We start from the raw sequence: 144,179 nt of genomic DNA, 5'->3' as shown, positions 1-144,179 counted from the left end.
TTACTTTTTAAATGATGTTAGCACTTACCTCTTAGGGTTGTTGTGAGGTTTAAAGATAAAAATACTTCTAGAGAGGACTTCCCTGGGAGTCTAGTGGCTAAGACTCCACACTTCCAATCCTGGAGAGTGAGTTCAATCCCTGGTGGGGGCACTGAGATCTCATATGCCATGGGGTGCAGGCAAAAAGTAAATAAATAAAATAAAATCTTAAAAAAAAAAGCTTGTAGAACCATCCAAACTCATGTCTAGCATGTGGCAGGTATTTAATACATGTTACTTTTCTTTCCCTGAATCTTCTCAGTCATTTGATAATAATCTATCTATAGCTGTTGCTGCTATTCACTTCAGTTGTGTCCAACTTCGTGCAACCCTATAGACGGCAGCCCACCAGGCTCCCCTGTCCCTGGGATTCTCCAGGCAAGAACACTGAGAAGAGAACAAAAATCCTTTCTTATTTAACAAGTCTTGAGATTAACTCTCACCACTTCAATACCAATAGTCCAAGTCAAACTTGGCTTCAGCATCTATATAATACATGTAATAGCTTTGTATTTGCCTTTCCCTCCTCCTCTCCCATTACTCTGTCTTTCCATGCATGAAGGCAGTAAGCACAGTCTGCTTGCATAATTAAAGGCTCTGTGAAGTGTAAGATTATTTGGGGCAGGTATTGCTCTGGAGTGTATAGGATGATAATCATCTAGAGATGCATTAGTAGGACCAGAGCTGTCATAAAAGGAAAATAGAAGCTTAGTATCTGATCATATCTGTTATATCCTATGCAATCCTGGAGTGAGAATCTTCCCACCATACTTTAGAAGTAAGTGTAGTGTTTAAGATAGAATGGCCATCTCAGGAACAGATGAGGCATCCATGAAAATATGCTGCCCATGTCATTTGCTTTAGGGGAGAAATAGTTGATTGGCAGCTCCAGCATGTGCCTCTCTGATCCACCCCCAGGAACATGCTGAGGCTGTGCTTCCCCAGGATGGCTCACAGCCAATGACTGGACACTGGGGACATGAAAACTGCCTGGGTGAAGCTTTCATAGATTGATGCTGCACTGAAATTGCTCCTATACCATCTCCTCCCATATCCCTTTCTCTTTGTGGATGTCAGGTCTGAAAGCTCTCCCTGCCCACTTCTGCTTTCTCAACTTTACTCTTCGCAGGTCTTTCTACCAACGACTCCCCTGGAGCTGTCTTGATGCTTGCTTCATAGAGGACCAGAACCAGGACAAGTAGACCAGGAATTGTCTGAGAAAACAGGTGCTGAACCTCTATGGAGTAGTGGATCTGTGTGGCACAGGGATGTACTTTGGTGGCCATGGAACTCTTCTGCTCAGATCTTTGTCCAGGAGCATCATCTGCAGGGAGTGGTCTTGAGTGATGGGCCACCTGCTGCAGCCACCATGAATGCTGAGACCACCCTGCCTCAGGCTGATCCCACCCAATGCCTGAATCTGGTAGTGACAATGGTCCTGGCCCTTTTTTCCTGATGTGGGACATTCTCATGGGTACCATCAGCTCAGGAACACCCATCAATCTAGACTTTCTCAGACCACTGTCTTGGGTCTGGAGGTTCTTCCTACCCAATCTTTCCCCCCTTTCCTTTCACAGGTATATGAGCATCACTGTGGTCTGATGCTCTTCCCATCTACTCTGATGTCTCACCTTTATCATTCACAGTTTCCCCAAGAAATCCCTTGCATATGTAATTTTGTCTTGGCATCTGCATGTCCACAGACTCAACTGACCATAGGAATAATCAGGAAAATGGAGCTAGCAATCATGTATTCAGTCACTAATTCATTCAACAAATATTCATCAATCTTCTTTGTGTGCTGGATATTGTCCTAATAATATTAAGTTAAATAAACTAGTGTCTGTGCCTTCAGTGAAGACAGTTCAGTAACCATTCTCTGACCTATTCTGAGTGACGAGCACACATAGTCTAAGTAGCAGGAGTTTAGTGGAGAAATAGGTCCACACTACCAGAAGTGGTGGCAAAACCCAAGGAGATACAGAAAGAAGAGTTGACCTGTTCTCTATGGAGCAAGTTAGAAGGCAGGGCACAAACTTCAGAGTTTGGTGAAATTCTAAATGTGAAGGCTCAAGTTTAATACAATCACACTAGGAAAGGTATTAGTATTTGGGGGAGTTTGATTGGGTGTTGCCTCAGATCTCCTTGTGATGAGCAAAGATTTTAGTTCTGGAAAAAACTTTTTACCAAGCCTTTTGAAAGTTAGCATCCATCACCTGAATAAACAAAAATAAATGTGAAGATATCAAGCCAAGGTGTAAAGAGAGGAGGGGACCTGGGGTGAATTTGCCAAGTGATAAAATGTTGAAAATTCTGAGAATGCATAAAAATTCTACAGGAATAACAAAATGAACTTATGGATGTGTTGAATCCATTGTGCACAGTAAAGAAATAAGCCCATTTCATGATGTTAGTGTGATCACTTGTAATGCTAAAGACCATAATATAAATTTCATGGGTTGGGATGTCAAACAGTTGGGAAGCAGGTCCTCTGCTTCCTCTTTGGTTTCAAATGTAAGTATTAAGCATCAAGCAAGTTGCTGTCCAGGATAATCATAGAAAATGGCGCATTTAAGAGGCTAATATATTTTTAATATCATAAAGAAGGCTGAGTGCCAAAGAATCAATGCTTTCGAATGGTGGTGCTGGAGAAGACTTTTGAGAGTCCTTTGGACTACAGGGTAAATTGGAAGTGTTCAATGAGAAGGTGGCAAGAGTGAACATTGACATTTTAGGAATCAGTGAACTAAAATGGACCAGAATGGGTGAATTTAATTCAGATAAGCATTATATCTACTAATGAGGGCAAGAATCCCTTAGAAGAAATGGATTATCCCTCATAGTCAACAAAAGAGTCCGAAATGAAGTACTTGGGTGCAATCTCAAAAATGACAGAATGATCTCTGTTCACGTCAAGGCAAACCATTCAATACCATAGTAATCCAAACCTATGCCCAACCATTAATGTCAAAGAAGCTTAAGTTGAACAGTTCTATGATGACCTACAAGACCTAGAAGTAAAAAAAAAAAAAAAAATTGTCCTTTTCATCATAGGGAACTGGAATGCAAAAGTAGGAAGTCAAGAGATACCCAGAGTAACAGGCAAGTTTGACCTTGAAGTACAAAATGAAGCAGGGCAAAGGCTAACAGAGTTTTCCCAACAGAACTCACTAGTCATAGCAAACACCCTCTTCCAACAAAATAGGAGACAAGTCTACATACAGACATCACCAGATGGTCAATACTGAAATCAGATTGATTATATTCTTTGTAGCTAAAGATGGAGAAGCCCTATACGGTCAGCAAAAACAAGAGCAGGAGCTGATGTTGGCTTAGATCGTGAACTCTTTATTGCAAAATTCAGACTTAAATTTAAGAAAGTAGGGAAAACCACTAAACCATTCAGGTATGACATAAATCAAATCCCTTACGACTGTACAGTGGAAGTGAGAAATAGATTCAAGTGATTAGATCTGATAGAGTGCCTGAATAACTATGGACAGAGGTTCTTGACATTGTACAGGAGGCAGTAATTAAGACCATCCCCAAGAAAAAGAAATGCAAAAAAGCAAAATGGTTGTCTGGGGAGACCTTAGAAATAGCTATGAAAAGAAGAGAAGTGAAAGGCAAAGGGGAAAAGAAAAGACATATCCATTTGAATGCAGAGTTCCAAAGAATAGCAAGGAGAGATAAGAAAGCCTTCCTCAGTGATCAGTGTAAAGAAATAGAGGAAAACAATACAATGGGGAAAAAGGCAATGGCACCCCATTCTAGTACTCTTGCCTGGAGAACCCCATGGATGGAGGAGTCTGGTGAGCTGCAGTCCATGGGGTGTCTAAGAGTCAGACATGACTGAGTGACTTCACTTTCACTTTTCACTTTCATGCATTGGAGAAGGAAATGGCAACCCACTCCAGTGTTCTTGCCTGGAGAATCCCAGGGACGAGGGAGCCTGGTGGGCTGCCGTCTCTGGGGTCGCACAGAGTCGGACACGACTGAAGTCTTAGCAGTAGCAGCAGCAGAGATCTCTTCAAGAAAATTAGAGATGCCAAGGAACATTGCATGCAAAGATGGGCTCAATAAAGGAAAGAAATGATATGGACCTAACAGAAGCAGAAGATATTTAAAAGATGTGGCAAAAACACACAGAAGAACTATATAAAAAAAAAGATCTTAATGACAAAGATAACCATGATAGTGTGATCACTCATCCAGACGCAGACATCTTGAAATGTGAAGTCAAGAGTTCATTAGGAAACATCACTATGAACAGAGCTAGTGGAGCCGACAGAATTCCAGTTGAGCTACTTCAAATCCTAAAAGATGATGCTGTGAGATGATTGCTGCACTCAATATGCCAGCAAATTTGGAAAACTCAGCAGTGGCCACAGGAATGGAGAAGGTCAGCTTGTATTCCAATCCCAAAGAAAGGTAATGTCAAAGAATGCTCAAACTACTGCACAATTGTACTCATTTCACACACTAGCAAAATAATGCTCAGAATTCTCCAAACCAGGCTTCAGTGGTGCATGAACTGAGGACTTCCAGATGTTCAAACTGAATTTAGAAAAGTCAGAGGAACCAGAGATCAAATTGCCAACATTCTTTGCATTATAGAAAAAGCAACAGAATTCCAGAAAAACATCTACTTCTGCTTTATTGACTACGCCAAAGCCTTTGACTGTGTGGATCACAACAAACTGTGGAAAATTCATAAGGGGTTGGGAATACCAGACCACCTTACATGCCTCCTGATAAATCTTTATGCAGGTCAAAAAGCAACAGTTAAAATGGGACATGGAACAACGGACTGATTCAAAGTTGAGACAGAGTGCAACAAGGCTGTATATTGTCACCCTGCTTATTTAACTTCCATTCAGAGTACATCATGTGAAATACTAGGCTGATGAAGAACAGACTGGAATCAAGATTGCTGGGAGAAATATCAATAACCTCAGATATGCAGGTGACACCATTTTTATGGCAGAGAGCTAAGAGGAACTGAAGACACTCTTGATGTAAGTGAAAGAAGAGGGTGAAAAGGATGGTTTAAAGCTCCACACTCAAAAAACAAAGATCATGGCATCAGGTTCCATCACTTCATGGCAAATAGGTGGGAAACAATAGAAGCAGTGACAAACTTTATTTTCTTGGGCTTCAAAATCACTACAGATAGTGACTGCAGCCATGAAATTAAGACACTTGCTCCTTGGAAGGAAAACTGTGACCAACCTAGACAGCATATTAAAAAGCACAGACACTACCTTGCCAACAAGGTCTGTCTAGTCAAAGCTATGGTTTTTCCAGTAGTCATTTATGGACGTGAGAGTTGAACTATAAAGAAAGCTGAGTGCGAAAGAATGGATGTTTTTGAACTGTGGTGTTGGAGAAGACTCCCAAGAATCCCTTGGACTGCAAGGAGATGAACCCAGTCAGTCCTAGAGGAAATCCTAATTTATATCCTCTTCTGGAGGTGAAGGGGATGACAGAGGATGAGATGGTTGGATAGCACCACCGACTCGATGGACATGTGTTTGGTAATCTCCAGGAGTTGGTGATGGACACAGAAGCCTGGCTTGCTGCAGTCCACGGGGTCACAAAGAGTCAGACATGATTGAGTAACTGAACTGAATGGAAAGGAAAGAAGTCCTGAATATTCACTGGAAGAACTGATGCTGAAGCTGAAGCTCCAATACTTTGGCCAGTTGATGTGAATAACTGACTCATTAGAAAAGACCCTGATGCTGGGAAAGACTGAAAGCAGAAGGAGAAGGGGTTGACAGAGGATGAGCTGGTTGGATGACATCACCGACTAGATGGATAGGAGTTTGAATAAGCTCCAGGAGCTGGTGATAGACAGAGAAGTCTGGCGTGCTGCAGTCCACGTGGTTACAAAGAGTCAGACATGGCTAAGCAACTGAACTGACTGCACTACAAGGAGATCAAGGTGGTCAATCCCAAAGAAAATCAACCCTGAATTTTCATTGGAAGGGTTAATGCTGAAACTGAAGCTTCAATACTTAAGCCACATGATATAAAGCATCAACTCACTTGAAAAGACCCTGTTTCTGGGAAAGATTGAAAGCAAACAGAGAGGAGGGTGGCAGAAGATGAGACGGTTAAATAGTATCACTGATTCAGTGGACATGAATTTGAGCAAACTCTGGGAAATAGAAGAGAAGAGATGAGCTTGGCAGGCTGCAGTCCATGGTGTCGCAAAAAGTCAGACATGACTTAGCGACTTGATAACAACAAGTATTTTTAAGTATCTCAGATCCATTCCTTTGTTTGGGTCTCAAGAGACCTTATAGGGACATGTTCTCTGATTCACACAGTGAGGGATACCAGAGTAAGAAAAAACTTAGTGGTAGAAAACAGGAGGCACCACTATTTTGATTGACACCCTGATGTTTTGTCCTGGACTGTTACTGCCACCAAATATTTTCACCGCTGTTTTATCACACACACACACACACACACACACACACACACATTGTTTCCCTGCATGTGTGCTCAGTCAGTTGTGTTCAACTCTTTGCAACCTCATGGGCTGTAGCCCACCAGGCTCCTCTGTTCATGGAATTCTCCAGGCAAGAGTGCTGGAGTGGGTTGCCATTTGACACCCCAGATAATCTTCCTGAGCCAGGGATCAAACCCACACTTCCTGTGTGATTCTTTACCACTGTGCCATCCAGGAAGTATCTAAATAATTTGCATTTAATGATTACTATTGTGATAAACTTAGTCATCATTCTCGTTGACGGTAAGGAGGGAAAAAAAGACTTTTTGTTTCCTTGTTATGTGCATACAAAGCCATTTTCACTTCATTATGACTTTTACTTAGAAATGTCCACTGTGTAAATCGATGCTTCCTACTTATGTAGCATCCGCCACCTCAGCAAGCTAAGAATGTAATTCTTGCTAGGCGATTACCCTAAAGAGACCTATGGAAATCTGACAAAGTCTTTGACATTCCAGCAAGTTCTATTTAGGATGATGCTGTATACTTGGAGCTGTGTGCTCTGCAGCCCCCAGCATCATAGGCAGGAGGATGAAGCCGCCTTTTTCATGGACTCCCAGTGGGGCTTAGCTGGTGCTGGCTCTCCCTCTGCTTAGCTGAGGCTTCCTGTCTGAATTCCTCCTGGGGGGCTATAGATCTCTGGTTTTCATATTAACTGCTCTCTAAGGTTCCTCCTGAGTGATATTCAGACTGGCATTGTTTTTAACCCCTGGAAGCTGGCAGGGGCTACCTAGCCCATCTGGGAGGGAGACAGCCTGAGCTCTGGGACCCTAAATAGAAACTCATCAATCTTCCAGGGAGCTAGCCTGTACAGCTCCATTGGCTCCCGGCTCCTGCAGTTTTCCCAGCTCCTGGTGGGGAAGATTACAGAGGACAGAATGGGAGCTGCCTAGCCATTCCTGTCTCACCCATGGAGTTTTATGGAAATGAGACCCTAAAGTCCTTTTCTGCTTTCCTGGATCTCTGAGGCTTGCAATGTCAGCTAGTTTTTTTGTTTTTGTTTTGTCTTTTTTTTCCCCAAAATGATGCTATACAATGGCCATTGTCCCCTGGGAAAGAAATTTGCTCCAATTTGAAACCAGAATAAGTGTCCTTAGTGTGTGGAATGCTTTCAAAGAGCATAAGCAATTTGTAATTGTTAGGAATTCATGTCCTTCTCCACTTGCAAGACTGTGGAGGTGGAAGCAGAAAGGACTCATGGTTGATCACAGTAATAAGAGCAATAATAACTAATATGATAGAAGATAATTTATTGAGCATTGAGGGTTTTTAGACAGTGTTCTAAGGACTCCTGTAACTGATCCAGTGTAGCTATTGGGTCTTCACAGAGCACTGAAAGAGAGTAACTAAGAGGGACTCCATTGGACAGACTGGAAGTGAACACACAGAGAGGTTAAGGTGACCAAATCACACAGCCAAGATGCAGCAAAACAGATGACATTCATGATATTCAGGCCATTCATCTTCAAAACCTCTTAGTCATCACCTGATGATGTGAAAGACACTAGCTCTAGGAAGCACTCTCCCAGTTATCTTATTCCACCTCTTGGGTCAACAGATCCTTACCCTTTTCCTTTATCCTCTAAGGCAGAGTTTTCAAAAGTAAAAATAGAAAATAGAACCTTCCTCAGAGTTCCAGGGTAGTGTCAGAGCAGTAAATTGAAAAACCACCTTGCTTCTCCTCTATTATGTGTCCACTCAAGAACAGTAACTTTTCAGTCCAGGAAGTCCTGGCCATGGCACGGTTTTTCGAAGCTCACCTCATGTTGGAAAGAGGCTGTTTTTCATGGAGATCTATGAAAGTCAAAAATTCATCACAATGAGAAAATGGGCAAAGATGCAATTGGCATTACCTTAGCAGCCAAGGATTTAAATGTGACATTTAATTTTAGCCTTTGTCCTTCCGAGAAAATGGGGCATGCTCTATGGATCACACAGCACAGTTTAAACTTGTAAAAAGTCAGCTTTCATGATAAGCATCTCTCTTTGGAAGAATCCCTTCCAGGGTCAATTGACTATACTCTGCATGGCTTCCCAGGTGATACTAGTGGTAAAGAACCTGCCTACCAGGGCAGATGTTAAGAGACATGGGTTTGATCCCTGGGTTAGGAAGATCCCCTGGAGAAGGGCATGGCAACCCATTCTAGTATTTTTGCCCGAGGAATCCCATGAAAAGAGGAGGAGCTTTGTGGGCTACAGTCCATGGGGTCACAAAGAGTCAGGCAAGACTGAAGGGACTTAGCATGCACATGTATGCTACATGGTTACAGCCTTGATCATTTTGAATTGAGAACTTTATATATTCCATACATACAAATATAAAGAAAGACTGATAAAACACAAACTGAGTTCTAATTTTATCATCTGCCAGACAAAAAATGTTAATAATTTTTCCATGAAGTCACTTCCTAGTGGGAGGTGGGGGAGCACACACAAACATTCTTCTCATCTGGAAAGACAAGGCTTGATGACTTAATTTTAGAAAATGAATAGGAAGAACCAACATTTATCAACAGTTTTCTCTTAACCAGAACAATAATCTGAGCAATTAGCATTCTTTGAATTTTCACATTAGCACTGTCAGAAAAGTGTTATAACTACATTGGTCATACCCATGGTCTTTAATCAGGGTCAATTCCCACCCACCCCACCCACCGGAAGACTTTTCAATGTTTGGAGACATTTTTGGTTGTCATAACTGGGGCTAGGGATAGGGTGGTGCTGGTGTCATCCAGTGGGTAGAGCCCCAAGGATGCCGCTAAACATCCTGAAAGCACAGGACAGCCTTCAATGACAAAGAATTATCCAGCTCAAAATGTCAATAGCGCCAAGACTGAGACACCCTGCAAGAGACTAAAGAAGTAAAACTCTGAGTAATACATTCAATATTTTATACATTTAATCTACAGTCAAAATTATCCCCTCCCTATTTTCCTCATCAAATAAAAAGATAGCAAGGTGTTAGAGACAAGCCTTAAAAGAAATTTCTGACTCACTCCATGAGACTGCGACAATCTTGATTCCTGAATCACGCAAGGGCATTTTCAAAAGGAAAATTATCAGCTCGTTTACCCAATGAATTACGATGTGAAAATCTTGAAAAATTGTGGCACATTAAATCCAGAAAATACAAATAAATATAATCTGACTAAGTAGAGTTTGTCTCAGAAATTCAAAGATGGTTCAGCATCATAAAATCAGTTTATGCAATATATCACATCAATAGATGACGAAATAAACCATAAATAGACACAGAGAAATATCTGAAAAACTTCAATTTTCATTTATGAAAATGAAAATTTTTAAATCTTAAGAATATAAGGAAATTATTTAAATTGACATCTGCTAAAAACATGTAGCAAAGGCCACGATGGTGTGGTTCACTCACCTAGAGCCAGACATCCTGGAGTATGGGGTCAAGTGAGGCTTAGGAAGCATTACTGTGAAGAAAGCTAGCGATTGTTGTTGCTCAGTTGCTAAGTAGTGTCTGACTCTTTGCGACCCCATGGATTGAGCACACTAGGCTTTCCTGTCCCTCACCATCTCCTGGAGCTTGCTCAAACTCATGTCCATTGAGTCGGTGACAACATCCAACCATCTCATCCTCTGTCATCCCCTTCTCCTCCTGCCTTCAATCTTTCCCAACATCAGTGTCTTTTCCAATGAGTTGACTATTCACATCAGGTGGCCAGCATACTGGAGCTTCAGCTTCAGCATCAGTCCTTCCAATGAATATTCAGGACTGATTTCCTTTAGGATTGACTGGTTTGATATCCTTTAGTCCAAGGGACTCTCAAGAGTCTTCTCAAGCACCACACTTCAAAACTATCAATTTTTTGGTGCTCAGGCTACTTTATGGATCAACTCTTACATACATATATGACTACTGGAAAGGCTAGTGGAGGTGGTGGAATTCCAGCTAAGCTATTTCAAATTCTGAAAGATGATGATGTTAAAAAGCTGCACTCAATATGTCAACAAATTTGGAAAACTCAGCAGTGGCCAAAGGACAGGAACAGGTCAGTTTTCATTCTAATCCAAAAGAAGGGTAATACCAAAGATTATTCAAACTACCATACAATCGTGCTCATTTCACATCCTAGCAAGGCCATGTTCATAATCTTTCAAGCTAGTCTTCAGCAGTATGTGAACTGAGAGCTTCCAGATGTACAAGCTGGGTTTAGAAAAGGCAGAGGAACTAGAGAGCAAATTGCCAACATTCGCTGGATCATAGAGAAACCAAGAGAATTCCAGAAAAGCATCTCTTTCTGACTCATTGACTATGCAGAAGCTTTTGACTGTGTGGATCACAGTAAACTATGGAAAATTCTTAAATGGATGGGAATACCAGACCACCTCACCTGTCTCCTTAGAAACCTGCATGCAGGTCAAGAAGCAACGGACCTAGTCATGGAATATCTCATTGGTTCAAAATTGGGAGAGGTGTACATCAAAGCTATATATTGTCACCCTGCTTATTTAAGTTATATGCAGACTACATTATGTGAAATGCCAGCCTGGAAGACTCACAAATTAGAAGCAAGATTGCTAGGAGAATTATCAGCAACCTCAGATATGCAGAGGATACCACTCTAGTGGAAGAAAATGAAGAGGAACTAAAAAGCCTCTTGAGGAAGGTAAAAGGAGAGTGAAAAAGCTGGCTTAAAATTCAACATTAAAAAAAATAAGATCATGGCATCTGGTCCCATCATTTTATGACAAATAAATGGGGAAGAAATCGAAAGAGTGACAGATTTTATTTTCTTGGGCTCCAAAATCACTGCAGATGGTGACTGCAGCCATGAAATTAAAATATGCTTGCTCCTTGGAAGGATAACTATGAAAAACCTAGACAGCATATTAAAAAGCAGAGACGTCATTTTGCTAACAAAGGCTATGCTTTTTCCAGTGATCACGTATGGATGTAAGAGTTGGACCATAAAGAAGGCTGAGCACCAAAGAATTGATGGTTTCAAATTGTGGTGCTAGATTCTTGTGAGTCCCTTGGATGGAAGGGAAATCAAACCAGTCAGGTTTTTTTTTTTTTAATTTTTCTTTTTTTTATTAATTTATTTTATTTTTTTAACTTTACAAATTAAAATTTAACAATTAAAATTTAACAATACAAATATTGTATTGGTTTTGCCATATATCAACATGAATCCGCCACAGGTATACACGTGTTCCCCATCCTGAACCCTCCTCCCTCAAACCTGGACTGGCGACTCGTTTCATATATGATATTATACATAGAGGGAGAGGGTAGGATGATTTGAGAGAATGGCATTGAAACCAGTCAGGTTTAAAAGAAATCGATCCTGAATATTCACTGGAAGGACTGGTGCTGAAGCTTAAACTCCAATACTTTGGCCACCTGCTGTGAAGAGCTGGCTCATTGGAAAAGACCTTGATGCTGGGAAAGATTGAAGGTGGGAGGAGAAGAGGGAGGCAGAGGATGAGATGATTAGATAGCCTCACCAACACAATGGCCATGAATTTGAGCAAACTCCAGGAGATCGTGAAGCACAGGAAAGCCTGGCATGCTGCTGTCCGTGGTGTCACAAAGAGTTGGACAGGACTTCGCGACTGAAAAACAACAAATCAGCAAAAACACACAGTGATGACCTTTGTGTGCTCAGCTGCACCTGACTCTAGGCAACCGCAAGGACTGCAGCCCTCCAGCCTCCACTGGATTTTCAAGGCAAGGAAACTGGAGGGGATTGCTGTTTTCTTCCCTGGGGGATCTCTCTGACTCAGGGTGTGAACCCTTGTCTGCTGTGTCTCCTACTTTGGCAGGCAGTTTCTTTACCACTGAGTCACCTGCAAAGCCCAAATAAAATGCGTGGGCTCTGAAAATAAACTGTTTCTAAAAAAAAAAATGCCTGGGCTCTGGAGCAGGATCCTTGCTATGAGGCACTGGGGTCTTATTTCCCCTTCCAGGGACTGAACACGAGACCCCTGCACTGCAAGGCAATTAACCACTGCACCGCCAAGGAAACCCTGACCTTTAGAAGTATTGACATTAATGAAACAAAAATGCTTGAAGTCATCACTTATGTTTAGCACGGGAACTCTAAAAAGAAAAGAAAATGTATAAACAATTAAAAGTGGAAATGACAGGATTACATACAAAGAAATGTAAGCAAAGCTACAGACTATTTAAACTATTTGAATGTAAGTTGCTGTAAACAATATTAGCATATGAAAATCAATGGCATTTATGTACTTCATAATAATTAATTACAGACTGTAATGAAAAGAATCCATTCACTATAAAAACAAATTAAAAGACCCTTAGCAATAAATGTAACAAAAAATGTACAGCACTTTTGGAGAAAGAATTGCAAAACAGTTTTGAGGAATTATTAAAGAATACATCGCTAAGTGGAAAGATACAAAATACTCATCAGTGTAAGATTTAATACTGCAAACATGTTAAGTTCTCTCAAGTTAATTGTTAAATATTAATTCAACGCAATCTCAACTGTTTTTGATGGACATTATCAAACCATTACTATTATTTATATGTGAGAACACTGGACCAAAACATCCAAATTTTTTGTTGTTGTTATTGGTTTCTGTGTGTGTGTTGTTTGTATGTGTGTGTGTCTGCTTCTTTGCTCTTTGTGTCATTGGTCTTTTTATCTGTTCATGTGCCTCAAACTTTAATATCTAAATTATTTTGCTTTTTAGTATGTCTTAGTATCTAGTAGAACAAGTCACTATTTTTGCTCAGCTATTTCAAAATTAACCGTACCACTCATGTATTTTTATTCTTCCATATAAATTTTAGAATAAATTAATCAGTTAAAATAAGTTTGAAGCAAAAAAAAAAAAGAAGAAGAAATGACCTATAAGATATGACTTTCAAAATTATAATATTTACATCAAAGTGGTAATTGACACAGATGAATAGAAAGAAATAGAGAATCTTAACAGTCCTATACTCCAATGATAACGTGATATGCAATGTAGATGGCATAGTCAATAGATTGTGCTGGCCGGTCGAGGGAAGTTCATTAAATCCTCATCTCACACCATAAATAAAAATCAAAACCAGACATATTTTTAAAGGTTCAGCTCCTTTACTTCAGTTCGATTCAGTTGCTCAGTCATGTCTGACTCTTTGCGATTCCATGAACCGCAGCATCCCAGGCTTCCCTATCCATCACCAAGACCTGGAGCTTACTCAAACTCATGTCTGTTGAGTCGGTGATGCCATCCAACCATCTCATACTCTGTCATCCCCTTCTCCTCTTGCCTTCAATCTTTCCCAGCACGAGAGTCTTTTCCAATGAGTCAGTTCTTTGCATCAGGTGGCCAAATTACTGGAGCTTCAGCTTCAGCCTCAGTCCTTCCAGTGAATATTCAGAGTTGATTTCCTTTAGGATGAACTGGTTAGATCTCCTTGCAATCCAAGGGACTTGTTAATATTTTTAAAAGAAAATACAGGAGAAAGCCTTTAAGGCTTTGGGACAGGAAAATATTTATTAAAAAATGAAAAAAAATGTGAACAATAAAATAATTTGCCTACTTCAAAGTCAAAAATTTCAGTTTAATTAAAAGACTAGGAGAAGAAATGGACCATATACATAACTCTCAAATGGTTAGTTTCCTACATTTAAGAAACACTCTTACAAATCCATAAAAAGTGATTTAAAAAAACTAATGGAAAGTGTATACTGGATATAAATAGATGACATACAGAAAATACATATGAATGATCATCAAGTAAAATGACAACAATGTTTAGCCTTTCTGCTAATGGGGAAAATGAACCTCAAAACCGCATCAAGAGGGAATTCCGTGGTGGTCCAGTGTTTAGGACTCAGTACTCTAACTGCTGGGGCCCCAGGCTGGATCCTTGTTCAGGGAACTAAGGTCCACCAACCGTACAGTGTGGCCTAAAATAAAATAAAATATTAATAGTATTCATGACACAAATTGGCAGAAATTTACAAAATTCTGAGTTTCCCCTTCTGTCAAGTATGTTGGGAGTTGGGAAGAACATACTCCTTGAAGGAGGGCGGATTTCTGTATGTCTCTGAGTGCATTGTGGTAATATCCAATAAAGTTGAAGATGTGGATGTGACTGACCCAACAAATGCCTACCTAGATACAAATCTTAAATTTTGAACCTGTGCACAAGTGACATACACAAGAAATTCATGTAGAGGGCTGGAGGCAGAAAGAGTTGATTCACAGGTTGGGAAGATTTACAAGCCAGGAACTGAACATAATGTTATGGTCCCATGAGGGGCAGGTTCTTGGGAGGAAATGGGGACTTCAGAGGACACTGGGGACCTTTCTCATAAAGGAGACTGGACCCTGAGCAATGTCCTTGGCTTGACAAGGAAGCAGCAAGACATAACTTTGAAAATAAGTTTATTTTGTGTGTGTATCTATTGTAGGTTTTTGCCTTGCCCTTCCCATGAGGTTTTGATATAGCAGTCTACATGTGTACAAGGTTGTTTTAACCTGGTCTTTTTTCTGCCTAGAGAAGTTCCTTTAGCATTTGTAGTCAAGCTGGTTTGGTGGTGCTGAATTCTCTGAGCTTTTGCTTGTCTGTAAAGCTTTTGATTCTTCCAGTGAATTTGAATGACAGGCTTAAACAGAAATAGAGTCACAGATGTAGAACACAGTCTTATGGTTACCAGAGGGGAAAGCGAGGGAGGGATAAATTAAGAAATTGGACTTGACATATACACACTGCTATATATAAAATAGGGCTTCCCTGTTGGCTCAGTGGTAAAGATTCTGCCTGCCAATGCAGGAGCTGCAGGAGATATGAGATTTGATCCTTGGGTCAGGAAAGATCCCCTGGAGAAGGAAAGGACAACTCAGTCCAGTATTTTGCCTGGGAAATCCCATTGACAGAGAAGCCTGGTAGATGAAAGTCCACGGGGTCACAAAAGAATCAGACATGACTTAGTGACTAAACAACAATATATAAAACAGATGACAAATAAGGACCCACTATACAGCACAGGGAGTTGTCCTCAATACTCTGTAACAACCTATAAGGGAAAACAATCTAAAAAAGAGTAGATATATGTGTATGCATAAACGATTCATTTGTTGTACAGAAGAAACTGAAACAATATTCTAAATTAATATATTCAAATAAAAATTAAGACCAAATAAAGTGTTTAACCAATGCCAAAAAGAGAAGTTCAGGCTTTGGACAATGAGCACATCTATAGTGACCCAAAGCCCCAGAGCAGAGAGATACCCAGGATTTAGTTAGCTGGGCATTTCATGCTGCCCCACGAGGAACAGACCAGAGTGATTTCCATCAAATTTTCCACCAGCCTGACAGGGTAGTGCTTAGCATCAGATTTCATTTGATTTTAGGATAAAAAATAATGGACTAATTTTTGCAAACCTGAGTTTGTAGAGTACTATTCATACCAGCTGCTTAGACATGTCCACCATCTGAAGCTCATGCATGGAGCTCCTGATGAATTTTCAGCTTGAAACCTTGGACTAAAAATTCATGCCTTAGACATCCTTCCCTCGTTAGAGCAATTATCACATTATGCATAATTATAGAGATTATTTTTACCTCCTCAGTCTCAGGGTCTCCCATGCCGTCATGTAATAGCCTCCTTGGAAACGTTCATGCCTTCCTTCTGGTAGGTCTGTGGCCACACCCTTCCTTTGCCTCCAACAGACAAGCCTGACTTTCATATGGAATGATATATTTAGGAATATGTTCTTGACTTTTTATTTTTATCAAATCCTGCGGCATACTGGAGTCGGTTGTTCCTCTCTCATATTTGTTCATGGCTTAAGGCTAAATAGTGTACCAATCAAAACAGAATAGAATCCCCCTCCCACCTTCAATGACTTAATTATGAAATAAAAATCCCAGGAATTCCGTCAGAGCATTTAACATCAGACCTTTTTCTCCTGCGGGCTCCTCACAGGCTGTTAGGCTAATAAGCATTACTATCTGTTCTATAACCTCTGGTTGTTCTTCAGCTGAGTGACCATTAAGAAGGGAAACATAATGAGGGGAGAGCAAGGTAAACTTAATAAAACATTCTTGTTCTCCTCAGATAGGTGGAATAATGGGCCATTTCTTCTTGTTTATTGTCCACATAAAGGATTTGATGGGATCTGCACCCTCCCTGAGACTGGGAGCTTTGTCCTGGAAAACTTGCTCTCAGCCGAGAGTAGGTTCAGAAGCAGCTGCTGGGAGGCAGAGCCGGGACACACCAGGCGTTCTCACACACGCTGCCTTCTTTGAAGGATCCCTGGTACTTCTCACACAACCTTCTAAGGCTGTTCTGTTGTTCACTGAATTATAATATGTAGATTTGACCTTTTCCTCTTTTAAAAAATTTATTTATTTTTTAATTGAAGGATAATTGCTTTACAGAATTTTGTTGTTTTCTGTCAAACATCAGCATGAATCAGCCATAGGTGTACATATGTCCCCTCCCTCTTGACCTTTTTCTTACTGGAAAACCAGGTGTGCCACATTCAATTAGAACACAGATTCTGTGTGGATTTTTAAGCCACCTTATAGTTTAGTGGGACAAAAGACTTGAAGGGTCACCCATTTAGTGGGTTCTTAGTTGCAGAAGGGAAAAGAGTTAGTGTCACATTTGGTTGGGAGGTGGAAGGGGGCAGTTAGGTAGATGTCTGTTTTGTCCATGAGAAAGGGATGCTTCTTATTTAAATCACAAAGCATATTTATTGAACAGATACTTAGATGAAGCTTACTCTTTACAAGTCTCTACTCGAAGAACTTTACAAATATTAAAGCATTTAATCCTCCTAATATTCCCATGAGGTAACAACTCATTATGCTCATTCTATAGTTGAGGAAATGGAGGCATGGAGAGGTTACTACGTAAGGTCACACAGCATAATTTGCCGAAGTGTTGGAATTTAGCTCCAAGTCCAGGCCATTTGACTTTTAACCAAAGCAGTGCAAGGATGAGTCACAGATACTGTTGATAAAAATGTGCATCCCTATAGATTTAATCAAATAATGAACGGTAAACCCATATTGTGGAGAAGGTAATGGCACCCCACTCCAGTACTTTTGCCTGGAAAATCCCATGGATGGAGGAGCCTGGTAGGCTGCATTCCATGGGGTTGCGAAGAGTCGGACACGACTAAGCAACTTCACTTTCACTTTTCACTTTCATGCATTGGAGAAGGAAATGGCAACCCACCCCAGTGTTCTTGCCTGGAGAATCCCAGGGACGGGGAAGCCTGGTGGGCTGCCATCTATGAGGTTGCACAGAGTCGGGCACAACTGAAGCGACTTAGCAGCAGCAGCAGCAGCAAACCCACATTGATAGTTATGATGCTAAACACAGAATTTCTAATAAAAAAGAAAGGAAGGAGTAGTTACTGAACATCTACTTTATATCTAGAAGCTAAAACATGTTATCTCATGCACTGACATAAAAGAGAAATTATTTCCCTCATATTACAGATGAGGGAAGAAGGGTCATAGAGATTAAAAGATGTGTCAGTGGCCCCACAGTTAGTTGGCAACAGAACTTCAGCTTGAATGCACGTCTAAATTCGTGTTTTTGTGTCTAGCATCTTCGTGAAAAATACACTCTATCCCAGACCGTGGAATTGATGTCAGAGTTTTCATCGTTCTTCTACAGACAGTCAGTGCAGTAACTGGCTGCTGCTATGTGCTATCATTACAGAAGTCACTAAATCTAAAAGCGTATTTTTGGCACAGAATCCTTTTCCACTTTTATCACAATTCACCAATTTTCTATGGTTCATGTTACTGTTGCAGTGCTTTGCAATGCTCTGAATACAATTTTTGACTCCCTGTTAATGTTCTTGGTCTTCTTTCCTAGTTTTCATTTTTACTGAGAGACAACCCGGTTTTTCAACAAAGGCACAGTGTAATTTTTTCCCTTCCTAAGTGGCTGAAAAGCTCATATTCATGACATTCTTTGCCCTTTCCTTTGTGATCAGTCCTTCTGCCCTGTTCTGTTAATAATTAGAAAGATAGCACCTCTCTCTTTCCTTTGCCTAGAATAATCAGAGACGCATCTCTTCATCTTTTTCCTATTTTCCTTTTTTGCCAGCCATGTATTCTGAGCTGATCAAAAGTAGTTTATTCAAGTGTCAAACGTGTTTCCAGGAGTGCTAAACTGCAGAAAATTCAATGTCACACAGGTACAATGTATGTATAATTTATAGATAAGCAGAATGAGGTTGGCAGGTGCTTCTGATGAGCATCATGCCAGATGTAAATATTCCCAGTTCAAGTATTCATGAGTTTATTCAAAGTCCAGTTTCTAGTGACCAGGTGCCTGAAAAGAGTGGCATAAACTCCTTCTAATCGTGGCATAAATTCACATCAATAGCAACATGATTACATGAAAAGCAACATGAAAAATCAAAGTAGATATATTCTCATGAGAGATACTCTTATTGATTTGGAAGTTCATTTTTTTTTCTCTTTTTCAAAAGTAACTTGTTTATGCCTATCAACTCTCAGCTCTTTATATAAAAATGTTCTGTAGTAGAAATCTTCAGAGGGATTGTCCTATGCCATGAAAAAGTCTTAAAAATGTATTTCAACCCACTGCTTCCTTTAGTTCAAATAAACTCATTTAAAAGCTTTATGACCATCGTATGCCACATTGCGATCATCAGCTTGAACAGGGCTTCCCGGGTCGCGCTAGTGGTAGAGAACCTGCCTACCAGTGCAGGTAGACATAAGAGACCTGGGTTTGAACCCTGGGTTGGGAAGATCCCCTGGAAAAGGTAATGGCAACCCACTCCAGAATTCTTGCCTGGAGAATCCAATGGACAGAGGAGCCTTGCAGGCTGCAGTCCATGGGCTCACACGGATTCGGACACAACTGAAGTGACTTAGCAGCAGTAGTAGCAGCAGCAAACTTGAACAACCTCTTACCCCTTTACATACACAGTTGCATCGAGACACTGCTGAAGAGTGAGCAGAAGTCTGAGCTATCTGCAGCAGAACACTGTCATGCTCTAACATCTGGGCATCAAATACATTACTTTTAAGCTTTCTCGCTGAAGGTCTGATACTGATAGATGAAGATGGTATATCTTATGAGATTAGTGCAATTCTCTTTCAGGAATACATAACTAGTTCTTAGAAACTTCCAACGACCTAATCCTCTAGCCAACTATGAAGAATTCGTTACAATAGATACGTTGCTAAATTTCTATCAGATGTTTGAATCATTTCTATGATTAATCCATGTAAATGAAGCTCATTACATGCTCATTCACAGGGGAAATGCCTATATATCTCATATATGTGTGTGTGCACAGTTCAGTTATGTCCAGCTCTTTACAAGCCCATGGACTGTAGCCTGTCAGGCTCCTCTGTCCATGGAATTTTCCAGGCAAGAATACTGGAGGGGGTTGCCATTTCCTTCTCCAGGAAATCTTCCCCACTCAGGGACTGAAACTGTGTCTCTTCGTATTTCCTGTGTTGGCAGGCAGATTCTTTACCACTGTGCCACCTGGGAAGATGCCTGGAAAGACGCTATGTATACAGGTTATTTTTTCCGGATCTCATCCTATTGTTGGCTTTGCTTGAACAATTTTATTTCATCAGTTTCACCGACCTTCACTGCATCTCCAAGGAGGAATGACATGTCCCTATCTTCATTGAAGTCATATTCAGGAAGGTGAATGAAGAAAGAAATCGAAGGTCCAGTCTGTCTGAATTTCCTAGGGTTATCCTAACAAAGAACCACAAACTGGATGGCTTAAAATAACAGAAATGTATTCTTTTGCAGTTTTGGAGGCCGGAAGTCTGAGATCAAGGTTTGGGCAGGGTTGACAACTCTGAGTCTATGACAGAATCTGTTCCTTGTCTCTTTTCCACTTTCTTGGGCTTTTCTAGATATATATGGTGTTCCTTGGTCCATAAAAGCATAACTTTGATCTCTCCTTTCATCTTCACACGGCTTTCTCCTTGTATGTGTGTTGGTCTCCAAGTCCCTTTTTAATAAAGAGATCAGTCATATATATTTGGGCTCACCCTAATGACTTAATTTTAACTTGATTGCCTTTTTAAAGACTCCATCTACAACCAAGTTCCCATTCTGAGGTACTGGGGGTTAGGTCTTCAACATCTGAATTTGGATGGGGACACATCTCAACCTATAGCACCTTCCTTGATATAATATGGTCTATTAAACAGGACATATGGGAGGTTATTTGGGAGACAGTAGTTCCAGTGGGGAGCTGCACAGGCCTTAGAGTTGAGTGGCCTGGGTTCAAATACTGCCCATGGCCCTTATCAATAGCTTGTTATGGGCAAGTGACTAACTCACTAAATGCCTCCACTTTACCTAATGAAAAATGGGATCATACCTGTACCTACCTTTTTGTTTAAAAATGTACTATATAAAACTTTCCAAATACTTTGTTGAATTCAAACATACTTTCCCTTTAGGTACATTTCTAATCTATCTCACCAATAGTTCTTCTAAAAATAGGAAAGATTTTTATTAGAAATAATCGTTTCTCCAAGAAACCGTGTGGAGTGATCACCTCTCTATGTTCACAAACCATTTTTATATGTATTTTGCTTATTTTTTTTCTATTTTTGCTTATCCCTCATTTATTTAATCTGCAATCCTCATTACATTAACCTATATTTTTAGAAATTCATTTATTTTATCTCCCTCTCATTCTGGTCCTTGATATACACATTTGTGCATACGTGTGCGCACACACACACACACACATATTTTATTAGTAGGGCCTTTATATGCTGTTTTCAGTCTCTTAAGAAATTCATTTTCCATTTTGCATTCTCATGTAATACTTCATAGACTCAACAGTCTCATGTTCAAGGTTAATTCTGTTCACAAAACAAAAAAAGAAAACCAATGATTATTGGGAACATACTAGACATTGGGTGTTTTATAGGAAACATTTATCTAATAGTATCTCTTTCCTAAGGTGATACAGCTAGTAAGTACCAGAAATAGAATTTGACCCACAAGCAGATTTTAAAACATGTATAGTATTTTCCCACAATTGTGCAGATTCTGAATAAAATAAATATGGTTCATATGTACTGTATCAGATTATTTTATTATGGTCCTGGATCACTTTCCTCATGTTTCACAAAGTTCCCAGGGTGAGATGCAGTTAGAGATTCTGATGATAACTTAGGCCTCAGAATAAAAGCGAAGTCGCTCAGTCGTGTCCGACTCTTTGTGACCCCGTGGACTATAGCCTGCCAGGCTCCTCTGTCCATGGGGTTCTCCAGGCAAGAATACTGGAGTGGGCTGCCATTTCCTTCTCCAGGGGACTTTCCCAACCCAGGGATCGAACCCAGGTCTCCTGCATTGCAGGCAGATGCTTTATCCTCTGAGCCACCAAGGAAGCCTCTACCCAGGCCTCAGAATAAGACCTGTTCAATAAGACAGAATTCAACCTGTGAGAGGCAAGACCTTTTGAATGTATTTACAAATAATGTATTTGTATGATTCAAGAATGTGATCTGTCCTGGGTTAATCTTAATCTGACTTTAATGCAGGTTGACAAAGGGACAAAAAAAGAAATCATCTGTAAGTTCCAGATTTACAGCAACATCAAGTCACAGCTGACTGCCCTTCCCACACATTGTAGGGATTGCAGGGTGCGATGCTGAAGTAGTTTTTTGAGAAATGAGATGCTGCATATTTCATTTTTTTTCAATATTACCATCCTGCCAGGAACTGCTATAAAAGTATCCTAAGTCCTGAAATGGGAGGGATGGATTTTCCAAATATATGCCAAGCACTAGGGAAGCCTCCAAGCTTGTACGCTGTCCATTTGGGTTGTTGGCACAGACACTGCAGCATCAACCAAAGTATTTATTAAGGGCCCAGCTGCCCTGGATGCCACACAAGATGCTGCACAAACAGCCATAAACAGGAGCAGCCCTGCTCTCCAGGCTCAGACTGATAGGAGCTGACAGTTTTAGGTCAAGAGTCCAGGTTATTTCTGTAGGTGTGTGCAACACAGCCTGGCTTACCCAGTAAGCCCTCCTCCTTTTAACCCCAAGTACATCCCCTGTGACAGGCAGGACTAGAAATATTATCTGTCTTTTACATGAAAGTTCATGTGCCCTCCTCTGGGTTCTATAACTTGAGGTTAACAGAGCATGATTCAAACTCAGATCCCTGAGGCATTGGATCTCCTGTTTTCTTGCATCCACCCAGTTGCCTTTGTCACGAACTGTGTGAACATTTTATATAATCACACACCCAAGATGTACATCTTAAAATTTTTTTGTTGGAGTATAGTTGATTTACAATGTTGTGTTAGTGTGGTACAGCGAAGTGAATCAGTTATACATATTCCTATATCCACTCTTTTTTTTTTTTTTTGGAGAGGGGTCTTTCTGATAGCTCAGTTGGTAAATAATCTACCTGCAATGCAGGAGATCCCGGTTTGATTCCTGGGTCAGGAAGATCCCCTGGAGAAGGGATAGGCTACCTACTTCAGTATTCTGGGGCTTCCCTTGTAGCTCAGCTGATAAAGAACCTGCCTGCAATGCGGAAGACCTGGGTTCAGTCCCTGGGTTGGGAAGATCCCCTGAAGAAGGGAAAGACTTAGTACTCCAGTATTCTGGCCTGGAGAATTCTATGGACTGTATAGTTACTAGCATTTCTGGATAAGCTATATAATTGCTAATATCACAAATGTAGACACATTTTTTTGTGCTTCCCCCGTAACTCAGTTGGTAAAGAATCCACCTTCAATGCAGGAGACGTCTGTTCGATTCCCGGGTTAGGAAGATCCCCTGGAGAAGGGAAATGCTATCTATTCCAGTATTTTGGCCTGGAGAATTCCATGGACTGTATAGTCCCTGGAGTCACAAAGAGTTGGATACGACTGAATGACTTTCCCTTCAATCTTTTTTAGATTCTTTTCCCACATAGGTCATTACACAGTACTGAGTAGTAGTACTGTGCTCTACAGTAGGTCTTTATTAATTGTTTCACATATGCACACATGTATTCTTAGTCACTCAGTTGTGTCCGACTCTGCAACCCATTGGACTGTAACTCAGCAGGCTCCTCTGTCCATGGGATTCTCCAGGTAAGAATACTGGAGTGGGTGCCTTGCCCTATTCCAGGGGATCTTCCTGACCCAGGGATCGAACTCACATCTCTTATGTCTCCTGCATTGGCAGGTCTCCTGCTGAGCCATCAGCAAGCCCTATTTTATATATAGTAGTGTGTGTATACTAATCCTAATTAAGGTGCTAATCTTAAAGTAGGAGAATTTCAGAACTGAAAGGCTCCTAGGAGCCTGAATTCAGCACCCTTCTTTTATTTATGGGGGACTTGAGCATTTCTGAAATGTACAATAAACCCTCAGTACAGTGCATTCTTGTCAGAGCTCTGCCTAGAACCCAAGAGGGGCTGATGGTTCCAAGCACATTAATTGCATTTGAATTGAGAATTCCGTGGGGTTAGATGTCTCATGTAGTTTTCTTTTCTCCTGGTCAAAATTCTTCTCCTTATCCCATGTTGCTTCTCTTGAGGCAGTCTGAAACATTGTCCACCCCCAGAAAAATGCCCTGGATAAGATAGACTGAGGTTGTTGAGATGCTGGAAACAGAATAAACAGTGAGGTCAGGCTGAGGTTTCCATGTAAGGAATCAGCTTCACTCTTTCGAATCGTGGACAATCAGTCCAAGATAAAAAGAGTGGTCTGAACACACTGAGCACCTCACGCAGCAGATTCATGAATGAACCTGAAGCAACAATTTTGAAAGTTCTGATGGAGGCAGGGGAGAATAAACTAAGGGAACAGCGTGTCAGGAAACTAGAATTCATAATTTGTGTGCAAGGTGTAAAACTCTGGACTAAAATTGGATCCACAGAGCGTTGACATATGCTGATTGAAATTGACTTTTTGTCATCCTCCATGAAAATGAACTGAACTGAAATAACTTGTCCTAGAAACTTCTCTTTTCAGCTCCTTTTCTTATACAATGTGAAAACAAAGGTCACACAAAGACACACACACAGGCACTTACGTTCATTCTTTTAAAGTGGATCAGCAAGGTGAATGAAATGATGCTATTTATTCGTAATCAATAAATTAATATGTGCTTATTGTGAGTCACAAAGATAACATCACAAGATTAATAAAACACGGTTTCCTGCCTTCAAGGAACTCTGAGTCTAGTTAGCAAAATACACAGGGACAGAGTAGTCAAAACACAATATAGAAAGGGCTATGAAAAAGGTATTTAGAAAGTATCATGGTGGCTGAAGAGTGAATGCTGCAAGTGCTGGTTAGAAGATGCTGGTCTGGGAAGACTTGAGATAGGAGGAGGCCTTTCAAAAGTAGCAAGATAGGAAATGACATTTCAGAAAAAGAAATTGTGTAATAAAAGCACAGTCAGGTGGAAGCATGACATAGCATGCTTTGTTCTGTGAATGATTAGTATCATGCAGCATATGGGGCAAGATGCAGGAAAAAAAATAGAAGATGAGCTGGAAGGGAAGCGATTGGTTAGATCACATGTTGAAAAGCCTTGGACACCTGGAGAAGGAACTCAAACTTTATCCAAGACGCTGCTCAATTGGGGAGTGACTTGTTGAACTGTTTATTTTTCAGAAAATAAATTCCTAGAGAAAGACAGATCTGAAATGATGATGACACTGTTCATTGAGCAATATCGGTCCATTTTCTGGATGAAAATAGCATATTATTTATTGTCTAATTTCTAAATTTAGCACAAAGTTAAAGTGTTGATGACAGCCAATGCTATCAAAGCTGTACTGAAATCAATATAGTCAGATACTGCCGATGATGCAAATTGTCAAAGCTGTTTTGAAAAGAAATATGAAATTACATTATTAAGGAAAATATATGCAGTCATGTGCCTTGAAGTAGCAGTCTCAGTTTTGAGAATTTAAATGAAGAAAATTATCCAAAGCCAAAAGAACCATAAAATTTAGAGATGTTTATTTTAGCATTATTTATAATACCCAGATAAAAAATAAGCACCAACAATAAGACTGTTGAGATCTTTATTTTATGTTAGAGATATTTATGAAATGTTTGTGTTTATGTTAGATATGTTTATTTTAGCATTATTTATAATAACTAGATATAATATCCAGATAAAAAATAAGCACCAACAATAAGACAGTTATAAGTACATTGTATCAAACTGGCCAAATGAGGTATAAAGCACTGATTAAAATATCTATTGAAACACAAAAAGTTTAGTTAATATAATGTTTAAAAATACAAGCATATGTGTTCATTATTATTCCTGCTATGCAAAACTAAATGTGTGTAGCAACAAAAATTGAAGAGAGCAAAGACAAATGAACACTATGTAATGTATTTGGAAAGTAAAATTTTTCTCGTTTTATTTAGAGTTGCATTAATGTTTTTATAATGATGTCTGCAGAAAAAAAATCACATTTAAAATAGCTGTCATTTATTAAATGTCTATATTATGCTAAGCACTGTACATGTTTTATCTTATTTAATTCTCACAGCATTCCATAAGGATAGTACTGTTATGATCTATCCTTAATTGAATTTTAATTTTTTTGAATTGATATATGTATATACTTTATAAATATAAAGCAACATAAATGATTTTATTAAGAATAAGAGCAATATCTTTGCCTTTCAACTCCAGTTCATATAAACTATTTTAGAAGTCTCTCAAGCTCCTCTGTATCTTCAAATCATGTGATACTGTATGCATGCATGCATGCTCAGTTGCTTCAGTTGCGTCCGACTCTGTGCGAACCTATGGACTGTAGCCTGTGAGGCTCCTTTATCCATGGGATTCTCCAGGCAAGGATACTGGAATGGGTTGCCATTTCCTTCTTCAGGAAATCTTCCCGATCCAGGGATCGAACCCGCATCTTTTATGTCTCCTGCTTTGGCAAGTGTGTTCTTTACCACTAGTGCCACCTGGGAAGCCCATGTGATCCTCTAACCATTTATCAGTTCAAGCCTAAAATATTATTTACTTAATAAAATCAAGCCATTCTTTAAAAATTTGCCTTTGAAAAGGAATAAATAATTGTTAAATCCTGAGTAAAATGTGTCAACAAAAAAAAAAAGAAAATAGAAACTACTAATATCAAGAATAAAAAAGAGACATCAAACATAATTCATGGATATTAAAATTAAAATAAGACAATATAAACAGTTATATGGCAGTGTACTTGAATGTTTAAAGAAATGGGACAAATTCAATGGAAAGCAATTCATTAAAAACGTGGAGAAAGAAATAGAAAATATTAATTGCATTATATATTAAAGAATTGCATTCTTATTTAAAATCTTCTCACTAAAAAAAAAAAAAGCCAAACATGGATGCCTTTGTTGGTGAGTTCTACCAGATATTTTTGGAAGATATCATAGCAAGATGTTGTGGATGTAAGAAACATGGGGTCATACCCATATTTCCAAGCTAGACAGATTTTTCTGGCATAAGCAGAGTGAAAAATGTGGGAAGGGAACAATGGAGGCAGAACAACTCATTAGGAAATGATAAGAAATGCCCAGGTAGAATAGGGTGTGTCCTGAACCTGATGAGAGGCTACAGAGATGGAAGAGAATATAACACAGAGAGATGCCCATGCTGAACTTTCACACCATTACCCCTTGTCAAAGAACATCACGCTCAGAAGTGGGGCGGGAGGACACTGCTCTCATCAAATCAATGGACAACCATTTTTGAGGGGTGTGTTCACCTTTCAGGACAAGCTAATAAGTCAGTCTGCCTTACCTGTCCATCCTGTAGCAATGGGCTAGAGATGAGAACAGGAACCAACACCCTCAGTGATAACAATGAAAAATGCTTGAAATTAGAGTGTAAATCTCATCAAAGAGCTGGGAAGTCAATGAGAAATACATGATTAAGTCAAGGTTAAGCAAAGATCTGGAACCCAGACAGGTGAGCTTCCTTTGTCCTGGACCATGTTGCTACCTTGGGAAAGGCAACCAGAATCCCATTGGCAATTTTGGTGACCTTGAGAGGCTACAAGCAGGTGATGTCTGATAGACCAGCACCTACCCTGTGCTGGACCCAGATCAACATAACCTGGACATACAGCGATGTAGAAAACAGGCAGCTACAAAATTCAGTGCCTTAGAACATTAATGTTTTTCTTGCTTTCAATTCTGCAGGCTGGTAGGGTCTACTCTGCTTCCATCTGAGGTCACTGGGCTTGTTCCTAGGATGCAGATGAGCTTCAGGTGTGCTCTCTAAGTCTGGTATTCTCCTTCGATCAGCTGCTGTCCTGGGCATGCTCTTCTTAGAAAGTTGAGATTGAGCAGCACAATGTAACCACCCCTAAAGCTCTTTTGCATTCTATTGGTCACAGTAAGTTGGTACCAGGGGTACACACCCAAGGGGCTGAGTGGCAGGGCAATGAAGCTTTTCTGAACAATATTCCAGTTCATCCTAACACCTAAATATGAAAGATGGTTAACAGACACTTGGTCCTGTCCAAAATGTGTTTGCTATTTGGTTCTGTTCAAAACATCCATAAGACATTTGGCCTATGCCAAAAGGCCCTTGATATTTGCAGAGCTATTTAAATTTTCCAGAGCATCCATAAGGCGTTTGGTTCATGCCAAAAGCTTCATGGTATTTGGTCATACGTGGACCTGTACGGATTGTCAGTGGAGACATTTTGTCCATATCAAACGTTCCTTGATATCTGATCCTGTCCAAAACCATTTGGTGGCTCAATGGTAAAGAGTCTGCCTGCAATGCAGGAGACCCAGGTTTAATCCCTGGGTTGGGAAGATCCCCTGGAAAAGGGAATGACCATCCACTCCAGTATTCTTGCCTGGAGAATTCCATGGAGGGAGGAGCCTGGCAGGCTACAGTCCGTAGGGTAGCAAACAGTCAGACACTATTACTATAGCCATGAAGCCTGAGGTCTCAGTAGGCAAAGAATCTGCCTGTAATGCAGAAGACACAGGAGACATGGGTTTGATTCCTGGGTCAGGAGGAACCCCTGGAGGAGGAAATGGCATCCCACTACAGTATTTATGCCTGAAAAATCCCATGGACAAGAGGGTTACCATCCAAAGGGTCACAAAAAGTCAGACACAACTGAGCAATTAAGCACACAAATATGATTATGGACATTTTGGATAGAACCAAATTTCAACAACTTTTTTGGTGTAGGTCATATGTCTTACAGATGTTTTTGACAGTACCAAATGTCCTGCAAGGCTGAAAGACATTCATTTTTTTTCTAATATGCTTTTAGAAGATAATACTGGAGGATATATTCAGGACAGAGAATAATTTATTTAAAATGACATAAAATAAAAAACAGTTGGAATAAAACTAACTACATTAAAAGAATTTATATTATTAAGTGATATCACTAACGAGTTAAAAAAAATAAGTAAGCCACAAAAAGGGAGAAAATTATTGCAACATACACAACCGCTGAAGACCTTGATTCCAGAAGCCATAATAAAGATTTCTGACAAGTCAATGAGAGAGAGGGATTTCCCTGGTGGTCCAGTGGTTAAGACTTTGTCTTCCAATGCAGGGGATGTGGGGTCAATCCCTGGTCAAGGAGTTAAGATCCTATAGACCTTGAATCCAAAAACAGAAAAAATAAAATGAAAACATAAGAAAGAAATAATATTGTAACAAATTCAATAAAGATTTAAAGAAAAATAAATAAAAGAAAACATAATAGAAATATTGATTAAAAATGTGAATGGACATTTAATGTAAGAAGAAATTTAGATGCCCAAAAAATATAAAACAGTTTTCAATCTCATTATTACTGAAGAAAATGCAAACTGAAACCAGAAAGAAATATCTTTATATGCCTGTTAAAATGACTAAAAAAAGTTACCATGAAGAAAGTTTCATTCACTGAAAGAAGTGTATATATTGGGATAAACTCTTCAGAAAACACTTGGCCTTCCTTTCTAGTGGAGTTGAAGCTATGCCCACTTTCTGACCTTGCAACTGCACATCTAATTACACACCACAGAGAATCAAGGATACTTGTGCCCCAGAGCACACATATGAGAACTTCAGAGCGACTTTATTATCTGTAGCACAAGCCAGAAACAACTCAACTGTCCCCTGACAGTTGAATGAATAAATAAACACACTATATTCATGAGGTAGAATTCTGCACAGTGATAAACCAAATACAGCACAGACCTACTCAACAGTGTCCACGAAACCTGAAATGTAATAAAATAAGTCATAAAACAATGAATTTTCATCAGTTCTTAGAAAATTTGATAAAAAAGAAAAGGAAACAGTAAATGGCATTGTTTATTTAAACGGGCATGAAGGAAAGAGGACTTGAAAGGTGGTCATATGTGCATTTGCTTTATCATATTCTATGTTGATTGCAGGAATGAAATTAAAAGATGCTTGTTCCTTGGAAGGAAAATTATGACCAACCTAGACAGCATATTAAAAAGCAGAGACGTTACTTTGCCTACAAAGTTGTGTCTAGTCAAGGCTATGGTTTTTCCAGTGGTCACATATGGATGTGAGAGTTGGACCATAAAAAAAGCTGAGCACCAAAGAATTGATGCTTTTGAACTGTGGTGTTGGAGAAGACTCTTGAGAGTCCTTGGACTGCAAGGAGATCCAGACAGTCCATCCTAAAGGAGATCAATCCTGGGAGTTCATTGGAATGACTGAAGTTGAAGCTGAAACTCCAATACTTTGGCCACCTCATGCAAAGAGTTGACTCATTTGAAAAGACCCTGATGCTGGGGAAGATTGAGGGCAGGAGAAGGGGATGACAGAGGATGCGATGGTTAGATGGCATCACTGACTCAATGGACATGAGTTTGTGTAGGCTCTGGGATTTCGTGTTGGACAGGGAGGCCTGGCGTGCTGAAGTTCATGGAGTCGCAAAGAGTCGGACATGACTGAGCGACTGAACTGAACTGAACTGAAGGTTGATCATAGCTTTTCTTCCAAGGAGCAAGTGTCTTTTAATTTCATGGTTGCATGTGACTGTATAGTTCATGCAATTCTGTAGGCCAGGATACTGGAGTGGGTAGCCTTTCCCTTCTCCAGGGGATCTTCCCAACCCAGGGATCAAACCCAGGTCTCCTGCATTGCAGGTGGATTCTTTACCAGCTGAGCCACAAGAGAAGCCCAAGAATACTGGAGTGCATAGCCTATCCCTTCTCCAGCAGATCTTCCCAACTGAGGAATTGAACCATGGTGTCCTGCATTGCAGGCGCTTCCTTTACCAACTGAGCCATCAGGGGAATGTGATTAGTTATCTTAAACATGATGATTCCAGAGAAAACTTCATCTATTTATTTATTCTAGATTCAAAAATCCTGAGGGAATTGATAGATAAAGGACTTGAAAAATTTCATAACAGACGGGACACAGGGATATGTAGAAAGTAAAAGCACTACAATCGTACTTTTGTTTTGAAAAACAAAAAACAAAAAACTTTACCTTCCACTTGAATCAAGGGCAAAATGAATACTCAGCAGCCTGACTTAGACTCCATTTGCTCATGGCAATTTCTGGCACAAAGTGCACTCTGATCAAACTGAGTGCCATATAGATATTTGAAATTAGGTGAATGGTGCACAGTTTTTTCACAAGGTTTCAGATGAAGCTTCCTAGAAAAATGGTGGTAATAATACTACCTACGACAGGTTAGCTGGCTGGCCAGAGGCAAGGAGCTTCTCTTGAGAGTTTCTTTTCTTATGCAGCAAATTACTTGCCATCCAGAAATGTGATAAGCACTGGGGTCACCAGTGCTTATCTGGGTCACCAGAAAAGACAAAACAGATTTTTTTTTCTTCAAAAACCTCATAAATCATCAAGAGATCATTACCACCAGATGTGCTAAGTGCAGTAACAGACATATTTTCAAGACTAGAGGCAACCAACCCAGTCTGAGGGTCCTAGGAAATCTTTGAGCAAGTCAATTTAGAGATGGACCTGAAAGGCTGCCAGAAGGAAGGAAAGGGGTGGAGGAAGGAGGTAGAAAAGAGCAGCAGAGAAAAGGAAAAGCACAGATGAAGTGCAGAAAAGAGAAGTAGCATGCAGCTGGAAAACTCAAACTACTCGGGTTCCCAGAGTCTATGTAAAATGAGCTTACAAAGGCAGCTGTTGGGGCAGATTGATGCCTGATCTTAATGAATCTTCAAGGGTCTCTTCAGACACATAGATCTTACCCAGAGTGCAATGGAAAGGCCTTAAACAATTTTAAGACCCAATCATAATATTGATCACTGTTGGCTGATGAACTTATTATTTTTCAGATTTCTTATTTTGTATAATTCCCTCTAATTTCTAGTGTTTTCAAATGGTTGTATATTTTTAATTAAAAAAAAAAAGAAAACATTTACCCAAAGAAATGTGGTTGATTCCCTACTTGCAAAATGAGGCAATTTCGTTTTCCTACCATTCTTCCTTCTTTCTGTTGTATTTGTGAGTGAAATCTTGTCTTGGAGTTTAGACTGTGTGTGTGTGCTCTCAGTGGGTCAGTCATGTCCAACTCTTTGTGACCCCATGGACTGTAGCCCACCAGGCTTCTCTGTCCATGGGATTTCCCAAGCAAGAATACTAGAGTGGGTTGCCATTTCTTTCTCCAAGGCATCTTGCCAACCAGAGATTGAAACCACATCACTTGTGTCTCTGGCACTGGCAGGCGGATTCTTTACTGCTGTGCCACCATGTCCTTTCACTGATCATTATCACATTACTGTGCATGTTTCATCTTTGTGGAAGCAATGGTGCTCGTACTTGTTCTATAACTGTCTCTATATGATGGGTAAAAGCACAACATTGCTTTACTTCTTGGGGTACCATTTGGCTACACACTGTAAGTTTGGTGACTGGTCCCCCTGGGGGCAGTGAATGCAGCAGCTGCAGCAGTTCTAATTAAGTGATTATGATATTTATTCTTCACCCTAGTATGTATTTTTGTTTGCATTCTTAAGGTCTTTATTCTTCTCTAACATAATTAGGTATTACTGCAACCATGAAATTAAAAGATGCTTGCTCCTTGGAAGAAAAGCTATGGCCAACCTAGATAGGGTATTAAAAAGCAGAGACATTACTTTGCTGACAAAGGTCCATCTAGTCAAAGCTATGGTTTTTCTAGTAGTCATGTATTGATGTGAGAGTTGGACTATAAAGAAAGCTGAGCACCAAAGAATTGATGCTTTTGAACTGTGGTGTTGGAGAAGACTCTTGAGAGTCCCTTGGACTGCAAGGAGACCCAACCAGTCAATCCTAAAGGAAATCAGTCCTGAATATTAATTGGAAGGACTGATGCTGAAGATGAAACTCCAATTTTTTGGCCACCTGATGCAAAACACTGACTCATTGGAAAAGATCCTGATTCTGGGAAAGACTGAAGGCAGGAGGAAAAGGGGATGACAGAGGATGAGATGGTTGGATGGCATCACTGACTCAATGGACATGAACTTGAGAAAAAGTCTGTGAGTTGGTAATGGACAGGGAGGCCTAGCATGCTGCAGTCCATGGGGTGGCATAGAGTCAGACAAGACTGAGTGACTGAACTAAACTGAACTGAAGACTGAATGAGAATGTGCCATTGGATGAATAGCAGTAGATAAATGGATGAATTGGTGTTAGGTGAAATGTAAATCTTGCAGGCAGCCTAGCTCTCATGTCATTAATAGATAAAAGCAGCTTACATTCTAGTGAAATAGGAGAAAAAGGAATCTTGGCCCTCATCATTGGTACCTATAGCTTGTACCATATGACCTTGGCAAGTCTTTAACTGGAAGCCTGGTCTGCTTTCACCAGCTACCCCTTGAGGATAGATTCTAAACTGTCAGAGGCCAAACTGCAATCGTTTCCCTATGACATTCCCAGGAGTTTCTTAGCATGGCGCTTGAAAATAGTTTTTGCATACTCCTGGTGTCAGCCTGACTGGGAATGGTATGGAGTTTGCAAAGTGAATTTAATCCTAAAATCAGGGTGAACCACCATGTTTCACTCCAAATTGAAGGGATTCCCAGATGCAGAAATTTCAGTGTTAAAACTCTGAATGTTGCTCAAAACAAATAGGTTGCTCTACTGAAATAGAATCTACATTTGCTTAAAGAATTTTCTTTCCTCCCTCCTTCATTCCCTCCACGTTCCCTTCCTTCTTTCTTTCCTTTTCTCCATTCTTTCTTTTTTCCTTCTTTCGTCCTTTTTAAACGATTGTTCAGATTGTCCAAGTCAATTCAAAGAAAACCAGACTTCATGTAGTAACTCCATGCCTTAATTAGCTTTTATTTTTCCAGCACTTAAAATTCACTCAGATGTTAATACTGTAGTGAGTGATAAGAAAGATTTTTAAACCCTGGGTGATTATGAGCATGAACCATCCAGTTCCCCCAGAGACTAATGATTAGTAAACCAGAAGTGAGTGTCATGGATCCCAGCTCCTCAAAAGAATTCTTTTCCATAATAACTTTGGTTATTCAATTAAAAAAATATCTCTCTGAAATATTTAGTGGTGGGGAAGACTAAACTATCATATTTTAGAATTGATGGGACATTTTGAGATCAACTAAGAGACAATGTTTCCAACTCTTTCCTGGAGAACAAAGACTTCCTTGGAAGGTCCGGCGTTAAGGGTAAGAATTTGACAGAGCAGTTTGGACTCCTAGCTCCCATTTTCATTTTTACTTAGAATAGCCTTGATCTCATCTGGTAAAAATGTTGTAAAGTATTGTGTGGGATGATATCTCATTGTAGTTTTTATCTCTAGTCTTTGATGACCAGTGATGGTGAGCACCTTTCCATATACTGGTTAGCTATTTGTATGTATTCTTTAAAGAAATGTCTATTCAGATTCTTTGTAGATTTAAAATCAAGCTATTTGAGTTTGGGGTGGGGGCTATTGTGTTGTTTAAGTTCCTTTTATACTAGTGAAATAAGCCAGACTCAGAAAAACAAATACTGCATGATCTCACTTATATGTAGAATGTAGAGGGTCAATAGAGAAGGCAATGGCACCCCACTCCAGTACTCTTGCCTGGAAAATCCCATGGACGGAGGAGCCTGGTAGGCTGCAGTCCGTGGGGTCGCGAAGAGTCAGGCACGACTGAACGACTTCACTTTCACTTTTCACTTTCATGCGTTGGAGAAGGAAATGGCAACCCACTCCAGTGCTCTTGCCTGGAGAATCCCAGGGACGGGGGAGCCTGGTGGGATGCCGTTTATGGGGTTGCACAGAGTCGGACACGACTAAAGCGACTTAGCAGCAGCAGCAGCAGAGAGTCAAACCCATAAAAGCAGAGAATAGAACAGTGATTACAAGGGACTTGGTAATGGAGGATTCAGAAGATACTGGCCAAAGGGTTCCAAGTTTCAGTTATACAAGATGAATACAGGGTCAAATGACGTACAACAGAATGAATATAGTTAATAATATTGTATTGAGCACTTAACATTCACTGAGAGGGTAGGCGTTAAGTGTGCTCTCCAAAAAGTTGATGGGGAGTGCTATGTGAGGTGATAGATATGCTAATAGCCTTAATTGTGGTAATTATTTTGCAGTATATTCATATATCAAAGCATCAAGCTGTAGACCTTAAATGTATACAATTTTTATTTGCCATGGAGCTCTCAGTAAGCCTGGGGGAAAAAGTTCTGTGCAGTGCTTTATTACTTTTGATAATGTGTTTCACATCTCAATAAAGGGCAGGGGGCGGGTAACAAACTGCCCCAACTCTCTCACTTTATGAAGACAAGAAGTAGAGCCTAGAAGACAGTAGAGCTTAGGAAAAGCTGGAGAGGGAGCTTGTACTATGTGGTATGGTTTGGGGCACATTTATGAATTATGGGTCTCTCTCTCCTGTCTCCTGTGTCTTTCTCTATCCTTTCTCTACCTGGGTTGACAAAAGCGAGAGAGGGTGAAGTTCTGATATTGCCATTCTTTCAAGGATGCCCATGATCTATGTGAAAGTTCCATGAAAAATATACGAAATTGCTTCCCATGCATTGAATGTGCTCTGTCTGCACTCACTTTCTTCCTAGGATCTTTGCCCTCTGCTAGCTCTCACAGTCCCTTTGAGTCTGAGGAGTGGGGACTTTTCCCTGCATTGGGCTGCTGGATCCCCAGTCTCCTGGAAGGAAGGGTCTTTCTCTTCCACCCTCGCTGATCAAATGGCACCACAATTATCTGACTGCTGGAAATAGCTCTGGCATATTTTGACACTGTGCGGCTCTGGATTTCCTGTCTGATGAACTTCTGCTTCACTCTTTCAGCCTCTTCTTCTCTGGGCGCTGTACTTCATTTGCTCTAGAGCTGAAATAACAGTTGTATGTTAGCTCCTTGTCCTGGCCAAACTCACCTTTCAAACAAAACCAAACCTCTTTTTTCTGTTGTTGAGCCTTTAGTGAGTTCAAACAGGGCTGTTTCTCTGGTTTTTCTCTACCCACGAAGTTGTCCACACAGGCTGGTATCTCAGTCCTAACAAATTTCTATGCTCATTAAGTCACTTTAGTCATGTCTGACTCTTTACGACCCTATGGACTGTAAGCCACCAGGCTCTTCTGTCCGTGGGTATTCTCTAGGCAAGAATACTGGAGTGGGTTGCCTTGTGCTCCTCCAGGGGATCTTTGGACCCATGAATCAAACCTCAGTCTCTTACATCTCTTGCATTGGCAGTGGGTTCTTTCCCACCAGCATCACCTGGGAAGTCCAACGAGTCTCTACAGCATCTTCCAGTTTTGTGCCATCCACAGATTTCATGAAGAGGCCACTTTCTCCCCTTTCTGGGCCATTAGCAGAGAGACGAGCCTGTCTGGAAATTGAAACCTCCTCCCAGCTGTAGACTTGGTCATGCACCTCCCCTTTTGGTACACATTTCCTCAGTCTCTTTTCAACCCATGGGCTCAGAAATGATTTCTGTAAGGGTGGGAAAGAGACCAGTGTTTGAATTCTTGCAGATGTACCAGGGACCATAGAAAGGACAGGGGTTTTGGGGTCCCTCCAAATCAACTCCTGGTTGGCCCTGACCTCACTGTGTGATTGTGTCATAGAACATTAAAGGCTCCCAGACTCTGAAAATGAAACCAGAACTACTGACAACACCTTCCAAGAATTTCTGTGAAGACTAAGTTGCATGAGCCAGTACATGAAACACCCGATACAAGGTCTGCTTTATATCAGGGATTCAACAGAAGTTGATGGTTGATTCTTTCCTCCCAATAATGTATATTAAGGATTTGTGACTGCTGCTGCCTGTGGCCGGCCTGTGTTCCCTGACCTTGACTATCTCAATAACTCACCAGCCCAGGGTCTATGACCTGCATTTCCTTCAAAGAGCTTTCTTGCACCATGGAGCTTATCTTGCTGTCCAAAGGACAAGCAGATGGACCAAGGAAGGAATGCCCACCAGGCAGCTGCTTTTAACCCATGAACAAAGGCATCCAGGCAAAAATACTCCAGCTCCTCAACTCTTGTTTGCATAGTTGCAAGGTGCCTGCTCCACACTGGCTCCAGATTCCTTGAAACACATCCAATTTCCAGTTTTCCATAATGATAACTGGCTTCACAGTACCCCCTTTACCATTTATCTTCTCATCCCTGATCTAAGATAGTTTACGATCACACAGTCTAAGAACTATTCCTAGGGCAGCACGAAGTACTTGATGAAATAACAGTTCCTCCTCTACCTCTTCTCCAGTTCATCTAAGTGTATGGACTTGGGCCAGGCGACTGCTTAGTGGTTTGCCTCTATAGTAGGATTTTGCATCAATTAAATGACTGGAAGCACCTTTTAAGGTTTTTTGGTCATATATGAGAAAATGTGATTGGCTTCTACACACTAGGAAAAAACACTCAAGAGCTGTGTCATTATTAAAGTCAGAGTCTGTACAATTATTGATTACCTATTGGTTATCTGTCTTAAATCTTGCTCAGCAGGAAATTGTCCCCAAGGGTAGACTAGTATGGGAAGAATAAAGGCGGTGGTAAATTGTGGGTGAGAGATGGGGGTGGAGATTTTCCATGCCAGAAGTAATAAGAGGAGATAGAAAGTTGGTGGTGGGGTGGGGGTGTGGTGGTAGTGATCAGATCACATGTTCAACCAAGACCTTAGGAGTAGGGTCATCATGGAAAGATGGAGCCCAGAGTCAAGCACCATGGGACCGGGATCAGAAGAGGGTCTGGGATTAGTGAGGCAGTTCTAGGGGGATTCTAAGACTTTACAGTTTGCCTTTCAGTGCCACCAAGGTTTACATCTTTAAAAGAGCCACCAATACTGAGTGCTAACTGTGACCTGGGCAGTGGAGAGCAAGCTGGCCTATGGGGGGAGAATCAAGACAGACAGCCTCCTCCAGATTCAGAAAACAGGACAGCAGTGTTACAACCCATCCTCTGCTCAGCATGTGAGTGCCTCTGCCCTTGAATTCCACCAGTTTCACACAGCTGCCTCCCCTTTTTGTCATTATGGCTTCACTGCTGACTTAACTCCCTTCTCAACATAGGTATCACCCCTGTTTCTGTGCCAGCTCATCCATTGTTGGCTGACCTGGAGCAGAAAATAGGTTGCTTAATAAATGGTCCCAGCAGCAGTACAATATGGTCTATTTCTAGGTCAGCTGTACCTGGTGGGGAGGGAACAATGGCCTCGTGGATAAAAGGAAATGTGCTACCCATTAGGAGTATCATCCCTTAGATGGTTAATTAACCAGAGACCTGAAAGCCCAACTCAGAGAGCATCCTCTGAAGATGAAAGAGAAGTGGTGGGACTACAGCAAGCTGCAGGGGATAACCTTGGATGTTCTGTAAAGAGCTGGTCACACAGAAGGCTTCGTGGAGAGTGACTGATGTCGCATTTATGCAGTACAGAGCATTGTACTTTCTCACTGCTGTGGACCTTTTGGGGAGGAGCTGTTTAATCCACTAGGACATTCAATCAAGTCCTTTTGAAAGTTTCCGGTCCTCCATGTTCCCTTTATCCAAGCAGGTCACCTTCCTCTAGTCCCTGCCCAGGCAGCCAGTGCCACATAATAATAGTCTGGGTGCCCTGTGTGCCTCAGCAACTCCCCTTGACCTCCCTGTCTTGACTCTTCACACATTTTACTTCCTGACTATTTCCGAGTCTTGACACTTTCTGACTGTACTATTTACAAAATCCACTATGTACTGGGCATTTTCTATAAATAAGTACTCAGTAAATATTAGCTATTATTTCTGTTATTAACTGTTAGTTTTATTTTATAGTTATAGAATAATGATATCAAATGCATAATAGTAATAATACATTATATTATTATTATAACTATATATTTATATAAATTTAGATATACAACTTATAAACTATAAATATTGTAAATATAATTATTCATGCATTATCATTAATGCTATTGTCATTATTATTTTAACTTATCACCATATTCATATCCATGTTATTTTATGTGAATGCTCCATCCTATGATACATATGCAATTATTCTCATTTTATGAATGGGAAAATTGAGGTTTAAGAAGATACAATGATTGCCGCATGGTGACACTGCTCATAGTAACTGGTGGAACAAGAATTACATTAAATCTCATGACTCACAAATCCATTTTCTTTCTCACTCTCTTCTTACCCACTATCCCCTTTCCTTTTTTTTTTAATGTACAATAACACACTCGAAATCACAACTTGGATCTGTGATTCCTCTGAGGAAGGAACAGTGACTAAGAATCCAGGTCATAGGAGGTGATCAGAAATCCTGTAACATCCACCTGCCAGAGAAGAAAGCCCAGCTCCTAAAACCAAGATGTGCAGTGAGCCTTCCTGCATCTGGTCCCGGGGTTCTCAGCCTGGGCGCTATGACATGTGGGGCTGACCTGGGCACTGTAGGATGCTGAGCAGCAGCCTTGACCATTACCCACTAGAGGACAGTAGCACTTCCCTGGAGTTGTGAAAACCCAAACCTCCCCAGACATCGCTGAACATCCCTCACGCAGGAAATTCACCTCCAGTTGTGGAAGACTCATCTAGGTCAATTGGAGGAAAACCGCGAGGAAATGGTGAAAAATAGCATTGAGTAAAAATGACAAAATGATGAAAAATGATGTTGAGTAAAATACTCTTCTGATGCTGAAGTTGAAGCTCTGATACTTTGGTCATTTGATGCGAAGAGCCAACTCGTTGGAAAAGACTCTGATGCTGGGAAAGATTGAAGGCAAAAGGGGAAGCGGGCAGCAGAGGATGAGATAGTTAGATAGCATCACCGACCTAATGGGCACGAATCTGAGCAAACTCTGGGAGACAGTGAAGGACAGAGGAGCCTGGTGTGCTGCAGTCATGGGGTTACAAAGAGTTGGACATGACTTAGTGACTGAGCAAAAACAACAAAGGCATCTTTAAAGAAAGGACTATGGAAAGCTTGTTTGCTTGGCAAGATTGTAGAATTCAGTATTGAAAGAACTTAGCTGGGCTCTAGCTTTGCCCAGATACCTGCACTTGATCAACTCCATGTGGACAAGCCAGTCTGACTCCCATTCTGAGTATCTTCAGACGGGTAGATGAGGTGTCATGGACCGAATGTTGGTATCCTTCCAAAATTCATACGTTGAAGCCTTAGCCTCTGAAGTCCCAATATGATGGTATTTGGAAATTGAACCTTAAGAAGTAATTAAGATTTAGAGGAGAACATGAAAGGTGAGGTCTTTATGATGGGATTAACACTCTTATAAGAATAGCATCAAAAAAAAAAAAAAGAATAGCATCAGAGAGCTTGTTCTCTCCCTCTTGGCTGTGTGAAGACACAGCTAGAAGGAAGCTGTCTGTAAGCCAGGAAAAGGGTTCTCACCAGAGCTCACCCATGCTGGCCCCCTGATCTCAGACTTTCAGCCTCCATAATTGTGAAAAAAATAAGTTTTTTGTTTATGCTGAATAATCTATGTTATTTTGTTATGGCAGCTAGAGTAAACTATTACATAATCATTCTGCTACAGCTCTGGACTTTTTAAGGGAATTAACTGAAGTAAATTGGAAAACTTTAAAGTGGCATAATATAGTCACTTTTGTCGATAGTTATTAGTTTCAAGAATATTTAGCAATTAACTGCTTATGAAGCTTGGCGAGGTCTGGTCCTACTGGACCCGTTTTGCTGAAGAAATCATATAACTGTAATTAACGCATTGCAGTTATGGCATAGAAGACTGCTAAGAACTTGAAATTAGTGTACACTTAATGAGTTCCTTTCATCATTTTACAGTGAGTGAACAAGTCAGACTCAGAACTTGCCCTCATAGAGCTTACATTAAGGTACATGTACAAACCTGACTTGTAAGATTGAGTCAATACAGACAATGAACAGAATAAAAGCATAGATTTTTTAATTACAATTTTTAAGTGCTCTGTGGGAGAAATTCAGAATTTCATCACAGCACATATTAGTGGAAATCTCTTAAAAAGCAGAAACACCCTTACTGGTATACGGAGTTAATGACTGAATTGCCTAAGAAGACTTTCGTCTTAAATAATTAGCAATATTAGCGTTAGTCCCCAACTTGTGTCCAACTCTTTGTGATTCCATGGACTGTCTGATAGCACAGCTAATAAAGAATCTACCTGCAATGCAGGAGACCCCGGTTCGATTCCTAGGTTTGGAAGATCCCCTGGAGAAAGGAATGGCTACCCATTCCAGTATTCTGGCATGGATAATTCCATAGACTGTATAGTCCATGGGGTTGCAAAGAGTTGGGCACAACTGAGCAACTTTCACTTTCATGGACAGACTATAGCTTGCCAGGCTCCTCTGTCCATGGAATTCTTTAGGCAAGAATACTCAGGTGGGTAGTGGTTCCCTTCTCCAGGGGATCTCCCCAACCTAGGGATCAAACCTGGGTCTCCTGCATTGCAGGCAGATTCTTTACCATCTAAGCCACCAAAGAAGCCAATATGCACTATTAGAGGTGATAAAATAGAGCAATGAATTATGATGTCATTTAGTGTTTTCCTGGAAATTGTTAAACTCCTTTTTTCCATATTCAGTGCATGAAACCAGAAACAGAACTGAGCAAGTACTTGTCCTTTTGCTGCTGCCAGCACTGCACAGTGCTGGCCAAGGAAGGGCTCAGTGGGAGGGATTGGAGCAAAACAGAATACGCATCTCAAAGAACATTTATTCACAGACAAGTATGAAATATCCAGCATGTGTCAGGCACGGTGCTGGTTGGCAGAGTATCTAACTCCTATAATTACAAGAGTTTCTGGTTTACAAAACCTGTCCCACTCATAATCTCATTCATTTCTCATTTGCTTATCAAATGAAATGAGCTCGAAAGCAAATAGAAGTTTTTATTCTCACTGAATAAATAAGAAAGCCAGGGCATAAGGAGAGTCAGTGATATGTTCATCATCAGTATCTAGTAAGGTGAAGAGCAGAGATTCACATGCAGCTTAGTCTTGGGCACCATACAATGGGCTTTCATTGTACCATGTGAGGCCACATCCCATCAACACACACTTCCCTCAAGCATACTAGTAATCATGCAACATTGTAGCCCTGTGTGATGTCATTAACTTGTTGGGCACATTTGGTGACCACTAAAATCCATTCATGCTCACAACTGAGCAACTGATCTGATCTGAAAATCCATTTGCTCAACTGTCTTGGTCAAATCTTTTCTAAATCATGCAGTCAATATTACTCCTTGTTTCATCTCCATTAAATTTCAGTTCAGTTCATTTGCTTAGGTGTGTCCAACTCTTTGCAACCACATAGACTGCAGCACACCAAGCTCCTGGAGCTTGTTCAAACTCATGTCCATTAAGTCAGTGGTGCCATTCAACCATCTCATCCTCTGTTATCCCCTTCGCCTGCCTTCAGCCTTTCCCAGCATCAGGGTCTTTTCCAATGAGTCAGTTGTTCACATCAGGTGACCAAAGTATTGGAGTTTCAGCTTCAGCATCAGTCCTTCCAATGCATATTCAGGACTGATTTCCTTTAGGATGGACTGGTTTGATCTTGCACTCTCAAGAGTCTTCTCCAACACCACAGTTCAAAAGCATTAATTCTTTGGTGCTCAACTGTCTGTATAGTCCAATTCTTTTTTTCATCTTGATTCAATTTACTTTTATACAGTAAAAAATAGGTACATGTAGGATCTACTTCACATGTGAGCAAAAGTGCAAACGGTGAAATGTATTGGGCTTTTTGAGTATTGTGAGGCCACTCACTTTGGCAGAGTGAGCAGCGTGTTTTAGGAGATAGGATCAGAAGAATAGAGGATGGATTCAGACTTAGATGAACTGGTGATTTCATAATGAATCAGTCTGTTCAAGTTCCTATAATAAAACGCCACACACTGGGTGGCTTAAACAGCAGAAATGTATTATTTCACAGTTTTAGGGACTAGAAGTTCCAGATAGTGGTCTGCCAGGGTCAGCCACTGCTGAGGGTTCTCTTCCTGGCTTGCTAATGGCCACGCTCTCACTCGTCCTTACCTCGCCTTCCTCCTACCTGCTGTCTAAGAGAGGAGAGCTCCCTAATGTCTCATCTTATGAGGACACATACTAAGGGATCAAAGTTTCACTCTTATCTCCTCATTTAACCTTCATTATTTCCTTGAAGGACCTATCTCCAAATACAGTCATACAGGAAATTAGGGAGTCAACATAAATATTTGGGGGGAGGGGAGAATGCAAACATCTCATCTCGCACGCTAGTAAAGTAATGCTCAAAATTCACCAAGCCAGGCTTCAACAGTACATGAACTGTGAACTTTCAGATGTTCAAACTAGTTTTAGAAAAGGCAGAGGAACCAGAGATCAAATTGCCAACATCCACTGGAACATAGAAAAAGCAAGAGAGTTCCAGAAAAACATCTACTTCTTCTTTACTGACTATGCCAAAGCCTTTGACTAGGTGGACCACAACAAACTGCAGAAAATTCTGAAAGAGATGGGAATATCAGACCACCTGACCTGCCTCCTGAGAAATCTGTATGCAGATCAGGAAGCAACAATTAGAACTAGACATGAAACAACAGACTGGTTCCAAATAGAGAAAGGAGTAAGTCAAGGCTGTATATTGTCACCCTGCTTATTTAACTTACATGCATAGTAAATCATGAGAAATGCTGGACTGAATGAAGTACCAGCTGGAATCAAGATTACCAGGAGAAATATCAATATCCTCAGATATGCAGACAACCCAACCCTTATGGCAGAAAGTGAAGAAGAACTAAAGATCCTCTTGATGAAAGTGAAAGAGGAGAGTGAAAAAGTTGGCTTAAAACTCAACATTCAGAAAACTAAGATCACGGTATCTGGTCCCATCACTTCATGGCAAATAGATGGGGAAACAGTGACAGACTTTATTTTGGGGGGGCTCCAAAATCACTGTAGATGGTGACTGCATCCATTAAATGTCATCCATGTTCAGTTCAGTTCAGTTCACTCATTCGTGTCTGACGCTTTGAGATCCCATGGACTGCTGCACACCAGGCTTCCCTGTCCATCCAGCTCCTGGACTTTGCTCAAACTAATGTCCTTCAAGTCGGTGATGCCATCCAACCATCTCATCCTCTGTCGTCCCCTTCTTCTCCTGCTTTCAATCTTTCCCAGAATCAGGGTCTTTTTAAATGAGTCAGTTCTTGGCACCAGGTGGCCAAAGTATAGGAGTTTCAGCTTCAGCATCAGTCCTTCCAATGAATATTCAGGACTGATTTCTTTTAGGATTGACTGGTTTGATCTCCTTGTAGTCCAAGGGACTCTCAATAGTCTTTTCCAACAGGACAGATAAAAAGCATCAATTCTTCGGAGCTCAAATTTCTTTATAGTCTATCTCTCACATCCATACATGACTACTGGAAAAACCATAGCTTTGACCAAATGGGCCTTTGTTGGCAAAGTAATATCCTGCTTTTTAATATGCTGTCTAGGTGGGTCATAACTTTTCTTCCAAGGAGTAAGCGTCTTTTAATTTCATGGCTGCAGTCACCATCTGCAGTGATTTTGGAGCCCAGAAAAAATAAAGTCTGTCACTGTTTCCACTATTGCCCCATCTATTTGCCATGTAATGATAGGACCAGATGCTATAATCTTCGTTTTCTGAATGTTGAGCTTTAAGCCAACTTTTTCACTCTCCTCTTTCATTTGCATCAAGAGGATCTTTCGTTCTTCGCTTTCTGCCATAAGGGTGGTGTCACCTGCATATCTGAGGTTATTGCTATTTCTCCCAGCAATCTAGATTCCAGCTTGTGCTTCATCCAGCCCAGCATTTCTCATGGTGTATTCTGCATATAAGTTAAATAAGCAACATGACAATACACAGCCTTGATGTAATCCTTTCCCTATTTGGAACCAGTCTGTTGGTTCATGTCCAGTTCTAACTGTTGCCTCCTGACCTGCATACATATTTCTCAGGAGGCAGGTCAGGTGGTCTGGTATTCCCATCTCTTTAAGAATTTTCCACAAACTGTGATCCACACAGTCAAAGGCTTTGGCATAATCAATAAAGCAGAAATAGATGTTTTTCTGGAACTCTCTTGCTTTTTGATGATCCAATGGATGTTGGCAATTTGATGATCCAATGGATGTTGGCAATTTGATCTCTGTTTTGTCTGCCTTTTCTAAGTCCAGATTGAACATCTGGAAGTTCATGGTTTATGTACTGTTGAAGCCTGGCTTGGAGAATTTTGACCATTACTTTACTAGCGTGTGAGATGAGAGCAATTGTGCAGTAGTTTGAACAGTCATTGGCATTGTCTTTCTTTGGGATTGGAATGAAAACTGATATTTTCCAGTCCAGGGACCACTGCTGAGTATTCCAAATTTGCTGGCATATTGAGTGCAGCACTTTCAGAGCGTCATCTTTTAGGATTTGAAACAGCTCAACTGGAATTCTGTGTCCTCCACTAGCTTTGTTTGTAGTGATGGTTCCTAAGGCCCACTTGACTTCATGTTCCAGGATATCTGGCTCTAGGTTGGTGATCACAGCATCATGATTATCGGGGTCCTGAAGATCTTTTTTTATAGTTCTTCTGTGTATTCTTGCCACCTCTTCTTAATATCTTCTGCTTCTGTTAGGCCTATATCATTTCTGTTCTTTATTATGCCCATCTTTGCATGAAATGTTCCCTTGCTATCTCTAATTTTCTTGAAGAGATCTCTAGGTGTTACCATTCTATTTTTTTCCTCTATTTCTTTGCATTGATCACTGAGGAAGGCTTTCTTAGCTCTCCTTGCTGTTCTTTGGAATTCTGCGTTCAAATGGGTATATCTTTCCTTTTATCCTTTGGCTACTGTGTGTATAGCCACTGTTATGAGTTGAGATTTCTGCAGCCATGAAATTAAAAGATGCTTGCACCTTGGAAGAAAAGTTGTGACCAACATAGACAGCATATTATTATACAGAATGAAGTAAGCCAGAAAGAAAAACACCAATACAGTATACTAACACATATACATGGAATTTAGAAAGATAGTAACAATAACCCTGTATGCGAGACAACAAAAGAGACACAGATGTATAGAACAGTCTTTTGGACTCTGTGGGAGAGGACGAGGGTGGGAAGATTTGGGAGAATGGCATTGAAACATGTATATTATCATGTGTGAAATGAATCGCCAGTCCAGCTTCCATGCATGATACAGGATGCTCATGGCTGGTGCACTGGGATGACCCAGAGGGATGGTATGGGGAGGGAGGTGGGAGGGGGGTTCAGGATGGGGAACATGTGTACACCCATGGCGGATTCATGTTGCTGTATGGCAAAACCAATACAATATTGTAAAGTTAAATAAATAAATAAAAGCAGAGGCATTACTTTGCTGACAAAGGTTCATCTAGTTAAAGCTATGGTTTTCCAGGAGTCCTGTGTGGATGTGAGAGTTGGATGATAAAAAGCTAAGTACTGAAGAATTGATGCTTTTGAACTGTGATGTTGGAGAAGACTCTTGAGAGTCCATTGGACTGCAAGGAGATCAAACAAGTCAATCCTAAAGGAATCCAATCCTGAATATTCATTGGAAAGACTGATGCTGAAGCTGCAACTCCAACACTCTGGCCACCTAATGTGAAGAACTGACTCATTGGGAAAGACCTTGATGCTGGACGAGATTGAAGGCAGGAGGAGAAGGGGATGACAGAGGATGAGATGGTTGGATGGCATCACTGATTGGATGGACATGAGTTTGAGCAGGCTCCAGGAATTGGTGATGGACAGAGAAGACTGGTGTGCTGCAGTCCTTGGGGTCCAGAGTCAGACATGACGGAGTGACTGAACTGAACTGGAGTTTTCTGGATATTAAGGGCAATCATTCCCTCACTTATTGCCTCATTAATTCATTATCTATTCAGCAACTATGTATTGAAGGTTTACAAAATATCAAATGTTTTGCCAACTGTTGGCAATGATACAGGTTGCAATGCTTTCATTTTTATCCTCAAGGAGTGCATAATTTATTGGGAGAGTGTTAAGTGCACAACTAACAGTTGTCATGATACCTGTTCAAAGGATGTATATATAGAAGCTTCAAAACATCAGCGGGTGAGGGGAGGGTTTGGCATCTAATTCTGGTTGAGTGTTGAGTGGTGAGAAGGAAATGAAGGAATCAAGATATTTTTTCTGAGGAAGTGAAAATTAATCAATGACTTAATGAATGAGTACAAGTAAACCAAATGAAAAGAGGGTCGGGGCAGAGACATAAGAGACATAGGTATGATTGAAGATACATACCCAGGACACAGTGTGAAATGCTAATAAGTGCTTAGTACTTTGACTCTCTTTGATTCTGAATGAAACAATGAAAAAAGCCAATTTGACCTCCAAACCTGCCTTTGGTTGCGTGTAACCAAAGCTATTACTTTTTCAGTGTTAACACTGAATCTTCACAGCTTCTCAGACATAGGAGCTGCTCTTTGAAGTACACAAAAGATAAGATCCTATGGGGACAAGACTTTCTGAACACAGAGAGATTAATTTACACCACCACAAAATAAAATCAACCTGCTGCTAATCAAAGTTCCAAATCCTATTTTCCAGGGCATTTCACAGGAGGATTTTCCCACCATGGAAAAAAATATAAAAAGATGTAGAAAAATCACTCTTGTACCACTTTGGGATGAAAATAAACAGTGGAGTCATGCTCTGATGAGAAAGTTAGCAGGTTGCCATTGATATGTCTCCATAGAGGAGGCCAGGCAGCATTTCAAAGAGACAAAATGCTGTCTCAATTAAGCAACTTAATCGATTTATGTGTTTATTTTCACACACACCTAATATGAGTACAGCATCCTGCTGGTGATTGAGGCTTGATTCCACAGAACCTACTTAGATTAAAGAAGAACATGGTGTAAAGAAAAGAAGACGAATGTTTTGACTTCATTCTGACCATGCCACTTGGATGGTGGGACCTTAGGCAATATTTCACCCTCTTCCCCGTGGATTCAAAGCTACTAATAGTGTCAGCTTAGCCCCTAGTGTTTTTGATAACCACAAATGGAGCAATAGATGCACAATTACTGTAGACGAAGTAATATGAAATGAAAGTAGGATATCAATAAAATTAAAGTTGGGAAATATTCTGATGATGAATTCATTTTGAATTAAATTCATTTTTGTTAAACTTTTCCTAACCCCATAACCTACATTCACAGGGCTAGGAATTCAACAAACATGTATATGTGATTCTTGCTCTTTATCAGTTTGGCTGTTTTTAAAACAAAGTGCCACAGACTGGTGGTTCAAACAATAGACTTATTCTCACAGTTCTTAAATCTAGGAAGTTCAGGGTCAAGGTGCTGGCCAGTCTGGTGTCTGTTGAGGACACTATTTCCATTTCGCAGGGAGCTATCTTCTTTCTGTAGCCTCAGATGTCAGAGAGAAGTATCACCCCTCTCGTGTCTCTTCTTGTTAGAGCCCTAATCCCTCATGGGGGTTTTCAGGGGGCTCAGTGGTAAAGAATCCACCTGCCAATGCAGGAGACACGGGTTCAATCCCTGGGTCGAGAAGATCCCCTGAAGGAGAAAATGGCAACCTGCTCCAGTATTCTTGCCTGGAGAATTCCATGGATAGAATGGAGAATTCCATGGATAGAATAGAGAAGTCTGGCAGGCTACAGTCCATGGGGTCTCAAAGAGTCAGACACAAGAAAGTGACTGAGCATGCACACACACACACACACACACACACACACACACACACTCACACACATAATCCTTCATGAGGGCTCCAGCCCCATGACCTAATTACCTCCCAAAGGCCCCACTTCCAAATGCCATTACATTAAAGATTAAGGCTTTAATATGTAAATTTGAGGAGATGCAAATATTTCATTCATAGTACCTGCTTTTAATTTATGAGCACTTTATACTGTTGTATCATCTTTCAGATTTATTTTCAGTCTTTTGTTTGGGAACTTGATCTCGATTCACCTATGCAGACCTCCCCATCCTACGCCTTTCTCTGTTTATAAATGATTAATCTCAGAAAGCATTCATCAATATGACACCATAGTATAGTTTTTGACAAATAAATTAATGAACAGATGAAGAAAATCCAAAGTCTGCCTTTTGGGGAAGAAGTCTTGTCTGTAGCATCTTACAGGGAGCCCTTCAGGAGGAAAATCAAACTCTATCTAATACAGGTCTTGATAGCAAGTGGATGCTCAGGTAATGTGGGTCACCGTCTCTCATTTCCTTTCACTGTCTTCACACTCATCCTTAATTTTGAGGACACGGGTTGGGAGATTTGGAACTTTGCTCTTTTTGCATTGAGTCCTAATCTGCCTCTTGTTTCCCTTTTTTTTTTTTTCTTTTAGAAATTAAGACTACTAACATTAATTAACTGACATACATCAAATAGTAATCAGAAAGCCCCCAAACACTGAAATGGGTTTCTATAGCAGGGATGCAGGGATGTAATACTGGTGAAAGGAGCAAAGAGATCAATTTTATTTTGCAATTTATGCTTGGTCCTTAGCTCCTTAATACCAGAGTGTCTCCAGGCTTCCTTGGTGGCTCAGATGGTAAAGAATCTGCCTGCAATGCAGGAGATCCGGGTTCGATCCCTGGGTTGGGAAGATCCCCTAGAGAAGGAAATGGCAACCCACTCCAGTGTATTCTTGCCTGGAAAATCCTTTGGACAAAGGAGCCTGGAGAGCTACAATCCACAGGGTCGCAAAGAGTTGGACACTACTGAGCGACTAACACTTTCCACTTTTCTTCCAGGCTGAGTTGGCTTTTCATTAGCTGGATGCAGAAGCCTGTCCTCTGTTACCATGGCAGCATTTCTGAAAGAGGGTTCTATGGGATAAGGGAGAATAATCCAGTATTCTCTAAGACTTTCCAAGACAGAAGAGTCTGGAAGACAGGAAATCCAAGCCCTTCATCCTGAATCTTCCACCCTGAAGCTGTTCCACGTTATGGAAGCTCTGATCCTGTTTATTCAGCATCCTACCTGTCTCCTGGCAGGGGTCACACAGAAGGAGGGGATGGCGATTGGACTCCTGAAAGCTATTGAATGGATCAGTGATGGGAGGATGTGGCTTTGGCTTTCACCTGACAAGCATGGATTCCACTGGACCTTTCTCAGAAGAACCTGTGAAGAGATAATGTAACGGTAAAATGAAGGCAATTTTTCTCACTGGGGGATCCTTGTGCAAACCCACGAGCCCTTCAAATCAGCACCCACAGACATAGCAGACATGGCAAAAAAAAGGATTTTGACAGAGCACTTGTTAAAATTGAGGGATGATTTTGAAAAACAGAGACAACTCTTATGCAGGACATTCTTGAGATGGCACAATCCAAAGTCATGAAACAAACATTTTAAAAAAGAATATATATGCAGTTGAAGCCAATCTTTATCCTGTCCTACTCCTATTAATTCCTCCAAGATAACCAAATATCTTAAGGTAGGGTCAGCTATCTCAATTTTTTTATTTTCCAATCACATATAGATATCTCTATATACACCTACATTATATACAACCTTACATTACTTTGTGTACTTTTAAGGTTATGTATGGTGTATTTCAAGACAAGAACTGAAAATTATGAGTTAAATAAGTTTGGGAAATACTGCAAGATTTCTGCAAGATTTTTCAGAAGCTTAAAGATTATTATGATTTTCAGTATTCATAAATCTCACTTGACCATGAGATTAAAAGCAACAGTAGCAACATAGTAACAACAACAAAGAAATTAGTAGGTCTCTCTGCAGCTCAGGGTCCAGGGGAATGATTTTTGAATGAATATAAAACCCTAAGCAGAAGGTGCAAAGGGATCCTTGCAGAGTCTTCACTGCACCCCTGGACGAGAAAGCTGCAGGCTTCACAAACAAAGCAAGGCTCAGGTTTAGCTCAAGCGTGCAGCTGAACTGTCCTTGTCACGCTCCCTCGGGAGCCTAAGTGTGGCAACAGGCATCTGTGTGACCTGGGGGTCCCTTGACATCTGGCAGCAGCAGCAGGATCAGCCCCAATAGAATAAGATGCCCAGCTCCAGTCTGATAGGATGGCTGTAAAAGTGAAATCAATGGGAGCTCATGACAGCATCCTGTGAGCTGCAAAATGCCAGCTTGGTACACCACCGCTGCCCTAGGCAGTGCCAATCCCTGTGCTAAGCGTCACTGACACAGAAGATAATTTTAAAACATCCATAGCAGGCAGTTCTTGAGCAGTTACAGCAAGAGTTGTGCTGTGCTGACATGTTCTTGGTGTTCTCCATGTCCTCTTTTTTTTTTTCTATTTTTTATTTAAATATTATCATTTTTATTTTTACTATGTTGCTTTGGTTTCTACAACAGTGCAGATCAGCCATAATGACACAGACGTCCTCTGTCTCCTTAGGCTCCCTCCACTCCCCGCATCCCATCCCTCTGTGCCATCACAGAGCACCAGACTGAGCTCCTTGTGCTACACATTAGCTTCTCACCAGCTATCCATCACACACCCAGCTGTGTATATATATTCATGCTGCTTTCTCCGTTAGTTCCCCTCTCCCCTCCCCCACTATCTAGAAAAATTATATTGGTGAACTTATTTGCAGGGAAGGAATGGAGACACAGATATACAGAATGGACATTCTAATACTATTTTTATTGGCACAATTATTTAATACTGTTATTCATGAGTGGGAGAACTGAGCTGCACCCCCAAGCAATCAGACTTCCAGCTTAGCACTTATCCTCCTTATTGATCACACCATGAGCCTCTGAAAGGCATGTCATTGCTCTTGGTTTAAGAAAGAGAGAATTGACTCTTATGGAATACCTGTAATTTGCATAAGGTCGTACTGCTGTCTAAAAGCAGAGCTGTCTTTCCAAGACAGAGTGATGCTTCTGGTGGAAGTTGCTGAAGTAGCAAGAGCCATGGCTGCTCCCAAACCCCATCCCAACCATGCTTTCTGCAAGTTTCACGTTTAGAGATAAATCCCTACCACTTAGGGTGGCCTGGCACAATTGGCCAAATCATCAATTTGACTAGGTAGAATGAAATCCTTTTGAAAATAGTAGGCAATATTGAAACAAATGTAATGTTTTATGTCTATATAGTCAATTACACATTTGTGAAGAGGCTTCCATATCAATTTTTCAACATGGTTTGGCGTCCCAATACCTGCAGAGAGTAGGTAGTTGCCTTTCAAAAGTACACCAGATTTACATCTATTCTGCTTGAATCTCAGCTCAGCTATGTAACAACACTGTGATCATAAAGAACTTCCAAGGTAAGTTCTTCCAAGGTGACTCCCCAGTAGTAGAGTCAACCTGCCAATGCAGGAGATGTGGGTTTGATCCCTGGGTCAGTAAGGTTCCCTGGAGAAGGAAATGGCAACCAACTGTGGTATTTTTGCCTGAGAAATGCCATAGACAGAGAAGGCTGGTGGGCTACAGCTTATGGGGTTGCAAAGAGTCAGAGCAACTAAACAACAAAAAAACAAACATCTTAAATAACTCCAATCTAAGACCCTCCTTAAAAAAAATAATGTTAATGTGACCAACTGTATTGGTGAGTAATAAATTAGTATTTGTTGATTGCCCTTTCCACCTTCAATGCAAGAGACCCTGGTTCAATTCCTGGGTCTGGAAGATCCTCTGGAGAAGGGGTAGGCTACCCACTCCAGTATTCTTGGGCTTCCCTTGTGGCTCAGCTAGTAAAGAATCTACCTGCTATGCGGGAGACATGCCTTTAGATAGGAGGCACTTTCCTATACCTTTTATTTACTAGCTGTCTATTGAGGCCCCATTGCATGCTGGGTGCTGATCCCCATTCTAGATGAATCTGGTTTAAGTGTAACAGATGAAGTTCAGTAGCCTGGGGTTGTGGATCAGACTGGCTGACCTGGGACAAGAGACAGGATTTCTGGGTCTCTAATCCTGGCTCCTTAAGAACAAATCAAGTAGAACTCTTGGATCATATCAGTGGTTTACAAGTTGTGTCCCAGAGATCCCATATAAATTCCTTGGGAACTTTCCATTAAGATGGGGAAGTAGGTTTGACAGGATCAGGACACCCACACATCCACCATTCTTCAGAAGTGATAGGGGTTTTGCTCAAGAATAAGAAATAAACACCTACCATTATGTTCAGAACATTGTGTGGTTTTGTTTGAAACAAAGCTGATTTTTTACAAAGAGAAGGAAGGTGTGAGTGTGGTTTAACTCATATTCCCAGTTTAAAAAAACAAAAACAAAACACAAATGACTATCACACAGAGAGGATAGACCAGTGGTGTCAAATGGATCTGAAATTGTTTGCTAGCTGTGTGACCGTAATGAGTGTTAAACATCTCTGAGCTTTACTTTTCTTATCCATAAAATGGGAAAATGCAATACTAGCTCATAGAATGGTAATAAGACTTAAAGAAGATCACCCTTTAAACAAGATACCTCGGCACTTAGTTTTGCTAAATACATGTTAATTTGTTTCTCTTGACACCATCTCCAAGGTTTTGTTCTCTGAGAGTTAACATATAACCAGAGCTCTTAAAGGTGAGGCTTTCTTCCAATTCATGAGTAATGATTCTACCTACTATTTTTTTTTTTAATGGAAGCATTATCTGATTTCTGGCTTCCCTAGTAGCTCAGTGGTAAAGAATCCCTCTGTAATGCAGGAGATATGCATTCGATCTCTGGGTCAGGAAGATTCCCTGGAGAACTAAATGGCAACCCACTCCAGTATTCTTGCCTGGAAAATTCGTGGATAGAGGATCCTGATGAATCCATGGGGTTTCAGAGTCCAACATGACTGAGCATGAATGCACACATGTCTGATTTTAACATTTTCAATGCTAAAAATATATATGTACCACATATTTATAACCCAATATACATTAAAATATATAAATATATAGACATTTTTTGAAAAGCTACTACATAATTAAGATTCTTTACTCCTATTATGCACTTTATGATTACTAAAGGAAGTTCCAGATGTTCTATATACAACTTTTAACATATGAAATGTACATATACATCCTCATTTTATATCTTGATTATGATTTAAGGGATCAATATTTCCATTTAGTGGATAATTCAAGGGGCACCGATTGTGCTCACAACATCGAAAAGTGGGTCTGTTTAGGTCTCATCAACTCCTGAGAACTCTATTAACTTGTAAGTATATACAAAGGTAGCCATATAACAGTCTAAAGTTGTTTAGCCTACAGTTTGCATTCCAGGGCAACTGTTATTTCCTTTCTTTATTTTTTTAATTGAGGTGTGATTGACATATAACATCATAATAGTTTCAAGTGTACAACAAATGATTAGATATTTGTACACACTTGAGAAATGATCATCACAAAAAGTCTAGTTAACACTCATCTTTTTGAAAGTGAAAGTGAAGTTGCTCAGTCGCGTCTGACTCTTTGCGGCCCCATAAACTGTAGCCTATCAGGCTCCTCCATCCATGAGATTTTCCAGGCAAGAATACTGGAGTGGGTTGCCATTTACTTCTCCAGGAGATCTTCCCAACCCAAGAATTGAACCCGGGTCTCCCACATTGCAGGCAGATGCTTTACCATCTGAGCCACCAAGGAAGTCCTTTTTATATAGTTACAATTATTTTTTCTTGTGGTAAGAAATTTCTAAGATCTACTCTCTTAAATTCAGTTCAGTTCAGTCACTCAGTCGTGTCTGATTCTTTGAGACCCCATGAATTGCAGCACGCCAGGCCTCCCTGTCCATCACCAACCCCCGGAGTTCATTCAAACTCACGTCCATCGAGTCGGTGATGCCATCCAGCACCTCACCTCTGTCATCCCCTTCTCCTCCTGCCCCCAATCCCTCCCAACATGAGTCTTTTCCAAGGAGTCAACTCTTTGCATGAAGTGGCCAAAGTATTGGACTTTCAGCTTTAGCATCAGTCCTTCCAAAGAACACTCAGGACTGACCTCCTTTAGAATGGACTGGTTAGATCTACTTGCAGTCCAAGGGACTCTCAAGAGTCTTCTCCAGAATCACAGTTCAAAAGCATCAATTCTTCAGCTCTCAGCTTTCTTCACAGTCCGACTCTCACAGCTGTACATGACCACTGGAAAAACCATAGCCTTGACTAGATGGACCTTTGTTGGCAAAGTAATGTCTCTGCTTTTCAATATGCTATCTAGGTTGGTTATAACTTTCCTTCCAAGGAGTAAGCGTCTTTTAATTTCATGGCTGCAATCACCATCTGCAGTGATTTTGGAGCCCCCAAAAATAAAGTTTGACAGTTACCACTGTTTCCCCATCTATTGCCCATGAAGTGATGGGACCAGATGCCATGATCTTCATTTTCTGAATGTTGAGCTTTAACCCAACTTTTTCACTTTCATCAAGAGGCTTTATAGTTCCTCTTCACTTTCTGCCATAAGGGTGGTGTCATCTGCATATCTGAGGTTATTGATATTTCTCCCTGCCATCTTGATTCTAGCTTGTGCCTCTTCCAGCCCAGTATTCCTCATGATGTACTGTGCAATAAGTTAAATAAACAGGGTGACAATATATAGCCTTGATGTACTCCTTTTCCTATTTGGAACCAGTCTGTTGCTGAAGCCTGGGTTGGATAATTTTGAGCATTACTTTACTAGCATGTGAGATGAGTGCAATTGTGTGGTAGTTTGAGCATTCTTTGGCATTGTCTTTCTTTGGGATTGGAATGAAAACTGACCTTTTCCAGTCCTGTGGCCACTGCTGAGTTTTCCAAATTTGCTGGCATATTGAGCGCAGCACTTTCACAGCGTCATCTTGCAGGATTTGAAATAGCTCAACTGGAATCCATCACTTCCACTAGCTTTGTTCGTAGTGATGCTTTCTAAGGCCCACTTGACTTCACATTCCAGGATGTCTGGCTCTAGGTGAGTGATCACACCATCACGATTATCTTGGTCATGAAGATCTTTTTTGTACAGTTCTTCTGTGTATTCTTGCACCTCTTCTTAATATCTTCTGCTTCTGTTAGGTCCATACCATTTCTGTCCTTTATCGAGCCCATCTTTGCATGAAATGTTCCCTTGGTATCTCTAATTTTCTTGAAGAGATCTCTAGTCTTTCCCATTCTGTTGTTTTCCCCTATTTCTTTGCACTGATTGTTGAGGAAGGCTTTCTTATCTCTCCTTGCTATTCTTTGGAACTCTGCATTCAGATGTGTATATCTTTCCTTTACTCCTTTGTGTTTCGCTTCTCTTCTTTCATAGCTATTTGTAAGGCCTCCCCAGATGGCCATTTTGCTTTTTTGCATTTCTTTTCCATGGGGCTGGTCTTGATCCCTGTTTCCTGTACAATGTCACTAACCTCCATCCATAGTTCATCAGGCACTCTATCAGATCTAGGCCCTTAAATCTATTTCTCACTTCCACTGTATAATCATAAGGAATTTGATTTAGGTGATACATGAATGGTCTAGTGGTTTTCCCTACTGTCTTCAATTTAAGTTTGAATTTGGCAATAAGGAGTTCATGATCTGAGCCACAGGCAGCTCCCAGTCTTGTTTTTGCTGACTGTATAGAGCTTCTCCATCTTTGGCTGCAAAGAATATAATCAATCTGATTTTGGTGTTGATCATCTGGTGATGTCATTGTGTAGAGTCTTCTCTTGTGTTGTTGGAAGAGGGTGTTTGCTATGACCAGTGCATTCTCTTGGCAAAACTCTATTAGCCTTTGCCCTGCTTCATTCCTTAGCAACTATCAAATGCACAATACAGTATTATTAACTACTGTCACCATCTTGTACATTCCATTCCATGACTTTTTGCTTTATGACGGAAAGTTTGTAACTTTTCACCCCATTTGCCTATTTATCACACACAATCATCATTCCAGAGCCCTTCTTCCACCACCTCTGGCAACTCTAAATTAGTTCTCTGTATCGGTGAGTCTGTTTTTTGTTTTTATTTTTATTCCATAGCTCACATATAAGTGAGGTTGTACAGTGTTTGTCTTTCTCTGCTTGAATTATTTCAATTAGCACAGTAACCTTGCAGTTCATCTATGTTGTCACAAATGGCAAGATTTCATTCTTTTTAAGGCTGAATAATATTCCATTATGTATAAATATCACACTCTCTTTACCCATTCATCCATTGATGGGCACTTAGATCATTTTCATGTATTAACTATTGCAAGTAAGGCTGCAATGCACATGGGGGTATAGATATATTTTCAAGTTATTGTTTTCATTTTCTTCAGAAAATGTAGTTCTATTTTTAATTTTTTGAAGAACCTTCATACTATTTCCACAGTTGTTGCACCAGTTCAAATTCCCACTAACAGTGTACAAGGATTTTCTTTTCTCCATATCCTTACCAAATCCTGTTATTTTTTTGTCTTTTTTGATGATAGCCATTCTAACAGGTATGAAGTGATGTCTCCAGGTGGTTTTAATTTGCATCTTTCTATGATGATTGGTGTTTCTGAGCATCTTTACATGTATCCATTGACCATGCTTAGGGATTCCCTGATATCTTAGTTAAGAATACCTTGGTTATTCTTAACCAAGGTAAAGAATTTGCCTGCAATGCAGGAGACCTGGATTTGATCCCTGGATTGAGAAAATACCCTGGAGAAGGGAAAGCTACCCACTCCATGATTACATCTTTGAAAAAAAAAACTATCTATCAGATTTTCTACCCATTTTTTTTAAATCAACTTTTTTTTTTCTTTTTGCTATTGAGTTGTTTGTATTATTTGCATATTTTGGATACTTAGCCCTTATCAGACATATGATTTAAAAATATTTTCCAGTTCATTGGTTTGCCTTTTTATTTTGTTGATGGCATCCTTCCTGTACAGAAGTAACTATTTTATTTTTCTTTTCACAGTAAAGCTATGCCTCATCCTTAATGCACTGGAAAATGGGCATTAAAAGGAGATATTCTTTCTCAATAAAATAAGAGAGAGAACATAGAGAAGGAATTTGTTGGAGGATGAAGAAGCATTCATTTGAGGAGACCACCAGGATGATAAAGCTTTTAGGTTACAATGATCCTCTTAAGTGAATGAGCCTTGGGATGAGTCAGGAAATCCAGCTCCCAATGCTGGCTCTGACTCTGAGTCACTGAATGACCCTCTTCTATCTTAGCCTTTTCTTGAACTGCCCAGTTCAGGAACTGAGATGAAAATCCACTGGGACAATGAATGTAACAGTGTTTAGGAAACAATAAAAGCATAATTTAAAAATATTTTAATTAAAATACTTAAGCTTGAGTTAAATTTGTGGAAATTACTAGTTTTGAATGTAGCTTCTAGCAACTGAAAGATCTTTATGAAAACCCTAACTTTAACACTCACAGACCCATTCTCAGTGTTTTATTGAACTGCTCTAAGAATTGGTTTTCTCCTCTTAAAAATGGGCATAAATTATATTCTCTCAACTGAGAACCAAGTGATGAAATGTTTGCATGATGCTCAATCTGTGTATAGCACAGAATCAACCCTTAATAAGTGGTACTTGGTACTGAATACAACAAGATGAGATTGTGGCAATGACCCAGTCAAAATGCTAATGCTAACAGCTGCATCAGTATGAAAGTCCATTTTTCAGCTCTTAAAAAACTTGACACTTGAGTATCATGGAAAGAGTTAATTTCTACATATACAACCAGGGGGCACCTTGGTTTAACATTTATTTTATTCATTAAATAATTTTTATTTACTAGATGGGCAAACAATACATTACAAACTGGTACATTAGGCGAAGAGCATCATATAAGTTTTTGTATTGGTTGAAAGTGTCAGTCAGTGGTTGCCAAAGAAACAAAAAGGACTGAAAAGGGAAAAGCTAACAATAACCATGTTTTTCCATATAAACCAAAATAATGACTCCTTTAGGCTTCTACTCCTTTTTGTTTCTGGAAGATCATGTGGTTTCAGGAGGAATTACAGGTTTTAATTTATCATGTAAGTCCTCTCAGCTTGCTCCATGGCATCTTACAGAGTGCTTATGAAGCGTTAAACAAGACACTGTACTTGAAAAGAATGGGAAAGTGGTAAGTTTTTCTCACCTGAGTGAATATTAACATGATCCTAGTACATCTGAAATATCATAGATGCACAATACCTAAGAATATTCAGTTCCTCTTCCCTGAGTAGCTCACTGGGAAGTTTCCAGAACAGGGAAATTATCACTTTACTTTAATTAATTGCCAAGGGCCCTAATAGTCTTAGATTAAGATGCTTAAAGCTCAACATTCAGAAAACTAAGATCATGGCATCTGGTCCCATCACTTCATGGGAAATAGATGGGGAAACAGTGGAAATAGTGTCAGACTTTATTTTGGGGGGCTCCAAAATCACTGCAGATGGTGACTGCAGCCATGAAATTAAAAGACACTTACTCCTTGGAAGGAAAGTTATGACCAACCTAGAGAGCATATTCAAAAGCAGAGACATTCCTTTGCCAACAAAGGTCCATCTAGTCAAGGCTATGGTTTTTCCAGTGGTCATGTATGGATGTGAGATTTGGACTGTGAAGAAAGCTGAGTGCCTAAGAATTGATGCTTTTGAACTGAGGTGCTGGAAAAGACTCTTGAGAGTCCCTTGAACTGCAAGGAGATCCAACCAGTCCATTCTAAAGGAGATCAGTCCTGGGTGTTCACTGGAAGGACTGATGCTCAAGCTGAAAGTCCAATACTTTGTCCACCTCATGCGAAGAGTTAACTCATTGGAAAAGACTCTGATGCTTGGAGGGATTGGAGGCAGGAGGAGAAGGGGACAACAGAGGATGAGATGGCTGGATGGCATTACTGACTTGATGGACGTGAGTTTGAGTGAACTCCGGGAGTTGGTGATGGACAGAGAGGCCTGGCATGCTGCGATTCATGGGGTCGCAAAGAGTCAGACACGACTGAGCGACTGAACTGAACCGAACTGAACTGAACTGAAGATACTTCCTAACTCAGTTTGAAAAGATTACCTGGAAGAAGTATCCCATAAATCTAGAATGATGAGAAATATTTAGCCAGGTGTCAGTGTGGAAGATGAGTATTAACAACAAGATGAGAGGATGGAAAACATTCCAAATGAAAGTAACTGGGAGTATATGCTTGGTGAGAAGAAGCAGTAGAGAGTGTAAGAGAAACACATTGATTTGAGAGGAATCTGAGTTGATTCTATAACATTGGGAATAGAAGTTTAATCAAGAGGCAGAGAACTATGTCAGTGATGGACATACCATCTGCACTGAACAGTCATTAGAAGCCAAATATGGTAGAAAACTAAATGGTCTCTTGGAAGATTTCTTAATTAATTTTAATAATTAATGCCAGGGAACCAAATACATGGTAACTCTTTGTGATCAATGGATATTGATCCCTTATGTTGATGGAACCACAAATGTTTCTTTTCATCTTGTCTTCACTTTTGAACTTTAGACTCTATCCCTGTCAAGACACAGGAAGCTCAGGTGTAGTAGATGGAGTAGCCATCCCCACCCTTTATACATTATTACTCTGGTAACCATTGCCTGGATGGACATAACCCCTGGTTTTCCTGAAAAAAAAATGAAAAAATTATAGCTATAAAAGGGACTTTGTGATTTCCCAGGGCCCTGGACCAGTGAATAAAGTAAAAAAGAAAAATGGGCAAAATTCCTTTGGAGACAGGAAATCCATTAATCATTGTGATAAAGATGAACACATAAGCTGACCATCCTTGTCTCCCACCTTTTAAGGTTTATTCTCTCAGCCCAGCTGGATCAATGAACCATCATGTGTAGGTTTAACTTCAGCCCAATTTCCAGGATGAATGGGGCTTAAAGATAAGAAATTCCTGGCTTAATCATGAAGCAGCCTGACTGGTACCCCACACTGACCCTGTTCTCAAAATCTCCTTTTATATATAAGAGAGATTTTTTATATATATATTCCCATCTTGAACCCCAAGTTCTGCTTTGATTCCTCCCAAGTTAAAATCCCACTTGCCTTTCATATCTGTTCACTACTTTCCTGATTCTAAGTCCTGATGTTTTCCTGATTCATAGTTCTAGTCCCTGGTTTTCAAATCCCAGAACTTCAGATTTATTTCTAATATTTGCTATTGATATTTTTTGATGCTATTGACATTTCCCCAGTTTTTCATATCTTATCCCTTCTTAGATGCCCATGTACCATGCTCTCAGTACCTTATAGACATCTTGTTTGTTATGTTATTCATTCATTGATTTATTCCTTCACAGATAAACACTTATTTACCATGTGCCAGTTGTTAGGACAGCAGATGTGAATAGGACATGATCTTTGACTTCATGGAGCTCATAGCAGAGCACAGGACACTGAGACATTCATAAAGAAACAACATATGTGGATTGGATGAAAAATAAATGACCAGCTTTCCAAGCATGGAGATGAAGAGAATGCTAAGAATAGGACTCTAGATTAAATTGTTGCATTAAAAGTCATCACAAAACTTGGTAGAGTAGAACAAATATTTTCTTCTGTTTATGGATTCTGTGAGTTAGGGAATTGGTTGTCTCATGGTGGAAAGATTTGTCTCAGTCCCTCAAGGTCTAGAGCCCCATCTAGGAAGCTTTGAATGCTAGTATAATGTCATGCCTTGGCCTTGGAATTGTCTGGAGGCATCTGTCTTCATGTAGCTGGAAGTTGATGTGGACTAACCCTACACAAGGCTTTCTGTGCAACCTTAGCTTCCTCACAGCATGGCAGGCTCACAATAGTCAAATTTCTTACAAAGGCAGCTCAAGGCCATGAAGGTAAATGTCTCAGCTTACTGGATAGAAGTTGCATTGCTTATTATAACCTGGACTCAGAAGTTTCAGGGTATCTCTTCTGCCTATTCTGTTAGTCATGGTGGTGGTGGTTTAGTCGCTAAGTCATGTCTGACTAAGGAGAGGTAAGGAGCAGCGGCTGCGCTTTGCTGGAGGACCGTGAAGAGAAACCCCACGTCCAAGGTAAGAGAAACCCAGGTAAGACGGTAGGCACTGAGAGGGGATCAGGGGGCAGACAGACGGAAACTACAGTCACGGACAAATAGCAAATCTGATCATATGGACAACAGCATGGTCTACCTCACTGAAACTAAGCCATGCTGTATGGGGCCACCCAAGACGGAAGTGTCATGTTGGAGAAGTCTGACAGAATGTGAAACACTGGAGAAGGGAATGGCAAACCACTTCAGTATTCTTTTCTTGAGAATCCCATGAACAGTATGAAAGGCAAAAAGATAGGACACTGAAAGATGAACTCCCTAGGTCAGTAGGTGCCCAACATGCTACTGGAGATCAGTGGAGAAATAACTCCAAAAAGAATGAAGGGATGGGGCCAAAGCAAAAACAACACCCAGTTGTGAATGGGACTGGTGATAGAAGCAAGATTTGATGCTATAAAGATCAATATTGCATAGGAACCTTGAATGTTAGGTCCATGAATCAAGGCAAATTGGAAGTGGTCAAACAGGAGATGACAAGAGTGAACATCGACATTCTAGGAATCAGTGAACTAAGATGGACTGGAATGGGTGCATTTAACTCAGGTGACCATTATATCTACTACTGTGGGCAGGAATCCCTTAGAAGAAATGGAGTAGCCATCATCGTCAACAAAAGAGTCAAAAATGCAGTACTTGGGTGCAATCTCAAAAATGACAGAATGATCTCTGTTCATTTCTCAGGCAAACCATTCAATATCCAATAATTGAATGGTTTGAACAGTAATCCAAGTCTATGCCCCGACCAGTAATGCCAAAGAAGCTGAAGTTGAATGGTTCTATGAAGACCTACAAGACCTTTTAGAACTAAAACCCAAAAAATGGTGTCCTTTTCATTATAGGGGACTGGAATGCAAAAGTAGGAAGTCAAGAAACACCTGGAGTAACAGGCAAATTTGGCCTTAGAATACAGAATGAAGCAGGGCAAAGGCTAATAGCATTCTTCCAAGAGAATGCACTGGTCACAGCAAACACCCTCTTCAAACAACACAAGAGAAGACTCTACACATGGATATCACCAGATGGTCGACACCAAAATCAGATTGATTATATTCTTTGCAGCCAAAGATGGAGAAGCATTATACAGTCAGCAAAAACACGACCTGGAGCTGACTGAGGCTCAAATCATGAACTTGTTATTGCCAAATTCAGACTGAAATTGAAGACAGTGGAGAAAACCACTAGACCATTCAGGTATGACCTAAGTCAAATACCTTATGACTATACAGTGGAAGTGAGAAATAGATTTAAGGGACTAGATCTGATAGACAGAGTGCCTGATGAACTATGGACGGAGGTTGGTGACACTGTACAGGAGACAGGAATCAAGACCATTCACAAGAAAAAGAAATACAAAAAGCAAAATGGCTATCTGAGGAGGCCTTACAATTAGCTGTGAAAAGAAGGGAAGCAAAAAGCAAAGGAGAAAAGGAAAGATAAAAGCATCTGAATGCAGAGCTCCAAAGAATAGCTAGGAGAGATAAGAAAGCCTTCCTCAGTGATTAATACAAAGAAATAGAGGAAACAACAGAATGGGAAAGACTAGAGATTTCTCAAGAAAATTACAGATAACAAGAAAACATTTCATGCAAAGATGGGCTCGATAAAGGACAGAAATGGAAGGGACCTAATAGAAGCAGAAGATATTAAGAAGAGGTGGCAAGAATACACAGAAGAACTGTACAGAAAAGATCTTCATGACCCAGATAATCATCATGGTGTGATCACTCACCTAGAGCCAGACATTCTGGAATGTGAAGTCAAGTGGGCCCTAGGAAGCATCACTACGAACAAAGCTAGTGGAGGTGATGGATTCCAGTTGAGCTATTTCAAATCCTGCAAGATGACGCTGTGAAAGTGCTGCACTCAATATGCCAGCAAATATGAGAAACTCAGCAGTGGCCACAGGACTGGAAAAGGTCAGTTTTCATTCCAATCCCAAAGAAAGACAATGCCAAAGAATACTCAAACTACCGCACAATTACACTCATCTCACATGCTAGTAAAGTAATGCTCAAAATTCTCCAAGCTTCAGCAACACATGAACTGTGAACTTCCAGATGTTCAAGCTGGCTTGACGAAAGGCAAAGGAACCAGAGATCAAATTGCCAACATCTGCTGGATCTTGGAAAAAGCAAGAGAGTTCCAGAAAAACATCTATTTCTGCTTTATTGACTATGCCAAAGCCTTTGACTGTGTGGATCACAATAAACTGTGGAAATTTCTGAAATAGATGGGAATACCAGACCACCTGACTTGCTTCTTGAGAAACCTATATGCAGGTCAGGAAGCAACAGTTAGAACTGGACATGGAACAACAGACTGGTTCCAAATAGGAAAAGGAGTACTTCAAAGCTGTATATTGTCACCCTGCTTATTTAACCTGTATGCAGAGAACATCATGAGAAATGCTGGGCTGGATGAAGCCCAAGCTGGAATCAAGATTGCCAGGAGAAATATCAATAACCTCAAATATGCAGATGACAGCACCCTTATGGCAGAAAGTTAAGAAGAACTAAAGAGCCTCTTGATGAAAGTGAAAGAGGAGAGTGAAAAAGTTGTTTTAAAGCTGAACATTCAGAAAACTAAGATCATGGCATCCGGTCCCATCACTTCATGGCAAATAGACGGGGAAAACAGTGGAAATAGTGGCTGACTTTATTTTTCTGGGCTCCAAAATCACTGCAGATGGTGATTGCAGCCATGAATTTAAAATACACTTACTCCTTGGAAGGAAAGTTATGACCAACCTAGACAGCATATTCAAAAGCAGAGACATTACTTTGCCAACAAAGGTCCATCTAGTCAAGGATATGGTTTTTCCGTGGTCATGTATGGATGTGAGAGTTGGACTATAAGGAAAGCTGAGCTCCAAAGGATTGATGCTTTTGAACTGTGGTGTTGGAGAAGACTCTTGAGAGTCCCTTGAACTGCAAGGAGATCCAACCAGTCCATCCTAAGAGAGATCAGTCCTGGGTGTTCATTGGAAGGACTGATGCTGTAGCTGAAACTCCAATACTTTGACCACCTGATGTGAAAATCTGGCTCATTGGAAAATACCCTGATGCTGGGAAAGATTGAGGGCAGGAGGAGAAGGGCACGACAGAGGATGAGATGGTTGGCAGGCATCATCGACTCAATGGGTTTGGGTGGACTCCGGTAGTTGGTGATGAACAGGGAGGCCTGGCATTCTATGTTTCATGGAGTCGCAAAGAGTCAGACCTGACTGAGTGACTGAACGGAACTGAACATGTCCTCCTCTTTGCAGTCTCATGGACTGTAGCCCACCAGCTCCTCTGTCCATGGAATTTCCCAGGTAAGAATATTGGAGTGTGTGGCCACTTGCTTCTCCATTTGTTGGTTATATATGAGTCCAAAGTCCACCCAGATTCAAGAAGAGGGTTTAGGTTTATCCTGTTGTGGCAGAGTTTCAAGGTTATTGAAAAGCATATGGAGCTGGATGCAGTCTCACAGCCAACTTTGTTAAAATGTAATCAGTAGTTTTCGTGTGTGAATGAGGGGAAATGTTCTGATCATTCTATGCAAGGTGTTAGATATTAAGGGACATGAGGAATAGATGAATATGTGTCAAGGATGGTGCACATAGGAATCAACAGCTGTGAAGAGACATGCTGGAGTTACAAGAGAAGATGTTGAAAGGAAGCAAGGGGACCAGTTAATTGTTGTTATAATTAACTGGTCAGTTACTTAGTTACTAAGTTACAGTTAACTTAGTTCAGTTACTAAGTTGTGTCCAACCGTTTATCACCCCATGGACTGCAGCATTCCAGGCTCCTTTGATTTTCACTATCTCCCAGGAGTTTGCTCAGATTTATATTTACTGGGTCAGTGATGTTATATAACCATCTCATCCTCTGTCACCCACTTCTCCTGCCCTCAATCTTCCCAGCATCAGCATCTTTTCCAATGATTTGGCTCTTCACAGCAGGTGGCCAAAGTATTGGAGCTTCAGCATCAGTCTTTCCAATGAGCATTTAGGGTTGATTTCCTTTAGAATTGGCCATCTTGATTTCCTTGCTGTGCAAAGGACTCTCAGGATTCTTCTCCAGTATCACAACTCAAAAGCATGAATTGTAACCAAGCATCAATGGTAAACAACCAGATGAGAACCTCAACTCAGACAATGGCAGTAGAATTTGAAGGAGAAAATGACCAAGAGATTTTTAAGATGTAAAAGCCATATGACTTGTCAGTTCCCTGGCTATTAGGTAAAAGAAATGTGGATGAACCTGCTATCTGTCACTTTCTGTTGCTCAATATCTTTCTCATGCACTGGACAAATAAGGGGTTGGGTCGGGGGATGGAATCCAGGTTGGCCAATCATAGCATCTCATCTTCTTGAGGCTGGGGAGTAGCCATATGGCTAGAGACATAGCTAGTGGAGAGTGACAAAGAATTTCTGAAATTATTAGAAATGTGGTCTGCTCTTTTCTACAGGAAATATAAAAATAACTTAACCCCAGAGCTACCATTTGCCATGTTTTCCCAAATGGAGAACACATACCAGAGAATGAAGTTTGCCCAGAGAAAATTCTAGCTGAGAAAAGGAGAGGGAATCCAGCCCCTGAAGATACTATTAGAATCCTCAGATCCTGCCGAGTCAAAAGCTCTAATTCAGGTTACACAGACCACTGTATTCACTCTTTTCGAAAGCTTTTTTGAACTGTACTTCCATCCCTTATAATCGAAAAGAGTACTGACCTATGCCGCAGAGAAATTAAAGATGACTCTGAGCTTCTCAGCTGGGCATCTTGGAAAGGGTGATAAGAGGCTGTGACTGCCATGAGGACCACAGTAGAAGAGAATATCTGGCGACAGCATACATTTAGTTTGAAAATGTCGCAGTGGAGGACCTGTCAATCAGCCCAGTGTTCAGCATGCTCTTCTCACTGTGACACATGCCAGCACCCATACAGGTGACATTCCCATTCCCATGGGTATACCCCATGCTGGGCACAGTGGTTAATCCACCAACACGAATTCTACCATACCCTTGCTCACTCAAGAAGCATTTCATCATGCAAGCAGATGGAGTTATTGACAACAACCTCACTGATTGATAAATTTCAAATGAGTTGATTGCTACCATGAGCTAATTAAATATTAATAGTGACAAAATGATTCCTGACTTCATGTATGATTCCATACTTCACGACTGATCATGATGTTTGAAAAAGACCAAAATCATAGTCGTGACCTGATGGTTTCTAGTCTCAGGGTGTAGAGATTTGAAGAGAAGACAGAGATTGAGTTGAAAACTTTGGAATAAGATAAGACTTTGTCAGCCTTGCTCCAGCTGCTGTGACCGAGGATAATTCAAGCTACATTGTGAAGCCCCTAATTCTAAGTGTAATACAAGTAGTTTTTCTCTCCTCAGTGTGTTCTATTGATTGCAGACAAAATGTAATTACCTTCTGAGATATACTTTTCCCATCTTAACTCCCTCTACATGTGAAATGAACTGTAACAGACAAATTAGCTTTTTTTTCCTTCCTAGCTCCTAACATTCTTAGATTTTTTTTTCCCCTCTGATCTGATGTTTCTTCTCTCTTACCAATATAGCAGTGCAGTTGAGGATTAATGGTGTGTTCTACAAGGCCAGATAAAAATAATATGCAGTCCAGCTTAGTGTCTAGAGTTTTACTGGAATAGACACCACAGCTGAAAGTCTTGTCTGAAATCATCACATCTCAAATCCTGTCTTACCCAGTGAGACACGCACACACACACAAGGTTTAATTGCACGTACAAAATATATTATATTTTGTAGGCAGATTGGCTGGTTTACTAGTCATTTATAAGCTCCATCTCAATGTAATTTGTTTCTATCAGAACAAGAGGACTCTCAGCTCAGCTTTATTCTGTCGCTTTTTTCTTTATTCTTTTTTTTCTTGCTTTCTTTTCTTTTTTTTTAATTTATTTATTTTAATTGGAGGCTAATTACTTTACAATATTGTGTTGGTTTTGCCATACATCACCGTGAATCCGCCGCGGGTGTACACGTTCTGCACTATCTTTATCAGCAGAAGAGGCAGCATCAGCTACACTATGACAGACAGACAAGTGTTAAATTTCAAAAATCAGGGCACTTCCTACAAACTGGGATGATGAGATTAAAAATACTCTTGTAGGATAAGCATTGCAGTGGTTTACAGAGTGTAATGATTGTTGACCATTAAAAGAGAAAAGGATACAAAGGTTTGTATCAGAGAACAAAACTGGGGGACTAGTTTGATCCTTTTAGGTAAAAATTTCTCTATTTTAAAAAAACAAATTCACAAAATATTGTGACAAGAATTTTAAAAGCAATCCACATATTGCTTTTAAAATCTAAATTCAATCTAATCACAAAGCAAAAATGAACCTATAATTTTTTATTTTCCATGGGCCCGTATTTTCAATAGGTTCTTATTTTCGAACAGGTCCACTTCATCGTATGTACGTGCGTGTGTGTATGTCTGCGTGTAGCCATATTCACTTATGTCTACTTACATATTTACTTAAATCTTCTTGTTTTGCTTAAATCCATGTGACTTTGCCTGTTGATATGCTGCATTTATGGCTTGGACAACGAGGAATCTGTCTGCAATGTGGGAGACTCAGTTTCTCTCCCTGGAGAAGATCCCCTGGAGAAAGGAATGGCAACCCACTCCAGTATTCTTGCCTGGAGAATTCCATGGACACAGGAGCCTGGCAGGCTATAGTCCATGGGGTCTCAAAGAGTTGGACACAACTGAGTGACTGACAGACACGCACACTGTATTTAGAGCACTTATGACTAATTCTTGCTCAATATTAAAAGGAAAGAATATAATATAATTAAGTATGTTTTTCCATCAATGTCAGTTCTTTTGCAGAAATTAATGGACAGGGAGGAAGTGGGGGTGAGATGAGAGACTTTAAAATGTAGTTGGTTTTTCATTTGTTTGCTGATGAGGATCTGGTGGAGGCAATACCTGGTGGAGAAATTAATAAAGATATCCCAGATGAGAACCGGCAGTGGCTATTAATTTAGCCTTTGCAAGCACATCCGCCACCATCACTTGGGTTTGGCAGAAATTCAAAGGCAGTCAGAAGAGTAGGAAAGCTTTATAGAGGAAGAAGACAAAGCTTCAGATGCACGCTGATTGGAGGTTAGGTGCTGGGGACCAGCCCCGGCTGATCCAGGGTATTCGAAGGAGAGACGGCATAGGCGAGGATCAGGATACAATAGCTTCAATTAGATATTAATTAAAGATATAAAGAGTAATAGAATAAGGATAGCTCAGTAGGAAAATTCAGTGGAGAAAAGAGGCTGAGTAGCTTGGTTTACGCGGGAGACCAATAAAACTTCAAGACAAGAAGTTTGCACCACTTACGTAGGCCGCAGGCGTCCTTCCGTTCTCCCGAAGGAGAGGAGACACTGAGGCCTCCCCGGTCGGATCTTAGAAGCCCAGGCATAATTAGTAAGCATGGTGGGTTCCGCGCTCCAGATGGAGACTCAACCAGAGTGAGAGAGAGAGCGACATGGGGAGACCAGTATTTCGAGAAACTGATCCCAATTCTTTATTTTCCAGAGTCTGTTTTTATACACTGAGATGTTATACAAAAGTCACGTGGGGACAGCAGTCCTGACTTTTATTAAAGTCAGGTGCTTCACACAAATGTGTACAGAGGTCTTAGGGGTGTTACATCATCTTCTGGCCAGGGGGGCCTGCTGACAATTTACGACCCTCTCCTTGTGACAGTGGTCAGTCAATCAGGACACTTATTTCTCCAGGGCTGATTATTCTCAAAACAGACGCCACCCAAATAAAGTTACATTCCTACAGGGTGAGGGTGTAGTGGGTTTTAGTTAAGGAAAGAATTTACTTAGCCTAAGGTCTAACGTGATTAATATCAAAGGTTAATTCTATATATTCATTAATGTGTGTAAAGGCAGGGGATATGGAGACTTAGCAACAAACATTGGCTCAACAAATGAAAAACCCTTCACCAACACAATTTCTAATTAGCCCATTATACTTATACTAATAGTTTTGTAACTTTTCTAAGGAACCTGTTTTTAGAAGGTTTAAAGCATCTCGTGCCTCTCACAGTTGGGAGGCTGTGAGCAATCACATGTGGCCGGACGAGCCTGTCAGGCAGGCTAGAGAACCTTCAGAGGAGTTTGTAGGTTAAAACACTCTTATCACGCCCAGGAATTATTATAAACTGGAGCTCTAGGTTAACTCCTTCTCCGAAAGAGGTGGTGGGGGACAGCCCCCTGTAAAGTCAGAGATGTAGGAAAGAGCACAAAGTAGTAAAGTAGGCAGGCTCTGGTTATGGGGGTAGATGCTCGAGGAGTTCCAGGGGGACTCCTGAGGCTCGATCCCGCCTTTGCGTATGTCGAGCCTCCTTCCTCATGACCTTTGTCACGGGCGGAGTACCTCACTCTGGCCCCCAACAGTTAGGGAAACTGATTTGTAGGTTTCCTGGCAGAAGATCTATGTGATTGGTTTCGGGAGCATATGTATCTACCTTCCTCTGGTGGGTCCTGAGTTGGAAATAGGGGCCCAGATGAGAGAAACTGGCAGTCACTGACCAAGTCCCAGTCTTCTGGGCCAGTTGATGACAGACTGTGAGCCCACGGTTCTATTGCTATATGTGGTGTGGACATTGTCCTCTGTTACTGTCAGTCCTCCCTGGATAAAAGTTGACATGACTGCCTGCTGCCAGCACTAAACTTAGAATTAGCCTCTGAGTCCTGGGTGTGAGTGAACCTCAAATGTCAAAAGAAGGTCTCTGTGGTAAAATAGGACATCTTTAATAAATTCCTGTGTTACCACTTTGACAGTTATTTACTGAAATGTATTGTATTAGTCATAGTTATTTTAGTCTAAGTTCATAAATAGTTACTCAGTTCACCCTTTTGCTTTATATTCGCCTGTTTCTCCTAAAACGTTTGGGCTTCCTTAGTGGCTCAGATGGTAAAGAATCTGCCTTCAATGCAGGAGACATGGATTCAATCTCTGTATCAGGAAGACCCCTTGGCGAAGGGAATGAAAACTCACTCTAGTATTCTTGCCTGGAGAATTCCACAGACAGATAAGCCTGGCAGGGCCACAGTCTATGGGGTCACAAAGACTCAGACATAACTGAACAACTGACATACACACACACTAACATGGATATGGTAATAAATAAAATCGGCCTAGAGGTGGTCTGTGTTGATCTTTCAGGCAGCCATCAACACCAGCTCAATCAGGGTATGGTTTGAAATATTTTATTCTAAATTCAGCTTGCAATTTTAGTTAGGTAATTGTTTCCCATTCATCCTACTCAAGATCCTGGAGTCATAATATTTCAGCTCTTATCTTTTTAATTTGTGAATAAATTTATTTTGAAGTATACATTTGAATCCATAGCATCTATACATAGGCAGATGACAAATAACACAGTGAACACTTGGGCAATTAAAGCTCACATTAAGAAATTGGGTGAGTTCTTTAGAGGACTTCAAAGCTCACCTTCAGTTTCTTTTTTTTTTTTTCCTTTTGCTTTTCCCCAGAGTCAACCATTATTCTAATTTTTGTAAAATGAGTAAACCATTGCCCCAGGATTGACTGTTAAATTTTGTTTTTTGATCTACAAATCTTGGTCTATCCATGTGTCCCTTTAAGAGTTCACTGTTTAGGTATTTTTGCCTCCCAGGACGCTCTGCTGAACTACCCAACCAATATTTTCATGAAATTCACTTCTTCTAGATAAGATTTAATGTGGACCATCATTTATTAGTGGAGTAACACCCAAATTGAAGGGACTCCATCTGACTGAGAATTAGACTCAATAGACATAATGGTACCCCCACCTATCTATTCATAGGTGGTGGGAACAGAGGCCTAACATTAGTCTAAACATTAGAGGCAAATCATAGAATATATAACCACTTTCTTTGAGCTTCCTTTTGAGTTAACTCAATAGAACCAGATTTCGTATTGGGCAAATCTCTGTTGTTTTCTTTTCCCCCCAAATTCTGTGAACCTGGGTAGTGGTTCCAAGGCATCTGAGGGTAACGCTGGTAACATCCCTTCCCTTCTGAACCCACTGCATGACTACAGGAGAGACAGAGAATGAACTGCTGTCTGTTTGGTTCAGGAAACTCATGAAAGGCAAAGGCTGGCCTGAGGTAAACATACAAATGGCAGAACTGGAATTCTCACCCAGATTTCTAATACTGTATCCTGGGCTCCTCCTCCTAAAACAGTGTTGTTATTTAGTCATGAAACCATGTCTGATTCTTTGCGATCCCATGGACTGTAGCCCAGCAGGCTTCTCTGTCCATGGGATTTTCCAGACAAAAATACTGGAATGGGTTACCATTTCCTTCTCCAGGGGATCTTCTTGAGCCAAGGGTTGAACCCTAATCTCCTGTGTCTCCCACACTAGCAGGTGGGTTCTTTCCCACTGAGCCACCAATATAGTACTTCCCGATATCATATCAAGTATCTCAGAGAAGAAAAGCTGTCTCATGCTTATTCTCCTTGAAACAGAAGAAATAAGAGATGCCACATCTGGGCTTGATCTAGAATGAACTCAAATCTGAACTTCCCTAATTTTCAATAAATTATTGGAGAAATTCACTGAATTCTTTCAAGGAGGTAGGTTCTAATTCTCCATAGATGCACATGCAATAACAAAAAACAAACTTCTCACTTGTTCTTTAGCATTTGAAGAATATTTACTTCTTAAGATGTCCATGAGGTAAGTGGGACACATTGTTAATGTCCTTTTGCAAGAATATAATTCATGATGAGACAAAGGTAAGGTGATTTGCCACCTTACAGAACTAAGAGCTAATGAAGTCTGATACCAACCCCAGTCTTGTCAGTTTTCCTTCCCAAGTTTCTTCTCTGAGGGTAGTGATGGTTTCTGTTCCAAACATCGTGACTAAAGATGAGTATTTATTAATGCTTGAAACAGGAGGAAGGCAGTGTAGCTATCCATGTTTGGCCTTGGTTGATTGGAACTCTCTCAGGTTTTTTTCTTTTTTTGGCAGGAGGAGGGTGGGGGTAGATATGACCACATTTGAAAACCAAACTGAAATGCAACAAGAGAAGCCAAGTCAAGAAAGTGTTACTTCAGCTATTCAATCAAATAACCTCACAGTCAATGCTAATGGACCACTAATATGTTCCTAGCTCAAAATATGGTTTAACAAAATACTGTGCAGTGACCTAAAAGGGAAAAAGAATATATGCGTGTATATGTATAACTGAATCATTTTGCTGTACACCTGAAACTATCACAATATTGTTAATCAACTCTACTCCAATATTAAATTCAAAAGTAAGAAAAAAGCAGATGCATGCATATGTATAACTGAATCATTATATGAAACCAACACAACATTGTTGATCAACTATACTCCAATGTAAAATAAAAATCTTTTAAAAAATAAAGGAGGCACCTGGTTCTTTGCCTGGAGGAAATTAAAATTCTTGTTTGAGAAAGAATAGCAACATATACAAAGAAAAAAATGCAACATGTAAACGTTAGTTCTTAGACTGTGTCCTATGATACACGTAACTAATATTTGGGGCTCGTTTGTGTTCCAGGACTATGTGACAGGCCCTGTGTCCTCATTCAGAATCTGTGACTTACAATAGATGATCAACTTACTTGAGATCACACAGTTCAGAAGTAGTGGAGACCAAGATTTTTTATATTTAATTTCCTCTGCAAATTGCAGGCTCCTGATTACAGCAAGTTCTTTGTTCACTGTTGAGTCAGTAAGTCATGTCAACTCTTTGTGACCCATGGACCACAGCACGCCAGGCTTCCCTGTCCTTCACTACCCCCTAAGTTTGCTCAAACTCATGTCCATTGAATCAGTGATGCGATCAACCATCTTATCCTCTGTTGTCCCCTTCTCTTCCTGCCTTCAGTCTTTCCCAGCATCAGGTTCTTTTCCAGCGAGTATTGGAACTTCAACTTCAGCACCAATCCTTCCAATCAATATTCAAGGTTGATCTCCTTTAGGATTGACTGGTTTGATCTTGCATTCCAAGGGACTCTGAAGAGTCTTCTCCAACACCACATTTCAAAAGCATCAATTCTTCAATGCTCAGCCTTTTTTTTTTTTGGTCCAACTGTCACATCCACACATGATGACTGGAAAAACCACGGCTTTGACTATTTGGATCTTTTTTTAAAAAATTGTTTTTATTGCAGTAATAATGTACTCTTATTACAACATTCTAGTTTTGTTTGTATCTTGGAGGAATGGGGGGTGTTAGCTCAGGGAAGAAAATAGAAAGGAAAAATAGAGGGCACAGGACGAGAGTGGTTTGTGTGTGTGCATGTGAGCAGGAGGAAAATCCTGTGTCTCAGCTCTCACCTGAAAAAAAAAAAAAAAAAAAAAAATGGTGTTGCAATGCCTGTAGGCATTTGGCAGGAGAATGGCAAATACATAGCACTGACAAATCAATTGGAAACATCTTAACTAGAATGCAGGGAAAAATAGATTTTCCCTAGTTTACTTCAGGTGATGTTTTTTAATATAGACAAAGAAGTCACTTCAACTCTATTAGAAAATTGCTTCCTGAGCTTTCAATCAGTTTCTTCAGTGGCATCTTTGTACCTTATAAAGTTGCAAAGTTTTCCATGTGATGATGCTCTTAGAAGAGAGAGTGTAAAATGTAATTGCTTTGGTAACATTTTGCAGCTACATCAAGAAGGACTTTGATGTCCCTGTGATTTCAAAACTCAAATAACATCAACTGTATTTCCTAGACTTTTATTTTTTTTTATATAACTGATCTACATTCGTATTAATCACAAGGTGCTGACAACTTGACAAATATTCCTTTGCATGGTGTTCAACTGATATTTTCAAGAGTCCAATAATATATCAAATGGAGGGGGGGAAGAGCTGATAAAAATAAATTTCCCACTGTTAATGGTCAGAGCTTTAGATCTCTAAAAATTGTTCGTAGCTACAAGGTAGCATTACTTCAAAGAGATGAAAATCATCCAAATGGAGTGGAAAAAACTTCAGCTTTTTCTGAACCACACTTCAATTGAGGGAAAAGAAGGTATCTACATTATTAACCATGGGGGGAAAAAACAGCAGTGTATGAATTTTGACAGTGTGTTTGTTATTTCCTTATGGACACAGTGTTCCAGGAAGCCCAGCTAGGTGATGATCTTAAGCCCCAAGCAGATGGTCTTTAAAATGATCATACAGATTTTCTTTCATAATGAATCTCATGAATCCTATAGGATTTATAATAAGAACTGTTCATACATATGAAAAGACAGATGTTTCTTTAGTCACTGCTCACCAGTTCTTTGGCTGAATCCAGGAAGAGCCTTTAGCTATGACTTTATTTTCAAGCAGTTGAGTTACATGAGACTTTAGTCTCAACTAATCAGTGTCAAAACACCTTTTAAATGGAAATTATTTTTTTCTCTGGGGTGGAGGATGGAGGCCTTGTGTTTAGGAGAATGGAAAATTAAGTTCCTTTTCATATGTATTTTTTATTGTTTCATAAGACTTGGAACATTCGTCAAGCTTCTTTTTGCAATTTTTGGTCCATGTAGCAAGACACTGTTCAAAACCTATTTTCTGTCTGATGAACAGTGAATAGACTGACTATACAGAGAAAGGGTAAATTCTAAAGTTTGGATGTAATTGTGGTTTCTAATACTGCTCCAACAGGCAGGAAACTGAGTTCCAATCCAGAATCTATCACTTGTTATTTTCCGAGTACATCTTGATGGATATAAAAAGATATTTGAAATAATTCAGCCTATCACCAATCTATCATCCTCCAAATCACCCGAAGAGTTCTTTAAAATTAACTCTGAATATTCTTCGGAAGGACTGATGCTAAAGCTGAAGCTCCAATACTCTGGCCACTCTGCTAAGTCGCTTCAATCGTGTCCGACTCTGTGCAACCCCATCAGGCTCCCCCATCCCTGGGATTCTCCAGGCAAGACTCTACTCATTGGAAAAGACCCTGAATGCTAGGAAGGATTGAGGGCAGGAGGAGAAGGGGGCAACAAAGGATGAGTTGGTTAGTAGCATCACCAACTTAGTTGACATGAATTTAACAAACTGAACAAACTGCAGAGATAGTGGAGGACAGGGAAGCCTGGTATGCTGCAGTCCATGGAGTCGCAAAGAGTTGGACAGAACTTAACAACTGAACAACAGCCAAGCTCCAAACCAGTGGCACAACATCTGAATTTCTGGTAAGAAGGCTTCGAGAGAAGCTGTAGTTTTTTTTTAAAAAAGTGATTTTTCATTTCCTCACATCTAGGAGAGAAAATAATATGCATTTTTCACAGTTGGTTATCCGAATACTCCTCCCATCTAACTCTGTGTCTCCAGCTATGGAAAATTCTTAGCTTGAACACACTTTCCTATTTTGACCCACATAAAAACACTCATGCATGCAATCACTCACACTTACATTTACCACCATATAGCCCTAAATACATCTACCTGCACGCACACACACATACTCACACTCTTACATACTCACACATAGACGTGCACATTCACAATTCCCTCACATGATACCATTATGCTATTGATCAAATATTTTGTGCGTATTAACAATACATATGCATTTGTGTATATTACGATCTTTATCAATTTGTTGATCGATTCACCCATTCATAGGGGCTCAATTTTTAATATTTCTACATTGAGTCAATGCATTTACTATGAATATTAAAGCACACAGTAGGTGCAATTACAAAATAGCAGTAATTTTAATACATTATTAACAATGTAGTCTTAATAATTAGACATGTGTGTTTTCTGGGAAAAAAATATGACCATTGCAATATTTACAGTATTAGGAAAATGGAAATAACTCAAATACTGGGCAACTAAATGACCACATGCAACATGCCTGTCTTAAGGTCAAAGACTACTGAGTCATTGACCAGGATGCTCATAAAATTGTGTTTAAAGACAAAAATGCTTAGATTATTATTTTAAGAATTCAGAATACAAGTGCCTATTACAATCCAAATCAGCTTTTTAAATCTTTTATTATTTTTTATTTTTTAATTGAAGTATAGTTGATTAACTATGTTTAAGGCATATAGCAAAGTGATTTATTTATATATGTGTGTGTGTGTGTGTGTGTGTATGTATTCTTTTTCAAATTCTTTTCCATTGTGGGTTATTACAAGATATTACAATATATGTCTCTGAGCTCTACAGTAGGACTTTGTTCTTTAACTATTTTATAGTAGTGCATACTTGTTAATCCAAATTTCTAGTTTATCCCTCTCCCCATATTTTCCCCTTTGAAGTGAAGTGAAGTGAAAGGCACTCAGTCGTGTCTGACTCTTTGTGACCCCATGGACTATACAGTCCATGGAATTCTCCAGGCCACAGTACTGGAGTGGGTAGTCTTCCCCTTCTCCAGGGGATCTTCCCAACCAGGAACTGAACCAGGGGTCTCCTGCATGCAGGCTGATTCTTTACCAACTGAGCTATCAGGGAAGAACCAAAATCTGTTTTCTATGTCTGTGAGTCTACTTTTGTTTGTAACTAAGTTCATTTGCATCATTTTTTAGATTTCACATGTAAGTGAGATCATATGATACTTTTCTTCCTCTGACTTACTTCACTTTATGATAACGTCTAGGTCCACCCGTGTTGCTGCAAATGGCATTATTTAATTCTTCTTTTTTTCTGAGTAATATTTCATTGCACATGTATACCACATCTTATTTATCTGTTCGTCTGTCAATGTACATTTAGGCTGCTTCCGTGTCTGGGCTATTGTAAAGAATGCTACTGTGAACACTGGGGTATGTGCAACCTGTTGAATTAGGGTTTCCTATGGATATATGTGAGAGTCGGACTGTGAAGAAGGCTGAGCGCTGAAGAATTGATGCTTTTGAACTGTGGTGTTGGAGAAGACTCTTGAGAGTCCCTTGGACTGCAAGGAGATCCAACCAGTCCATTCTAAAGGAGATCCGTCCTGGGTGTTCTTTGGAAGGAATGATGCTAAAGCTGAAACTCCAGTACTTTGGCCACCTCATGGGAAGAGTTGACTCATTGGAAAAAATTTGATGCTATAAGGGATTGGGGGCAGGAGGAAAAGGGGACGACAGAGGATGAGATGGCTGGATGGCATCACTGACTCGATGGATGTGAGTGTGAGTGAACTCCGGAAGTTGATGATAGACAGGGAGGCCTGGCGTGCTGTGATTCATGGGGTTGCAAAGAGTCGGACACGACTGAGAGACTGATCTGATCTGATCTGATGGATCTATGCCCTGCAGTGGGATTGCTGGATCATATGGTAACTCAATTTTTTGTTTTTGAAGAAACTTCCACAGTGTTCTCCATAGCAGTTGAACCAATTTACTTTCCTACCAACAGTAAATGAGTGCTTTTTATTCTTCCCTCTCTCTCCTTCTTCCTGTCTCATTTTCTTATTAACAGGAGACAACTGTAATGCAAAACTTTTCATGATTTTTTTTTTTTTTTTACTTTACAATATTGTATTGGTTCTGTCACACATCAACATGAATCCACCACGGGCGTACACGTGTTCCCCATCCTGAACTCCCCTCCCACCTCTCTCCCTGTAACATCCCTCCTAGTCATCCCAGTGCACCAGCCCCAAGCATCCTGTATTGAACCTGGACTGGCAATTCATTTCTTATTTGATATTATACATGTTTCAGGAGAAAGAAAAACACCAATACAGTATACTAACGCATATATATGGAATTTAGAAAGATGGTAATGATAACCCTGTATGCAAGACAGCAAAAGAAACACAGATGTATAGAACAGTCTTTTGGACTCTATGGGAGAGGGAGAGGGTGGGACGATCTGGGGGAATGGCACTGAATCATGTTATTTTTTTTAAGAAGTATTTAAAAAAGAAGCTGATTTGGTGAAAATGGTGCTGAGTTTCATGGGTTGAATAATTATCCAGGGACCTCAAACCAGATGAAAGTGTTAAAACAGAGGGTGAAGGAGTGCCAAAGTCAATTGCCCCGTGAGCATGTCTGAAGTCCTCTGGTGACCTTGAACTTGAAGTTTGATGTCTGCCATGGAGAAAGGAAATATAGCCTAAAACCTCCCCAACCTGGGAATTCTAATAGGAGACCTTCATAAAGATTAGATCCCAAAGAACTAAACCGTCAGTGGAAAGATGAATGTTAAATCCCACACTGAAGGCATGTTTCCCTTAACCTTGAACAGGAAGAGGGAAAAATTCTCTTTAAGAATTCATGATAATAAACATACTTTATACGGGATTTGGTTAGATATTTAACTTTCTGTGTCATGGAAAAAAAAACCTGTCTTTTCATTCAAAAGGACCTATCATTGATGTCCCCCAGATGGCTAACTTAGACTAATTTGAAATCTTAGTGAAGCAGTGCATAGTCTCCAAAGAGACTAAAGAACCCCCAAAACACTCACTCTCCATCATTCTCTCTCTGTGTCTCTATTTCTCCCTCCTTCTCTATCTCTCTTTCATATACATATACACATATCATAAAAAGCCAGCCAAACAAGCTAACTCCATCATAACAAAACAGCATGAGAAACAGTGAGAATAAAAAGATAAGCAAAAGCACAAAGATTTCAGTTTTCAGAATTATGATATGCAGAATTTTAAAATATGTTTTACTAAATAAGAAATGAAAGAGGTGTTTGAAAATTATAAATCAGGAGCAAGAGACTATAATCATGACAAAGTAGACCTTCAAATCATTTAAATGGAACCTTTAGTAATCAGTAGGAAATGGCAATCCAGTCCAGTATTCTTGCCTGGAGAATCCCATGGACAGAGGAGCCTGGTGGGCTGCAGCCCAAGGGGTCACAAAGAGTCAGACACAACTGAAACGACTTAGCAATACAGTAATTAAAATTTATAAGCAAAATAAACACGTTAAGCAAAAGATTTAGTAAGAACCAGAGAAAGAGTTAATGAACTGGATGATAAAATGAAAAGAAAAGAAAAGAAAAATTGCAATATTCAGCACAAGAAGCCAAAGAAAGATAAAAAAGGGAGAACAAAGTATGAATATCTAGAATATTCTAATCAGCATCAGAAGGAGATAATAGATTTAAGACAATTTTCATGAGACAAAACCTGAAGACACTCAAGAATTGTTGAAACATCAATTTTAGACCCCAGATCCCAAATAACTCAAACAAAGTAAATGAACATAAATTGACCCTCAGAGACATTCTATTAAGGCTAGAGAAAACTATCTAAAATAAGAAGACTTTAAATATCACCTTCAGAAAGTGGCAGTGTAATAATTGACTTAGCAGCATCTCTATAGACCAGCGGTTAAAGGACATGACCATAAACACCCAGACTGCTCAAGGAGTTTAGTATTCAACTTCAGCTCTATCCTGAGCAAAGATCTTTCTTAATCATGAGTGAAATAAAGATATTTTAACCAAACAATAACTGAGAGAATTTACCACCAACAGGAATTCACCAACAATAGAGTACTACTACTACTACTACTACTACTATTACTAAGTTGCTTCAATCGTGTCCGACTCTGTGCAACCCCATTAGACGGCAGCCCACCAGGCTCCGCCATCCCTGGGATTCTCCAGGCAAGAACACTGGAGTGGGTTGCCATTTCCTTCTCCAATGCATGAAAGTGAAGTCGTTCAGTCGTGTCCGACTCTTTGCGACCCCATGGACTGCAGCCTACCAGGCTGCTCCGTCAATGGGATTTTCCAGGCAAGAGTACTGGAGTGGGGTGCCATTGCCTTCTCTGAATATAGTAATAATTGTACTTTAATAGAAAGAATATGATTCTAAAGAGAAGGTCTGAGTTACTAGAAGGAAAGATGAGAAAAATTAATAAGTATTTGGAGAAGTAAAATATAGACATTGACTTTCCATGACAATAATGTCTAAAGATCTGGGGACTTCCCCAGTGGTCTGGTGGTTAAGACTCCACCTCCCAAAGCAGGGGTGTGAGTCTGATCTCTGGTCAGGGAACTAAGTTCCCTCATGTCATGCAGTGTGCCCCAAAAGAAAAGAAGTCATCTAGACAATTTATGGGTGTGTTTAATCAAACAGCCAAAGAATAAATCAGTTAAAACTACACAAGCTCAGAGAACCGAGAAATAATACTCTTTTAATAGTTTTGTGGTGCTAACATATGTTTAAGCATGAAACCAGAAAAGCTAATCTCATTAGTAAAAGCAAATGCAAAAATAGACAAAAACTAATGAAAAAGTTGGTTTATTTCAGGAATACAAGATTGGCTTCACACTAAAACATCAATCAATATACCTTACTGAATTAAAAAAAAAAGTGTTAGATTCAACACACCATCCACTCATGAACAAAAAATATAAAGTATTTTAGTCAATTAAGGGTGAAAAGGAATTTTCATGCCTGAGAAGTAATATCTTTTAAAAACTATAAAATTTAATAGCAAATGTAACTCATTTTTAAGGTTGGGAAAAAAAAATCAAGATTTTATTTTTAAAGCTGAGAATGTATCTATGCAATATTGTATTCAAAATCCTAAATAAGGCAGTAAGTCCAGAAGTAGAAGCGAAAGACAGAGGCACTGGAATAGAAATTAAAACTGCCATTATTTTCAGAGACTAGGTTATCTATGAAAAAATAACCATAAATATGGAATTTATTGGAGTCACTGGCATAAACTTGCACACGAGTCTGAGCAAGCTCTAGGAGTTGGTGATAGACAGGGACGCCTGGCATGCTGCTGTCCCTGGGATCTCAGAGTCGGACATGAATGAGCCACTGAACTGAACTGAACTGACTGCTATAAAATCACTGTACAGGTTTCAAGTGTGTTTCTCTATGAATAAAACAACCAGCTAAAAATGTAATAAAAAAGAAACCATGTATAATAGAAAAATAGTGCCTAGAAATAAATTTTAAAATATCTTGCAAGCTTTAAAAGAATAAATCACAAAATTTTATTGAAATAGCTAAATATGTTTATATGGATATTGGATAAGATAACCTCATATACTGTGAAAACTGTATATTGTTGACTTAAAGAAAAATACACAACATAATAGTTGTGAGCTTAAGTTTTACTTAGAGTCTTACTGAGGACTACAGCCTGGAAGACAACCACTCTGTACTACAGAACTGTTCTGAAGAGGTAGGGGAGAAGCCAGATTATGTATGTCTTTTTTTGGCTAGTGTATACATGCAGTGAAGTATCAGTTCAGTTCACTTCAGTTGGTCAGTTGTGTCCAACTCTTTGAAACCCCATGAACTGCAGCACACCAGGCCTCCCTGTCCATCACCAAATCCCGGAGTCCACCCAAACCCATGTCCATTGAGTCAGTGATACCATCCAACCATCTCATCTTCTGTCGTCCCCTTCTCCTGCCCTCAATCTTTCCCAGCATCAGGGTCTTTTCAAATGAGTCAGCTCTTCACATCAGGTGACCAAAGTATTGGAGTTTCAGCTTCAGCATCAGTCCTTCCAATGAACATTCAGGACTGACTTCCTTTAGGATTGACTGGTTGGATCTCCTTGCAGTCCAAGGGACTCTCAAGAGTCTTCTCCAACACCACAGTTCAAAAGCATCAGTTCTTTGGTGCTCAGCTTTCTTTATAGTCCAACTCTCACATCCATACATGACCACTGGAAAAACCATAGCCTTGACTAGATGGACCTTTTGGCAAAGTAATGTCTCTGCTTTTCCATATATCTTTGTAAAAGATTATTGCTAATCATAAATAGATATTATCAGCTAATGATATTAATGCTTTCTTATGGGGAATATTGGAGAAGGCAATGGCAACCCACTCCAGTACTCTTCCCTAAAGGGTCCCATGGAAGGAGAAGCCTGGTAGACTGCAGTCCATGGGGTCGCTAAGAGTCGGGTATGACTGAGCGACTTCACTTTCACTTTCATGCATTGGAGAAGGAAATGGCAATCCACTCCAGTGTTCTTGCCTGGAGAATCCCAGGGACAGCAGAGCCTGGTGGGCTGCTTTCTATGGGGTCGCACAGAGTCAGACATGACTGAAGCGACTTAGCAGCAGCAGCAGCAGCATGGGGAATATGCAAGAATCTGGATTCTCTGATATTCTTCCTGAGATATGCATCCATTTTAGGCCTGTTTAGGGCTTTCTAGGTGGTGCTAGTTATAAAGAAGCCCCTGTCAATGCAGGAGACATAAGAAATGAGGGTTTGGTCCCTGGTCAGAAAGATCCCCAAGAAAGCACTCTAGCATGCTTTCTTGGAGAATCTCATGGGCAGAGGAGCTTGGCAGGCTATAGACCATAGGGTCACAATGAGTGGGACATGACTGAAGCAACTTAGCACACATGCAAGCCAGTTATTCCAAAGCTAGAGTCCTTCTTCCTGTTTTTATTTATTTTAATCCTGAATTCTCAAGTTGCTCTGTTGGTGGACAATTACATTGGGTTATGCCTTAACCTTAGTAGAACTGAGTGGTGAACAATGCTCCTTGGCTTGTCTTTGTTCACAGTATCCATACAGGAAAACATGAATTTGGATTTCTATCACAACATTCAGAAAACTCAAGTGCGGTTAAATTAATTACTTTATAAGACAGTACAGATGAAGAATATCTTGATGACTTTGGGGCAAAAAAAAAAAAAAAAAAAGATTTCTTAAAGCAAACTAATCATTAAGCAAAAGGTGATACACATAACTTCGTAAAGAATGAAAGGATGAAAGGACAAATCAAAACTGAAGAAGATATTTGTAACACAAGTCTAAGTACTTGTAAGAAGAATATATAAATACTCTGTGGAACAATAAAAAATAGGCAAAATTATCTCAAGAAGAGAAGAAAGTTGGCATAAAGGTGATAGGATAAAGTAACCTTTGAGTGTTTAAAAAAAGAAAGAAAAGCCAGCTTGTCAATTTGTCTAAATCAATGAGAGGAAGTGAGGGGCAAAGTAATTGGAAGGAAAGCAACCTGTACCATGTAAAGCTCTGGGAGTTTATAAGGATTTTGGACTTAACTGAAGGTACAATTGGAAGCCGGTGAAGAATTCCAAGCAGGGAGATGATGTGGATTGTTATAACTTTTTAAAAGATCCCTGTGATCATTGTCAAAGGCTGAAGGGGCATTGCCAAAGAGCAGTGGGAAGTTACTTGTAAGGTTAAAGTGTGACTTCACACAGCAAGGAGCAGAGGAAATGGTGATGTCAACACTGTTATGAAGCTGAATCCAGAGGACCAGCTGATGGAGTAAACAGGGAAAATGATGAGGAAAAATAAGCAGATGTGTTTTCCAGAATTAAAATTAAGTAGGGTTATCCTGGTGCCAGTTGAATAGATGGGAAATTCTGGGGCAAGTGTTGGAGAGGAGAATCTAGAGTTTTATTTTGGACTTGTAAGAGTTGACCTGCTCATTAGAACTACCCCTTGGTGAAGGGATAGGCTACCCACTCCAGTATTCTTGGGCTTCACTGGTGGCTCAAATGGTAAGGAATCTGCCTGCAACTCAGGAGACCTGGGTTCAATCCCTGGGTTGGCAAGATCTCCTAGAGAAGAGAGATACCTAGAGAAGAATGCCCTCTCCAGTATTCTGGCCTGGAGAATTCCATGGACAGAAGAGCCTGGCAGGATACAGTTCATGGGGTCACAAAGAGTCAGACATGACTGAGCAACTTTCACTCAACTCACCTCACTCACACTAGAACTATTTCTACTGTTGGTCAATAGACAAGAAACTTACTGGGTTGGCCAAAAAGCTTGTTTTTCTTATAGAAAAACCTGAACAAACTTTTAGTCAACTCAATAACTTGTGGGGTATTATAGACTACAGGATTTGAATCAGTTGGATGAATATTTAAGGCAGATTTTTGCCATTTGCATTCTAGCCATGGCCATGACACTATGACACTTTTCTTTTATGAGCTTTACTTGTTTGTTTTCCTCATCCTCAGAGGTCATCATAAGGTTTAAATATTATGTGTATATTTTACATTCTTGGCACATTTTAGGTACTTAAATACTAATGAGGCTCTTTCCCTTCCATAGTTTATGATGAGAGAACTGAAGTGAAAGAATGGTGTCTATTAGATGTTATACAACTGGGAGTATGGGTGAAGGAAAAATCTGTTATTGATTCCAATTCCAATTAATTTTTTTCACGATCTCTTTTTTTGTAGTTACACCCTCAAGCTGGTAGATAATAATAGGTGATCAGTTGCTCAGTTGTGTCTGACTCATTGTGACCCCATGGACTATAGCCGAACAGGCTCCTCTGTCCACAAGATTTCCCAAGCAAGATACTGGAGTGGGTTGCCATTTCCTTCTCCAGGGGGTCTTCCTGACCCAGGGATCAAACCCATGTCTCCTGTGTCTCTTGCATTGCAGGCAGACTCTTTACTGCTGATATAGGTGACATATTTTGCTATTCTCTCAAAAGAGTAAACTCCTATGAGAGGTGAACAGTCTTGCATCCTGTGTGGGAGAGAACAAGAAGAAAAGTTCAGGCACTGAAAAGAAGAAAATAGGGTATGTGAGGTCAAAGTATGATGATCGCTGGCTAATTCACCAGCTAATGACAAATTCACCAGCTAATGACAACTTTAATTTTAAGAATCCATCTCCACTAAGCAGAGCTAAGTGCTTACCTCCTTCTTTTGCAAGTTACCAACCAGATGAATTTCCTCACATTGTTCTGGGAGACAAGAAAACTAGACTTTATTTTCTGCTATCTTCATGCACAAATGAGGGTCAAATTAAAGGTTAAATACAAAAGAAAGAGGGATAAATTGAATGTGCGGGTAAGCAAAGTAGATGCATCTTATAGAATAGAAAGAGGTCTTTTTTGAAATTATTTTAAAACTTCATTTCAAAAGTTATCTCTGACTTCTGGCATACCGTTTCAGATTGGTGAACCTCACAGGTCTCTTTTCTTTTTCTCCTTCCGCTCTTTTTCTACCCCTTCTTCATGTCTTTTTTCTTTTCTCCCCCTGTCTCTATTTCCATCCTCCCTGTTTCCTTAGCCCTTTTTTCTCTCTCTCTTCCTGTCATCAATACAGAGTTTTAACAATGATGTTTCAGAGAGCAAGGTGAGTGACTCCTCTTTGAAAATTGGTTTTACTGTCTTCCTTTATGGCACTTCGGAGATAAAGTTGTCCCTTTACTAATTGAAAATGCAAAATTGGTATGCCAGGAAAATGTACTATTGTAAGGCACGGTATAGATACCATTGTCTGATGGAATTACAAATGTTAATCCAGGTTCATGTTCCAGTTTTATCTTTCCCTTGCTGTATCATATTGGAAAAGCCACTTTGTTATATAAATGGGCCAAAGACAGTCCCTGTTTATTAACCTAAAATGGTCCCTGCTGTGTTTCTGACTTCACAGCAGCCTTGGACCATTAGCCTAAAGCCTGCTGACATTAAAATCAAAATCTTACATATATACATATGCAGAGATGCATCTATAGCTATCTATCTGTCTGTCTATCTCTATCTATCTGTCTCTCTCTCTCTCTCTTTACAGAGAGAAACGAGAGAGTTCAAATAAACATTTTAACCACCTAGAGCCTATGTAATTCACATTTCCTGCAAAACTGCAACCATCATCTGCTAACCATTGATATGACAACCTTATAACTAGATCTCATCTGCTGTCTCCCTTAGGATTTCATGATCCAGATATTCCTCATTTGCTGCTGAGAGATAGGATGCATCACCTAGACATGTAAGCACTCTCTATGATTTGCTCTTCTCCCTTGGGAGGTCCTTCAGAGACCTTTTGGAAGGAGGTACTATTTCCCCAAGAGCTTTGTGCCATGGTCTGTGGACAATCTCTTGCTGTGAGAGACTCCTCCCATAACACTCTGTCCAAAGACAGCCCCAGAATGCTGTGCTGCTGCCTTTCGTGGCTTTGTCTCTTTCTAGATTAATCCTGAGATCCTTGAACTTGTCATAGTGTCTCATTTATAAAACAGGGAAATATTATTTAAGAGTCTAGCATCATGCTGGAAATTTAACTGGACATCATTAAATGCACTACCCCCTCTTTTGAGTAATTGATTCATATGTTGTCACTTGTACCAGAGCAAGGAGAGAGGAGAGACAATAACCATTACTCTGTCATTTACTTAAACATTTTAGAATTGCCTGTTTGGGGCTGGAGAAATAGAGTTGTTGTGGAGAGTTTGGATCAGTTGGCTCTTTCAAAGTAATTGATTGGAATCTGCCAATTCCCATATTGCTTACCATTTAGGGGGACAACCCTACAGACAGTGAACTTCATCCCATATCTTTTTCCTTAGGAGGATGTGTGTGTGTGTGTGTGTGCTTGCTCAGTTGCTCAGTCCTGTATGACTCTGTGCCACACCTATGGACTGTAGCCCACCAGGCTCCTCTGTCCATGGAATTTTCCAGGCAAGAATACCAAAGCAGGTTGCCATGCCCTTTTCCAGGGATCAAATCCGTGTCTCTTGGGTCTCCTGCATTGGCAGGTGGATTCTTTACCACTATGCTACCTGAGAAGCCCCCTTTAGCATGATAGTATAACAGACTGTCTTTTGCTGGGACAGTAGGAGAAATATTTGTCATGTTCAGATTAGTGAATAAGCAGATTTCTCTTTTCCTTCTAGGGATAGGGAGGGACAAGTAAATGAGCAAAACAAGCAGTCATTCTCTCCTAAAACGTACTCTGGCAGGGGAAATGCAGGGCATGGTGGAAATACACAAGACAAGCAGTCATTCAGAACAGAGGGTGTTCAAAACACCCATGACCACCAAAAAGGTTTCTGCCCCACAGCATATCAAAATATTGAAACCAGATTGTGGTTGCAAAAGTATAGTGGCTTACTTGGGACAAAAGCTCACTTCCTCCAAGAAGCCATTCCTAGCTTCCCATTGACTAGAACAGTATGGGCTGCACTCTATAATATAAAGTCTATATTACAGTACTATGCTTTAATGGAGAGTTTTGGTGTACCAGGGCTTCCCTGGTGGATCAGACGGTAAAGAAACTGTTTGCAATGCAGGACAACCGGGTTCGATCCCTGGATTGGGAAGATCCTTTGGAGAAGGAAATGGTAACCCACTCTAGTATTCTTGTCACGAGAAGCCCATGAACAGAGGAACCTGGCAGGCTACAATCCACAGGGTCGCAAAGGGTCGGACATGACTGAGTGACTAACACTTTTTTTTTTTTTTTAACACTTTTGATATACTCAATAAAGTTTTATATGTAGACTCTCATTTACTAGCCCTGTGATCTTGGAGAAGTTTCACAATCCTTTTGAGACTCAGTTTCTACCTCTAAAAAAAAATTAACAGTGGAATATCTATAGACATTTCTCAAAGATATTGAGGGTTTGGTTCCAAGACCACCACAATAAAACAAATATTACTATAAAGTGAGTCACACAAAATTTGTGTTTCCAAGTGCCTGTTAAAGTCTGTAAGTGTTCAATAGCATTATGTCCTAAAAAATTAAACTTAAGAAACAGCATTAATTAAAAATAATGTTGTTGGGAAAATGATACCAATACTCTTGCTTGATGCATGTTGCCACAAATTTCCAATTTGTAAAAGACATGATACCTGCCAAGTGCAATAAAGTGGAACAGAATAAAACCAGATATGCCTGCATGATAAAATATTTAGGAAAAAAAGAAAACAATATTTTAAAAATTAATCAATGCAAGAGATACATTGAAAAATAAAGTGGGCAATGGAGCAGGAACTGGTGGAGCAAGAATCCTGATGGTGATGTAGGTCCAGTGTCTGAGAAGAAGGGAGGGAAGGAAGGAAGGTGGGTAGGTACACCCTTAGATGTCAGAGCAGAAAGCCTTGTCTAGGGTGAGGGAAGTCACAGAATAAAGATTGCTTATTGGGTGAGTCCCATATTGGGCTGGAAATGTCCACAATCATGGTCCTGCCATAAACCATCATAGCTGGAGCTCTCCTCTGATAGGGTAGCCTCAGAGTGAATTCAGCAATGGATCCTGAAGCTGTGGCACCTATTAAAGGCTGTCAGCTCACTAGACTCCTTGCTATGAGTCTTCTTGTGAAAATGGAGTGAGTAGCATGTTAAGTGTCAGCTCCAGTCCATCCCTTGTGTTGCACAGATTGACTTCTTCATCCACAACACACAGATACTAAGAAGGGGAAAGTTAACGGGACGAATGGCAGTCACTGTTGCTACAGTTGGCCACAAGGTTGCAACCGGTACTCTTTGTCGTCTTCTTGTGTTATCCGTTCTAAATGCCCCTCACCCTCAGTAATCACCTCTGCAGGTCTTGCTGGCTTACCTGGTGGTATAACTGAGACAATCATTCCTCAAGGAGGGAAACTCATCATCAGGCCAAAAGTGAAAGTCTGTCAGTCATGTCCTACTCTTAGCAATCCCATGGACTGTAGCCTGCCAGGCTCCTCTGTCCAAGGAATTCTCCAGCCAAAAATACTGGATTAGGTGGCCATTCCCTTCTCCTGGGATGCTTCCTTAACCCAGGGATCGAACCCAGGTCTCCTGCATTGCAGGCAGATTCTTTACCACCTTAGCCACCAGGGATCATCAGGTCAGGGCTGCCCCAAGTGTCCATGCAGTTATAATGAAGCAAGGAGTAGCAAGATGCTTTCCATATATTCTTCCTTTACACATAGTTGGAAAGCAAAAACACCTCTTTTTACTGATCTGAGTCAATGACCACTGGGAAGATGATGATTCATCTTCCTGCCAGCAGGTCACTTCGGGCCTCAGGAATGCTAAAGTTCCCAGACGGCCATCGAAGCCTGTGGTCCATGGTAAAAAGGTGCCTCCTTTGGGGACTGGGAATGCTAACCCCAGAGCGTACAGCACTTGGGGGACACGGGAGCCCAAATGAGCCCTATGAATCTTGAGAGTGATGATATATGTGAACATTCCTGCTTCCATTCCTTGGTTCTTGGACCCACCTTCCATTCTGACTAGGAAAACAAGACTTAACAACACTTACAAATTTCTCTGTGCCAGCACTCTCTTTTGAGTAATGGCATCCCAAACTTCCAGGGCAACATCTCTAAGCAGGTGTCACAACTGTGTCTTCACTAAGCTGCTTTAACCTTCTATCAGGTCAATTGCCTTTCTTTTTAGATTTCTATCCAGCTGGGAGGCCATTGACTTCCACCCAGAAATCTACATATGTATTCTCACCTCAGGCTATTTCTCCTCTCACACAAAGGATAACCAGGTTCAGTTATCTTACTTCTATCCACGGGGAAAAATATATCTCTCTTGTCTTCCAGTGCCACATCTTAGTGTTGAAGGCAACCACCATCTGTTTTTGATTTGCATGAACATCCCAAACTGACATATACAGCAACCAAGTTTGAGCAGTTTCCTCTTCTTTCTGGTGGTCATATGATACCTGCTCCCTCTCTCTCTCTCTCTCTGTCTCACACACACACACACACACTCAATCATGTCTGAGTCTTCCTAATCCCATGGACTATAGCCAGGCTCCTCTGTCCATGAAATTCTCCAGGCAAGAATACTGGAATGTGTAGTCATTCCTTTCTCCAGGGGATCTTCCCCACCCAGGGGTTGAACCAAGGTCTCCTGCATTGCAGACAGATTCTTTGTTATCTGAGCCACCAAGGAAGATGCCCCTCCCTCACCCAGCCACACAAAATTACAGGTGTGAGCTGGGTGCAGTAATGATGCTATTGTGTTACGTATCAATGGGTCTGGCTCACATGGCCATGAAGCTTGTTCATGGCATTTGATTCTACTTGGTCTTAGTCCCAGACGTAGTTTCATCATACAATGAACTGCCGCTAGATCCTAAGGTTCTGGATTGCCCAACTTTTATATAAATAGGACTGATAGAATCAGCTCATAATAGGCATCCTGGGTGTGTGATTACTAGTGTCTCATCACCAAGTGCTTCATCTCCTTTGGCATCCTGTAACGGGTCAAGAGTACTTTCTTGATTGAATTGCTGCAGATGGCATGTCCTTGCCTTAGAACTTTCGGAGTCAGCATCTGGACTCGTCCACAATGACTTGTCACATTCCATACTGCAGCCTTTCCCACTATCATCACCTCCAACTGTTTAAGACTCCCTCTGGGTCAGGCTCCCTTCCTCCATCCTCATGGGTTATAATGGAAACTACGGCCCCTAATGCTAAAGCTTAAGATAGTGAGGCCCACCATCTCCTTGAATATTAATAAACCCAGCTCTGCCATGACTCTTTGACTGTCCACCCTGCTCTTTAGAGGAGAGCTACCAGGAAAATTCTTAGAAATGCCATGGCCTCTCTCACAAGCACAGTCCTGATTGTCTTGATGAATGGATCTGAAGTAGCCTTTCATGGAGTACACTCTTCTCGTGGACCTTCTACCTTCACTTGACATGATCATTTTGCTATGCCCACTTCTCTTAGCTTCTCTGTTTCTTCCTCTACTGTTGGTCGCAGTAACTCAGGACATCCTATTTTGTTCAGAATAGGCCGTCACTTCTTGTAGGCTTCAGAGATGTACAATAGTGAGTTTGCCCTATGTTTTGATATTGGGATACAGGAATTCTTACTCAGATGGTAAAGAATCTGCCTGAAATGCAGGAAACCCGGTTCAGTTCCTGGGTGGGGAAAATCCCTTAGAGATGGAAAGGCTACCCACTCCTGTATTCTTGCCTGGAGAATTCTATGAACAGAGAGCCTTGCAGGCTATTGTCCATAGGGTCACAAAGAGTCAGACATGACTGAGCCACTAACCCTTTCACTTTCACTTTTCACCAAAGTGTTAAACCACATGTCATAAAAAATGCTTCAAGACAATGAATTTATGTTTGCCCAGTCCATAGGGTTGCATGCCAACATGCGATCAAGCACTCTTAAACTTCAGTTCCAGGAGTGCTTCCCTGGCTCCGCGGTGTATGCTAGGTGATGTTTGCAGCTTTTGTAAGGTATAGCATCTTTTGTTTCTATCAGACCTAGCAAATCCCCAGCTGAGCCTGATATTGGGGGATTTATTCTCAGTTATTGGTCTATGATCCAAAAGAACAGACAGGCAACTCCAGAGAGGGGATCTTATTGCTTTGCTGGGGAAAGGCTTTTGCAATATCTTCGTGCACAGGGGAAGTGCTTGCTCTTACCAGGGAGGGCTGTGTCAACTCTGTAGACACTGATGGACCAGGTGAGGTCAGAAAGCTGAAATCCTTAAGATCATCTGTAGAGATGCCCTCCCATTCCATTTTACAAGGCCCAGATTTTACCAGGATCTTTATGTTAGCAAAACAGACCTGTCTTCATTCAGCCTATGTCCCTGGAGCACTCCGTGATGACTATCAAATCCTATTTTTCTTCTCTGCTGTGTCTGTTCTTCCACTGAGAAGATAAGGACTTCTTAAACTGTAAAGAAACCCTCTGCTTCTCGTGCTTATCTTTTAACTGCTTATTGATAGTTTTTAATTCTTTTAATAGGCCATTTCTATGGACTAAATGTTTATGTCTCTTCAAAATCCTGATTCCCAATATTGTGTTATTTGGAGGTGGAGTCTTCGGGAGGTAATTAGGTTTAGATAAGTTGATAAAGAGGTATGTGTGCTCAGTCATGTCTGACTGTTTTGTAACCACATGGACTGTAGCCCGAGGATTCCCCTGCCCATGGGGTTTTCCAGTCAAGAATACTGAGTGGGTTGCCATTACATTCTCCAGGGGATCTTCCTGACCCAAAGATCAACTTGCGTCTCTTATGTCTCCTGCATTGCAGGTGGATGCTTTATCCCTGAGCCACCAGGGAAACCCTTGGAAATCAAACGAGTCATTCCTAAAGGAAATCAACTCTGAGTATTCATTGGAAGAGCTGATGTTAAAGCTCCAATACTTTGGCCACCTGATGCAAAGAGCTGGCTCATTGAAAAAGACCCTAATGCTGGCAAAAGGAGAAGGGGGCATCAGAGGATGAGATGGTTAGATAGCATCACCAAATCAATGGACATGAATTGGAGCAAGCTCCAGGAGATAGTGAAGGACAGGTGAGCCTGGTGTGCTGTAGTTCATGGGGTCACAAAAAGTTGGAGAAGACTTAGTGACTGAACAGCAACAGCAAAACAAGTTTGTGAGGGTGGAGCCTCCATGATGGGATTATTGCCTTTATAGGAAGTTGTAGGGAGTGAACCTCTTTTTCTCCACCATGTAAGGACACAACAGAAATGCAGTAATCTACAAGTTAGGAAGAAGGCTTTCACTAGAACCTGACCACGCCGGCACTCTGATCTTTTACTTCCAGCTGCCAGGACTGTGAGAAATAAATTTCTGTTGTTTAAACTACTCAATCTATGGTATCTGGTAAAGCAGCCCAAACAGACTAAGATAGTAATTGGTACCGAGGGCTTTGGTGTTGACCATGGGATTCTCCAGGCAAGAATACTGAAGTAGGTTGCCATGCCCTCCTCCTGGGGATCTTCCTGACCCAGGAGTCACCTGAGTCTTATATCTCCTGCATTGGCAGGCGGGTTCTTTACCACTAGCACCACCTGTGGTGCTGCTGTTACAAATAACTAAAACATGGGTGTACCTTTGGGACTGGGTAACAGATAGAGGACACCTCAATGCAGCGATCAGTGCATAGTGTCAGACACTAGTAGTCTTATTAGTCTCAGGATTTGGTTTTTTAAAGCAATTTGGGGCAATGTCTAATTATCACACATTTTTGTTTCTAAATATCATGGGGTCAGAAGAGAGACTAGTGAAAAGTAATGTTTTATTGTTCAGTCTCTAAGTCTTGTCTGACACTTTGTGACCCTATGGACTGCAGCACACCAGTCTCCTCTGTCCTCGCCTATCTCCCAAAGTTTACTAAAATCCATGTGCATTGAGTTGGTGATGCTATCTAACCATCTCATCCTCTGCCACCCTCTTCTCCTTTTACCTCTGATCTTTTCAAGAATCAATGTCTTTTCCAGTGAGCCAGCTCTTCTAATGAGGTGACCACAGTACTGGAGCTTCAGCTTCAGGATCAGTCTTTCCAATGAATAGTCAAGGTTTATTTCCAAAGTAATATACTTTAGTCTATCTGACTCTTCAAGAGGACATAGATCTAGGTGGGAAATCTACAGAGGTAGTATTTTTCACTTATCAGTCAGACAAGTAGGATAACAGCATCTTCTCCACAGTTTGGATATTGTTAAGTGGCTCCTGATGAAACATATCTGGGGAACAAAATTCAATCAGGTGTTTTTTTCTGCAGGATTTCTTGGAACTCCCATTTGCTTCTTTAATGAGTATTGTAAAGAGAGTAAGCAGCATTAAACAAATGTATTTTCCAATAATGACTTTCTTTCATGGAGCATCACTTAACATTGAATCAAAGAGTCCTGTATCTGGGGCTCACTGTCTGTATGATTATCATTTAAATGACTCAACCTTTCTGACTTTTCATATCCCCATCTGTAAAATGGGAAGACTGCCCCCAGCCATGATTGTTGATCTCCCTCCACTGGAGGATGTCCAGGGTGAACGCTAGGAGGGGTGGCAGCCTCAGCTTTCATCAGCTGGTGAGGATGTAGAATCAGAAAACCGATGAGAGCAGAGGGGTTCCATGGACCTCTACCAGTTCCTGGGCATCTGTTTCTGGTCAGCGATGAGACAAGTAGAAACTTCTCTCATTTGAGAAGAATGTGTTTAGAAACATTTAGAATAAAGGGAGAGGGCTCCGATGGTCATGATTGTTATGAGAGAAATTCCCTGACTTTGTATTTTCCAAACATAAAACTGGAGAAATAACTAATAAAACTGGTACCCTCCCATAGATAGTTGATGAGGTAATGCTCCACCACACCTCAAATCTCCTCTAAGAGACTTTTAAATATGAGATAACCACAAAATGGGTTTCCTCTTCAATATCTGAAAACTCTCTCCTTTAAAAGCTTTTCAATGGCTTCATTTACTCGGATATGGACATTGTACCACAGATGCAACGTGATGCCTTCAAAATGCTGCAGGTATTTTGCAAACTCTGTTTACATGCACAGAACAAGAGCCAAGCCCAAGGTGAGATGGAGATACATTGGAAGATCAACAACTTGTATTTCTGCTCTACATTTTGATTTATCTTCCTCTAATATTTTTGGCCTATGTACATGATCATTCAGAGCCCAGGTCCCTCTCTCTAACCACAATCTTTCTCTCAGCACCTGGCAGATGGTGAAAGAGACTAGGGGGAAGGCTCCTCTGTTTCTTAATCACTTGGGTCTTTACAGAACTCTCATGCTCACATTTCTTTAATGAAAATCAGTCATTCAGCCCATTTAGACATAAGTGGGTAGGTAGAGAAGGCTGAGAAATATAACCTCTGGCTTGGCAAGAGGACTCTAGACTCTTTGAGTCTTGAGGGCTTCTGAAAATGTGGCAACCCATTCATGAAGAGGAAACAGAGAGACATGGGCTCAGCTGGCAAAAGAAGGGCTGAAGTCAAGAAACAATGTATAGATGCCTCAAATACATGAGCTTGCTCAGGGAGAAGAAAAGTGTTAAGGCTAGGATACCAGTCTGGGAGAAGAGGGGAGGGAAAGCACTTGGGGATCTTATAAGGGGTTGAGAGTAGAAACCCTGGCTGTAAAGATGAGAAATTCAGCTAGAAGAAGGTAAGGAGGCCAAGTACATGTGATTAATCCCCAGACAGAAATTGGATCTTCCAGCTGGTGTGACAAACATGGCTAGTTGACCACCAAAGATTCATGCTCCTCCTGACCAGCCAGAGGCTACATTTTGTAGCCTCCTCACCGCTTACGTGGAGATGGGCTAGGGGTTTAGTGCTCATTATGACCAACCTAGATAGCATATTCAAAAGCAGAGACATTACTTTGCCAACAAAGGTCCGTCTAGTCAAGGCTATGGTTTTTCCTGTGGTCATGTATGGATGTGAGAGTTGGACTGTGAAGAAGGCTGAGCACCGAAGAATTGATGCTTTTGAACTGTGGCATTGGAGAAGACTCTTGAGAGTCCCTTGGACTGCAAGGAGATCCAACCAGTCCATTCTGAAGGAGATCAGCCCTGGGATTTCTTTGGAAGGAATGATGCTGAAGCTGAAACTTCAGTACTTTGGCCACCTCATGCGAAGAGTTGACTCATTGGAAAAGACTCTGATGCTGGGAGGGATTGGGGGCAGGAGGAGAAGGGGACGACAGAGGATGAGATGGCTGGATGTCATCACTGACTCGATGGACGTGAGTCTGGGTGAACTCCGGGAGTTGGTGATGGACAGGGAGGCCTGGCGTGCTGCAATTCATGGGGTCGCAAAGAGTCGGACATGACTGAGCAACTGAACTGAACTGAACTGAATATTTTTGGCTTTGATTGTTCTCAGAGAAGGATCCCTTCCCTTGCCCACAGTACTCAGTACCCCTTTGCTTATTGAGTTTACCCTGGTGAAACTCATTTAAAAATTATATGTCTGTCCCACGGCTGTTGTTTTGGGCTCCAAGAGAGGGCAAGAAAGCTTCTGCCAAATCAGCACTAATGCATATCCTGCCTGAAGGGCAGGGGATGGTTTGGAACAGGGCCTGAGGTGAGTTCAAGAATGATGGGAGAAATAATGATGACTACAATTCAGTAGTTTGAAAAGACATGCTTTTCAAAAATGTAAGAGACCAAATACTGACAACAAAAAGTAGGTCAAAGCCCAAGAGAATATGTCATCAGGGAATGAGACCAGTAGAAAATCCTTCTTATGGAAGATAAAAAAATCCAGGAAAGGAGGCTGGAGTCTAAGAATGTTGACTAAGAAGAGTTTTCCCAAAGATAGACATTGTCTGGTCTAGAGTGAGCTCTACCCTTGTCTATACCTGAACCCACTTCTGATGCAAAGAGTCAACTCACTGGAAGAGACCCTAATGCTGGAAAAGATCAAGGGCAGGAGAAGAAGGGGTGGCAGAGGATGAAATGGTTAGATAGCATCATCGACTCAATGGACATGAATTTGAGTGAACTCTGAGAGATATTTCTCAGATAGAACTCTGAGAGATAGTTTGGGCTGTCCTGATTAGCTCAGTTGGTAAAGAATCCTCCTGCAATGCAGGAGACCTGGGTTCGATCCCTGGGTTGGGAAGATCCCCTGGAGAAGGGAAAGGCTACCCACTCCAGTATTCTGGCCTAGAGAATTCATTGGACTGTATAGTCCATGGGGTCACAAAGAGTCAGACATGACTGAGCAACTTTCACATTCATATTCACTTTGAGAGATAGTGAAGGACAAGGAAGCTTGACGTGCTACAGTCCATGAGGTTTCAGAGTCAGACTGAGCCACTGAACAACAACAACCTCTTGTCCAGCATCTGTCAATCATGGTACAAATGCCCAAGTTACACCTGTCTCCTGCTCCTCATTTTATTTGTCTGTGTGAGGGCTGTTATTTCTAATCTAATGGTGTTTGGAGGTATAAAACTGAAAGTTTGAAAAAATAATTGTCCTTGATATGAGCATAATGCAGACTGCTTAATCTTTTTAAGAAGGGGTGTGCCCAGTTACACATGATAAGTTATGAAGGCATGGCAGATTTTGTGTTCTGAAATGGGCTTAGCATCCATTAACCTGCAACAGAGGTTCAAACAAAGACAACCAGGGAAAAGCAACATGCCAAAGGAGAAAGATGTAAATTTACTCAGAATAACTACTCTGCCATCAGAAGCTCAAATTCTGTCAAGAGAGATGGTAAAGCTTGATTGTGTGCACATAATAAAAAAGGTTTTAGGCAAATATGTTTTGTACACACTAGGTATTTCTGCATAAATGCTCAGGAAAAACGGGGAAAATAGCTTTCAACCTGGTGTGAAGTCTTCTTTTCTGATTCTCCATCCACTTATCCATACATCCACTCATCCACCCATCCATCCCTTTATCTGTTCATCCACCCAAGCCTTATCTACATCCTTTGAGTCTTTCTTTTCACTACTGCTGTAGGCATTCTTCTTCTGTGACTCCTAGTAGGAGGAGAGAGTGGGCAAACATAATTTTAAGATTATTGTTAATAAGTGAATCTAATTTACTTAGGAAAATTTAGCCTCATTCAGTTTAGGAAAACCCAGGCATTTTAGAATTTTCTCAGTCAAGTTGGGGATTTTTATCTGCTCTTAATCATGTCTCTTGATTGATTTAAACTTCAAACTTCAGGGTTTTGGCTATGCCAATCATACAAGTGTGGGGGCTTGTGGTCTTGCTTTGTTGACATCTATCCACTTTGCTATCTGCTAATTTTATCTATGTCCTTCTTGGTCCCAAACTATTGGTCCATAGTGCTTTTCCTTAACCCATCTCTCTTCACCCTGAGGGCACTCAGCCAACTTGCTGTCTCTCAGCTAGTTTCTGCACCCTTCCTAAGGACTTGAGCACTTGAGCATTCTCTCCTGTACCGTCCTGAACATTTAAGAGTCTAGTTTAGACTCTCTTTTCTGCCATATGCCATGCCACATTATTGACTACACCCCATCTCTGCAAAGAAATTTTGCCAGATTTGTGGCCAACCCTAAGCCCTATGAGCCAAGTGAGCTTTGATTATTACAACCTCAAATCCATTTCTATATTCTATAATTTTCAGGTCTACCATCTTGCTCATTCCATAGGTCAAAACATAGAAAGAAAGATTTGGGCTCAGGTCTCTTTTAGAGACCCACGTCTAAGCTTTTGTGTCCTTTCACATTTTATTTTTCGCTTTCTCTTGCCTATGAGAGCTTCATATAATTTAAGATGAGAAGAGCAACTCTTTTTCATCAAGTGTTCTTCACTGTCTGTTAGATTAAATGAATATTTATTTTATGTCCAAGAGTCTTTCAGTGTTTATGAAACACTCAAATTATAAAAATTTCTTGAAAATAAAACCTTGGCTTCCAAAACTTAGTTATGCCACGGATTTCATCAAAAGACTATTTGGAAAATCAAAAGTGAGCACTGACTTTGAATATGTGTGTGTGTGTATGTTGTGTATTTCCTACTAAAATAACCCTTTTATTGGGCAGGGACACTCATGGGTGTGATGTCTGTGTAGACCCATAGGAAGGAGGTGGGGGAGCCTTAATTATTATCCCAACTTATCATCCTATAACAAATGCTGGTCTTGGCACAACCTGCAGTCTTACTTCATCTCTTGCCGCTTCCCACTACTTTCATTCTGTGCTGTTTTGTTCTGTGCTCTTCTGTTTTGTTTTATTCAGCTTTATCTAATCGCTCCGGTCTGCTGGAAACTGTTATGTTGTGCTGAGTCTCTGACTTTGAACAAAGCTCTGTCTTTGTTGTAAACACCTTTGTCTACAGGGAAAGCTCCTATTTATTCTTTCAAAACCAGCTCAAGAGTTGTTTTATTTTTTTCCCTTTGAAAGCTTTCTTAGAGCTTCCCAGGTAGGGTGGTAGTAAAGAATCTGCCAGCCAATGCAGGAGATACAGAAGATGCAGGTTTGATCCCTGGGTTGGAAAGATCCCCCGGAGAAGGAAAGGGCAACCCACTCCAGTAGTCTTGCCTGAGAATTCCATGAACAGAGGAACCTGGCGGGCTACAGCCCATGGGGTCCCAAAGAGTCAGACATGACTGAGCAACTGAGCACACACTTAATATTTCTAAACTAAATTGAAAACTTTCTTATCATTGAAACTTCTACTTGAAATTTACTATAAACTGTTGCCATTTTTCTGCTGACTTCCCTCCCACTTATATTGAGAGCATCTTAAGACCAGAGACTATTTTTATATATCATTATCTGCATCTCCAATATCTGTACAGCTCATTGTACATAACAGGTACTTAGCAATTAGTGGAAGAAATGACAGCAGGGAAAGAAGAAAGAGTTTCTGAGACAGAAGGAGAAATAAAGGGAGGGAAAATATTTTATGCCTAGGTGAGTAAAGAACTAGTAAGTAAAATAAAATGCTAACATTTGCCTCCAATCTGTGTTGAACTAGCTATGTATTAAATATTTAACTAGTTTATTTCATCAGACATGACAGTTTTATGCCCTCACTTTATAGGTGAGGAAAAAAATTCGACTTATCCAAGATTCTTCATCCAAAAGAAGATAGAATCAAGCTAGGGATCAAGGCAAACTTGACCCTGGAATTCACATGCTTGCCATGATGCTCTGCTGAAAAGCTGAGCTGAGGCTAGGGTAAATTGTCTTAATGCTTGACTTAGATGTTGCTGTGGTAGCCTCTTCTACTGTCCTTTGCTTCTTCAAAAACTTCTCTTCTATATCCACCCACTTTTGACCATGTTCTGTTTCCCCAGCTGGGGCTCTGCTTTATTTGCTCTTTCCTTGGTAGCCATTAAAACAGAAGACCTGGCATCTGAAACCCTGTTTGGAATCACGATTCTGCCATATTTTACCTTCTCTGAGTTATTTAAGCTCTTCCAGCCTATTTATTCTCCAAATGTAGGTTGTTGTGAAGCCCAAAAGAGATAATTTATGAAGTGTTTCATAAATGGTAGTTTTTATTCTCATTTTCTATTGAGATGCTGGCAAGGGTGACTGTCCAGAGCCTCATGTTTACATATTCAGTGATCTTTTGGTCTTGAAATTCTGGTCATTCCTTCTCTAATTTGTAGATTGATTAAATTACTGGGAATGATAAGAAAAGTTCATCAGAATTGGGGATAGAATTCTCTGATGCTATGATGGCTCAGATAGAAATGAGATTTGTTGGAGGACATGCAAAAAGTATTTTAGATACCACTCCAGCACTCTTGCCTGGAAAATCCCATGGGTGGAGGAGCCTGGTGGGCTGCAGTCCATGGGGTGGCTAAGAGTCGGACACGACTGGGCAACTTCACTTTGACTTTTCCCTTTCATGCATTGGAGAAGGAAATGGCAATCCACTCCAGTGTTCTTGCCTGAAGAATTTCAGGGACGGGGAGGCCTGGTGGGCTGCCGTCTATGGGGTCGCACAGAGTCGGACATGACTGAAGCAACTTAGCAGCAGCAGAAGCAGCAGGCTTCATAATACTGAAATCTTACAATTACTCCCCTCTGCATCCCCAACAATAGGCAGCACTGTGGAAACTCAGTCTTTGACCTACCCAGATATGGAATTTTTAAAATATTATTTAATTTTATTTTTCTGGATGAGAAAAGACTGCAGCCTCTCTATTCTGAGCCAGGGAAGTTCAAAAGAAAAGGCAGGATTGAAGCAACTGGGTATTTTTTGTTCGTACTCACTTTTGGTGACTTTTGGTGCCTAGAATGTGGGAGGGGATCAGAAGCCAGGAGCGTTTCAGCCAACTCCTGCTGAAAATAAATCACATAAGTGATGAATAAGTAGTTTCTTTGAGAATGTGGCACAAGTTCTCTCTCTTTAAATATAAGAACAGTGTCAATGGGATATGTAGGTGACACTTTCTCTGTGTTTCTCCATAACTTGGACCAGCGGGTGGTTTACATGAGATGAGAATCAGACCTTCTTAGGAAGAACTCCAACAGTCAGGGTTGGCTATCAGATGAATGAACTGACTTATGAGGTGCTGAGAGGAGGCAGAGAGAGGTCACACTTCTAAGGTGTATTATTTATCAGAAGGGCATATTTGGACCATTTAGGTTATCTGGATGGATCCAAGTCTTGGATGAAGCCCTTGGCCATTGACCAGCCATGGACCCAAAGAATCATCCTTAATCTGAGCCTGTAACCTCATTAACAAAACTATTGCTTCCAACTAAATAAGTCACAAGTTGCTTCCAGATCTAAAATTTTAGAAACACAACCAATCTAATAGTCCTTCTTGTCTTTTTCCATATCTCTTAGCTGTATACTTTCAGACTCTATTGCAATTATATTACACTTTCCACATTTTAAAGAACCATGTTCCTGAAAAGTATATTCCTGAGCAAGATAAAGAAAAAAACTAATCTCCCAAATGAAATACAGTTGGCTTGAAAAAACAAGATTATCTCAATGCTAAATCACCCTAAAAATAAAATAATTCTTCATGATAAACTATAGCATCTAGCCAGAATTATGCTTAAGACTAGCCTATATTCTGATAGCAAAAAATGAAATATTGGAAAGCAATAGTACACCCTGAAGTAAATTGTATCATATGAATACTTGGAATGATGAATTATCCCAGCATTTTCTTTTGTTTATTATGTTCTGAAAGTCTATAGTTGATTTCACAGCTGATTATACATCACTTTAAATATTGAAGAGCCATTGAAACACTAAAATAGGAAGGATAATAGCATTGTTCTTAAGAAATGAGGTAAGGCTGATTATCTTCTGTTCACTACCATGATTGTATTCAATAAATTTCCAAGACAGTAGGGAAAAAAAGTGATGCTTTTAGTGTACTTCTGTTAATAGCAGAAGATATCTTTTTATTTTACAAGAAGAGTTCATTCTTCCTTACAGTGTTTCCAGTCAGTTTTCACTGAGTTTTAAAGCAGCTTCATTGGCGGCAAAGGAAAATTGCTGAGGATGAGAGACCACCAACCAGTTTCTTGTTCTCTCCTGGAGAAAACAGTGTGGCACAAACTTTTCCCCGGAAGGCTGTGGGGTCGCGTTTACGATGGCAGGCAAGGGAGTTTCATCCCAACTAAGGTGTCAGCAGTGTCTGGTGAATTAATTCCTTTAGGACTAGCTTTCATGTGGTGTCACTTGCTCTTAATGATACACATAAACTACTAGGAATGTATGCTGGTGACTGGGGGCAAGGGAAGAAGATATTGAGACAACTCCACATTTTTTCTCTACAGGTCCTTCTGTCTCCTGAAAGGAAGTAATCTCAGAAATGATGCTAAAATCTGTATTGTGTAGCTTTATGATTCCCAGTCTTAATCCTTTTTTCTTTCTGATACAGTGTTATCAACTAAAATCATTATGTTTTGCATGATCTTTATAACTTATTCAGCTTCCAGCTTGTACCCTTTTATCAGCATTTCCCTGTTTCCTGCACACCCCAGTACCTGATAACAACTTGCTTACTTTCTATTTCTCGCTGATGACTCAGTCAGTAAAGAATATGCCTGCAATGAAGGATACACAAGTTTGATCCCTGGGTCAGGAAGATCCCTTGGAGAAGGGAATGGCAACCAACTCTAGTATTATTGCCTGAAGAATTCCATGGACAGAAGAGCTTGGAGGGATGCATTCTGTGGGGTCACAAAGAATTGGACATGACTTAGTGACTAACATTCTGTTTCTCTAAGTGTGACTTATTTTTTTGATTCCATCTGTAAGTGATATCACATGATATTTGTATTTCTATTTGATATATTTCATTTAGTGTAATGTCCTCAAAGTCCATCCATGTTATCCAGCCACATGGCAGGATTTCCTTCTTTCTCATGGCTGAAAAAAATATATGTATATATATGTGTGTGTGTGTGTGTGTGTGTGTGACGTTACATTTCTTTACCCATTTATCTACTGATGGGCACTTTGATTTTTCCTTTTTCTCCACATTCTCACTAACCCTTGTTGTCTCTTGTCTTGTTTTTACGAAAGCCATTTTAAGGCATGTAAGATGATATCTCGCTGTGGTTTTGATTTGCTCTTCCCTGATCATTAGTGATGCTGAGCATCTTCTCATGTACCTGTTGACTATTTGTATGTCTTCTTTGGAAGCTTGTCTATTCAGGCCCTCCGGTCATTTTTCAGAATGTTGTGGTTTTTTGTTTTTTTCTTGTTTTTTTGCTATTGAGTTGTATATAATTTGGTTCTGTATGTAATTTGTATAATAACTCATCAGATATGTAGTTTACAGATATTTTCTCCTGTCCTGTAGGTTGCCTTTTAATTTTGTCCGTAGCTTTCTTTGCTGTGTAGAAGCTTTGTAGTTTGATGTAGCATCACTTGTTTCTTGTTGCTTTTGTTGCCTTTGGCTTTGGGGTCACATGAAATATATCCTTTTCTTACTAGCACCTGTGCACTGAGAGGGAGAACTGGGTTTGCTCAGAATGTTGCAAAACAATGAGCTAGCTACACTGACATAAGCAGTGCAGACAATCCCTTGAGTTACATTTCTTTATCTATAAAACAAGGTCACTCTTGAAATGTAAATCCAATTAAATGTGGGGGGAGAATAAATGGAAAATTCCAGAAAAGTATTAATGTAGTAGTTTCATAAGGAATGTTTATTGAAGATAATTAGATATAGGATATATGTCAATCATTTCAAAATGTGTATACAAGGAAGAAGTGCGTCAGGGAAGGGTAGAGGGGAAAAAAGAGTTAGATGAGTGAGAGAAGAAGAAAAAGAAAGGGAAGAGAAGGAAAAGGAAACAGAAAGGAGGAAGGGAGTGGAACTTAGTCACTTCTCTTGGATGCTGTCTCCTACCACGACATGTATTAATAGTTGTCACTCACATACAGTGGCTGGCTTTGCCCTAACCCTGGAATCCTGTCTGACTCAATAGAACTGCCATTATTTAAAAGCCTAGCGTTCAAGGTATTCCCTGAAGGCCCCATAGCAGGCAATGGGGTTGTTGTTGTTATGCAGTCACTCAGTCCTGTCCAACTCTGTGACTCCTTGGACTGCAGCACACCAGACTTCTCTGTCCTTCACCATCACCCGGACCTTGCTCAAACTCATGTCCATTGAGTTGGTGATGCCATCCAATCATCTCATCTTCTATTGTCCCTTTCTCCTTCCTTAAATCTTTCCCAGCATCAGGGTCTTTTCTAATGAATTGGCTCTTTGCATCAGGTGGCCAAAGCATTAGAGCTTCAGCTTTAGCATCAGTTCTTCCAGTGAATATTCAGTATTGATTTCCTTTAGGATTGACTGGTTTGATCTCCTTTCAGTGGTACCTGATACTGAATTCAAACTCAATGTCTATTTCTGCGTGTACTGACCTAGTTAACAGGCTTGGCAGGAACAGGAAGTGAAATCTTCAGAAGGCAGGGTCAAGGAACATGAGTTTCCTGAAGAAACTGAAGAGTTTCCTGAAGAAACTTATTCTGCACCATTCAGCAAGTTGGATCACTGGAAGGCTCTTTATCTCTGTGTTTCCTTATTTGTAAACTGGTGGGGTTGCATAATTAGGAGGTTAGTTGGGGAAACTAGACAAAATAATAGATGTTAAGGAGGCATATGCAACCTATAAGGTGCTGTAAAAGTTAGTGTTTGCTATGGCTTGAATCATCCCCTAAAAATTTGTACTGAAATCCTAACTCCCAGTACCTCACTGCAGGTGTAATTAAGATGAGGTTATACTAGTGGAATAACTTGAAAGGCTACAGTCCATAGGGTCACAAAGAGTCAGACACAACTGAAGCTACTTAGTACGCCTACATACATACTATTGGAGTAAGGTGGGCCCTCATCCAACATGACTGTTGTCTTTGTAAGAAGAGCATTGGAGTTTCAAGCTCAGTTTCCTCATTATATTGAAAGTCCTTAGATGTATGGAGTTCTGGAGACAAAGGATGGGTGGCTGTATAACAGAGAATATAATAGTCATTTCATTTCATTTCATTTACACCCTTTCTCCCATTACCAAAGTAAGGGTAGTCAAACAAAAATACCAATTCAGTTATTAGTATTTCCTATCTTACTTGTTCTCTTTCCCAGAGCTGGAGTCAGTTAGTATAAATCAGAGACACTGATCTCATTATTGTCCCTGGATCCTACTAAATACAGAAAGATTTAGGATATTCTGGCCCAAAGGTAGAATCCCGTTGGCCTGCCTCCAGTCCAGCTATTGTCCTGGGCCTCCTTTTAGGACCTGGATTGCTGTTTTGTTTCTTGGATCTCTGATCTACTTATATGATTCCTATCTGGCTCTCTGTTATCTTGGTCCTATGTCTAAACTGCCATCACAGGTGGAAGTGGGGCCAAGTAAGGGAGTATGGTAGGAAAGAATCAAGTCAAAAGAATCAGGCTCTAGATAAGAATGGCTCCCAAAAGGAAGATCCAAATCATTGACATCAAGGGGGAGTGGCTTGGTGTGAAGGACAGACACAGGAGATATGGGCAGAGGTGCCCTGAGGCACTAGCAGGCAGGAACAAGTGTCCTTTTTGGTACCTCTGCTAGAGAATCCATTTGAAGAAGCCATTAGAAGCTAATAGTGGGTCCAAACATTCATATTAGAAGCTGACCTTGTACTTCCAATTCTCCTCCACTAGATTCCCTGCTGGCCTCACCCCCATGACTTCAGATCCATCTCCTAAACTCCATTTCACACCTTCTATTCATTTATTGATGACTGAGTTTCCTGAATCCTGGACCTTTGAAGCTGTATCCTTCCTGGTCTCCAGACTAAGGTGTCTCCTCGCCACCCCACATTTTCATCTTAGGTCTCATTGATAGCCAGGCACCATGCAGCTGTTGCTCCCTTCCACAGCTCATTGATTCTGCCTTCTGATTGGGACTTTATCTCATCTCTCTGCTTGGTCTCTGTCCCTGTACTCACCTCCTCCTTCGAGGATGTGAACATAGTCTCTGGCCATGATCCTTACTTTCTGTCTCAGCCCACAAGTGTTAGTCCAAACATGAACTTCACTTTCCCATCATTTTGGTAACTGAAGCTACACAATTTGTTGTTCTGTCCCATTGACTTAGAAGGAAAAAAAAAGCCCCTCTAAGTTTTTTTTTTTTTTTTTTCTTTTAACATTTTCTAGATTGTCTTGCATTTTTTGCAATGACCTTCTGGACAGGAGTCTTCAGGACAATAAATTGTAAGATTTAGCTCCCTTTTTCCCACTAACCAAGAAAAACAAAACAAAATGAAATAATGTATGTTGGCACCTTATGTAGAACCTAAAAAATAAAACTAACAAATAAATATAGCAAAACAGAAACAGAGATACAGCTATATCCCAGATATAGAGAACAAGCTAGTCATTACCAGTGGGGAAGGGGTGGAGGGAGGAGCAAGATAGGCTCATGAGATTAAGAGGTAAAAAATATTACGAGTGATGTTGTTGTTGTTTAGCCACCAAGTCATAGTAATTAAGCTGTAAGGATATATTGTATAGTCCAGGGAATGTTGTCAGTATTTTTATATCAGTTTAAATGGAAGGTAATCTATAAAAATGTTGAGTTACTATGTTACATACCTGAAACTCACATAATACTGCACACCAACCATACTGCAAAAACAAGAAAAGAAAAACACGTGGCATCTATATCCCACCCCCAAAGATGATTGGTAAGGGTGGGGGGGCTCTAAGATGGAGGATTAATTTATGTCAAAGTGGATCTTCCAGTTAGCAATAGTAATGTATAAGTCCCTCTTTGCTGTAACAAAGACATGGCAGAGGACTAGGTTAGATGGCGTCGGGGAGGGGGTCAGCAGAGGGGTGCCAGGAGCGGAGACTTGCCTCTATGCTCCAGGAAAGCATCAAGATCCCAATAAAGAGCTCACAGAAGCTGATGATTTAGCAGCTGCAACCTTTCTCTCTGCTGACTAAAACTGAAATCTGAAAGATGAATATTGGTCCTTGGGCCATGTACCTTTTTTTTTTTTTTTAAAGCACAGGGTCTTAGTTTCAGCTTGGGTACTGTGGACTTCTTAGTTGCAGCACATGGGTTCTTTGTTGAAGCATTCTGGATCTAGTTTTCCTGACCAGAGGTCAAACCCAGGCCCCTTGCATTGGGAATGTGAGGTCTTCACCACGGGACCACCAGGGAAGTCCCTGGGCCATGTATCTTTGAAAGATAGTTTCTTTAAAAAATGAAGCAATTATTTAAAAATGTAAACCCAGCTCTGCTTTCTCAAGTGTTTCCATAAATCAATATATATCCAATGACATGCATGCTAGTGCACTGGGACAACCCAGAGGGATGGTATGGGGAGGGAGGAGGGAGGAAGGAGGAGGGTTCAGGATGGGGAACACATGTATACCTGTGGTGGATTCATTTTGATATTTGGCAAAACTAATACAATTATGTAAAGTTTAAAAATTAAATAAAATTAAAAAAATTTAAAAAGCAGCGTGTCTTGTTTCTAGAACATGTGTGCCAGGTGGTATGTATAGGAATGGCTTTACATTATCACTTTTTTGCTTACTCATCCAAGAGATGGAGATATTTAGAGTTAATAAGGAAAAAAAAACATGATCGTTTCAATGTGGGAAATATTTACACATGAAAATATAAAAGGATGCATGAGAAGATTATTTGGACTAGAAATAAAAAAACCCAACCTGTACTTGAAGAACCCAGATAATTAAAATAGGAATGTGCTGCCCCTGACATAGAATCAATCATTGGCTTTTCATGTTTTAGTCTAAATACCACTCAAACTTATTCTCCTATTTGCAACCCTGCTGCCAATTCCTGAGCTCAGAAATGTTATCAATTCTTCCTTAGAGCAGAAGGGATATATTTTGCATTTTAATGGATGTATAAACCCCTCCCCCTTCCCAAATTGTAAGGACTGTACAATTGCACAGGTCACTAGTTACGTGGGATTGGCCTCATTTTATCTTGCCAAATAAGGATATTTTAAAAGCACACCATCCTTTATCCCTGACATTTTGTAAAACAAATGAGGGATTTAATTTTGGAAAAAAAAAAGTAAAGCCAAAATTTTTTTTCTTTTCTTTTTTCAGTCACATTGCACAACTTATGGAATCTTAATTCCCCAATTAGGAATCGAACTTGGGTCCTGGCAGTGAAAGTGCCAAGTCCAAACCACTGGACCACCAGGGAATTCTGGTAAAGTGACAGTTTCAAAGTGTATTCTTTTCAGTTGAATGCATTGGCTTTCACTAAATCTGCGAATTCTGCCTTGTCTTTACTGTTCTCATTTTGCCAGAGATCTGAGACCATTTCCCTAAGGAGCAGGAGAGTTAATCAAAGACTTAGATTCTCACGTAGTCTCCCAGCAAGGCTTCCTATTTTTCTTACTCTGAGTTCTTGCTGCTTCAGCCAAAATGATCTTAATATGCAAACTACTCACTTACTTACAACCCACACTTGCTCACTTGCTCACACTATCCTCAGAATAGTTTGTATGCTTTCCTAAGATAGACAGCTCTCTAGGTTCTGGGGTTTCATCTTCCGATGCCTTCAAGTTTGGTCACTTCCCAGCTTACCCTGTGAGCGGTCCAGCAGTAGACACACATACGTTCAGGCATGCTCATTCTAACCCTTTCACCTTTGCAAACACTGTTTTCTGTCTAGTCTCTCATGAAAAACCCCTTGCAAGTCTTCTCCTCTTTAACCAAATGCAACCTTCTTTGCACCCACTCCTCAGGCTATAGTTTACTCATTCTTTCAACAAATGTTTATTGAGTCTCTGCTGTATGCCAGGTATACAGTTGGAATAAAGATAGAGTAGAAAACTGACCTAGAACACCTGCTCATATAGAACTTACTTTGTTCCATGATCTTTCACTGAGTGGCCACTGCAGCTTATGTATAATTCCCTCATACAGTGAGACGATGGGGCTTGTCTTCCAAGCTCAAATTCTTTCAAGAGTAAGAGGGATGTTGTTAATAATTATTACAGGACAACAGGTATAAACCAGCATTAGCCATGGCAAGCCAGGATGTTGGATTATAAAAAGTATCACTGCTTGTTAACATCTCAGACTTCCAGGAAAAAAAAAAAAAAAATTGTATGCATAACACCCAGCACCTACCAGGGACTTGGTTGGCAAGCAAAAAAAAAAAAAAGTTGATTTGTTTAATATGCTTTGATTTATTTAATAGGAGAATAAAGAATGAACAAATAATCACAGCTCTCTATTTAACTTTTCATGTGTGGACATTAGTGTGTTCCTACAGTAAATAACCAGAACCCTATTATAGGTTACAAGTGACAAAAGACAGCACAAATTAAATTAAGGGAGAAAAAGAAATGTGCCTGGAAATCCAAGGGGAGAGCAGTAGATATGGGCTTCCTAATGATTCAGTGGTAAAGAATCCGCTTGCAATGCAGGAGACATAGGTTGGATTCCTGGGTTGGGAAGATCCCCTGGAGGAGGAAATGGCAACCCACTCCAGTATTCCTGCTGCGATAATCCCATGGACAGAGAAGCCTGGTAAGCTACAGTCCGTCCATGGGGTCACAAAGAGTCAGACACCACTGAGCAACTAAACACATACCGCATTAGATATGGCTAGTTATGGTAGTTCAAATAACGTGATCTGACTCTCTCTCCCTCTATTTCTTCTCTCTGCTTGACCTAATTTTTAGACAAACTTTCCATATAGAATCAAGATGGCCCCAGAAACTATAGGCTTCCTTGATTGTTATAGTTTATGACCCAAGAAGAAGAGAGACCATTTATACGAAGAGTTTCAGTTAGTTCCAAGGATGACTTTGATTACTTGGCTTGGGTAATTTTTTTTCTTAAAATGGTAATTAAAAAAAAAAAAAAGTGTTACCTACTATTTACATAGCACTTTGTGTGAAGAATTGTCTTAAACCTTTCCTAAAGCTTCTGTCCTTTGACTCCCAGAAATATTATATGTCAAATATTGTTGCATCTGAACTTTACAGAATGAAGGGGATTCTCTCAGAGTGGGAGTAGAAAGATTTCCAAAGGAAGGTATTCTAGGCAGAAAAAAATAAGTTCCACTCTACCCCCAAGAAGTTACTCAAATGCTGATTTATTCTGGATATTCTAGAACGTGCTGATGAAATGACAGATGGGTGAATCTCCTTATGATTAACTGAGGAGCACACACACCTAGCTCACATCTTCCCCACTCTGACCTGAAGATCCCCTGATGCTCTTCTACCCCATGAAGAGAGGGCCGAGGTCCAAGGCTTGGGTTAGGGATCAGACAGCAGGTGTGTGGACTGATAACACGTCAGCCCAGTTGTGCCACTTGCCAGCTGAGGATCTTAGTCAAAATAACTAGTCTCCTAGACCTCAGTCCCTTCATCCATAAAATGGATGTACTCATAAGGTTACTGTGAAAACTAAATTGAATACTATATAGAGAGAATATTCATCACAGGGCCAAGTCTAAGTGCTTGTTCAAAAAATGATAGCTGTTGTTAGAGCCAGCTTCATGAATTATAACCTGTGAGATTATAGGGTGCCCTGTTCTTGGAAGAATATCTTACTTGGTTTAATATTCCTTGTCACCTTCTTGAAATTCTTAATTTTATTTTTGAACTTGTGTTTTATAAGTGAACTTCAATGGCACAGTAGAGCACACCCATGTGTAGAGGCTTTCCATTTGCAAGTGCATACAAGCTAAGTCACTCAGTCACATACAACTTTTTGCTACCCTATGGACTATAGCCCACCAGGCTCCTCTGTCCATGGTGATCCTCTAGGCAAAATACTGGAGTGGGTTGCCATGCCCTCCTTCAGGGGATCTCCCTGACCCAGGAATCAAAACTGAATCTCCTGCAATTCCTGCATTGAAAGTGGATTATTTACCACTGAGCCACTGGGGAAGCTCCTCCATTGCACATGGCCCTGCAAATCTACATGAGTACAAAATTCTAGTAGATTCATGTTGCATGAAAGTTCAACATAACTCAAAGCCAGTACAAGGTGGGCAAGCTATTTTTGATTAAGTAAAGGTGCTAACAGCTCAGAAAGTCCATGCTTTCCTTTTGAACCAGAACATGCTTCAAATACAGAAATAAGGCAATGCCACCCAAAGAAACACAAAAGACCAAGAAGGCATGTCATATCCTTTCCTGTTTCTGTTACTTCCTTGTATTAGTCAACCAATTATGCTGGAAATAATGACATAGAAGAAAAGAGAAAGACAGTACAACCCATAGTGCCTTTCCTTTCAGTCCTTCCTTTCTCATCAGTAAAGAAGAGAGTGGATTGAATATGCACATATAAAGAAGTGAAAGAAGAACAGTGAGCTACTTCTGTGCATTGTATCTACTGTCATGGTAAGAACAAAAATGAATATTTACATAGCAATTATAAAATATGAATTGTGCAATTCCAGAAATTCTGAATGCCAGATAAATGCTCTTATACTTATGTTTAAGACTGATATTGCACAACATGAAGATGAATGGTAAATATCATCTAATAATTTAAAATACTTATTTTAATTTACTGAGAATGACATTAAATACAAATAACATACATCAAGACAAGTTAAGAGAGACACCACTGGGAGGTGGGGTGGGAAGCTTTAATATTTGTTTTTGGCACTTCTGTCTTTCGAACAAGGGACTCCTATTTTTATTTTGGAGTGGCTTTGCAAATTATGTGACTCAGATGGTAAAGAATCTGCCTGCAATGCAGAAGACCTAGGTTCAATCCCTGGGTCAGAAAGATCCCCTGGAGAAGGGAATGGCACCCCACTCCAGTATTCTTGCCTAGAGAATTCCAAGGGCAGAGGAGTCTGGTGGGCTACAGTCCATGGGATTGCAAAGAGTTGGATATGACTGAGCAAGAAACATCCACACACTGTAAATTATGTCGTTGACTCTGTCTGTTATTACTATTATTTCACCCCAGGAACTAATCTAGGCCTGCCTAAATACCACTTCTTCCAGGAAGGCTGCCCTAATTACTTGATCCAAATCTCTCTCTCTCTCTTAATCCTGTAACAATTTTCTTACTTTTCTCTTTTAGCTCAAGCCCCACTGTGATTGCTGTATGTTCCTGTCTTGTCAATTATACAGTGAACTTCTTGGAATTGCAAATCTTGTTTCCCTGCAGACCCAGAACTCTCAGCCTGGCTGACAGCAGAGACCAGTCTTCAATTAATGTTCCCTGAATTGAATCATTGGTCTCTTTGAGAACTGCTCATCCCAAGTGAGTTTCTCTTCAGGGGTTTACCCTGAATGTAGCACTTTGATTGAATTCAATCTAACACCTTAGAAACATCAGAACACTGCTTTATTTCATAAGATTTTCTTCCACATACTGATGTGGCCTTTTGATCTCAGGCCATCAAGATGATATGCAAATTTCATTGGCTGCCCCTGCCTGGGGATGGGGGATGGACCACCTTGCCTCGAGTGATTTCCCCCAGAAAATCGATGGTTCCCCCTACCCCACACCCGGGCAGTTCTCTCTTCTTCTGAGTCTAGTCTTTGGCCTGGTAAGTGGCCCAGCAGGAAAGAGAGGGCTCTTTCTTTCTCTCTTAGAAGAAAGCGAGAAGATGGGTGCTGAGAACAGATTGTAGGCTCCTGGAGCTGGGTCTCTACCCTGCTCCCTGCTGAGGGGCCTTGGAGTCAGAAGTGATCAGCATAAACATGGTACACAGGACACTGCCCATCGTCCTTGAAGTAAACTCTGGAGTCCTCTGGTGACCTCGAGGCCACTGCTATTCCATCCTTGACCTCTCACCGTGCCTTGGTTGTTGCTGTTTAGTTGCTAAGTTGTGTCCAACTCTTTGAGACCCCGTGGACTGTAGCTCACCAGGCTCTTCTCTTTCTGTGGGATTTCCCAGGCAAGAATACTGGAGTGGGTTGCCCTTTCCTTCTCCACATCCTTGATGGTTGTGAACATGTAAAGCTGCCCCTGGAAATACTTCCACAGTGGACCTGCCTTGCTCGCATGGTCCCCTGTACTCTGGGTGACCTAACTTCCCTCGACCATCTCCCATAACACTCCCAACTCAGCTTATTCCCCTCTTTGGTTAACTCCTGCTTTAGGGCTCATCTTAAACATAAAACACGGTTAGTCTTTTGGGAATATAAGAGAATCATTTTCTCTCTCTAACACAACAATGTAAAGCAATTATACAATTAAAAAAAAACCTCTCAAAACTGCACTTGACAGAAATATATACCTACATATATATATATATATATTCATTGTAAAAGCATGAAAGTCAAATAGAACGAGGAGAAAACATAGATTTCTAATCTTGTGATAGGGAAAGTCTTCTAAGTAAGATATCTAAAGCAGAAATTATTAACTAAACATTTCATAGATTTGAACACAGGAAAAAATTTAATTTTCATATTAAAGCATTTCATACAAAATTAAAAGCAGAGGATGGCCTATAATAATTTTCTCTGATACATGAAAAGATGAATATTCTCAGGTTTTAAAGTTCTCTGGCAACTCATTAAGAGAAATGCCCCCACAGAAACCACATGAAAGAGTAATCCACAAAAGAAGACGTGCAATACATGTTTAAAAAAATCATATAAAAAGTTTTTCTTTCTTGGAAGGCATGGAAGAAATGCAAATTAAATGTACTAATCAGTTTGGCAAAGATTTTTAAATGATATTGTCTGTGATACAGTAGACTGTTGTACAACATATATTTATTCTGTTTTTATTGCATTGATTTTGGGTCTGTTGTGTGATTAGGGAGGTTAAATATGCTTCCTCACCCCTTGACTTGTGTGTGTGTGAGTGCTAGGTCACTTCAGTCATGCTTGACTCTGTGTGACCCTATAGACTGTAGCCTTCCAAGCTCCTCTGTCCATAGGACTCTCCAGGCAAGAATACTGGAGTGGGTTGCCATACCCTCTTCTAGGGGATCTTCTCTGCCCAGGGATCGAACACACATGACAGGATCCATGGCTGTCTTACACATCCTGCATTGGCAGGTAGGTTCTTTACTACTAGTGCAACCTGGGCAGCTCTTTGATTGGGGCTTGGCTTATGACCTGATTTAACTAATGAGATGTTAACAGATCATATTTGAGGGACAACAGAGCCTGTGTTCATAGGATAGGAGCTTTCCTGGTGGCTCAATGGTAAAGAATCCACTTGCCAATGCAGGAGACGAGACACAGAAGATGTGAGTTTGATCCCTGGGTCAGGAAGATCCAGGAGAAGGAAATGGCAACCCACTCCAGTATTCTTGCCTGGGAAATCCCATGGACAGAGGAGCCTGGTGGGCTACAGTCCATGGAGTCACAAAAGGATTAGTATGACTTAATGACTAAGGAGCAACAGCAACACCTGCTTTTAATATGAGAAGAAAGTGCCTTGAGTAACTTATGATTCAAACACCCAAGACGTTGAAATATGGTGAAGCAGATTAAAACTGTCTCATATCTTGGAGACCAGCTGAACTAAGCCCAGTCTAGATTGGTCAAACTCCAGTCATCACATAGACATGAAAGCAAGAAATAGATTTTACATTGTCTAGTATGCCTCTGAGTTCAGGGTGGTGTATTGCACTGGATCGATCTAGCTAAAGCTAACTGAAACAATGTCTAGATACTGGTGAATATGTAGAAACATTATTTTGGCCACTTTTAGTGGAATAATTTAGAGTCATGGAGCAAAGAAGGGGAAAGAAAGAAAAACAATAAAAACTAGGGAGAGGAAAGAGAGAGAGAAAGGAAGAGAAAATCATGGTGAACTGCTTTTATTCCTGTGCCTAAGATGGCTGGAGTTTCATTATATAATAAAAGCAAACAAGACCAAATAATCAAGTGAAAAGATAAAGAGAAAACCAGAGCCATGTGACTACTACTTACAATTAGCATGCTAGCAAGGATGATGCTGATGAAGATAATTTGCAAGCACATAGCATTTTTCAAATTGAACAAGCTCCCAATGTGGTTGTCAAAATCTAGTTTATTTCCCTTTCAGGGGACTGGGGCACAGAAGTCGTACGACTTTCCTAAGATCACAGGCAGTTCTGAGATTTGAACGAGGGTCTCCTGACTCCTATGGGAATGTCTTCTGCATTTCAGCACCTGCTTTCTGTTGTCCCTGACTGGCTTGGAGTTTCTCTGCATGACTTATGGACATGATTTCCTGAGAAAATCCAACATGTGCTTTTCTCCCCAGTAACGAAAATGAAGCTTGTTAATGATCGTATTACTAATTATGAACAGTGATGGTTTAGAAGACCTGACTTTAGACTCTTCTCAGATCTTGTCAATTCCCATTATAGGAAACTGCCAGGATATTCCTCATGAAAGGATAGTAATTACTCATTATTCAAAGGATTCAATTAACGGACCTTTCATCAAAAGATCTTAAGTACTTGCTGTGCTCCTTCAAAGGTAAGGAGGGTATTTGCAGAGAGAGCCAGAGATACAGAGCCACATTCAGAGATTAAATGTTTGATGTGCTCCACTGGGGAGGACCCTACCCAAATAGAGAAATTATAGTAAACTCAGCTGTCCCTCTGAAAAGTTGCAAATGGGAAAGATCAGTTTGGATTCTGATCTGTGTACTACTATTTGTTTAAAAATTTAAGAACTTTAAGAAAGTTTTCAGTCAAGACTGATTTGATAGTTTCCACAGGGGAAAGCTACACTCACAGAAAGGACAAGGTGTGCAAAGTGAAAAAGAACTGCAGATGTGGGGTTAGGTGTCTGATGCCACTTAGCAGCTCTGGAAACTTGGATAGGTCTTTAAATCTCTCACATCTTTTTGTTCCTCATCCCTTCCTTCCGTCCTTCCATCCCTCTGATCTCTTGCTAGGTCATTTTAAAATGTGAGTGTGTGTGCTTACTTGGATGCTCAGTCACTTCAGTTGTGTCCAATTCTTTGCAACCCTATGGACTGTAGCCTGCCAGGCTTCTCTGTCCATGGGATTCTCTGGGCAGTAATACTGAAGTTGGTTGTCATGCCCTCCTCCAAAAGGTCTTTCCAACCCAGGAACGGAAGCCACATCTCCTGTGTCTCCTGCTTTGTAAGTGGATTCTTAATCCACTGAGTCGCCTGGGAAGCCCAAGAGAAAGCATTAGTCATGCCTGATTCTTTGTGATCCCAGACTTCTCTGTCCATGGAATTCTGGAGGCAAGAATACTGGAAGGGGTTTCCATTCTCTTCTCCAGGGGATCTTTCTGATCAGGGATCTTACCCAGGGCATTGCAGGTGGAGTCTTTACCACCTGAGCCACCAGGGAAGCCCATGTGTGAGTGTGGAGCTAGGGGAGCAAATGACAGAAATCCCAGTGAATAAAGAAATAAAAGACAGTAAGTCCCCTACCTATGAATCTCCAAGTCACAAACTTTCAGAGATGTGAATGTACATTCTATCAATCTCAAGCATGAGTGAAATTGCAGCTTTCCTTCTGTGTCCTGTTGCTGACAGTCCTGCAGCTCTACCATCTCCCATTTCCTCCCCCTCCTCTTGTCAGGAACTCTTCCTGCCTTTTTACACAATGCCTGCTCCTGTATGCCAGCTGCTGTTCTGTACTACTGGACTTTTCAAGGTACTGTACCAGAAGATTTAAAATAGTTTATTTTTTGTTTGGTTTTTTCATTTCATTTGTGTGAAAAGTATTATAAACTTATTACAGTGCAGTACTGTATAGCTGATCATGTTAGTGGGGTACCTAGGCTAACTTTGCTGGACTTACAAACAGATTCGACTCACAAACGTGCTCTTGGAATAAAACCCGTTCATATGTAGGGGACTTCCTCTACTTGATTTTCATCATGTTAGTGAAAAGTACAGAATGGCAAGTTTCCACGGGAATGAATGGAGAGCTCCAGAGCCATGTCTCTGTGGTTCCCGATTTCCTGGCTTCTATCAATACTGTGCTCTACACATTCACTTCACCCCATGCCTGTATCGATGATCATTTCATAATCACAAGGTCTCTGCAGGACACAGATGCCCCCTATTCCACTGCCCCACTGAGAAGAGGATGTTTGTGTGTTTCTCAATACTAGAGCCTTTTCATCCCGGTATCTCATTAGAAAGTCTTTATTCTGGTGCCACCTGCAGTATTAATGACTGTGTTTTCAGAGTCCAGATGGCAAAAAGATGGACTACTCCAGTCAGCAAGTTTGAGGAAAGGGGAGACTCAGCCCAATGATGTGGTCTGGGTTTAAAGAGGACATCAAAGTAGAGCTCAGGTGCTGGCAACAGTGAGGAGCTCTTGCCACCCAGGAGTCTGGAAGGACAAGGGGAAGGAGTGGTACTGCCTTCTCTTTATTGAAGAGAGAATTACATAGAAGGATTGCATGGGAAAGACCACCTAATAGGAGCTGGGGCTTTGGTAGAGAGTAACCCAGCACCTAGTGTGATTAGATTGACTAGTTTTCTGTGATTATGGTTTCAGTGTGTCTGCCCTCTGATGCCCTCTTGCAAGAGGGCACCTACTGTCTTACTTGGGTTTCTCTTACCTTGGATGTGGGGTGTCTCTTCACAGCTGCTCCAGCAAAGCACAGCCACTGCTCCTTACCTTGGATAAGGGATATCTCCTCACCGCCGCCTCTCCTGACTTAGAATGTGGAATAGCTCCTCTAGGCCCTCCAGTTGAGCTATTTCAAATCCTGAAAGATGATGCTGTGAACGTGCTGCACTCACTATGCCAGCAAATTTGGAAAACTCAGCAGTGGCCACAGGACTGGAAAAGATCAGTTTTCATTCCAATCCCAAAGAAAGGCAATGCCAAAGAATGCTCAAACTACCACACAATTGCACTTATCTCACACGCTAGTAAAGTAATGCTCAAAATTCTCCAAGCCAGGCTTCAGCAATACATGAACCGTGAACTTCCAGATGTTCAAGCTGGTTTTAGAAAAGGCAGAGGAACCAGAGACCAAATTGCCAACATCCGCTGGATCATCAAAAAAGCAAGAGAGTTCCAGGAAAAAAAAAACACATCTATTTCTGCTTTATTGACTATGCCAAAGCCTTTGACTGTGTGGATCAAAATAAACTGTGGAAAATTCTTCAAGAAATGGGAATACCAGACCACCTGACCTGCCCCTTGAGAAACCTATATGCAGGTCAGGAAACAACAGTTACAACTGGACACGGAACAACAGACTGGTTCTAAATAGGAAAAGGAGAACGTCAAGGCTGTATATTGTCACCCTGCTTATTTAACTTATATGCAGAGTACATCATAGAAGAAGCACAAGCTGGAATCAAGATTACCAGGAGAAATATCAATAACTTAAGATATGCAGAATACACCACCCTTATGACAGAAAGTGAAGAAGAACTAAGAACCCTCTTGATGAAGGTGAAAGAGGAGAGTGAAAAAGTTGGTTTAAAGCTCAACATTCAGAAAACGAAGATCATGGCATCTGGCCCCATCACTTGATGGTAAATAGATGGGGAAACAGTGCAAACAGTGTCAGACTTTCTTTTTCTGGGCTCCAAAATCACTGCAGATGGTGACTACAGCCATGAAATTAAAAGATGCTTACTCCTTGGAAGAAAAGTTATGACCAAACTAGATAGCATATTGAAAAGCAGAGACATTACTTTGCCAACAAAGGTCCATCTAGTCAAGGCTATGGTTTTTCCTGTGGTCATGTATGGATGTGAGAGTTGGACTGTGAAGAAGGCTGAGTGCCAAAGAATTGATGCTTTTGAACTGTGGTGTTGGAGAAGACTCTTGAGAGTCCCTTGGACTGCAAGGAGATCCAACCAGTCCATTCTGAAGGAGATCAGCCCTGGGATTTCTCTGGAAGGAATGATGCTAAAGCTGAAAGCCAGTACTTTGGCCACCTCATGTGAAGAGTTGACTCATTGGAAAGGACTCTGATGCCGGGAGGGATTGGGGGCAAGAGGACAAGGGGACGACAGAGGATGAGATGACTGGCTGGCATCACTGACTCAATGGACCTCAGTCTGGGTGAACTCCGGGAGTTGGTGATGGACAGGGAGGCCTTGTGTGCTGCGATTCATGGGGTCACAAAGAGTCGGACATGACTGAGTGACTGAACTGAACTGACCTAGTACCTAAGGAGTCAAGAAAACAAAGCATCCAACTTCACTCTCTTAGTGTTTCCAAGGTCTTCCCATTGCTGCCTTCCCACCTCCACCCAAGAATCGGACATAACCACAAATATTGGGTATGGGGTTGGTGTATAGGCTGCCCAAGGATACAGAGCATTCCCAGTGGCCACTCAAGACACAGAACTGACGTCCAGCCCAGTCCAGTATTAATTCTGGGCTTTGCTCTGTGACAAGTAGATAGAAAAGATAGAGGAAGAAGGTTGTCTGGGATTTAAGACACATAATATAAAGAACATAGAAAGAAATACAAGTTTTCAACCTTGAGTATAAATGAGGACATGAACCTGTGAGATGGACATCTTTTAGTCACTTGAAATTATAAACTGGCGATAAGCACATGCAGAGCCCCACTGCATTTCAGGTACACAGAAGGGCCTGAGATACACAAAAGGAATTGCTTCTCTGGCCCTTTGGAGCTGCTACATGGATGAATGTTTAATTCCAGACAAGCTAGGAGAATTTCCTTACATTTTCCGGCAGGACATGGCACAAGAGTTTGGTGTCTCACAAAAACTTTGCAATAGAGGAAATGAATTGACACTGAGAGTTATATATACATTCAAAGTGAAAGTGAAAATCGCTCAGTCATAACCAACTCTTTGAGACTGGTTGGACTATACAGTCCATGGAATTCTCCTGACCAGAATACTTGAGTGGGTAGCTGTTCCCTCTCCCTGGGGATCTTCCCAACCCAGGGATGGAACCCAGGTCTCCTGCATTGCAGGTGGATTCTTTACCAGCTGAGCCACCAGTGAAGCCCATCTATACTCAATGGACGTTATTTTCTCTTGGTGGTCTGTGGTAGAAATCCAGGCTGGAAATACAAGTCATGAAAGGGAGGACGCCAAAACACCTCCGTGTTATGTTGTGTGGTGTCAGTCAGGAGACTTGATATTTGTCACATGCGGTGTCATTTAATTTCCATGGCAACTCTGGACATCAGTTTCATTGTTCTCTTTTATATACAAGGTATTACTATCCCATAGATGTTAAACCACTTGCCCAAACTTTCACATCAAGTTAAGGAATAGAAAAGCCCATTAAATGCAGGTCTTTCTAGATTCAAAACATTACTCAGGGAGATAGAGCTGAAAGGCCACTGCAATTTAATAAAAAGGTAGCTTAGTGAGGGCTTCTTTGGTAAAGAACCCATCTGCCAAATGCAGGAAACATGGGACGATCTCGCAAGCAGCCAAGTAACTAAGCCCGTGCACCACAAGTTGTGAGCCTGTGCTCTAGAGCCTGGGAGTCGCAACTATTGACGTCACAAGCTGCGACTACTGAAGCCCATGTGCCCTAGAGCCCATGATCTACAACAAGAGAATCCACTGCAATGAAAAGCCCATGGGGCTTCCCTGGTGGCTTATATGGTAGAGAAGCCCAAGCTCCACAACTAGAGAGTAGCTTTGGTTGCAGCAGCTAGAGAAAATCCCACACAGCAACGAGGACCCAGCACAGCCGAACAAACAGATAAGTAAATAAATAAAATTATTTGAAAGAATAGCTTAGTAAGCATGACTATAATATTGAGAGTCTATCCCATTTCTTTGCTTCCCTTTTCCACACAGAAATGCTTGAACTTGGAAGAATGTTACGGCATTTTCCAGAAAGCAAAGATATGGATTCCACTGTGCAGTGGGTTGAACACACATGTCCATCTAAACTCACAGAAGGTGACCATATTTGCGATAAGCATCTTTACAGATGTAAATAAGGCAAGAATCTTGAGATAAAATCTTCCTGGATTAAGCTGGGCCCTAAATCCAATGACCCGTGTCCTTATTAACGTCACAAAACACGGTAACAGAAAAAAAAAAAAAAGACACAGGAAAAAGGTCATGTGAAGATGAGGACCGTGAATGAAATTACCAGGGACCACAAAACACTGGAAGAAACAAGGAAGGATTCTTCCCCACAGCTTTCAGAGGAAGTGTGGCCTTGCTGCCATCTTGATTTTAGATTCTAGCCTCCAGGACTGTGAGAGATTAAAGTGCTGTTGTTTTAAGCCACCAAGTATTTATTATTTATAGCAGCCCTAGAAAACTAAAACAAGAATTTGTTGTTTAGTTACTAAGTTGTGTCTGACTCTTTGTAACCCCATGGACTGTAGCCCACCAGACTTCTCTGTCCATTGGGTTTTCCAGGCAAGAATACTGGAGTGGATTGTCATGCCCTCCTCCAGGGGACACTTCCTGACCCAGGGATCAAACCAACATCTCCTGCATTGGCAGGCGGAATCTTTACTCCTGAGCCACCATGGAGGGGTGTTACTAATTAGATGTTCTTCCCTGCAAGATGGAGGAAGAGAGGATTGATCTTATTTCTGAAGCTTATTTCTTTGCTTAACTCAGATTTTTTAGCCTACTGGGTGACCTTTGGACAGATATTACCGAATTGGAAGTGAACAGGTGTTCATAGAAGACTCAGAGGAAAAAGGAGTTGTCAACTAGCTAATGGTAGGTGGGACACAGCACAAGTGCATCATTCTAAAGCCAGTGTTCTAACTTCTACTTTACAGTGGACCCTATCTGATCAGGGAAAGGAGTTATTCTAAGAAGAAAGGGTATTTGGTCACTTTGGGGCATCACAGGGTTAAAAGCCAAACTCTTTCATCAAAAGTAAAATCTTTGGATTTCATCAGGAAAAAGCACTCTGATCTCCAGAGTGTAGATCCTCTCACATTGTTATCACTTCCTTTTCTAACCACAATGCCGTCAGAGCCAAACCAGCAGGGGAATTTGCTATCTCAGCAGGAAGGGAGGTCCTTGTTTCTGGACATGTACCCGATACAAGATGAACACTTGGACAGCTGACCCCAGAGCTCTGAGAGTCTTTGATTCCATGAAACCTCCTCAGGTGTCTGATTAAAGGATCAAAGGACAGAGTGGTTGCAAAGAAGCTTTGACAAGCTCTCAGCAATAGAAGAGAATAAATATTAAATAAGTTATCATTTAAAAATGGCCCCACATTCTGCCTAGAATAGGCATTTGATATTTGCTGCATAAGTGCCGATTTTCCAAAAGCTCTTTAAGACAGTTTAGTATAAGAGTTTATCTCATATTTGAAAACATTTGAGTACTATTAGAATTTGAGCTTAGGAATGTTATATAAAACTTCTGAGCTGCATATGTGAAAACTAAATGAGAGAATGTTTAAAAATTCCCAACACTATTTCTGACACATGTGAATCATGCAATAAATGGTAGTCATTTTTTTTTTTAATTTTAAGAAGTGGACTGTATAATATAATACCTAGAAAAGAAAATCCCCAAAGAATAGCTTTTTTGTTTGTTTTAACCTTATATTTGAAAAGTATTCATGGCAAAGAAGCAATGCTCAAGATATATTGCTAATTAGAGAAGGCAGGATGTGAAATAGTAAGTAGGTGTGAAAATTGTGCAACACTAATTTTTTAAAAGCATATTTGAAGCTAACATTGAATAGCATAAACTTGTTATATTCAGCCATATCTGTATTTGTGGCTGTATGATCACATATATAATCCACAGGTGTGTTCTTATATAACAAATAAAGCTTACATACAGATGCACAAAATTCAAAGATGTTTATTAATTGCTTATAATGTCTGCAAGGTAATATGCTTTAAAAATACTTCTGTATAAATAGTGTGATGTTTGATGGTAAAATTTAATTCCAGGCTATTATTTAGCACTTAGAAGATGCTTATCAAGAATCATTCCCTTTGGAGTAGTTACATGACACTTATAATATTGTTAACATTTACACCAGAGCATGTGTTAATTAGCATAAATGTTGCTAGAAATTTATGTTATTGGTGAAAACAGTAACAGTCAAGGTGATTAGGAGTAATATAGGAGATCTACTACTGTGGCATCAATACGGCAAAACCTGTCATCTAATGTCTCTAGTAGTTGATGTCCAGAGTACCATTCGTCCTAAATGTGCATGGCATGTAGGGTTATCACTAAGTCCAATCACAAGTCCAGTGGATCCTGTGTTTAAATATCCATTTCCACCTTCCATGGTTTCAGTGTCAGTCTGACTGCTCTGGGGGAGTGAGAGTAGGAGGGGATATTCCTTGAACCACAGAAAATGTAGCAAGATGGTCTTTGTGCCTCTTCACAAATACTTGCTCTGCATTTGACAGAATTGTGTAGAGCCCTTGCTTCAGTATAACCACCCAATAGTAAAATTGAATAGAGTGTAACATAGACTCTTCTAAGCTCTATCAGAAGAGCAAAACCAAGACAATATTGTAAAGTAATTAACCTCCAATTAAAATAAATAAATTTATATTAAAAATATATATATATATACCCACAAAACAGGTAAATTAACATATGTCATATATACCACAAATTCTGGAAATACAGACAATATTATTTTATCAAATATTGCAATGTACAAGAAATCAGCCACTTATTATCTATTTGCCTATATTATGAATTTGCCTATATTTATTGATCACCCTGCATGTGGGTGTATGTATATATGTGTGTGTGTATGTATATATGTGTGTGTGTGTATAAACACACATACATGCATGCACATTTTACACAAACACATAAAAACTGAAAGGAAAAATATCAAAATGCTCACATATATTACCTCTAGGTAATTTTCATTTTCTTCCTGATCTTATTTTATTTTATAAATTTCCTTCAGTAAATAAGGTAAAACATTTATAATAAAAATGCACTAGATGCTATAAAAATCTGGATTCACACTTTCCAGTTGCAAATTTGCTCAAAGGAAACAGATGGCTGGTAGCCCTGTAACATTCTGTCTCCCAAAATTAGAGCCAGAGACTCTAATGTGATCCATTACATGAAATAGATTCCCAGATTTTAAAATGTAAATAGACATTATTACAAAGCATTAGCCTAATCTGTGGGAGCTGGGGTGGAGCCGATCAGCCCAATAGTGTATTCATTGATACTTACTGAGGGCATACAGTGTGCTCAAGCTGTGTGCAGGGTGCTTTAGAAGAGAGACACAGCTCAGCTTTCATGGAACATGCAGTCAAATTAATAATCTCAATTGCGATCACTTATAAAAGTTTGATCTCTCTTTCTAGGTAAAAGGCGCCAACCAAGGCAGAGACTCATCTGTTCATAATTGATCTAGTAGGTCTCCCGCCCCCTGATTGTGTCATATAGTAAGTGTGAAATCAATATTAGTCAAATTGAAAGGTAGAGGATATATTGATGCAATTCAAACTGATGGAAATCAGTTCACAAAAATTTTTGAGTGCCTGATGTCAAGCAACTGGCAAAGTTCCAGGAGAAGAACAGTGCATGGACTCTGACATCCCAAATCTCACGCTCTCCTTGGAGAGTTGTGACACAGCATGGTAAGTGAAATGACAGAGTTACAAACAAAGTACACAATTAATTAAGTGGAGGGAAATGTTGATGACTGAAGGGTGAGAGGTTGTGAAAGACATCATCGAGGTTATTTCAGAGCTGGGCTATTAAGGAATAAGATTCAGCTAGGCTAAAGGGAGGAGGAAAGATGTTGCAAACAAGGAGAAGCAGCACATGTAACAGCCCTGGCAGTTAAAACAACCTGATATATCTTAGCAACTGGCCAGTCAGACCCATTAGAGCAATGGAGGTTTTGCAAGCCATGGTGGGGAGCTAGTCTTGTGTCATACTGAAGGTGATGGGGGCCGTGGAAGACTCATAAGTGGAGAAGTGACAGATGAGGTATATTGGTGATTCACTTTTTGGGAGCCACTCTGTGTAAGATGTTTTTTGGGAGAGAGAATGAAAGAATAATGGGTGAAAGAGAGGCCTGGTAGGGAGGGCACAGAGTCAGTTACAGTAGGAGATGGAAAATCAAGATTGTATGAAGAAAAGAAGTGGATAAAATGAAGGAAGTTTTTTAAGGATTAAAACCACACTGGCATGATTTTGTGGCATCAATCACTCACTCAACTAATATTGGTTGAGTGAAAGGAAAACTTGAAACACATTAAGTTCACCAGTCATGTTAGGTTACTGTAGAAAATACTTTGGAAAATGCCCTGTCAAAGTAGTGTTTTTGAAACATACTTTATGGACTACATTTTTGTATCATGATGCTGAGTCATATTTAGTCTCATTGCATAATAATAACATCAACAATAATCATGCCTTGTAATCTTTTTACCATGAAATTCATTGATCATGTCAAGACCCTATGACTGAAGAAAATAAGTGATAATTATCCTCATTTTAAAGATAACATGAAGAAAATGATGCTTAGACAAAACAAGAAATTTTTATGGCATTGAATCTTATGTAAGTGATGTGTGAGTGTGTGTTTTTGTGTGTGTGTGTGTGTAGGGGTAATTAAGCTTTAGCCCTGGGATTTCTTTGGAAGGAATGATGCTAAAGCTGAAACTCCAGTACTTTGGCCACCTCATGCGAAGAGTTGACTCATTGGAAAAGACTCTGATGCTGGGAGGGATTGGGGGCAAGAGGAGAAGGGAACGACAGAGGATGAGATGGCTGGATGGCATCACTGACTAGATGGACGTGAGTCTGAGTGAACTCCGGGAGTTGGTGATGGACAGGGAGGCCTGGCGTGCTGCGATTCATGGGGTAGCAAAGAGTCGGACATGACTGAGCGACTGATCTGATCTGAACACCAAGTATAAGGTCACTCCAACAGGCTAAACTTTAAAAAACTAAAACACAAACAAAAACAAAACAAAATTGGTAAACTGTGCTTTTGAAAGAAGTATAGTCTAAACTGATCACGATTAGATATCTCATAGTAAAGCGTTCCAAGAACACTATAAAAATTCACTTTGCTCTAGTTCATTTTCTCTGAAATAAATTTATTTTTTAAATGGAAACATATGATGTAGTGAAAGTCACTCAATTGTGTCCAACTCTTTGCGACCCCATGACTATGGAATTCTTCAAGCCAGAACACTGGAGAGGGTAGCCTTTCCCTTCTTCAGGGGATCTTCCCAACCCAGGGATTGAACCAAGATCTCCAACATTGCAGGCAGATTCTTTACCAGCTGAGCCACAACAGAAACCCAAGAATACTGGAGTGAGTAGCCTATCCCTTCTCCAGCAGATCTTCCTGACACAGGAAGAACCAGGGTCTCCTTCATTGCAGGTAGATTCTTTACCAACTGAGTTATCAGGGAAGACCATGATGTAGGGTATAGATGAATTAATCATTCTTTGACCTGGGCTGTATTAACCAGAATCCCTTCCACTCATGAATCACTGACATTAACTTGACAGGATTGATTATTTCTTTGTCAGAATAGTAGTAGTAAGTCTAAATAGCTTGGTATTAACCTAAGAGACAGTTCTAATTTAAAAAAATATTGATTTTTTTGTTTGTTTTTGTAACCCCCCACCCTCTTGGACATTGTCTGCAAAAGGCAAAATCTAGGTTTCTAAATGATGGTGGAAAAGAGAAAACTAAAGATAAAATGACTCAAGAATTTATTTTTTGAGACATTTTAAAACTTTTAGTTGGAGGATCATAGCTTTATAATATTGACTTGGTGAGTAAGTCAGAGAAAAGTATTGTATAATAACACGTATATATGGAATCTAAGAAAATGGTGCTGATGAAGCTATTTGCTGCTGCTCCTGCTAAGTTGCTTCAGTCATGTCCGACTCTGCGCAACCCCATAGACGGCAGCCCACCAGGCTCCCCCGTCCCTGGGATTCTCCAGGCAAGAACACTGGAGTGGGTTGCCATTTCCTTCTCCAATGCATGAAAGTGAAAAGGGAAAGTGAAGTCGCTCAGTCATGTCTGACTCAACGATCCCATGAACTTCAGCCTACCAGGCTCCTCCATCCATGGGATTTTCCAGGCAAGAGTACTAGAGTGGGTTGCCATTGCCTTCTCCGGAAGCTATTTGCAGGACAGTAATAGAAACCCGGGCATAGAGAAAGGAATTGTGAACACAGTGGGAGAAAGAGCGGATGTGATTAATTGAGAGAGTAGCACTAAAACATACACATCACCATATGTAGATCAGACAGCTAGTGGGACGTTGCTGTGGAACACAGGGAGCTTGACCCTGTGCTCTGTGATAACTAGAGAAGTGGGATGGGGGTGGGCGGGAGGAGGTCCAAGAGGAAGAGAATATATGTTGTATGACTGATTCACATTGTTATACTGAAAATATTTATTAATTGATGTGTTGGGAGACCAAACATGAAAATATCCCTTACATCCTCACTCTTTTCCCATTGAATACACCTTGTCCACTTATGTCTTCCAGAACACTTGCCCCACCATTATCCTTTCTTCACTCAAGAACCATGATAATCTCTTGGAGAAAAAAAAAAAAATTAAGCATATTCCCCCTCCCCAATTAAAAGTCCTCCAGTGGCTCCCATTTCATTTGGAATTAAACTCAGAGTCATTGCTCTAGCCTAGAAAGCTCTGATTACCTTCTCTGCCTACCTTCACCATACAAATATTCTTCTATACTTTCCCCCTATTATCTTATTTCTATTTTTGCCTGAACTCTTATAGCTTTGTAATTTGTACACCTAGGTTTCTAGAGTTTAGTAGCTGGGATGATCAGAACGTAAGAGGGAGATAAAAAGCTGACTGCAATATCGTATTTCTAGTTTTTTGTTCTTCACTTAAACAAGAGCATTAAATTAACTCTGTTCTAGAAAACTGGAAACAATTATGAAGACTTATGACTGTTTAGAGAACAATCATAATTATGTCATAATAATGACTGAGTATGTTTTAATTGTGATTTGCTCATAAATATCAGCTTCTCCTTCACAGCCTGAAGTAGAGAGATAAGGAGCTGGCCTAGGAGAAGTGCAGGCACAGACCATGTTACCCATCCATACTGTTCAGGATAGCATAGATTCTGGGAAGAATGAAGTCTTCAATTCAAGATGCCTTCTATTTGACCCAAAAGATCCAGTCAGCACAAGGCCAGCCAGGCCCATGACTTATTGCTTAGAGACTACAAAAGGCCACTTCTAAGAACAAAAGCTAAGCAACTGTAAAAGTTCACAGGCATCAGAGGCAAGTACAACCAAATATAGATGTCAACAAGAAGATCAAGTAGTCAAAAAGCCTAATAATAAATGAAGAATTCAAAGGAGGGGATGGATGGAATCAAAGATGGGTAGAAAGCTGTAAAGAAGAAACTTTCACAATGTATGTAGCAAGCAAGAAGCTATGTTAAAGATGCATAAATAACTCCCACAAATCAGAAAGGTAAAGACAAATAGTCCAATAGAAAATTGAACATGAAATTTACAGAAGGAAGGATACAAAAGATCAATGGATACACTGAAAGCTATTCTATCCTAGTCTGAAACATATCTTGAAACAACAGGAAGATATTATTCCTCACTCAATGGTTTGACAAAAAAAGGGAAGGATTGATAATAGGTACTTTTTAGCAAGGTGTTTGGGAACAGCACATCTCTTACATTTTGGTGGGAATATACATTTGCAGGGCCAATTCAGAGGGTAGACTGGCATTACTGATGATTTTATGTATCTATCCTGGAGAAACACTTTTTCTGGGATCTGGCGAACCAGACATAAACATCATCATTGTAACATTGCTTGGAATAGCAAAAGTCAAGAAACTCTCCATCTCTTAATGAAGAATGGCTAATAGTTGGATTGTTGCACAGAATACCACATGGCCTCTAAACTAACAAGGGCAATCTATATTAACATGTAAGGCTCCTCAAGGCATATTGTTAAGTAAGAAAGATAGTATGATTTCAATTGGTAACAAAAATCAGGATCAAAAAAACTCTGCAGGAAAAAACAACACTCTATACCAAAAAATCTTTAACCAGGCTAGATAGATAAGAGGCACTGCCTCTACAGGATAGCTTGTAATTACCTGTGGACAGGTAATTGCAATTATCTGAGGAGGGACCTGAGACTAGGGGTTGAGGAGAGATCTCATTTTGTTTGGAGGGCTTGAATGGAATTCAGTCTGAACTGGAGATGTTACAGAAGACTGGGAAGTTGCATAATTTAAAGAAAGAAACAAGTGTACTTGTGTTGGTGAAACAAGGGTACACATTCCTGCTTACAGTTCTTGCGGGACACTTCTAATAGTCACTTGCATTAGCATCAAATTGATTTATTTAAAATGTTAATCTTAGGAAATGCTATTAGAGAAGTGAAAAAGAACAAAGGAAAACAAATGTTACATGTGCATAAAACCTGTTTCTGAACATGGAGTATGAAATAACATTTTCAAAAAAACTTAAAAAAATAATAACAGCCATCTGGCTAGCTCAAGCTGCAATATCCTGGAGGCCTATCATATTTGTAAAAATTATAGGAATCTCTTTATATCCAAAATGACAGTTGTTTAAAAAGTTAAATAATGGAACTGGCATGCTAGAACCTTAATGCTAAGACAGACTTTATCTACTTTGTATAAACAATTTCACAGGTAAATAAATAATACTCCAGAGCATAAACGAAGGAAATTTTGGTTGCGAGCAACAGTAACCAACTCTGGTTAATACAGAGTGAAGTAGGTCAGAAAGAGAAGAAAATATCACATGTTAATGCATATATGTGGACTCTAGAAAGATGGTGCCGATGAACCTATTTGCAGGGCAGCAGAAGAGACACGGACATAGAGAACAGGCTTGTGAGCACAGCGTGGGCAGGAGAGGGTGGGGCCATTTGCGAGAGTAGCACTGAAACGTGCATCACCGTATGTAAAATAGGTAGCCAGTGGGCATTTGCTGTATGATGTAGGGAACCCAAAGTCAGTGCTCAGTGAAACAGAGAGAGATGGGAGGGGATGGGAGGGAGGTTCAAGAGGAAGGGGACATGTGTATACTTGTGGCTGACTCGTGTTGGTGTGTGGCAGAAACCATCACAACATTGTAATGATCCTCCAATTAAAGATGAAATTAAATTTAAAAAAGAAAAGCAAAAAGAATAATAGATTAAAGTGGCTTTCAAGAGGACAAGAAAAACTGGAAAGTCAAACTCAGGACAAGAACTTACGTACGATCCAGGTAACTGTGCTACAGAAGTTGGTACACTAAAAAAAAAAAAAAAGAAGAAGAAGTTGGTACACTTATTAGATGCTAACTTTAGGAAACTATAAAAATAATTCACATGTATTGAGTTTCTTGCAATATTCTCAATGCTATGCTAAGCCTTTTATATATATTCACTCATTTATCTCCTCCCAACAATTGTTATTGCATCCATTTTACAGATCAAGAAACCATCAGTGAACAAGACATAGAATTGGGAGTCAGGTCAAGCAGTCAGATTATAGGGACCACATTTTTAATTGTCATGAGATTTTGCCCTTATTAGGGAAGCTATATGGCTTAGACAGTAAAGAATCTATATGCAATGCAGGAGACTTGGGTTTAATTCCTTGGTCAGGAGGATCCTCTGGGGAAGGGAATGGCTGCCTGCTCCAGAATTCTTGCCTGGAGAATTCCATGGACAGAGCAGCTTGGAGGACTACTGTCCATGGGGTCAGCAAAGCCTGTGTAGAGTTGCTATGGGCTGTCTCAGCTGTGATCACATATTCTAGCCCCTCTTGTGTCCTCTGTTCAGTTAATCAGACAAAAAAGGTGATAGATGCTACTTCCAGAGCTTATCCTTCAAAATGTTATACATGATCTTTAATGATCTTTCTTCCCCCACTGCCTGGAGGACGTCAGTTCCCTGGATGACCTTGGAAGCTATATACTGACAACCAGCACCTCTACTAGCTTGGATCCTTAGATGGCTGTGTGGAGCACAGCCCCTCCCCCATCCCACATCCATATTAATACATTTTTTCTAAAATAAATCACTATTTCAAAATTCATCTATTATAACAATTATCATAACTAATACATATCACTGTTGTTTAGTCAATAGATCATGCCTGAGTCTTTGTAGCCCCATGGACTGTAGCCTACCAGGCTCCTCTGTTCGTGGGATTTCCCAGGCACAGAGTGGAATACTGGAGTGGGTTGCCATTTCCTTCTCCATCGGATCGTCTTGGACCAGAGATCGAACTCATGTCTCCTGAAATGGCAGGTGGATTCTTTACCTCTGAGCCAACAGGAAAGCCTAGATGTATAAAATAAACTAGGAAAGTACACAGGAGAGACTGGATGTCTGAAAAAATCTTCCTGGTGGATGTGATATCTAAAATAACAAAAGGAAAACAACTGAAAACTTCTTCAAAATGTCTCTCAAAGCTAGTTGTATTTTAGAAAGAACCTAGTTTGAGGTTCAAGGGTGTCATGTTTATTCAAGAACTCTGAAGGGCTGGAATTTCCCAGGATATCCAGAATGCATTCACCTATGGAAAAGAGCAATGCTAGAAGTAAGATGCTTCCTCCATCTGCTGGATTCTATTCTGATCCAACTGGGTTCAATTCAATATGCTTTCCTGGGCACCACGCTGCTTGGGATTCTGTGTTAAAAGCCAATGGAAAACAGACAAACAAACAGAACAAAAAAGAGTGAAATTTACAGTTATTCCCCTCTCTTGAGGAGTTTTCAATCTAAGGATGGGAAGAATGATATTGGTCTTGAGTCAGGTAATGAGTGAGGCTATTTGGGGCTGGTTTCAAGTGCTTATTTGCTGGCCATTCTCTCATGCTGCTGCTGGTGCTGCTAAGTCACTTCAGTCATGTCTGACTGTGCAACATGATAGACAGCAGCCCACCAGGCTCCTCTGTCCCTGGGATTCTCCAGGCAAGAATACCTGAGTGGGTTGCCATTTCCTTCTCCAATGCATGCATGCATGCTAAGTCACTTCAGTTGTGCCCAACTCCATGCGACCCTATAGACAGCAGCCCACCAGGCTCCTCTGTCCATGGGATTCTCTAGGCAAGAGTACTGGAGTGGGTTGCCATTTCCTTCTCCCATTCTCTCATGCATTGGAATGTAATTGTTATGAATGAGAGCCAAATAACATTTTAAGTATCTGTATATCAGCCACCTAGCTTTCCAGGTGGCCCAGTGGTAAAGAATCCTGCTGCCAATGCATAAGATGCAGGTTCAATCCCTGAGTCGGGAAGATCCCCTGCAGAAGAAAATGTCAACCCCTTTCAATAGTCTTGCCTGGAGAATCTCATGGATAGAGGAGCCTGGTGGGCTGCCGTCCATGGGGTTGCAAAAGAGTTGGGGACAACTTAGTGACTAAACAATAACCAACAACACGTCAGCTAACAGAATTATTTTAGAAAGAGAACCTCAATTCATCACTTCATTGATTACTTCCCCTGAAATTGCAACTTGTGGTCAAGAATAGATTCAGTCACTTTGTGCTGAATGCCATGCATGTGCAGGTACGTTCAGTCATGTCTGACTCTCTGTGACCCCATGGAGTGCATCCCACCAGGTCCCTCTGTCCCCGGGATTACCCAGGCAAGCATACTGGGGTGGGTTGCCATTCCTGGGTATCTTCCCAACCCAGGGATCAAACCTGCATCTCCTGTGGCTTGTGCACTGGCAGATGGATTCTTACCACTGTGCCAATATGCTAAACATATTTACATATATCAAGCTATAGAAGTCTCAAGATCAATTTCTGAGACTGGTGTTATTATCAGTATTTAAAAGGGAACCCAGGAGGTTCAGAGGGAAGCTGCTGGGAAGAGACAGAGTGGAGGTGTAAACCCAGGGTTCCACCTACACTTGTAGAGTTGTGTCTGCTTGCCCATATCTGTCATCCCATTCCCTACACCACTTCCTTCCCCAAGCTCTTGCTGGCTTTTATCTTCCCTCTTCCCAGTCACTGTCTTCTTTCTGAGCCTCCCTCGCTTGAGATGGAAATCTCAAGCTGCATGCTCACCTCACTCTGTTTCAACAGACCTGGGAGGGAGCAGGGAGGGATGGAGAAAACAGAAAATAGCTCAGCAGATGTTTCCGGATAATTTTTTTTTTTAAGTGCAAGTTGCTAATGTGGAGGTTTATTTTAGGGCCTGCTGATGTTAGCAGATGTTTGAGAAGACATGTACCTGCTTAGACAATTATACATAGAAATTGATAGCAGGTCTGCATAAAGAGTCAGTCTTTCAAACAAGGATAATACAGTAGGATTGCATATATAGATTCAGCATGTTTATCCTAGAGTGGTTCTTGGGGACTGATTTCAACCCTATATTTATTCTTGAACCTTTGTACTTTCAAAACTGGGGTCATACAAAAAGAGGAACTAGAAATAGACCATGCTTACAGACACTGCCTAGAGAATATAATTAGAGAACACAATGCCTAGAAACTCTGACACTTAGACACTGGAGCTCCGATTAATTGCAGTTATGCTGTTTCTGGACATAAATATTTACACTGCATTTCTCATTAAAATTTTGCTTCTTAAAATATTAAACCCAAACCTCTGATTGCTGGATAATTAATGACAAAATAATGCATCAAGACTTTCAGGAAATTGTGAAAGTGAAAGTCTCTCAATTGTGTCTGACTCTTTGCAACCCCATGGACTATATAGTCCATGGAATTCTCCAGGCCAGAACACTGGAATGGGTAGCCTTTCCCTTCTCCAGGGGATCTTCCCAACCCAGGGATCAAATCCAGGTCTCCTGCTTTGCAGGTGGATTCTTTACCAGCTGAGCCACAAGGGAAGCCCAAGAATACTGGAGTGGGTAGCCTATCCCTTCTCCAAGCGGATCTCCCTGACCCAGGAATCGAACTGGGGTCTCCTTCATTGCCGGCAGATTCTTTACCAACTGAGCTATCAAGGAAGCTCTGATAGCTTAATTCAAGAAATTAAAGGTGTGCAATTTTCACTCTGGATATTCTTATAGTGGGAAAAGTATGTGCCCAACAAACACACTCAGTAAACATGTGTACCTGAGTCAGGATGTAAGTTTTGGGATTCAGATAAGTAGGGCACAGCTCCAGCTCTTTGGCAGCTTAAATCTCATAAACATCATGTCAAAAAAGCTGATAGATTTCATCGACTTCATGGAAAAGTTTCCCTCTGGTTGGGAAGAAGTTTCCAGTGTAAACTTTAGACTAGCTTAAGGCTTGCCTGGACTTACATGAGCAAAGTGTTTCCAGGAAAATTGTCCTTTGAAAAGCCTTAAGAATGATGACAGGAGGTTCATAAAAATTCTGATGCAATCTCCTTCAAGATAAATAGGTGTCTTGGGCAATGAGGTACTTTTGTTGGGACCTGAGACCCAAGGAAGTTTGCCCTTCAATACTTGACTAACTATAGCTGAGGCTCCCACTTTGACAACAATCTATTTGTAGGTATAGCTGACATTCTTTTCTGGACTTGTATTATTTCTCTGTGTCTGTTGGTAAATTTTGAGAAGCACTAGAGCCCTGTACCCTAAGTATGCAAGTCTTCTATAACTTAGTGATCATATCACTCTTCCATGGCTTAAAAGAATCTGCCTGCAACGTGGGAGACCCCGGTTCGATTCCTGTATTGAGAAGATCCGCTGGAGAAGAAATGGCAACCCATTCCAGTATTCTTGCTTGGAGAATCCCATGGACAGAGGAACCTGGCAGGCTACAGTCCATGGGGTAGCAAGAGTCAGACATGACTTAGTGACTCCACCAAACCAAACCAAACCAAACCATGGCTTGACATAGCATAGCATTTGCCTTTGCTGGTAGTCTGGATTCTGTCAAGCCCTCTACCATCTGGCTTCTCCCTGCACCTATATTCTCATCTCTACTGACTTCACTCTGACAATACTCACCTTCTGAGAGGTCCTCAAATGTGCCAAACCACTTTAAAATCCATATTTTGCTGATAACCTCCTATCTGAGCAGCATCAACTCCCAAGTTTTGCTTCAGAGCAATGTTGTTGTTCTTAGTAGGTCAACTCTTTGTGTTCCCATGGACTGCAGCATGTCAGACTTCCCTATCACTGTCTCGCAGAGTTTCCTCAAACTCATGTCCATTGAGTTGGAGATGCCATCCAACCATCTCATCCTTTGTCACCCTCTTCTCCTCCTGCCTTCAATCTTTCCCAGCAACAGGGTCTTTTCCAATGAGTTAGCTCTTCACATCAGGTGGCCAAAGTATTGCAGTTTCAGCATCAGACTTTCCAATGAATATTCAGGCTAGATTTCCTCTAGGATTGACTAGTTTGATCTCCTTTCAGTCCAAGGGACTCTCAAGAGTCTTCTCCAGCACCACAGTTCGAAAGCATCAGTTCTTCAGTGCTCAGCCTTCCTGAAGGTCCAACCCAGAGCAATGAACTGTCCATTGTTATTAAACATTCTGTGGTGTCTGCAGATCTTGGATGACTTTTTTGACCACTTCTTCATCTTTACAGGGTGCCTGGTATTTACTTTTGTTATTACATTACAGAATTGTCACTAAAGTTTGCATGTCTGACTCCCAAATTAGCTGTGACCTCTGCAAGGGTAGGAGCATGCAACACTCATCTCTGAACTTCCTCCTGAGAACAGACCTTGCCACACGATGGGCACTCACCATATGTCCTTTGTATTACTGCATCAGTCTGAATGCTTCCCTTTGAAACAGCAGAGTTCAAACTAGCTTGAACACCAAACAGAGAACATTGGTTCATATGAGTGGAAAGCACTGGGGTGGTGATGTAATCAGGCATAACTATATGTGGGAACTCACGTTGTCAGCACTTGACATTTCTTGACTCTGGTTCTTCATTCTGAGGACTGGCTTTGTTGTTCAATTGATAAATCATGTCTGACTCTTTGTGACCCCATGGACTACAGCATACCGGGCTCCACTGTCCTCCCTTATCTCCCAGAGTTCACTCAAATTCACATCCATTGAGTCAGTGATGCTATCTAACCATCTCATCCTCTGTTGCTCCCTTCTCTTTTTGCCTTCAGTCTTTCCCACCTTCAGGATCTTTTTCAAGACCCTGGTACTGACTTTATTCACCCAAAATACAAACGGGCTTTTGCCATGTAATGACCACTTGATGTTCATGGATTACATCCTTGTCTTTACAAACTACAAGGAAAGAGAGACCATCTTTCTCAAGTGGCCAACTATAAATTCCCAGAAAAGAATTCTGATTGCCCAGGACTGGATCTCATGCTCACCTCTGTGGAGCTTGCTGAGGCTGGGTGGATAGAGTAATGTGGTTGGAGGCAGGTCAGAGTGAGTGACCGGCTCACTCCAATGGCTGTAGGATAACATGATTGTCAATCACTCCTAAACCACACAAGAATGGGAGAGGGGCGCAAAAGAAAGATAGTGAGAGGGGTCAAAAAAGTAGAGGACAAACTTCAACACAAGGAAGCAACAATGGTTTACTAACTGCTTGTTCTAAGTGCCCTGAGCAGAGTGTGTGACACCAGTTTAGTTCAGTTCAGTTGTTCAGCCATGTCCGACTCTTTGGAACCCAATGAACTGCAGCACACCAGGCCTCCCTGTCTATCACCAACTCATGGAATTCACTCAAACTCACGTCCATCGAGTTGGTGATGCCATCCAGCCATCTCATCCTCTGTTGTCCCCTTTTCCTCCTGCCCCCAATCCCTCGCAGCATCAGTGTCTTTTCCAATGAGTCAACTCTTCCCAGAGGTGGCCAAAGTATTGGAGTTTCAGCTTTAGCATCAGTCCTTCCAATGAACACCCCGGACTGGTCTCCTTTAGAATGGACTGGTTGGATCTCCTTGCAGTCCAAGGGACTCTCAAAAGTCTTCTGCAAAACCACAGTTCAAAAGCATCAATTCTTTGACACTTAGCTTTCTTCATAGTCCAATTCTCACATCCATACATGACCACTGGAAAAACCATAGACTTGACTAGACAGACGTTAGTTGGCAAAGTAATGTCTCTGCTTTTGAATATGCTATCTAGTTTGGTCATAACTTTCCTTCCAAGGAGTAAGCGTCTTTTAATTTCATGGCTGCAATCACTATCTTCAGTGATTTTGGAGCCCCCCAAAATAAAGTCTGACACTGTTTGCACTGTTTCCCCATCTATTTCCCATGAAGTGATGGGGCCAGATGCCATGATCTTCGTTTTCTGAATGTTGAGCTTTAAGCCAACTTTTTCACTCTCCACTTTCACTTTCATCAAGAGGTTCCTTAGTTCCTCTTCACTTTCTGCCATAAGGGTGGTGTCATCTACATATCTGAGGTTATTGATATTTCTCCTGGCAATCTTGATTCGAGCCTGTGCTTCTTCCAGCCCAGTGTTTCTCATGATGTACTCTGCATAGACGTTAAATAAGCAGGGTGACAATATACAGCCTTGACGTATTCCTTTTCCTATTTGGAACCAGTTTGTTGTTCCATGTCCAATTTTAACTGTTGCTTCCTGACCTGCATATAGGTCTCTCAAGAGGCAGGTCAAGTGGTCTGGTATTCCCATCTCTTTCAGAATTTTCCACAGTTTATTGTGATCCACATAGTCAAAGGCTTTGGCATAATCAATAAAGCAGAAATAGATGTTTTTCTGGAACTCTCTTGCTTTTTTGATGATCCAGCGGATGTTGGCAATTTGGTCTCTGGTTCCTCTGCCTTTTCTAAAACCAGCTAGAACATCTGGAAGTTCACGGTTCACATATTGCTGAAGCCTGGCTTGGAGAATTTTGAGCATTACTTTACTAGTGTGTGAGATGAGTGCAATTGTGTAGTAGTTTGAGCAGTCTTTGGCATTGCCTTTCTTTGGGATTGGAATAAAAACTGACCTTTTCCAGTCCTGTGGCCACTGCTGAGTTTTCCATATTTGCTGGCATATTGAGTGCAGCACTTTCACAGCATCATCTTTCAGGATTTGGAATAGCTCAACTGGAATTCCATCACCTCCACTAGCTTTGTGCGTAGTGATGCTTTTTAAGGCCCACTTGACTTCACATGCCAGGATGTCTGGTTCTAGGTCAGTGTTCACACCATCGTGATTACCTTGGTTGTGAAGATCTTTTTTGTACTGTTCTTCTGTGTATTCTTGCCACCTCTTCTTAATATCTTCTGCTTCTGTTAGTCCATACAATTTCTGTCCTTTATAGAGCCCATCTTTGCATGAAATGTTCCTTTGGTATCTCTAATTTTCTTGAAGAGATATCTAGTCTTTCCCATTCTGTTGTTTTCCTCTATTTCTTTGCATTGATCGCTGAGGAAGGCGTTCTTATCTCTCCTTGCTATTCTTTGGAACTCTGTATTCAGATGCTTATATCTTTCCTTTTCTCCTTTGCTTTTCACTTCTCTTCTTTCACAGCTATATGTAAGGCCTCCCCAGACAGCCATTTTGCTTTTTTGCATTTCTTTTCCATGGGGATGGTCTTGATCCCTGTCTCCTGTACAATGTCATGAACCTCATTCCATAGTTCATCAGGCACTCTATCAGATCTAGTCCCTTAAATCTATTTCTCACTTCCACTGTATAATCATAAGGAATTTGACTTAGGTTATACCTGAATGGTTTAGTGGTTTTCCCTTTCTTCAATTTAAGTCTGAATTTGGCAATAAAGAGTTGATGATCTGAGCCACAGTCAGCTCCAGGTCTTGTTTTTGCTGACTGTATAGAGTTTCTCCATCTTTGGCTGCAAAGAATATAATCAATCTGATTTCAGTGTTGACCATCTGGTGATGTCCATGTGTAGAGTCTTCTCTTGTGTTGTTGGAAGAGGGTGTTTGCTATGACCAGTGCGTTCTCTTGGCAAAACTCTTTTAGCCTTTGCCCTGCTTCATTCCATATTCCAAGGCCAAATTTACCAGTTACCCCAGGTGTTTCTTGACTTCCTACTTCTGCATTCCAGTCCCTTATAATGACATCTTTTTGGGGTGTTAGTTCTAAAAGGTCTTGTAGGTCTTCATAGAACCGTTCAACTTCAGCTTCTTCAGCATTACTGGTTGGGGAATAGACTTGGATTACTGTGATATTGAATGGTTTGCCTTGGAAACGAACAAAGATCATTCTGTTGTTTTTGAGATTGCATCCAAGTACTGCATTTCAGACTCTTCTGTTGACTATGATGGCTACTCCATTTCTTCTAAGGGATTCCTGCCCACAGTCATAGGTATAATGGTCATCTGAGTTAAATTCACCCATTCCAGTCCATTTTAGTTCGCTGATTCCTAGAATGTTGACATTCACTCTTGCCATCTCCTGTTTGACCACTTCCAATTTCCCTTGATTCATGGACCTGACATTCCAGGTTCCTATGCAATATTGCTCTTATAGCATCGGACCTTGCTTCTATCACCAGTCACACCCACAACTGGTTATTGTTTTTGCTTTGGCTCCATCCCTTCATTCTTTCTGGAGTTATTTCTCCACTGATCTCCAGTAGCATATCAGGCACCTACTGACCTGGGAGTTCCTCTTTAAATATCCTATCATTTTGCCTTTTCATACTGTTCGTGGGGTTCTCAAAGCAAGAATACTGAAGTGGTTTGCCATTCCCTTCTCCAGTGGGCCACATTCTGTCAGACCTCTCCACCATGACCTGTCCATCTTGGTTGGCCCCACACAGCAAGGCTTAGTTTCATTGCATTAAACAAGGCTTTGGTCCGTGTGAGTAGACTGACTAGTGTGACACATAGTGAGTGTTTAATACATGTTCACTTACTGAATGAATATGCAAAAACATAGTTTTACATTTTTTTTCCTCATCCCATCTGTGGCTTCTTTGATTCAATAGAAAGAATCTGACTCTGTGTGTTTCATGATTGCAAGTTCATTTCTTTGTTCAAGTCCTAGACACTCTTCAAACTCACAAAATACTGTGTTCAGTTGCCAACATAAAATTTTGTTTATATTGAGAGATTCTCAATCCAGCAATCCAGATGGGCTACTTTTAGACGTCTGCCCACAAGCACAGGCATCAATCTGTTTCCTGCAAAGTGTTGTTTGCTGTGATAATCTCACCTCCATCAAATGTTCCTATCTTTAACTCCTTGTTATTAAAATCGTGTAGAGGAAGCTCAGGAAAGATAAAGTATGGGCTGAGGGGAGCTGGCAACATAATACAATAGAAAGACATGTCTGGGAACTTTATACATGGCTTTAACTGTATATTTGCTACCAACTCACCTTAGACATGTTACTTCACCTGTCCACCATTATTTTATCTAAAAAGAGAAGAGATTAGATGATTTATTGGGTTTTCCCTAGTGGCTCAGACTGTAAAGAATCTGCCTACAATGCAGCAGACTTAGGTTCAATCCCCGAGTCAGGAAGATCCCCTGGAGAAGGGAATGGCTACCCACTCCAATATTCTTGCCTGGAGAATTCTATGGACAGTGGAGCCTGGCCAAGTACAGTCCATGAGGTCGCAAAGAGTCAGACATGAATGAATGACTAACGCGTGGTGTCTTTCAGCATTAGTTCTCTATACATCCATGGAAGATTCTTATAACAAAACCAATATTTGAATGACCAAATCTCCATCTAAACCATTAGCACCCAGACACACCCATCATCCATCACCCATCCAGTGAACACATAACTTTGCTTTGTGCTTTGGGATGGACCAAGTGACCTGACTTCCGTTAAATTTCTAAACATTATGTTTTACTGTTTCTGTAAACTTGTATGCCCCTCCCCCAAAAGCTGATGCATTCTTCTCTGAGAACTTTATTTTTTTCTAATGTAGCTTTACTTATGCAGCTTCTTCCACCAAGACAGTCACCTTCTGCACTTTATCTGTTTATATCCTACCCATCCCAGAAGGTCCAAGGAAGACTACCTGCTCTATAAAGTTTTCGTATTTTCCAACTCACCTCCTTCCTTCAGAATGTTTCTCACTCTTTATGTATTTGAATAACGGTGACCATGTTCTACTTTGTGTTACAGTTATTTGAGTATTTATCTCATCTTTCCCCCTGGAATGCAAGCACCTTCCCACTAGGATAGGATGGTCTGTGTAGTTGAGCACGAATGGATTTTGCAGCAGGACAAGTCATAATCAAATCCCAGCTCTCTGCCTAGTCCTTTGGGGAATGATTTAATATCCATTATCATGAGATTCTCTATCAGTGAAAATAATAACTACTGGGGTGTAGGAAAGACAAAATGAGATCGTTTAAGTGAAAGTGCTTAGCATTGTGCTTTGAATATGGAGCAAGTTTCTTTCTTTCTTTCTTTTCTTCACTTGCATTAACTGAGCACTCATAAGAGCTGTTAAAACCCTGCCTATTTTCATATATGATATACGTGTTTCAATGCCGTTCTCCCAAATCATCCCACCCTCTCCCTCTCCCACAGAGTCCAAAAGACTGTTCTGTACATCAGTGTCTCTTTTGCTGTCTCATATACAGGGTTATTGTTACCATCTTTCTAAATTCCATATATATGTGTTAGTATACTGTATTGGTGTTTTTCTTTCTGGCTTACTTCACTCTGTATAATAGGCTCCAGTTTCATCCACCTCATTAGAACTGATTCAAAGGTATTTTTTTTAATGGCTGAGTAATACTCCATTGTGTATAAGTACCACAGCTTTCTTATCCATTCGTCGCCAGTCCAGGTTCGATGCACGATACTGGATGCTTGGGGCTGGTGCACTGGGACGACCCAGAGGGATGGTACGGGGAGAGAGGAGGGAGGCGGGTTCAGGATGGGGGACACGTGTATACCTGTGGCGGATTCATGTTGATATATGGCAAAACCAATACAATATTGTAAAGTTAAAAAAAAAAAACTGTAAGAAACAAAAAACAAAACAAAACCCTGCCTTTTTACCACATTTTGAATTCATTTCAAACTCCTCAATAGGGCTTACAAGGCTGGACATAATCTGCCTACTACTTCTCCTATTTGACCTCATTTATTTCATTGTAGGTTTATTTTTTTACTAGCTTTATTGGAATAAAACTGACATACAATAAATTGCTTCCCCAGTGACTCAGCGGTAAAGAATCTGACTGCAATGCAGGAGACTCAGGAGACATAGGTTCGATCCTTGGATGAGGAAGATCCCCTGGAGGAGGACATGGGAACCTACTCCATAGTCTTGTCTGCAGAATCCCATGGACAGGGGAGCCTAGTGAGCTACAGTCCACAGGGCTGCAGAGTCAGACATGACTGAAGTGTTTGAGCATGCTCGCACACACAATAAATTGCACATATTGAAGTGTATAATTTATTTAGTTCACATATGTACATGAATTGCTCACCATGATCATAATAATGAAGTATTTATGCCTTCCAGCTTCCTTTTGCTCCTCTGTAATTCTTTTTTCCAATACCTTCCCTACTATGCTTTCTGTCCCATAGTTAGGTAGCCATTAATCTGCTTTCTCTCCCTATATACTAATTTGTATTCCCTAGAATTATATATAAATATAATTATTTGGTATGTATTATTTTGCTGTGTACTTTCTACTTTCACACAATGTATTTATTCTGAAATGTATCCCTATTTTAGAGTATAGCAATAGTTCATCACTTTTTATTATTGTGTATGATTCCATTGTATAAATATACTGGTCTCTTGATAGACTTCTGGGCTGTTTCTAGTTTTTAACTATTACAAATATGGCTGCCTTGGACATTCTTGTACACATGTTTATGCAGACATATAGTTTCATTTCTTTTGGCTAAATATCTAGTAGGATAGTGACTACATCAAATGATAATGCAAGTTTAACTGTTTAAGAAACTGGCAAACTATTTCCAAAGTGGTTGCACAGTTTTTTGCATTTCTATCAGTTCTATGTGAGAGTTCCAAGTCAACACAGGATTATCAGTCTTTCAATTTTTTAAATTGTGAAGTGTAAATAGTGATATATACCTAATAGCAGCTTTATGGGCTTTGCTCTAGGGGCTACTCATACTGAGCATCTCTTTATATGTTTATGTGCTCTACCTATGTCTTCTTTGGTAATATGTCTGTCAAATCTTTTGTCAATTTTTAAAACTTGTTTTAATATTACTGAGTATTAAAAGTTCTTTGTGTACACAAGACACAAGTTTTTATCAAATATTTGCTTTGCAAATATTTTTCCCAGTCTGTGGCTTGCCTTATTCCCTTACCAGCATCTTTTAAAGAGAAGATTATACTTTTGGTTAATTCCAGTTAATCAAATTGTTGTTTTTTGGAATTTGGTCATTCTTCTGATCAGCAGGAGATTGATTCCAGGGCTTACAGCTGATATCAAAAAATTGATGGTCCTTTCTCCTAGTCTGCTCTCCTGGTCTGAGGATTCTGCAACTTGAGATACTGAAAGCTGACTGTGTATTTATTGAAAAACATTGGTGTATTAGCAGACCCATGCAGTTTGAACCTGTATTGTTCAAAGGCAGGTGGTGTAATTTTAACAAAGTATATGAGGAAGTGGAGAAGGCAATGGCACCCCACTACAGTACTCTTGCCTGGAAAATCCCATGGATGGAGGAGCCTGGTAGGCTGCAGTCCATGGGGTCCTTAAGAGTCGGACACGACTGAGCGACTTCACTTTCACTTTTCACTTTCATGCATTGGAGAAGGAAATGGCAACCCACTCCAGTGTTCTTGCCTGGAGAATCCCAGGGATGGGGGAGCCTGGTGGGCTGCCGTCTATGGGGTCGCACAGAGTCGGACACAACTGAAGTGACTTAGTAGCAGCATATGAGGAAGTCTCTGCATAACCTAAAGTTATAAAGAATTTATTGCATCCTTTCTTTTAGAAATTTTATGGGCATGCGTTTTATGTTTAGATAAACCTGATTTAATTTTGCATATGTTATAAGTACTGATTGAAGGTCTTTTTTGTTTGTTTACATGTATTTAAATTTTCCAGTACTATTTGTTGAAAACTCACTCTCCATTGAACTGCTTTTGCAACTTTATATATATATATATATATATATATATATATATATATATATATGGAGAAGGTAATTGCACCCCACTCCAGTACTCTTGCCT

Source organism: Bos indicus, chromosome 6, assembly GCF_029378745.1.
Source record: "Bos indicus isolate NIAB-ARS_2022 breed Sahiwal x Tharparkar chromosome 6, NIAB-ARS_B.indTharparkar_mat_pri_1.0, whole genome shotgun sequence".
NCBI lineage: Eukaryota > Metazoa > Chordata > Mammalia > Artiodactyla > Bovidae > Bos > Bos indicus.
This window is presented reverse-complemented; position numbering follows the sequence as displayed.